Genomic DNA, 144,179 nt, shown 5'->3' with positions numbered 1-144,179 from the left:
GGAGGTGTCCCTGCCTATAGCAGGGGGTTGGAACTAGATGATCTTAAAAGTCCATTCCAACTCAAACCATTCTATGATTCTATGAAGACATTTTTTAAGCTTTGAGAACAAGACATTGGGCTCAAGAGATTTAGGTGACTTATGCCCAAATGTAGGTGTACAGTGCTAATTGAGATGATGAAGGAAACTTATGACATTCCCAGGTGCTTGACTGGTATCAAAAAAAGGTCTATGGAAAACACGTCCTGCCAGACTGAAAATTGGATGGATGATGGGATATTCTATGGCACCTCAGAAAGCGTTAAATGACTAAATTTCCAGCTGAACCAAGCCAAAAGACATGGTTCCAAAGGATTCCTCTTCCATTCTAAAGTAAAACTGAGTTACACAATTGCACATTTAAACTGAGAGAGCTGGGAGTAATTCACAATTTCAAATCAAATTTATATGTGTTGTGTGAAAAAATTTGGAGAGATAATCTTCAAAATTTTAGCATGTTATGTTGGCATAATGAAATATGATTAACAAGGAAAATCATGACAATAATCTAATCCGTTTATCAGCTAATATTTGTCACTAATTTCTACCTCTGGCTGTAACCAGCTAGTCATTTCATTCACTTCAGTATAAATAAAAATTCTTATAGTGTTTCAGTGATCATTAACAACTTAGTTTCTAGAACATTGTAATGTCTCTAATTAAATAAAAAAAAAAAAAAAAGGAAAAAAAAGAAAATATTATTTTTTTATATATTTCTAAAATATGTTTATTATGCCATATTTGGTTTTATTGTTTCCTTACAAATGCTCCTAACCCCATCATGGACCAGTTAAAGGTCAACCAGGGGATCAGGTCCAGTCAGCATGGGTTTATGAATGGCAGATCTTGTCTGACAAACCTGATTTCATTCTATGACATGGTGATCTGCTTGTTGAATGAAAGTAAGGCTGTTGATGTGATCTAACTGGACTTCAGTAAAGCCTTTGACACTGTCCCCCACAACATTCTCATGGAGAAGCTGCCTGTCCATGTTTTGGATGGGTGTATGCTCTGCTGGGTGGAACACTGGCTAGATGGCCGGGCCCAAAGAGTTGTGGTCAATGGAGTTAAACCCAGGTGGTGGACAGTCACAAGCGGTGTCCCTCAGGGCTTGGTAATGGGGCCACTTTTATTTAACATCTTTATTAACCATCTTGATGACAGGATTGAGTGTACCCTCAGTAAGTTTGCAGATGACATCAAGTTGAGAGGGCGTGTTGATCTTCCTGAGAGGAGAAAGGCACTATAGAGGGACCTGCATAGACTGGATCAATGGGCCAGGTTAACTGCGTGAGTTTCAACAGGGCCAAGTCGGGTCTTGCATTTTAGTCATAACAACCCCAGGCAATCCAAAGTCTGGGGAAGAGTGACTGGAAAGTTGTCTGATGGAAAGAGATCTTGGTGTACTGATAGTCAGCTGAATATGAGCCAGCAGTGTACCCAGGTGGCCAAGAAGGCCAGTGACATCCTGGCTTGTGTCAGGAATGGTGTGGTGAGCAGGACTAGGGAAGTCATCCTGCCCCTGTACTCGGCACTGGTGAGGCCTCACCTTGAGTACTGTGTTCAGTTTTGGGCACCTCAGTACAGAAAGGATTGAGATGCTGGACCAGGTCCGAAGAAGGGCAACTAGGCTTATGAAGGAGAATATGACTAAAGGAACTGGGGCTGTTTAGTCTGGGGAAAAGGAGCTGAGAAGAGACCTTCTTGCTCTCTTGCAATACCCAAAAGGTGCTTACAGGGAGAGCAGGGTTGTTCTCTGGTGACAGGTGACGGGACAAGGGGAAATGGCCTTAAGTTTCGCCAGGGTAAGTTTAGGTTGGATATCAGGAAACACTTCTTTACAGAAAGGGTCGTTAAGCACTGGAATGGGATTCCCAGGAAGGTGGTTGAGTCACCATCTTTGTATGTGTTTAAAAACCGTTTGGATGTGGTGCTCAGGGACATGATTTAGCAAAGGGTTGTTAGTTAATGTAGTATGGTTAGGTCGTGCTTGGACTCAATGATCTTTAAGGTCTTTTCCAACCTGAGTGAATCTATGATTCTATTAAAACACAAGAAGAGCACAGAAGTCAAATAGTTCTTTACTGCATATATATTTTCAGTAAGTAACTACCTTATTACAGTAAACGGGGAATCAATACGTTCATTTAAAATTTTTAAATAATAATAGAAGAATCATAATCTTTATATTCCTTCTATTTTTTGAAAACACTCTCTTTAATAGCTTACAATAAAATCTCATAGAAATAAAGTCTATTGTATGTTTTGTGACATGCAAAATACATTCTATACCAAATATTAAAAAAAAATAGTGATGGATTGGCTGTGGAGTCCTTCATCTTATCCAAGATCAGGTGCATTTGTGCCATTCCTGGAAGATATCTGCTAAGTCATTCCTACTGATAGACATTCTACTATTTAATACCTGTTTCTGTTCTTACTTATATTAACCACTAGGCAGTCATCCTGAATATTTCTTCTGTAATATGCGCTTATTTTTCTAGCCTACAATAAAAGTGGAGAAAATATTATTTTTTCATCCCTGATATACTATTCTAAACCTGAAGGCAATTGATAAGCAGACTGCCATGCTTCTCTTCTCTCACTGGAACTCCATTTATCATTACAATTTTTCTCCTGGATTTCATTATGTACCTGCATTTCTCTTCATACATGTTCTCTTCTGAACTCTTATACTCATACAGAACAGTTACTCCTGAAAAGCATTACACCAAAGCTACCAAAGATTTTCTTATTAAGTTTTGCTGTTTCTGAGTGGAGATAGCTACTTCAAGGATTTTCCTGACTATGCTCAAGTTATTTCATACAGTAACGTATTTTTCTGTTTCTTTTTTCTTTTTTTTTACTTCCTTCCACTCAGGTAGTTCAACTCAAAATCAGTTCAGTTGAATCAGCAGATTTATTTTCTGTATGATTCATAGATTCACTTCTGAGGAATTGTTTTCTAGTCAGTTGTTAGTGTTTTACTACTAATTGGAGAAAAAAAATATTTGTTATAATAACTTGAAACATTTATCTATCCTGTTAGCATTCTCACACACAGTTTTAGGTGCCCTGAAAACACAATCACCTATTCTGTTATCCAAATCATTAACAAAAATATACTGATCCATGCCATAGAAAATAAAATCCTTATTCAGCAGATCTTTTAATTAAAATGGTAAAAAAATATTATCTGATCCATTGGACTTTGCCCTCCCACCACAGTTCTTCCACATAGGCTGTTTTTTTACCTTCATCAGCAAAAGAGCATTTGCGACTCCACTGAAATCTTTAGGTGTATCATGATATTAGATGTTTATTTCTTTTATTTCTTCTTTCCACAAGCACAGAGAGAAATCTTATTTCTTGTCAGAAATGCTCTGCATTTTTGGAGGAAAAAATATTTTTGAAACTGGCAATTTTCTTTTTTTTTTAAATTGAATTGCAGTAATTACAAATATTTAGATTGATTCTTCTGCTAGTTTTGCCTAGGGACTGAGATTAATGTTGTTAATATGCAACTATATTTTTTACTCCTTTCAGAAGTTTGAAACCATTTTATTTTCCTTAATCATCCAAAGGTTTTCAAAATGCTCAATAAAAATTCCAACATCACTTCAGCCAGTTCACAAAACATTTGAGATTAAATTCAGGAAGATCAGCCATTAAAATTATAATCATACGCTTACTAGTCTCACTTACCTAATCTAGTCATACATGAGCTATATGAGGCTAACATATTTCCCCCCTTGTTTTGTATTAATTGTATGTGCTTACTACTCATTGGCTAGCTGACTGGTGAAAATTAAGCAATAAATTTCTAAAAGAATTTGTCTTCCTGGCACCACCTGCTAATAATTTTTGTTTCTTTCTAGAACTAAAACTTATTTTTTATTCTCAGAATTTCTTGGAAGAAAGATCCTTCAGCTTACTTCCATGAGTTCTTACCTGCCTCAGATAACTTGCAAAGATACTTGTTTTCATTTTACTGATCTCTTTCTTTTAATGATCCTGAACTCCTGGCATTTCAAGATCACCGTCATGATCTGCTTTTCATTTTCTTGTGACATGGAAGTTTCTCTTTATCAGTGAGAATCAAATTTAGAAGATTGTAATTGTTTTTCCCACATTCTATACCTAAAACTTATCATTTGTTAATGTCAATGATAATTGTGAAGTTATTCATGATGGCAACAGTTAAAAACAGATAGCATGCAATAGGACCTTCCTGGAGATTTCATTTGTTATCAACTTCTCATAATTTTTATAAATTCCCATTTCTTAAATTAAATAGTACATTACAGAGTTAGTCTAATGATTTTTATGTTCTCTGCTTCTCAAGGAATCATAATTTATGTGAGTGAAAAGGGAATAACAGCAACCTTGTATTGCACTTACTCAACATGTGTTGTGATACTTAATATGGCAAAGTTACTCGATTTTCCTTAAAAAACAAATTTCTAAATGCTTGATACAGAAATATAATATCAAGTCTTTTCAGCTGCCTATATGTACCCAAGATTTTGGCTTATCATCAGTCAGTTACTGGATTTCTCAACAGTAGTTCAGTTGTTATTCCACTCTCAAGCAAGTCAGTGCCACAGTAACTGATAGTACAGTGTAAAAGATGTGTGAGTTTGTTCTTTTTCTACTTTTATGTTATTAATTAATACATATTAAAGACATATGTTACCTCAGAGAATTTATGTTCAGCATAAGTTAGTACTTAATAAGTATATATCTTACAGTTGCCTGTAATGTGACATATGCTGCAATAATTTTGATCTTCAGTTTTGATCTAAAAATGCAGTGATCTAGATTGCCATCAGCTAATCTTTATTGAAAAATAATTTATTTTCCCTAAGTAATTCTTTTATTAAGCATCCATTCCAAATCAAATTAAGAACTGAACAGCATAAAAATTGAGTCATTAAGAGTGATTCTTTTAAAATAATAATATCAATTTGTTTAACATTTAATACGTAGGACTTCTTATTTCCACTACCATGGTTACTTTGTTGAAAAATATGTACAGATAATAAAATGACACCTAGCCATATATCCCTTTTCCACCTGGATTATCATAAGTCCATGAGGCCAGATGGGATCCACCTGAGTGTATTGAGGGAGCTGGTGGAAGTGATTACCAACGCACTCTCTGTTATTTATCAATAGTCCTGGTCAATCAGGTCCCAGATGACTGGAGACTTGCCACTCTGATGTTTATCTACCAGAAGGGTTGGAAGAAGTACGTGAAGAACTACTGACCTGTAAGCCTGAGTTTGGTATTGAAGAAAAATCGTGAAGCAAATGGTAGATTGGGGGATGATACCACTGCGTTCTGTAAAGGCAAGATACAAGTTGGTGCCTTCATGCTCCCTCTTATCTGCTGGCAAGGCCTGGAAGATGGGAACAAAAGGAGTTCCTGCTGAGATCCAAAAGCCAGAAGCTGTCACTCCAAAAGGAGCTGACTCAACCACTTTGGACTTATAAATAAGTTTGTACTGCCTTTGGAAAGTATCACTGTGGTCACCATCGTCAATTGAACAACAGCCCCTGAAGAGCCATTACTACTGAAGACAAACCATACTGGACCCTTGATGGTAACTATCTCCCTCTTGCTTCCTACAAAGACTCCTTGCTTTTATTTCCTATCTTTTCTATCCCCATCTCTCTGATTGATTAAGATTTGTAATAAACTGGTTGGACCAACATTTGAACCTTTGTTTCTTAATCTCACGTTGGGTATACATATATCAAAGAACTTCCTTTCCCTCCTATAAATTAGAGCGAGACAAGTACTGATGAGGGCACACGAGTATTGTGTACAGTTTTGGGCCCCAAGAAAGACATCAAGGCCATGGAGTGTGTCCAAAGAAAGGCAACGAAGATAAGAAGGGTCTGGGACAAAAGTCTGATGGGGGATGGCTGAGGGAACTGAGACTGTTCAGTCTGAAGGAGGCTCAGGGAAGACCTTATCATTCTCCACAACTATCCGAAAGGAGGCTGTAATGAGGTTGGTGTTGGCACAGGTTGGATATTAGGAAAAATTTCTTTTCAGAAAAAGTGGTAGTCAGGGAAGTGAAGGAGTCAACCCTAAAGATTTTTTTTTTAAAAAAAAAAAGGTTATATGTGTCACTGAGTGATCTGGTTTAGTGGGCATGGTGATGGGTTGACAGTTGGACTAGATGATCTTAGATGCCTTTTCCAACCTTACTGAATCTATATTTCTCTGACCTGAAATCTCTCTTCTGCCTTTACCTGAATTCTGAAAATACTGTAATTAGAAACTCTTGAAAAGAATATAGTATAGGCAAAACAGTCCTTCAGATACCTAGTAGTTTTCAGCATGGGAAGCAGGTAACATGAATACTGCCAATACAATTAAAAGCTGTTTTTACTAAAGAAAATGAATGACAATTGCTTTTCTGCATTCTCTATGGAAGTATTATTTTTCAGTGCTTTTTCTGCTTAAACTGATGTCTCTATTTATCGCATAATTCTTAGTTTTCAAAATGTATCATGAAGATTCATATAATTACCAATAAGGTAGATGAATTGTCTTTCAAACAGTTTTTGGATACAACTTCTATCATAGGTCCCCTTGTCTCCACCACAGAAGAAAGTGATAATGAAAGAAGAAGAAGCCATTTAAGCTTTCTATTAAAAATAGAAAGGTTCTCATAAATTGTATTGGAAAATTGACACTGAGCTCTATAGTTATATCTCTGAAATTCTCATCTTCAACACAATTAAACTCATTCATCTAATTCCAATACATCACTCATTTTAATGGCAGTCCTCAAACCATGTAACAATATTCCCAAGAACTTTTTTTCACAGTTACTTTGGCACTGATAGATTTTTTTTTCCTTTTATTTAAGATAACATACTGCAGTAAAAACTTTTTTTGGCAGCAGACAGTAGGTATCCTAGCAGTAAATAAATAAAAATCACAGCAAGCAAGCAAAAATCATGACACTGACAATTTTGTAAGGTGCTTTTTTTCTTTCTTTTTTTTTTTTTCTTAATAATAAAGAAGAATTGTACAGGCAGGTTTTCATTCTAAGATTTTGCTTTACTAAGTTAGGTCAACATTTACGGCTATTTTATAGGATGCTGTGGTAGACAGCTGTTGCAATGTTCAGTGGTATAACTGAAGAGAAAATTCATGGGTTATCCTGCCTAATTTTAAGTTTTCTTTTGGTGGTTAGTTCTAACATATAGAGAAATGTTTCCTTATAGTTCACCATGTGGTCTTCAGCTGTTACTGGAATGAAAATAGGAGGCACTAGGCCAAGAAATAAAAGAAGAAATTATGAAATTTGAATGTCTTCATTGATAATGTTACATAAAAAGGTATTTTGATATTGTGTTTTGTTTGCAGGCATGAGTTTTGTTCAGTTATTATTACAATTTCATTAACCTGTAATTAGTTATGATTTCATTAACCTACTCTTTCATAACTTTCCAAATTGACACAAGGTAAAAATAAATGTAATAGAATAAATCCTCTACTTTCTCATTAAATCAATATAGAAATTAGTGACCTTGTTGCAGATAACATTCCACACATACATAAACAATATTTCATTGTTGGTGAGGTCTACTTTCATGATTGTTTGTAAGTATTTGATGAAAGAAAGTTCCTCTGTCAATAGTTAGTTAGCTTCACTCATACATTTTCATGCTAATTTAAAACAATGAAAGAAAACATATTTGAAACAAGCTAAAAACTGCTGGCTTAAAAGTGCTACACCTAAAAGGTCTGAAATCTTAGGTCTTCTTTAAATTCTTTAATAAAGGTGTATTCATAAATTCACACTTACGTTCTTTCAAGAATTTTATCTTCTTTTCCTATGGCATTCATATATATACTCAAAGGCATTTATTTATTTACTTAGGACATAGCCAAGACAACTGATGCAGAAATAGAAGGCACTGCAGGTCTATCAACTCTGGAAATAACAGGAAATAGCCTGGAAATAACAACCCTGAAAATTACCTTATATTGTAGTTCTCTTCACTTCTCCCTCAAATTAGGGCAATAGCAGTCACATAAGACTAACTAATTCTGACTTGAAGATGGATTTGAAAAATTCACTGTTTGTGTACACTGGTGATTCTCCACAGTTGTGTTATCTCCTGAGGATGCTCCTGGAGCTGCCAGACTCATTGTCTGCCAAGTTTGGTTCTGTTTTATTAGCCTGATACATTGCCTGATGACAATCTCCAGCTCCATGTGTCTGAATTCTATCTTTCAACACACACCTTCAGGCCTGTAGTTTCTAGCTTCCCATCAGGTGCTGTCATTTTCCAGTAGTTAGCTGTAGAGAGGTACTGTATGATTACTTAGCAAGCTACAGCTCCTGTTTACATTAACACAGTCTTCACTAGCTATAATGTTGACTCACCTTCTTGATAGAGTTTTATTAGGTAACATATAAAAGCGAAATGTATAAATAAAAGCCTAATCTGGAATGAAGCCAAGAGATTACACTAGAGATTTGTCCCATATAAATTTTAGCAATGAACTTAAATATGTGTGATTTTCTACAATAACTAAATGTCTAGATCTTGCATTGACTAATTTTCTGTCTCCAGAGATGGATATTACAGCCTAGTGTTGTATAGTGCAACTCATATAATTTACTTAAATTAGGAAAAAGTAAACTATTTAGATTTTTTTTAAATGAAAAAAATATTGCATCTCAATGTGTTCCAAGATCACTTATTTCTGATGGATTTATTTTGATAGGTGTTCTAGGAATTTATAACTTACTTGTAAATGCAGACAAAATAGTTTGTGGAGACACTAAGTTCTGTGTAATATGGACATTGACATTTTCCAAGAGATCTTCCTTTTCTACAGAGCAATGGCTTCATTTTACAGCTAGTAATTAATTTGCAAAAGATATTAGCTATTGTCTAATTTTGTTTGTTTCCAAAAGCTAAAATTTCAGCTCTGAAGGGAGAGATTGTAGGATGGCTAGAATTTTACTCCTATTTAATTACAATTGCTTTCTTGCTCTCTTAGTTATTTGATAAGGAAGAAGATGTGTACAAAAGTACAAATGAATTCAGTATCACAGATTTACCTGTAACTGGCAATTAAACCCAATGTCTAAATGAAGACTCCAGGTGAAGTTTACCAAGAGAGTGGTAATTCAACATCTGTCTTGCTCTGAAGATTAAAATTTAGTGAGAAAATCTCTTCTTCAGCTACAACAAGTTTTTAATGTGGATATGTTTTATTCCATATCCTGTTCATTCAAGAAAACATCATCAGCTTTCACATAATATATTTACCAGCCATGGTGTCAATCTGTATATCAGACTAGATAGGAGTTTGATCTGATCTCCGGCTCCATTCATTTTCTTTTTGTGCATTATTCATTCCTCTTCCTAAAGAGCTGAAAAACCCCAGACAAAACAGTCCAACTGTCTACCTATCACCAATAGTTCTTACTAAATCATGTCCCTCAACACAATGTCTAAACCTTCCTCAAGCACCTCCAGGGTCAGTGACTCTACCACCTCCCTGGGCAGCCCATTTGAGTGCCTGACCACTCTTTCAGAAAAGTAGTATTTCCTAACATCCAGTCTGAATCTCCCCTGGTACAACTTAAGACCATTCCCTCTAGTCTTATCACCATATAGTTACATGAGAGAAGAGGCTGACTCCCAGCTCACCACAACTTCCTTTCAGGCAGTTAACGAGACCAGTAAGGTCTCCCCTGAGCTTCCTCTTCTCCAGACTGAACAATCCCAGCTCCATCAGTCGTTCCTCATAAGGCCTGTGCTCCAGACCACTCACCAGCTTCATTGCCCTTCTCTGGACACACTCCCGGACTTCAAAGTCTTTCTTGCAGTGAGGGTCTGGAAACTGAACACAGTACTAGAGGTGTGGCCTCACAAGAGCTGAGTATAGCAGTACAATTACTTCCTTGCTCCTCCTGGCAACACTATTTCTGATATAAGCTAGGATGTTACTGGGCTTCTTGGCCACCTGGGCACACTGCTGGCTCATGTTCAGACAAGCACTGATCAATACCCCCAGATCTGTTTCCTCTATACAGTCTTCCAGTCACTCTGCCCCAAGACTGTAACACTGCCCGGGTTTACTGTGGCCAAGTGACCTGGCACTTGATCTTGTTGAATCTCAACCCATTGTCTTCAGTTCAGAGATCCAGCCTGTCCAGATCCCTCTGTAGGGCCTCACTATCCCCAGGCAGATCAACACTTCTGGCCAAATTGTGTCATCTGCAAACCTACTGAGGGTGCACTGAATGCCATCATCCAGGTCATCAATAAAGATACTGAAGAGGACAGGCCCCAGTACCAACCAAGGGGAACACCGCTCATGACCAGTTGCCAGCTGGATTTAACTCCATTTGCCACCACTATCTGGACCCGGCCCTCCAGCCAGTTCTTTACCCAGCAAAAAGTGTACTTGTCCAAACCATGGACATTAAGCATTCATGTTTAAATGGTTGGTTCATCTGCCTCAGACATTTTAAAGGATTACTGAGGTTTCTTATGTAAACAGTAAGAATGATTATAGCTAATCTGAAAAATTTCTCCACTAGATAGAGTGATTCTCAGGCTAAATGGGACTACACAACCCATGCTTGTGCTCCCGTGGACTGTCCATCTAGAGCAGGTCATCTGTACAGCTATTCAGTGTTGTGGTCTGGGTACACCCTGGATTTTTCATATCAATTCCTTTTTTTGGAAAACCCAAAGGATGAACTACTTATTATCTGGATCTCACTGCTAAATATATTGTTAGTCACTGCTGAAAAGTTTAACTCTGCATTTTGCATTTCTTAAAGCATATTTTTAATTGGTTTCCATAAGTATTGCTGAAATTAGAGCTGTGGTGTTGACCCAGATTTGTGAATTCATCTTTGAACTAATGTTATGCTTGGTAGAGTATAAAGCCTACCACTCCTGCATACTGATGCTTTGCATGTGCTCATTCTGAAATAAAGAAACAAATTTTACTCATCTGCCTTGTATTTGCGTGGTATATGTATACACAAATGTATTGTGAGTAAATGGACTAATGAAAATTAGTTGTTCAATACTTTTTGCCTATATACTGCTGAATCCTCAATAAAAAGTACTGGGAAGCAAGAATGACAAAAATCAATGTACTATCTACTGAGTTTGCTCAGTGTATATTCTCTGAAAGTGGAATATTTGGAATATTGATACCCTACTAATCACCAAAAAGAAATCACTGTAAATGCCCTCTGTTCTATTTCTGGAGGACACTTCTCAAAAAAATGAGGGTGGATGCACTGCCCATAAATCAGTGAAGTGAACATGAGGAATCAAAATGAGATATTAACTTCCCTGTTAGGGACAAACATAACTCTTAAATCAAATATCTACCACTGTTAGTTGTCAGGGATCAGCTAGCTCTGTTTCCGAAACTTGATTGTTTTGTACTGGAATATCTATGATTTAATGACAAACAATTGGAGTCATAACTGTATTTAGAGGATGAATTATAATATGCAGAGATCTATATCAGACAATGTTGAAAAGAATAAATCTAAAAAGAAACTAGTGGATTGTAATATGAAAATTATAAAAAAAATTACATCGAAATACTGAGTTTATTTAATAAGTAGTAAAGCTGATGCTGTTTTTGTAAAACATTATAAGATATGCCCAAATGATACAAAAATTTCTATTAATCACTTTACATTTATGGAGAAATAAATATTTCATAGCTATAGGGTAATATAGTATATTGTTTAATTTTTATTTAACAATTATATAGTTATTCAGTTTTCTTAAATATAATTAACTTCTTTTTCAAAAAAGCATCATTTCATTATTCCTTGAAGCTATAAGAATCTCTTCCCCCTCACAGAATGCCTCTATTTACATGCAGGATTGCATGAATTGGCACATTCTAATGTTTTTCACGGTTGCTCAGAATTTTGAGATATAAAAAGACAAGTTCTTACTGCTGGAGATAAAAGATGTCTATCAGCTAAAATCTTGAAAGACTTGAATTTAAAAAGGGAACATGAGCTATGTAAGTCATATAAAATAACATAAATAAAGTTTTGCAATTGCTCTTGCAAGTGAGATTTCAGAAAATACTGACTAAAAATATTTACGTCATTTTGAAGTTCTGCCTTTATAATTAGGTTTCTATAGATAGCTGCCAGTGATCAACCAATTTGCAAGGGTGTAGCTGTGCTGAGAACAATGCTTTTAGCGTGTTGTTCTTTATCTTTTTTTTTTTTAATTATTATTATTTTTATATATACACACACACACACACACATATATATATATATATATATTTAGGGAAAGCCAGAAATTCATGGCTTGCTTTCTCATACTGAAGAAGTCTCTTCAGTCTAATCAAGAGTGAGAAAAAATCTATTCTTTCCAATCATCAGTCATTTATGAAAACTGTCTTTCAATTATTCTGATTTTTCAGCTTAGAAATTAGTCTCTACTACTACAGAATATATTAATTCTCCTGGCACCTGAATGCTTTTTGACTTCTTTCTCTTCGTTGTGAATGAAATACCAATTTTCTGTTAGAAAAATCTGATATAAAGATCCCTGCATTATCAATTTTTTACTGATAGTACATAATTACAGATTTTTTTTTCTCTTACATTTATTAGATTGTTATTATTATTTAATTTGGCATAGTCTGATAGACTCTCTTGCCAATGGTCTGCTAGATTTAAGGTTTATAATTACTTTGTCCCAGTTCTTAGTATTTCTTTTGATCTGAATGGCATTACCTTTAAAATTGTCGTAAAACTTTTATTTTTTTAATGCTAAATAAGAAAATATAAGTTGTCTAAAAATATTAAAGTTCAACAGCTGTAGACTGACATATGGTTTTGTTTTTTTCCTGCGTGAGGAAAATCATCAGTACTTAATGTTAGCACGGCAGTGCCACTATTCCTTAGCTGTTTTCTTCACCTTCCACAGCTAGCAGAATAAACTCCACTGGTTAGTATGAAAGAAAGCAGAAGACAAGCTAGAGTCTGAAAAAGGAAAATGGAAAAGTCACATTAAACAGTGAATAAATCTCTAAGGATTTTCAGTTAGAAAGGTCTGTGGTTTAAAAGAATGCCAATTCAAGAAATATTAGGATCTGCAAACCTCATATCACTGTTTCAGAAAAGAGAACTTGGAGAATGAGATTTAATTGCATCCATCTCCTTAGTGTCTCTAAAAGCAATTCTAACTTTTGTCTGAAAATGGAGTGGTCACCATGTCCTTCTGCACTGATTGACTAGTTCAAATACTATATCTTCTATCTTCACTAAGTCTCCTATGAAAAGCAATAAAAATTAAACCAGCATATTTTGAGTGTGTTTTCTGAAACTCTTCCAAATCATCAAGAAATTATTCATATTGTTATTGCTGGCATTTCTTTTTCAGTTCAAAACTTAACTGTTTTCAGTTTGCTCACTCTTCTGATTGCTTTAGTCTACTTTTCACAGTATTCTTCAAACACGGACTAACAGATAGTCACCCTAAATCCTTTATTCTCCCCAAAGGATTGATTAACACTGTGTCTGATCTCCATTAAAAGTTAGTAACAAGATGTGGATATTAATTCTTTTTCTATTTTTGTAGAATTTAAAACTAATGTTAATGTATTTCCTTAAATAATGAAAAATCTCAAAGCCTAGAAAGGAGTGGCCCCATACACAAATAGGGGATGGTACACAACTTGAAATTGTATCCTCAAACCTCCCCAAAATATCGTGAGGTCCAGTGTTCTATCTAAAGAATATACTTCTTAAGAAGAACATAATATATGTTAGGCAGTCATGTTCTGGTCTATACAAGGATTGAATAAGGTCTAACTTGACCAATGGAAAAGAAGAAAGTAGATGTTTGATTTTGATTCCGGGGAGGGGAGGGGGAGGGAAGGAGAGGAGAGGAGAGGAGAGGAGACCTGTCATCTGATGTTCCCGAACTTCTCTCCCTTTTATATTGTCACTGAATTCCATGATCATAAGGGTAAAATCATTCTTTCATTGAAGGTTTATTACTGTCATTAAAAACGCTGATAAAATTTGACAATAAATTTCAACAGACTGAGAGTCAAGGCAGACATCATCTCAAATAAAAACTTATCAGTTTACTTGGAAAAAGAGCAGAACTGGTGTTCTTATTAAACTTATTTTCCCTGTGTCTTGAGATAAAACCCCAAACCCAAGGAGCTGTTCATTATCATGCACAAAAATCTTATACACCATACAAATATTTTGTGTAGTATGAAGGGCTGCGGGTTTTACCTCTTGGTGAACCATCATGTCTAGAACAAATGATTAGCTGACTGAGTTTCATACATATATTAAAAATTTATTTGATCTGTTTCTGACAACTTTAAATAACACATCAGATCTGAGAAAATCAAACTCATAAAATAGATCACCAAAAATTCAAAGTTTCATTTACAATCTTTGTAGGATTAAAGTATTACTGAAAATGTTTGATGTTATGTTAGAATTCTTCAGTTATCATCCTATCAATGTGGCTAATTCTGTCTTATACACAAGGTTTGCTCCTATTTTATTCTGTTGGCCCATCATCAGTGGGAGACAATGGTGGTACAGCAGTAGAGGCTGAACCTTCCTGCTAATATTCCATTAAGTTTTGTTGCCATGTGACAGATGGCAGCAGAGGGGCAGTCTGATACAATGACATGTAACATAGTAGTGTGCATGAAGCCATTCAACTCCTGCATGCAGAAATAATTTCACCCACTGACGTTCATTAATGCTTTCTGAATATTTATTGAGACCAAACAGTGGATGTGAACACAGTGAAGCGATGGGTTGTGCCTTTCATCTGTAGTGACAATGACGGTAAGTCACCTCCACTGGTGCAGATTTCTATGAGTGTGGCATGCAAACTCTTGTTCATAGCTGGCAGTGATGATATTGAAAAATGGAGCTTTGTAGCTGAGAATTTGCTCTATCAAATAGTGTCATTGTGCTCTTTGTATCTATAGTAGTTTGGAAATATTTAGGAGGCGTAGCTTGCAGCACAACTTATCCAATTATTTTACTATTTAACTCACTGTAGTTTAAGATCTATTTTGCCCTTACCCGCTCTAACTTTTGACTTTCACAGGAACAAGATAGCAGCTGGATGCTGACAAGGTCTAGATCCCTCGATGACTGATTAGAATCACAGAAGTGTTAAGGTTGGAAAGGACCTCTGGAGGTCATCTGCTCCAGCATGGACGCCCAGAGTACTTTGCCCAGGATCACTTTCCAGCAACTTTTGAAGATAACAAGAAGGAGGTTCAAATCCTCTCTGGACAACTTCTTCCACAGCTCCATCACCTGCACAGCACAGAAGTTCTTGCTTTCTGATGCTCACGGATGGAACTTCCTGTAAGAGATTATTCTTTTACATCATTGTCTCAAAGCTTGCTGGGGACACAGATGAATAAGTCCAAGCAAGTCCTGGGCAAGGGTTGAGAAATCCATTGTCTGCAGAACACTGATGGACAAGTCCTGGACAAGGGTTGTGAAATCCTTTGTCTAAGGGACACAAATGGACAAGGCCAGGGGCAACAAGAGAGAGAGAGAGATAAACCGCAGATTAATGGCCAAGAAGCAGTCTTTTGTGTGGACTTATCTTGAGGAAGATGGCCATTTCAGGAGGTGCTGCACATGACTCTTAGCCAAGCGCCCAGGAATGCCATGCTGGCAAAAGAAGAAGGATAAAAAGGGGACCTATAACAATGAGGTTAGGTTTTCTGGCAACAGATTCCTAATGAAGAAGAAGAGTTTTCTGCCATGAGAAGTCTCACGACCTGCCTCTCTCCCTCCTGGACTTAATCTGTGCTCTACCAGCATGCTGAAGAAGACCTCAGTATGGAATTTCTGTATGCTGACAGACTCTCCTGGGCCTGCTAACTGAATCCTGCTGCTTCCGCCCAAATTGGCTCTGCCACTTCTTCCTGCTACCTGCTTGCTGCCTAAGGCTGGCCACGCTGCTGCTACTCTCCGCCCCTGCTGCTTTTGCCTCAGACCTTCGAAATGGCATGCAACGGGACCGCTGCTGGATCCTGGTGTGACTATCCTCGCTTTACGTAATTCTTGCTTCTTTCCTATCTTTTCTATCGCCTTCCTTCCCTTCCTCGTCACCCTAATTCATAATAATCTCCATCCTTCCCTTTCCCATCTCCCTGATTAGGATTTATAATAAACTGGTCAGACCAACATTTGAACCGTTGTTTCTTAATCTCACGCCGGGTATACAGATTATAAAGAACCTCCTCTTCCTCCTATAAATTGGAGTGAGACACCTCCTTGGTATCATTTTGTGCCTGTTGCATCTTCTCCTGGCAGTGGGCAACACTGGAGCCCGACTCCATATTCTTTACATTTTCCTTTCAAGTATTTACACACATTGACCATCCATGAAATTACATCCATTTCTAAGGTTTCAGTTTAGGAGGTTTTCCAACAGCAAAAACTGTTTTTATTTTGTTTTTGTTGTTTGTTTGTTTATTTTTAATGTATTACAGTCTCATATATCAAATATTACCTCCATGCAGAACATATTAGTGATGAACACACCATTATCTGAAGTTATCAAATCAGAATCAGACTTCTAGAAGATGATTTTTGTCATATACAACTTGCAGAACTTAGTGCAGAAATAAGTGCTTTTGCATTTTCCAGTTCTGTTATATAAGGGCTTCTAAGGTCAAAAGCTTAAACATACTAATATGTTACCTTGATTTGTGGCAAATTTAAGTGTTAAGAGGCTTTTCTTTTTCACATTCTAAATTTTAAAATTATTTCTTTCAAGTGGAAGATTCCTAAGAGAAGGGACCACCACATTAAAAAAAAAAAAAAAAAAAAAAAAAAACAGCGACAAATGTTAACAGTAAATTTGGTCTTATTTGTAGTTAGTGAATGCTATTTTAGAAGTAATTAAAAAAAAAAAATATGGATTCAGCAGAGAGATGTAAATGTTTTTACTCTGAATATTTTTAAAAAATATTATTATGAACAGTCTGTAGCAGACTGCTAACGTAGAGATTGTGCAGAGTAGATAATTATATAATTGGGTATAAGTCAGCATCAAGATTCCAAATCAGATAAATAACCTGGAAAGGGAAACATCTTTTATTTGTATGTTATGGATTTTTTCTAAAGTAATCTATCATTTCTCCATGAGAATGTGTGTTGGGCTTTTTCCTTTGTATTTTATATTAAGTTGTCCCCTGACATTTTATTTTGCTGCTTTAAATTTTTGCAACTTTGAAAAAAGGAACACTTTTTATGCATTGTGTGTTGTAAATTAATTTTTCTTGTTAGCTAAACAGTTCATCTTGGGAATACAGCAAATTATTATATACTTAACAGTGGATTTTTAATGCAGTCATGAAAAATAAAGGGAAATGATGTAAAAACAAACAGACAAACAAAACAATAGGTTCCTCTGCCCCTTGAACAAATCAAATAATAAGCAGAGCTCAGCTCGTCTCAGGAAGAGCCTTTAAGCACTGTCATATCAGATATTGGAGAACAGAGTACATTTACCCTTCAGGAAAGACATTTTTAAATTCATTTCAGTCATTGTTCATAATTGAGTTTAACAGCTGAAAATCCTTCAATTGACCTCCTGTCTATCTTTGTTTCTTCTTCTGACATAATTTCTCAGAAAATAAGTCTATCCAAACAATGTAGAATGACAGCAACAATACTCATACGTACACATAAACATACATAAGAACAGAAAAACACTGCAAGCTTTAGATATATGTTATACTTGTGCATATATAGAGAAACATATGTCACATACATACATATAGCACTGTTACTCAATATATGTATGCATACTTTGTTGTTAAATACATCTAAAAATATAGATTTATATGTTTCTACCAACCCTCTACACACATACAGAACTAAAAAAAATAACCCCATCTGTCTTCAAAGTGCTGGAACTGATGCAGGTAAATGACTGAAATTGCTTAAATTTCTTCTTTTTCCATACAAAAGAAAATCTCAAATCCACATGGTATAAACAGATCACATATGGAAACTAATTAAAACCCTGTCATAGTGAGCTTGTCATCTTCAGCTGAAGTAAGTGAATAAGAAAATAGAACAACACTATTACAAAATTTGGCACAAAGTGTTGCTTTTATTTTGAAAATATCTTGAGAGAATTTAGAAGCTGAAATATTAGTTTTTTGAAAACTATTTTATTTGTTATTTTAAAACAAGTATATTTTATCACTCCCCACTATTCTTATCATATCTGGAAGTAAGGGAGGGAGTTTGGAATCTTGCACATGGGGAGGAAAAATTGCATGTATTAGTACAGATTCTCTGCAGAGAAGGAACAGGGTATCCTGGTGGACAACAGGTTGCCCATGAACCAATAGTATGCACTTGTGGCCAAGAAGGCCAGTGGTATCCTGGGGTACCTCAAAACCAACTTGGGCAGCAGGTCGAGGGAGGTGAACCTCCCCATTTACGCTGTCCTGGAGAGGCCACATCTGGAGTTCTGTGCCCAGATCTGGGCTCCTCCGTTCAAAAATTCAGGAATCTTCTAGAAAGAGTCTGGTGGAGGGTGACAAAATGATTAAGGGCCTGGAGCATCTGTCGTACCAGGAAAGACTAAGAGACGTGGGACTCTTCAGTCTGGAGAAGAGAAGGCTGAGAAGGGATTTCATAAGTGCTTGTAAATATCTGAAGTGCAGGAGCCAAGTAGATGGGGTTGTCTCTTTTCAGTGGTGTGTAGCAATTGAACAAGAAGCAACAGGCTGAAACTGGTACGCACAAAATTCCATGCTAACACAAGGAGGCACTGGAACAGGCTGCTCATAGAGGTCATGCAGTCTCCTCCGGAGATACTCAAGACTCATTTGTATGCATACCTGTGAAGCTACTGTAGAGAACCTCTTTCAGCAGGGGGCTTGGACACGATGAGCTGTAGAAGTCCCTTCCAACTCCTCCAATTCTGCGATTCTGAGTTTCTCAGCCAGTAATACTGACCCAAAACTTTGACAAAAGTACTAAGAATGATCTAATTATCTAAGTGAGTGATAGTCTGTAATTTTACCTCACACAAAGGAGTTCATATCATATTTAACTTGCTTTATACAGTTCATTTAAAATGTTGCATTATCAGCTACCAAATCATTCAGCTTCATCTTAGTCCCTGTCCTCAGGACACCTTGGGTTCCTCCATGGCTGTACATAGAAATCTGCTCCTTGTGATGCCTGCCGTCTGCAGGGGAACAATCTGCTCCACCATAGGTCTCTTCTGGGCTTCAGGGAACTTCTGTTCCACACTTAGAGTACCTCTTGACCTCCTGCATGGTGGCTGCAGGGACATTTCTCTCATATTTTCTCATTTCCTCCTCCCAGCTGCTGCTGCTCAGCAGTTTTTCTCCTTTCTCAAACCAACTAGTATCACTCAATAGCTCAGCTCTGGCCAGCAGTGTGTCTCTTTTGAAGTTGGTTTGAGTTGGCTCTCATCTTGACGTGGTGCACCTCCTCAGCTCTGCCCACAGGGGCAGCTCTGTAGCCATGCTTCAATCAAAACCTTGCCATGTAAACACAAAACAGTGAGAAGAACTAAATGAATACACAGATTATCCTGTTATGTAGACCAATCAAGATCCAGCATCCTTATGTAAGATTTTTGCAAATCTTAAGGGATTGATTTTAAGACAGGAACTTTCTTTCACAAGGATCATGAGCAGAGAATTGAAGGTATTTGTCACTAACATTTGCTTATTGTGGATTCTATACTGACCATTTCTGCATTGTTATTTCATTCCTTGACAGAGAAGGAGCTTGGAATTTGGCTTTAGCTTTTGTTACAAGTTTCCTTTTCGGTAGAATAGTTGAACATGCGCAGGTTAAATCTAAACACATCATAAACTGTTTAGAATATAAATAAGCACATTTTATATAACATTACTGAATTATAAATTCTGACTGGGAAGCAAATCAATGTGTGTTTTTTTATACTATTTATTGTAGAAAAGTCAGGTTAGAAAAATGGTTTTGAATTTGGAAAGGGACATATTCTCGCATTTATTTCTCACTGAATGTAGGAACAACACTGCTTTTTGTCCTCCTTGATTGCAGGATTTCTTAATTTCCCATTAATATTTTAGATGTTCTTTGTACTTACTTATACTAGAAAATGTATTCAAGAGTATGGAAGATACAGCCATTCACTCCTGACAATGAGTATTTATATAAAATATAAATATTAATATATATATATTAAATACTAGAATCCATTAATATATCTATCTTGGCTACACCAGATAAAATAAACAAAAAAATATATGATTAATTATCTTCTACAGCTTGATCTCAGTTTGGATATCTTCCACTACAATGATTGCAAATCCTGCTATGTTGTAAGAGTTCTCACATTCAATCTCTGTTTAGTAGTCACGTTGAAGCAGGACCAGAATAAATCATTCCAGACTCTCTAAGCCAACAGATATCATTAGGTTTGAAGTTACAAGCATAGACAGATGTCCTAAGATTGCAGTACAGATCCATCTGTAATCAGTGAAAATGAAGGGGAAAAATTACAGTTGTACTTCTACAGTGAATATTAATAAAACTCTAAACTACAAGTAAAACAGCCACAGCACTTTTGTCCCCTTCATTTGAGAAGCCCTCATTTGTTTTCGTACAGGGGTTCTAGACCTCAATTTGCATATGGCATTCCATATTAAACATTAATTTTGGAGAATTAATTAGAAATTTAGAAGGCAGCCATTCAGTACAACTTTCACACTCAAACTACAAGAAGGGGAGGAACAAGATTTTATTGTTTCTTTTCACTGTGTCTCAGAATGGTCAGCAGAAAAATTTCAACAATTGTCTGATTTTTTCCTTCTAGAAAAATTCTGTAAGAAGTAAAAGTTCAGGTGCATTTCCAGTTCTAGCAATAACGGGAGAAATGGAAGACTTGCTAAGTCTGTTCTTCCATGTTTGTTTTTTAATTTGGTTGCAAAAAAAGCTAGAAGCATAGATATATTTGTGATCAAATGCAGATTTTGTCCTTCAGTATATAATTTCAATGTCTTGAATTTCATCCAATTACCATTCTTGATTTTTCAGGCTGTTTCCTTGTAGCCTTTCTATGACAGTTTCCTCACACCTTTTGCTGTCATCCAAAATCAATCAAATTACAGAGATGATGTTTGTAATGTATATTTTGATTTCATTATTATGAAAACTAACTCTTACAATGACTCTCAGAAATGACTGGCAAGCTAGGATACATGCAGAAAGTTGTTAAACAAACATAATTGGAACGAGTGAATTTGAATTTTTATTCATTTCTTTTATTTTCTTCTATCTGATTTGTTGCCCTCATTTATGGTATCAGACAAACATAACCATAATATTTCATTCTCTCTTCCTAAGTTATTCCAGCTAAGTTATTGCTTCATTCACATTTTAAGAAAGCTTTAGAAAGCAGACCTTCAAATCTTCTTAGCAGTATAGATAATTTATATAACGCATTTCACTGACTGAATTTATGATACTTTATTCTTTTGTTGCTCTGAGTATATCTGTCCAGTAATTATGTTCTGCACTCAGTGGATCAATTAAGAAAACTCTAAATCATTATAATAATATTAATATTATAATGAAAGTAAGTTGCAAAGAATTATTTCTATTCTCTGGAAAAGAAATCAAGCTGTTTCATCACAAATATTAAAATAATGTAATACTGCTGCCCATAGGAATTCATGCTAGTAAATGTCAGCTTTCTAATGTTTGTGAAAAATAATAATAACAATAAAATGAAATATGACTAGATGGATTCATTTATAAATCTAAAGAATATTACTAATAGCTTTTGTATTGTTTGTGTTATTTTTAATACCAGAAATGGATGTTGATGCCGGAGACTTTGTTGCTCTTCCTTGACAGATGTGTATTGTTATTTTTTCTTCAGTTCTAATGAACTTTTTTCAGATAGTTTCCATAAATGTTAAGCAAGCATCAATGAATGTGAATAGGTGCCATTTTTTATGCACTGAAGAATTCAATGGCCCACCCTTGCTTCATATGCACATCCATGTCAGACACCATTCTGTCAGACTGCATCGCTGCTTGCAGCTGTTACACAGAGACAAAATGAAATGGAATATTGGCAGGAAGTTTCAGTCTCTACTGCCATGCCACCAGTGTCGTAGACCAAACCACAACTCTGCCAATGTGGAACAACAGACTAAAATAGGAGATATTACTTTTGGAGCAGCCCTTGTAGAATATATTGAATTAATGGTAGGCCTGATTATGCAGATTTTACAGGTTGATGATTGCTTTGGTTTATATTTCACAGGCAGCTAAGCATCGTACAACTGTTCACTCACTCTCCAAAAGAGATGGAACTGGAAACAAAGTAGAATTCATGGGTTGAGAAAAAAGTTATTTACTAAGACAGACAAGGAAGACACAAACAAAAATGCAATTATAACTGTGTATATATATGTATATATAAATGTATTTAAAATACAATTAGTTACCACCCACCCAACTAGCAATACAACTGCTTGTTGACCAAATCCCTCCTGACACTGCAACATCTCACTACTCACTGGCTGACACTCAGTCAATCCCCAAGCAGCCAGACCCCAGCCAACGTCCCACAGCTTTATGGCCTTCTCCATGATGTCATGTGGTATGAAATAACCCCCTGTCTAATTTAGGCCACTATCCTGTCTCTGCCCAATCCCCTGCTGCCGTGTCATAGAGGCAGTGGTTCTTCCCTTCTGAATGGTCTCATCAATGACCAAAACATAAGTGCTTGTTGCACTATCTCAACTGAAAAGAGGACAATTGTATTACTGAAGGATATACTGCACAGGAAGTACTCAATGCATTTTCTGACACTAGTTTGGAAAAAACACAAAAATTACAGTTTTGGAAATACCAAGGAACTTAGATACAGAACTGAATAGTTTCAGTGTGTTTTAGAGTGATTCATGAGCGTGTATACTTACTGCTTTTACAAACCTAGCTGTTTGACCATTAGCTGAAGAATTTAAATCAATGGTTCATAATTTCCCCACAGGGACATTAAATAGATATCTTTATGCCTCATGCAGCTTGACAAAGTGCAATTCATCTCTTACTTCAAATTACCTGCTGCCTCTATTTATAATATTAACAAGTCTCAAGCAGACCAGACAGGAAAGTAGAAATTAAATGCAGCTCTGAAAGCATTAGGATGTTTTTTATTTTGTTTTGTTTTCACCCAAGAGATGCCCCAACAGTAGACATTTGAAAATATTGTGGTATTGCTGTAGGAGGAGAAGGATTAAGCAGAGCTGATGTTAAGCAAAAGCATCTGTCAGTTTTTGGAAGAGGGAACAGACAAGCATGAAGAAAATACCAAGAGGAGCAGCACACAAAATATGCATACGATGAAGAAGAGAAAATTAGAGTGGAAGAAAAAAATTCTGATTCACCCAAATATATATATGACAGCCTAATTTCTTTGAATAATTCTTCCTGCTTTATGTGTTGCTACTTAAGAATGCAGTGGCCTATCATTACTATCCCTCTACTGAACTGGAAGAGCGATATCATTGGCAGTCCTGACTCCTATGCACAGCACATTTTCACAATGTTTATGTGTCTATATTTAGCTAGTTATACAAGAATTCCAATACACCAAGATTATCTTGCTAGACAGTGTACCAAACCATTCATCTCTGGACAAAATTTCAACCTTACCTTAATCTGATATAGAACTTAAAGGTAGATCAGGTAAGATCTGCTCAAATCTCATCAACTTGTCACATTATTTGTCTAATCAATGTCCTCTGACATCAAAAATAACATGGAACATCCTATTCTGAATATTCCGCCCTTAATTTTAATCTCCCTTTATTGTGTGTTAAATACACATACAAACACATGTATGTACCCCTCCCCTCCACTCCCACAACACACACACACACAGACACACACACAGACACCTGAGGGCTTCTGCCACTTCTGAGGACTTTGGTTTGAAGAAATATTTGGATGGAAGTTATGTTCTAGTCATCATATCCCTATGAGATATCTTTCAGTCTTGTATTCGATAACACCATCTATTTTGTCCTATGTGTTTCTGGCCAAAACTTAAACCTGAGAAAATTTCATTCTCAAATGGTCTAAGGACGGAATAAGTACCATGCTACAAGACATTCAGCATGAAAGTGGGAAATAAGACCTCCCTTTCAGATCCTGTTTAGAATCTTTACAAGTGTAAATTTATTTTAATCTGTTCTCAAGTCTTTAAGCGTCAATAAAACCTGATCACTTTTTTATTCTGAAATAATATATGTATTTAGATTAGAGTGTATATATATAATTTCTTTTCAGTTATTCTTTACAGCATAGAGAGAGAATAGAACTGCATTATTTTAAGAGTTTCTACTATATTTTTGGACAAATAGTGGGTGTTGTTTCTGATCCAGAAGTGAATAGTGATTAGCATAGAATTAAATACTTCAAGATCCAGTTTCTAAGATATTGCTTCACTCATTAATGAATAAATAAAAAACACTGATTGTACTGCAATATGTATTCTGATATATATATCTATCCTTATATACTATATATATAAGTATACACTATATATATAAGTATATATCTATAATATAAGGGTACGTATATTATATATACATATAATATATAAAGAGCGAATTATATATATTTATGTACTACTAAAGCAAAATACTGAAATAGAAATTGTAGTATTTTGATAAGCCGATGAATGAAATTTATGTAGGTCTGCTGCAATTTAATCAAACTATGCATTCTGTGCTCTGATAGAAATGCTTTGAGCTAATCTTGCAGCCTGACATATACCAGATTCCCTGTATATTATCTGTCAGTGTAGCTGTTACTTTTGCTTTGTGGTTTCCTGATATTTTGGGGGCAATATAGATTTTTCTGATACTATGAAAAGATTGTTCTTCCATTCTTAAGTGCCAAAGTTCTGCAGAAGATAATGACGTCTGTTTTTCTTTCTCAGCTGAATACTTTTAGAAAATACATTTCTAGAATCTGTTAGTAGATTATATTATACACTTATGGTGTATAATGTATGCAGTGAATGGTAAGTTGTGGTTGTGAAATACTCCCATTTCAGATTTTACAGATAATTTAAATTGTTGATTCCATCAGAGAAGGCAGTGTAAATTGATTCAATTGATTCATAAGCCTTTATGCACATTACATATTTTTTCAAATGTCTCTTTAGACTACTTACGGAAAAGAAAATGGAGGGAGGTCTATCTTGTTAATATTACAAAGTCAATACTTGAATCACAAAATGATTAAATGGAACTGTTTTTTTTTTATTTTTATTTTTTTCTGAGTCATGGATCACTAGAACTAGCTGCTTAGCTCCAGTCTGGAAATATATTAGTATACACAGTTCCTGGCAAATCCATTTCCGGAACTAGTCTTTTTAAATAAGTTATTCATATTTCATATTAAATGGTTTGTTAAATAAATAAATAAATAAATAAGGTAGATACAGGGGCAAGTAAGACAATCCTTAGCAAGCATAATAACCCTAAACATTTTCATCATCAGTCTTCCACACTATCCTCCAATTTAAACATCAATATTGACTACTGGATATCAGAAACAGAAACCTCAGAGAAAATACAGAATAGATCAATTTTCCAAGAAGAATTTGCTTATTCTGTGTTATCAAATATTCAGCTTACCCTTGTAGGAGTATTAAAGCCGAAGCAAAACATATAACCTCTGAAAAGTCAATCTGTTAGTTCAAGTCAAATTTGCTGTTAGATTTTAAAATATAGAAGAGAAGAAAATATTCAGTTTTCAGCAGGGCAACTAATACTGGTTTCTTCAGTGAGATTTCTTCATCTCTTTAGAATGTAATAAGTGGTCTTATGGGAAGGGCTTAAGAAATATATCTCCACTCTAAAATGTAGATAATAGAAAAAAATGTTGATATTTCTAATGTTCGTCATGGTTGGTAGTTCAATCTTGGCTTTTATGACATCAGTGAGATCAGAATTTCAGCAGTGATTTATTTTATGTATATATATGTCTATATATTTTATATATATATACATTTAAAGTTCTTCGCACACCTATGCTGAAATACCGTAAGTTATAAGACTTAACTCAGTAAATATTTAAAAATTAGCATATCTGAATGTTTATCTGAAACTTTACAAAAATTATTATGTTTATTAGTAAATCTTTTTAGTCTTATCAGTATTTTTAAAAATCTTCTATGAGTACATAAATGTTGTGATTTTTCTGATGCTATTGCTCCATGGATTTTCTGGTGTTTATTTTTGAGAGAAGGGGGGAGTATCCTTGAATTTATATGCTTATTCAATAATATTGCTAGCACACATGTACAGAATAACAGCCATGCTTTATTTAAAATCCATCTTTTGACAAGTGATGACAGTTGAACATGACAATTTTGAAGATGCTTATTTGTTAAGATTTCACAATAATCACTTTTTGGACTTTTTTCAAAATTGTTAAATAATAGTTTGAGGCAGCTCAAAAACAGTTTTTTATTCTATTAAATGAGAAAATTCCTCCCCAAACCATCTGGGCTGGCAGGTGTTCATCATCAGACCTAGGTTGCTATGAAACAAGAGATTGCTTATGCTAATTAGTCATGTAGCAAGCAACTCTGATTTTGCTCATTTGAAGCAAATGCACTTGCTAGAGTATATTATCAATACCTGTGAAGCTCAAGATTTAAAACTCAAGTCAAGGATGTGAGAAAGTGATGATTTCATCAGTAAAAAAGCCCTGCAGAGTAAGGCCTCTGCTGGGGCTATTCATACACATAAAGCTCTAAGGTTTGTCCATGCCTCTCTGACCCATGAATATCTACATTATATGAATGTGTTATTTTTTACTGGCTTTAGATAGTCCCAAGATTGACTCATTTATTCAGTTTAACAGAAATTTGCAGTGCTTCTCTGATATGGAGTCACTGTATTGTTTAACTTTGCTCTTGTGAATTTTCCTAAAGTTTCAAGGTGTAGGACTGGAGAAGGCAACCTGATTTAGTATTAAATGGAGAGGTTGGTGGTCCTGCCAGGGGGATTGGAGATGCATGATCTTTGAGGTCCCTTCCAACCCGGGCAATTCCATGATTCTATGATTCTGTGATTCTATGAAGGTAGGAACAAAGTGTAAATTTCAGACTGTTTGAAATCTGCTTAATTTCAAATATATATTCAAACAGTTTATTCTCCATGCCACCTAAACTTGGTAGCACTCTGAGGAAAAGATTACGATCTTTGCTCGCAAATTTTTCAACCCATCTGTTCCCAAGTAGTCTTCATATGATGATCTAACCAATTGGTTGGCTTTCCTGGGCCACACTGAGCAAAGAGGAATCATCTTGGGCTGCGCATACACAGGTCTCACAGGCCTCTTATTTATTTCCACGAAAACTACAACAGTTACAAAGAGTTACAAATTTAATTAAATTCGATAGAGCAAATTATCAGCTACAAAACACTGTTTTCAACAGAGTCATCAGCATTAGCTATGCATTCTCTTCAGTGATGAACAAGAGGTTGCACATTTGTAAAAGTCTGGATCAGTGTCACCACAGCTGAAATGCACCATCTACCACCTCACTGTGCTCCTATCAGAATTTGGTCTCAATAAATCTTCTGAAAGCATTGATGAACCCACTGAAATTCAGTTTTTTCCACATAGAGGAATTCAGTGACACACCTTTGGTTCATACACACTTCCATGTAAAATGCCATTCTGTCAGACAGCACCTCTACCACCATCTGTTGCACAGCAACAAAATTTAATGGAATATTGTCAGAAAGGTTCAGTCTCTACTACCATATTACCAACAAACACCTGGACACCTTGAACATTATGGTCCAAGATAATAAAAAGGTGTTACATTTTGAGCAGCCATTGTAAAATCTATGTTTATATATATAAGTAATATAAAATTATTTTATTTTTAATATTTTTCATTAAAACATTAAAAAAGAGAGCAACAAAAGCATAAAACTAGTGGGATATTTAACCTTGTTTTTCTAAAACTAACATATCAATCTTGTTCGATGACAGTGCTTGCAATTCTTAGAGAGTTCTCAAGGTGTTCATCAGAGATTTTTGATGAAGTTTTATTCTTTCTGTGCTTCATCCTTGAAAACAGCAGTTCACAAATATACCTGCAGCCAAAAAGTGATGATGTGATTAAATGCAATTATGAACTTGTGAATTTTTCACTGTTGACAGGACAATGTTTAACCAATGTATCAAAATGCATAATATTTGTCTTAATTTGTGATAGCACTACACTGTTCCCGTCCTTGTGTCCTGGTTTCAGCTCAGGAATTACAGATCTCAGAGAATCTTCGTGCCACTGATATACAGAACTATTTCATTTTTTCTTTTTGTTATTTTTGCCCCCAAATTTTACACATATTATAGAAGGACCTTTGAGAGGCGATAGGCAGCTTGTCACAGTCTTGCTCATAACTGCTGACTAATAGTGTAAACTATAACTGAAAACTGAGAGTTTCAGTTCTCTTGGATCAATAAAGTCTACATCACCCTTGTCTAACGACAATTTCTCTGTTTATCTATTACTCAAAAGCCAGATATTTCTCTCTTAAAGATTTCTGTGCCTGTTCTGAAATCTGGCAAAGATGGATTCTTATTGAGCAGCCTTTAATCAACTACCAAAACTAGAAATCACCTCATAAAAGTTCTATGCATACTCTTTCTCACTGGCTGTTGGTAGCTGCTCCCTGCCAAACCTGATGAAACACCAAATCACTCTTTCAAGATCCTTCTATTTCTGTCAGAGCACTGAGACTCATCTGAGGCCATGCTGTCTCTGAATGTTTTTCCCAAGGTCATGAAATTAAGTCAAACCTAGAGGTTGCATCTATGTCTTTTGAGGTCATGCATTATCTGCATATAATTAGCTCAAATAGTGTAAAAAGGTATTTATGTTTTTACAATTAGAAGGTTTTTCTGTTTCAACTCTGTCATCTGGATTTTTTATGTACTCAGTAAAATACATATGGACTAATTCAAAGAAAGAGACTCTAAGCAACTGTAGCTTCCCTGTGCCTAATACTTTATCATATCTGTACTGGGGCAAGTGTCCACCTGGCTTGGTAAGTGTACAGGGGCTCAAAATCTGACAATGAAAAAAAAAAAAATACTGACAGAGCATCTTATGATGCACAATAGTTCTTTATACTTCAGTTCATAGTGCTACTAAACAACATTAAGTCTTTAGCAGAATCCATACATGAAAAAATGCAGTTGCAATTTATTTTGTTTTCAGTATTCCCTCTCCAGCCCTTTACTTTTTAATTCATAAATGTCTGGTTTCAATTAAAATACAAAAGAGTCAGGTTCTGAGGATGAAGATCTGTTGTTAAAAATTGTTCTTTCAGGCTTAACTCTGCAGTCCTATTTGTAAAAGGGGAGCCCTTAACTGCCTCCAGCTCTGTCTACACTAGCAAGTCACAGGAATAATAGAAGTGAAACTTCAAGAATGAATGTAATGATGATGAAGGCTTGATGTCCACATGAATTTTGAAGTCTGAGGTCTTCAGACAAGAGAGTATGGAATTATGGGCATAGTTAATTAGTGCACTGAATTAATTCTTGAAGCATGACTTTCAATTTACCTTTATCTGAAAATTAGTTTTATCTTGTACACACCAAGACTGACATGGTGTGAAAGTCAGCAAAAAATGTCAGGCGATTCACTTCAGAAGCCTTCTGTCTTTATCTGAACTAAAACTTGATACTGGTTAAGGACTCATTATTCAATTATACAATCATAAGTTATGAACTGTATTGCCAGTTTTCCACAATATCTCAAAGCCATAAGGTTTTAGATCAAAATCATGTTAAGTCTCACTATACTATATATGACTTCAATAGACATTTGCAAGGTCCAAGTGCAAAGTCCTGCACCTGAGTTGTGACAGCTCCAAGGCTGGGTAGGAAATAATTTGAAAGCAGTCCTAAAGAGGAGTTGTGGGTGTCATTGATGAAAGTCTCAATATGAGATGGCAGCCCGGAAGGCTAACTATATCCTAGGTTGCATCAAAAGAAGCTTGACTAGAAAGGTGGTACTGCCCCTCTACTCTGTTCTCATGAAACACACGTGGAGTAATGTGTCCATTTTCCAGTTTCCAGATTCTCAGCATAAGAACATTGAGCTATTGATGAATAGACTAAAAGTCCATCAGCTAGTCTGACTGCTGGGCTGTGACTGTTTCCACAGCCGACATTTCACATGAGTGTGGATTGCAGTCTGTACTCTGCGTACGGTTGTTGGAGGAGTAAGTGTGTACCTATAATATTCTCCTCAACATGAAGCTCGCAGTGTGTGCTGCCCACTGGAAGGCTAAGGAAGCTAAGGAAACTGCCCCACCAGTCCCCTCACAAAGTGACAGTACCAAGAAGTGATGTGTCTGGTACTCACACGAGTCACCTTAGATTCCAAGTTCTGCCTTTCCTGAGTTTGGGCTGAGCCTCTGTGCTGTTCCAGGCAGCCTAGAGGCACTCTTCTGCTGCCTTCATAAAGAGAGAGCACCTTCCTTACCTTGCCTCAGAGCAGGGTAAGTAACAATGACACATTTCCAATAATATTTGAGAATTTCAAAGCCAGAGGACATTTCCCTTGGACCTTCCTTGCTATCCTATGACACCCTGATGATTTTTCAATGATGCAGAAGGCCTAAGTCACAAATCTGGCCCATGCCATGCATATAAATCACATTGCTCTGAGTGCTTTGTTTCAGAGGATGCTGACAGAATTTAAAAATGTTCTTCAAAGAAAAATACAGTCTCAAACACATGCAAAGTCCTATTAAATTACTTCCCTTAAATTAATGTCTAATTGGAAAATGCTCAGTGCTTATGGTTCACAACTTCTGACAATTAATATATATATTTTAAAATAAATTAGTGAAATTCTGTTGGTAAGATAATTAGTCAACTGCCTTTCATTATGGTGTTGTTTCAGCCTTTTATTAGCTTGGATTTTCATAAGTAAAATGAGCATGATAATTACTTATTTTCTAGCTACCTGATGTACTGAACACTTATATCTGGCATACCTCAGCAATTAGCATAATGTCCAAATGTAATGGGTTTGCTGGTACTGCATCTGAGCTCCATTTCTGGTAACTCATGAAATTTGCTAAACAAAATAAACCAAGCATGGTTTATAGAAGCAGAAGTTTATTGTCAGCAGGATGTATGAAAGCTTGAACCTTTCTTTGTTTCAGCTGTACATTATTTCCCAATATTATTATACTCTCCTGGATAAACAGGTAAACAACTGAGCAATGTTTTGAGCAGAAGATTGTTATGTATGTGTAAAAAACAAAGTTTATAATACTAATAAGGGTTTCATTATCGGTCTATGTGATGGACATGGACTATGCAAATGACTCAATCATTAGAATGACTGCATAAAATCCTTTAAACTGCCTTCTACTCTCTGGAGTAAATTTGTCCCAAAGAAAACTCTTCAGTTCCTCAAATGTGAAACAGGGAGAATAGCTTTTCTTTGTGAGAATAAACACATCTGGAAGACAGAGCAGTGGGATAGATGGGTGGAACAATGCTGACAGCTAAAATGAACTTCAGTCCTTTTCATGACACAAAGAGATAAATTCTGCAGCAAGGTGAACATGAGATAAGATCCCCTCAAAGCACTTTCTTAGGCTGCAAGAGTTTTGCTTTTTCATCTTTGAACTCATTGAAATTACAAAGCATTTGAGAAAAACAAGCAAACAAAAATCCTCAAGCCCTCTGCCCCTCATTCTGGAAAAAAAAAAAAAAAAAAAAAAAATCTCTGCTGCTATTTTCTTTAGATGAAAGAAAGACTGAGAGGAGTTCTCTGCAAGTAAGTTATAAGCAAGCCCTCCACAATAACTATACTTTACAAGACTCAAAGCCAGATAACAAGATAAGGAACCCTCTACAAAGTGATAATAGATACATTGTTCATGATAATACCGGCAATAACAGCAAGTTGCATTTTACAATAATGTATCTTCTTGTACAGATGATAGCTTTTGAACTCCTCTGTGCTCCTCTTTCTTGCTATGAAAAATGAACAGTAAACAATAATGAGTGCTTTTGCCTGACATCTCAATTCTCTGTTTGAAAGATGCCACTTTTAGGTAAAGAAAGTTTCAAAAACCTGCCCTTACCAAATGAAATAAAAACAGTATGGTTTGGATGCTTGTACTTAGAATCCTTGTTGGATTTGTGGCAGCATTAGTGTACACACACACAAATATAGATAAAAATATATAGAACAGCAACAACAATAACAGTAACAAACTATCTGATTTTATTTATTTATTGCCTTGGATGGATTTCTGTCTGAAACATGCTAGTCAAGCCTTCTTATAGTGTATAATTTACTGTGGCTGATCTCTTGTATAAAAGCAGAGGAAAATACATACCAGATCTTACTGTCATTAATCACTCTTTTAAAAGAGCTGACAGTAGTCACAGACTGCAGTTGGAGCCATGATCTCATTACAAGCTCAACTCCTCAATGAGGACAAGTTCAAGGCAAACACAGAGGTGAGGTGTTTGTGCTGATTTCATAGGTATGACTCAGCTGATGCTACTGCTTTGACATCAAATGGAACAGCCTTGGCACCAGGATGAAAATATGGACCAAAACACTGCAGATGTTTTAGGAACTGAAGTAAATAAATAACTCCAGAGTGAAGTTCTCCAGAAGTCTTTGCAAATATACCAAGTTGCACAAAGCTGGAAGTTGATGGATAGTGCAATGGACCAATGGATAATTAAATACAGTACTTCCAAGAATATGTAGCATCTGTCTTCTGTTACCCTCTAGCAAATGTGGATCTGATCCCTGGACTGAGATGTCCAAAGGTGTCAAAATGGAAAATCAGAAGCATCAGATAGCTAAGTAGTAAAAGTCAAGCAGTTTTGGGGATAGAAAAATCTGAACTCCATCCCTCAGATTACAGACTTCCAGTTAGCAAAGCACTTCCCATGCTACTTATGCTTAGGAGATGGACATAAATTTGAATATTTTCATGCACTAGCAGTTCACTTCATTTCCTAGTAGATCACCAGAAGCAATCCTCATTAGTTGCTCATATGCTGACAACAGCAGTTCTGAATATTTTTCTTTCCTCCCTACACGACACTCTCACTCTAAAAGCAAACTTCTCTCTGAGAAACTATAACAAGACTTGGCTACTGACTCTGGCTCTGATCTATTTTATGAGAATATAAAGTCTTACTTCAATTTCATATTCATAGATTCTTTTTTTTTTTTTTTTTTTTTTTTTTTCCCCTAAGTTAATAGAAAACTTAGCAATTAAATTAGGATATGTTTAATTTTAACAGAGAAAGAGTGAATTAAGAGAAGTTCATAAAAATAAATTGCTTTTTATTCACAAACTTTTCAGCCCAGGGTGGGGTAAGCTCCCTTATCTACCAATTTACTGGATTATATTTTTTACTATTATCATTTATTTTATGTTCATCAAATGTCGTATCATAATTCTGTTTCCAAATTTTAGTCAGGGTTCAAAAAAGATGCTTGTTTTCAGATATTTAAATCTGTGAGATCAGGTCAGATCTTGCTAACTCTAAAAAAGACTGCCCTCTTTTTTCTTTTTTTTTTTTCTTCCCTAGATTATTAACCTACATTTTGCTATGGAATGAAACATGAATTAAATTAAATTAATATCTGTGTAGTTTCAGAGGTTTCTGAGGATGGAAGTAAAAAAAAAAAATCTATAGCAATATAATAGAAGATTATGATATCTTAATTATTCTCATGGGCTTAAAATTGTGAGAGTGTCCACAAAATATTATAATAAGTAAATAAAATAAATTGCTCCCTTCTGGAGTCAGACTAAAAAAAAAAAAAAACCACCTTCAGTACACTGTGTATTGCATGAACAAGAGTCAGCATTCTTTACCTTTGGAATCCATTATGAAATGTATTCGATGTTCTCTGGATGCAAAGTCTCCAGAGAGGTGCACTAGGAGTTGAATCTGTGATTAATGATGAATTTTAGCCTTTGTCTGCCTAATTTTATGGATACATGCCAGTACTGCAACTTTCTATTGAAATGAACAGGAAAACTTTGAACTCATCTTCTTTTTGATTCTTTTTTTCCTTCTATATTTTCATTTGAACACAGAAAAATGATCATAAATATGGGCACTCATAATTGGCTAATATAAATTAATTTGTGTGTGGGTAAAATTTTTTTTTATTATTATTTTTTTATTATTATTTGTTAAGCAATGTTATCTGCACCCAGAGGTAAATCTGGATTTTGTAAGTTTAACTCATTTCCAGGAGAAGTTTAGAAAGTCATAAACATGGCAGACAAAGGCTGTCTCTGTGGACCATAGTTGGTCCACATGCACGAAAACACCATTATGAAAGGTACTCACCCCACTCCAGTGTATTTAATAATAAAAAATATTATTATTAATAATAAACAATAAATCTGTCAGACAAAAAAAATCTGGTACAATTGTATAGTTTTCATTTTTATTTTTTCATATTTAGTCACTGTTCATGTAATCATAAATATATATGACTTGATCAAAATCTAACTGATTTTCATTCTTAGGTTAAACAATTTATAGGTAAGGAAATCTTCTAATTATTTTTGCATCAAAATTCTGTTTAAAAAAAGATGAATTTCTGTCACAAGTATACAGCTATTTTCAGTGTCCTTTGTATAGAATAAGGCTTCTTTTCTCATTTTAAAAGCCATCAGAAGTGTCATCCCTCTGGTAGGAGCAGATTGAAAAAGTTTCTTGATAGAGAGTATATAGAATACATTGCCTTCTATTAAAAGTCTTAAATGTTTTCCATTATATCATGTGCAATTTCCTTCTCCAACTCCTAGGAGGCTTTGAAGCAGATAAATTTTAGAGTCTTGTCAAGCTACTATTTCTCAACCAAGTAACCGCTAATTTCACTTCTGAGCCACAGCTCACAGCAATTTTTATCTTTGGTGTAGTTTATATCTCTTAAAGTTCCAATTCAAAGTATGAAGTCACATTTAATCACATATAATAAAGAAATTATGAAGGGGAGGAAAAAAAAAAAAAAAAAGAAGTATTTTGTTACTATGACTTATGTCAGTGAGTTTACTACTCACAGAAATAAAACTGGATTTCAACATATCTGTCAGTACACACTTCCACAGTAGAAACAGAGTTGAAGACATTCACAAGCCTTTGTCTTCAGCACTATATGTGAATCAATACTGGGATGTACAGTAAGAGGTTAACAGTCAGAAATGTCTTCTCAGGGTATTTTGATGTAGTTGTGAGGAATGATTAAGTTGGAAATACTAACTTCTCTGTCCTTTTCACTTATAAATCAAAACTGCATGTGAACAAAGGCTACAGAGATTAAATAAAATATATTGACTGGCAGTGGCATTAGCCACCAACATTACACATATTTGGATTTGAAGAATCTATTTCTGCTTTGAAAATTGCAGAGTTTTATAGTAAAATATTTAAATCAATTGAGTTGGAGCACTCTTGCATCCTTCAACGACTGACAAATTTACTCTGGAAGAAGTTTGACTTTCATAGCTCTGTCTGACAAAAGGAAAGTACTTTTGATCTCTGTGGGATTTCACCCATTGTGTATTTGTGACAATACTGCCTGGTCATTATGTACATCTGACAAAAATGTGCAAGATATGATTTGAAAATAAAAACAATTTCTAAAGGTTGTTTTTTTTTTTTTTTTTTTTTCTGAATACAGATTTTTTTGCTCCCTTTTATTTTATGTTCTGAATGTTTTATTTTTTTAATATAATGACTGTTTTTTGATGATATATTTTTCTAGAATATGAATATTCAAAAAATTTCAAAAATAAATATTTAGTTTTGTTCAATATCAGACAATTATTTATAATTTTCCAAACTTTAGAACCAGATACTTCGCTCTTTACTAAAAAGAGTATTTAAAAGACTTTTTAAACAGTTTTTTAGGGGATAAAAGGTTTTCCTTTGCTTTGCTATTTAGAGCTCTGACAAACAGAGGTGAATCAGCAGATATGGAATTATGTTGGTAATTTTTTCTCAGGTAACACAAAAATAAGAAGCGCTACTAACACTTTCTCTTATTTTTCTTGTCTGTTTAAAGTATGTGGTGACACAGTTTTCTTCCATGAGAGGGACTTGAGAACCATCTGCCCCTAATGCTGATCATCATCATAAAAAAGGGGCCTTTGTCAGGTTACAAAAGTTGTCACCCCTCCCAAAAATGTAGGAGTTCTGAGTGTTGAGGTTGACAAGTGTGGCAGTCCCACATCTGTAATGTCGGCAGAGGATGTGATGAGTCTGAGTGATGATTGTGCAGTCATTATGTGATACCATCCCAAACTGAGCAAGACCAGCAGGAGAGAAAAGTAGGTGGTCTGCGGGTCACAGTGACTGTCCATTGGAGTACATGAGGCTTGGGTAAATGGGGGTCCAGGGTGGTGAAGTCAGTACAGAAGGCCTTGGAGAGGATTCAGTCCCATCTGCAGGATGGGCTGTGTCTCAGCCTTCTTATAAGGGTATGCATACCCTCTGACTCATGAGACAAGAAACAGCTTGTCAAATGTCACTTGTACAGTGTCTGTGACTCAAGAGTTTTAGAATACACATTTGATTCATCTAAGTTAATGTTACTCAACAAAATAGAAATTTACTGAAACAGGGAGCTTTGCATTTTCAGATTTGAACCCACATTACAAAAATCTTAAGTGGCGGGTTGTATTTAATTTTATAAAATGACTCCCATCTATTTGATGATTTATTAATTAAGAGGAAATCTTGATTTAGACTGAGTGACTCTGGGAAGGACCGGATTCAGATAAATCTAAATAGGAAACTTTTCAAAGATTATGGCAAATTGGAAAACAAAAGATGATGGAAAAGTGAGAAATCACTGTGTTCTATGTCATCTCTGGTCTCAGAGGCATTCACAGCCTGACTGGATAAAGCCCTGAGCAAGCTGCTGCGGGTTGTACAGTATAGAAAACAGCATGTCACCAGTACATAAGAATCTTGCTGCAAGAAGTCACAGTGGAAACATTCTCCATAATTATTTTGGAATAAAAAAGATCAGAACTGGAGAGTTACTGACTGCACAGATATTTACTGCAATGTATTGTGTACAGTTCACTGAGAGACTGGATGACCAGAGACATGCTGTACGCTGAGAAAACTGAAAAAAGCCTTAAATTTGAAAATACTCAGATGGCTGCATCAAGGGTTTTTCTAGTATATTAACTTAGGCTTTGATGAGCTTCAAATAAGAATTTTTTTGAGTGGGTACATTTTGTTGTACTTGGTGTCGTACTTGCCTTTTCAAATTATTTTAGAAGATGTAAAGTCTGGATTTTGTACAGGAGGACATGAATCACTCTTTAATGGCTTAAATCTAAATTTTTATTCTCCCCTTTTCAATTCAAAGCTGCAGAGTCTTGAAGTCTGAGAAGTCCAAGGATATCTTTCATTTCTTTTGTTGAAGTATGGATTTCATGAAGAGAGCAGCAAGTATGCTTTTTGATATTAAGCGACTTCGATTACGAGGATGTTTCAGGGCCAATTCTTTAATCTTCTGAGAAGGTTCTCTTGATGACTCAGATTATAAGGATAGATCTCATTTACTGATCAGTTCAAGCAGACTCAATTTCTGGTACTATATAATCTTTCTAATAGAAGAATTTAAGGAGATGAAATATAAAATAGATAGTTAATTATGAATATAGAGAAACGGCCTGAATTAAATGAGGATTGTCCCTATGAGCAGGAAAGCTTTAAAAGTTGAAATATGAAGCATTTTTTTTTTAATAATCAATCTTTTAAAATTGAAGTGAATCAAATGGAAATTCACCTGAAAGTTACTTGGGGAATTCCACAGGATGTGTACACTCAGAACTGCAGATTCCTATGAACTTTTACACATATATGCTAAGAAAAATGAAAGTGTAAAAATATAAAAGCAGTATTAACCAGTGAGGTTTCAATACTGCCTGAAAAATTACCCAACTTTTTCTATATACAACTTTTATTAAATGTAGAAGAGATTGAGTAAATATTTCCTAGAAGAATCTGCATTCAGATGATTTTCATTCCTTTTTCTGGGAAGTGAGGAGTATTTACAAGGTATAGAAACAAGCTAAGAGATGTATTTATAAGTATATATCTGTTTGCAGAGATGTAACTGATCACCTTCAACATTACTTAAGTGAAAGGTTTCTGTTTTTTTTTGTTTGTTTGTTTGTTTGTTTGTTTGTTTGTTTGTTTTGTGGGTTTTCTTGCATAAGTCACTACAAGTCTATTGCAAAAATCCCAAATGCTATATCATGCATATGCCAAAGCTGTTATGCAGCAGCAGAACTGTATTGCTGTGAAATTATTTCTAGTTAAGAATTGTTATGTATATTTTCATTTAGAGAACATACTGAGAGACAAAACAATACACTGGGAAATCCTCTGTGAAGGGAAATGGCTAGAGATGTGCTAAGCAGAAAAAGCCCTGTACCTATACCCTTTCATCTACTTTTCATGGCAGATGCTACTCACATTTTGTTGGGAAAGTTGAGCCTTGCCCCTTCTAGCACAGACTGAGAAGCATGCCTGAACTTGTGAAATTGAGGGAAAGATGTAATGGGAAAAGAACACCTTATAAAAATCCTGCAGCTCTTGACCTTATCTTCAACAGACATTGACAAAAAGAAGCTGTGTCTCAATACATTAACTACTGCTCAAGAGTGCAGTCTGCTGTATGAACTTTCCTTTGCTCCAAATCCTCTACAGGTCCACAAGGCTGTACAGTGTTATCCTGTTAATACAATTTAGGGGAAACCAGCTGGACTTATAGATGCTTGTTTTTGTAGTAGAAAAGAAGAAAAGGTAACTGTGAGCAAGACACTTTCATACGCACTAGATATTGTACTGAAACTGTGGTACTCAGTTTATATTTTCAACTTCACAAAGTGTTATGTATACATTATATAATCCATTAGCACTATTACAAATATGATGTAATCTCTTACGCTAACAAACTTGACAGAAATAAGGAGTTGAACAGAGAGAAAGATTTGCTTTTAATTCAATGTGTGGATTTGAACATTCAGGACTACGAAGTTATTTATATCCTGGAGATGTTAGAAAGTGAATAGCTGTTTCAGTAGTCTTTTTATCAGTGATGCTAGCAACCTCATGCTGATAACAGGGGAAGTGTTTCTTCAGCTGCTACAAAGGTGAGAAAGAAACAGTATGTGCTTTGAGAACATTAAAATAATAGTAAGCACTGATATTACACCTTGAATACATAAGCCTTACCTTGCTTTGCAAAGGTCTATACACTTCCTTTGTATTCCTAGAAATGTAGGATAATAGTCCTGAAAGTAATAAGAAAACTTCCCAGAACAGCCCATCAGACAGGTAAAAATTGAAATTGTAGTTATCTTGCATTTTTTATTTTTATTGTTTATTTATTCTCTGATTCTATTTTGAATGAGTAACTTCCCAAATATACAAGTTATTCCATAAAGTCTGTATCAAAAAAATAATTAGATGATTTATAGGAGTTGGAGAAAGACTCCTGAATGAACAAATTCCGGTTCTTCTTATATTGGATATTTTTCTCACAGTCCTTCAATCCAATCAAGTGAAAATATCTATTCAGAAAGCTTTCAGATTGCATCCATGTGAAGTTCCCAAAATCTATTTTAAAGAGAATTCCCTAAATGTAAAAACTGTAAGTTTTTCCACTGGAATATAATCATGCACACTGAAGTTCATGACTAACAGAGAAAAAAAATACCCCAGCTGTATAGCCTAAAAGTTTTCTGGTTGTACTTTTTCTAGGTTAGGGGCACAGTGAGGAAGAATTCGGAATATGTTCAAAACAGATAATCCTTGAAATAACTTTTAGTGAGCTGAGCCTTTGAACTGAGCATCTTGAAGAGAGCAAGGTATTGTGTAGTTGTTTGGCATTGTAGATTCTTAGCTGTAAGCTGGAGAATGTGCAAAAAACTAGAGGCAAGCAATTTTCACCTCAGGCTCTCCTGGTAGCTGTCTGATCTGCACTTAGAGGAAGGTGACAGAAAGGTCATCATGGAAGCTTCCAAGTGACTTTCTTCTGTAAACAGAAAACACACTGCTGAGACTGATGATACAGATATGGGAGTAAGTTATGAACTGATACACAAAATGGACCTTATAAAAGGTTTCGAACTTGTTCACCTTGCTGTTGATTCCCTGCAGCAACTACCAAATTTCAAACAGTACACAGGCTAAAAACTCATATTATTTTCAAATTCCTGAAGACTGTGAAGCACTTCATACTTTTCAGAACCTTCAACTATATTCTTCTGTTAACAGCCTTCTGCCTGCTGCACTGAATCTTCAGGTTACTGTGACTGTTGTTAAAGCAGAGTTTAGGAATTAGTTTTTAGTATCTTTTTGTTTGATCTCAGAATTGAGAGCATTTAGTGACACTGTTAGCATGTGAGAAGCATTCTGATAGAATGATTAATTGTTTTGGAAAATAACTGCTACTTTGGGGTGCTATTTCCCTTATTTATTTCTGATACTTCTGTATCTAGACTTGAAGACAGGAAGATAAATATTAATTGTGTGAGGTCATCATTTTGAATCAACTCAGACTATTCCTTTAATACAACAAATCCAAGTACAAAATTTAAATACAAAAAAGCAGATTGTGGATTGTGGATTTTATTAATATCCCAAAACAAAACGCTTTGTTTGCAATATACATCAGCCAAGTAAAAAAAAAGGAGATCATCAATGCCAGCCTACTTTTTTTTCAGTCTTTCAAAACTGATGAATACTGCATCATTTCAAACCAGTGCATTTCCTGCAGTATTATCCAAACAGAATTCTTCAGGGTTTTTTTGGTTAAAGGATATCAGAACATTTTATCATTGGTGCTCTTTACCTCTGCTTTTTTTTTTCTTTCTTTTTCTTTCTTTTTTTTTTTTTTTTAAATTTTATTTTTGCTGTTGGAAGAGTTGGAGAGCAGATGCTAGAGTGCCTCCATGTAAAACAGAACAAAAGATTACCAGTCTCCGTGGCAGAAAAAATTACATGGAAGAGAAGACAGCAAATCACTCACTAATCCCCAACAGCTTTAGAAGAGGAAATCATGCATTCATTCATGTCGGACAGAAGAAAGAAGTGAATCTGTCTGTCTATATAAATAAATAATGTGATCATTTATGAATCCTGTTGTTTAATAAATGGTGTCCAAGTCTACCTTTATTTCCATTCAGAAGGTCCAAAATAGAATTGAGAACATTTGTTTTCTAGTTAAGGCAAAGAAACAGATCTTTTCTGAAGGAAATGAAAAAAAAAAAAAAATTCAATCTCAACCATTTTTCCTCAATTATTCAGTTCAACAATTGAACTGAATAATTACACTGCCTAACTACTACTCATCTATCATTCAGGCAAAACTGGAATTGCAGTTATTAATCTAAGTATATTATGATGGGTGGCAAAATGAATCGCTGCTCCTCCAAAAACTTTTTGTCAGTGAAAGCTGATGCATGTGACACTGCAGAAAATGTTGCCATTTCTTTTAGTACTCCTATGGCTTTAGATTTTTCAAGTACCATTTCTGAAGATACTTATTTTGAAGAAAATATGACTACATAAAATCTAGGAATTTCTTAACAAGATTTTGCAAGACAAATCTTTCAATTCCTATCTGGTTTCAATTTCTTCTAACATAAACTTTTTAAAGTTTCAAGATGTTTGAATAACTCATACCTTTAAAATATTTCTTATTGTGTTGTACTCTGAATTTCAAATACAATTTAAATTATTTTATTAAATACAGCCTTTTTGTAGGATCCCACAAATGATGGTGAGAACAATAAAAAAATAGATTGTTTTAGTGAACTGCTGTCTGAATTAAACTAAGAAATAAGAAAAATTTTATTAGCGTGTTGCTTGTTTCAGTTAACAGACAGAATCACAGAATCATAGGGGTTGGAAGGGACCTCCAGAGATCATCGAGTCCAACACCCCTGCCAAAGCAGGTTCCCTACATCGGGTCGCACAAGTAGAAGACATTCGAGAACTATGTATGGTTGGTATAGATGGCATCAGAGATGTCTGTAATCACAGCAAATCTACAACAATTTTACACAGAAAATAAAACTCTCGTGATTCTTTGCAGCTGTATAATTTCTAGGAGGAATCTATATGCATATAACTAAATTAAGGAAAGAAAATAAGCATATCAAAAGAAAGAAACTTCATAGATTTGTCAGAAAACAGAACCTTGTAAGATGCTGATAGGATAGGATAGGATAGGATAGGATAGGATGGGATGGGATGGGATGGGATGGGATGGGATGGGATAGGATAGGATAGGATAGGATAGGATAGGATAGGATAGGATAGGATAGGATAGGATAGGATAGGATAGGATAGGATAGGATAGGATAGGATAGGATTGCAGATGAGTGAAAAGTATACTGTGACAGTCAGTCAAGAAAGCCAGCTATACCCTGTGCATCAGACCCAGTTCTGCTAGCTGGTCAAGGGAAGAAATTATTCTGCTTTGCACTGTGCTGGTGAAGCCTCACTTCAAGCACTGCCTGCAGCTTTGCATGCCATAATATAAGGAGGACATAAATCAGAGTGTCCAAAGGAGGACTACAATGATGATGAAGGGTCTAGAGGGCAGGACATATGAGGAGCAGAGCTGAGGTCCCTGGATTTGCTCAGCTCAGAGCATTGGATGCAGCTCCTCACAGGGAGTGAGGGGCAGCGCTGAGCTCTGCTCTCTGTGACAGAACAGCATGGAGCTGTGTCAGGGGAGGGGCAGGTGGGGGTTAGAGAAAGGGTCTGCACCAGAGGATGGTTAGGTCTTAAAACAGGCTGCCCAGGGCAGTGGGCATGGCACTGAGCTGCAGGAGGTCAGGAAGGTCTTAGGACAATGCTCTCAGAAATATGGTTTGAATTTTTTGTTGGGCCTGTGTAGAGCCAGGGGTTGGGTATGATGATTCTTTCAGGTCCCTTCCAAAACAGGGTACCTTATTATTCAGTGATTCAATTATTCTGATACTTGAAAGTATTCAAGTGAAAACTGAAGATTTCAGTCCCTTACTTATATACTTAATTAAGTAATATTTTAGCATGGCGTTTACATTCAGGGAGGCAACATATGTTTTCCATGCAAGAAATAACAACTTCTTTGATCAAGGTTAAATACCATATTTGCATCAAAAACAAACTGGAAAGAACAGTATTGGACCCAGTACATTGTACAAAGAACAGTTTTCCCACTATGTATTTTTAAATTTAATTTTAATCTTTGGTCTATGCCTCAAAATAGATTATTTATGAATATTACATATATTCAAATATGTAAATATTACAATGGGCTAGAATCTAAACAGAATCTAAATATAGCTGAATCAACGTTTCCATATCAAGAAAATTAGCGATAACATTACATGAAAATAAATGTTGCAGTTTTTAGAAATCTGAAAATAAAAGTCATTTTATTTTCATAAAAGTTATGTTTTGTATTCAACAGTTCAATTAAGAAATGGTACACCTTTGTTTCCTAGTTGTTTTCCTAGCTTGTTGTGCTTGTTTATGAAGGCGCGTAGATAGCATGAAAATGATGTTAATCAATTGTTTCTGATTTCAAACACCCAATCAAATTACATACATAAAAAAGAATTTAACTGAGGCTAGCAACCATAGTCTTAACCCAAGTGACAAATAAGAAGGATCTGGAAACACTTGGAAAGAAGTGAATGAATAGAGTTATCTATATCCACTATTTTAGTATGCATGTACACATTCCTCTTCTGTACAAAAATGAGTACTAGTAATAAATAAATGGTTGTGCGTATATATGGAAAAACTTCCCAATCAGAATAATTGAGAAAAGTCCTGGGTTTCCAGAAGTTTTTTTGAGTAATTTATGAAAGTTAGTTCTAATGATGGTGTGGTTAGGGATAGGAAGTGGCTGGTAACACATTTACTGCCAGTACTACTTTTTTCTGCACTAGAAACCTTTCAGTTCTACATCTGTATGCAGATATAAGAGATTCTGAGGTCTTAGCTAAATCTGAATAGTTAATGTATGCATATATCTATGAATATCTCCACATTTTAAATTTGAAAATAATTTTCTACTAAAGAATGAAAATTTTAAAAAGCATTTACATACTTTCAGAAACTTTACATGGAAATTTTATTTATTTCTTTTTTTTTTCTTTTTTCTTCTTTTTTTTTTTTTTTGATTGTTTATCATACATATTTTTCATTGTAATTTTCCATAAATATACATGGACAAACTGGACATACTAGACACTAGTACAGGCCTGGAATAGAAGTTAATGAGCAAAAATGCATTTAAATACAATGTAATGCAGTGCATAAGCATTTTACAGGATTAATATACATTATGAACAATGAATTTTGTCAGGTCAAAAAAGCATTTGGCATCTAGAAAGAAAATGTTATCATCCATCCAGATCTCTTTGGAACATAAATAGCACCTCTAGCTAATAAATGATTGTCAAAACAAAACCAAACAAAAAGTTTAGCCAATATATTCAAGTAAAATCCATACAGTATTGCAAATTACAAAAAGGAAGAAAAAAAAAAAATGTTAGCCTGCAACAGTGGCAACTACATGTTGAATTATTGCATAGGAATACCAAGTTCTATTAGCAGATTGCAGACATGGTGAACTTTCCAAGTAAGCCAGAATTGGAAAATACATCTATGTCACAGATCAGGAAGGGTATTTACTAAATGCTTTATGTACCACTCTGAAAAATTTCTCAAAAAAAAAAAAAAAAAAAAAAAAAAAATTAACGTAGAGCTTCTTAAGAGTCAGAGACAAGTGTAGGCATTTCACAGACTTGCCTACCTGCAGACAGAATAAAAATAATATGTGGAAAATGTATAAAAAATTGCCATTGTTTTTATAATTTAATGTTCTGGAGAGTTCTCCACAATAATTTAATTGGAGTAGTGTTTGCAAAGTGTCGGTTTCCTCATTTTCCATAGTTTTTACAAGAATATCTTCTCTATCAATATCTCATATGATCTTGTAATACATATTACAGTGTTGAAAAATCAGTCTACATTTCACAGTCTGCTCAGAGATCACACAGATAATATTTTCACAGCAAGAACAACCAGCCAACCACTCCACCCTCAGTGGTGGAGTTCTAGTCTAACATTGAAAATTCTCAGCGAATTTAGGTCAACTTTCAATTGAGTCATGCTTGAGATATCAGTGTTATGAAATAATGAAGTTTTCTGAATGAATTTCTGATATAAATAAAACCAGCAGAAACTGAAAAATAGTACTTTACCACTGTAAAAAAATCTCTACATTGTTCTATTATTTGCTGAAGTTTTTATCTGCTTACAAGTGTGTGTCATTTAATAGGCACAATATGCAACTTACTCTAAAATATATATATTTATATATACATAAGTATATATTATATATATAAATTAGAGTTCCATATATAAGGGAATACATATACACGCACATTCACAAAAACAGATACATATTCCCTTATATATATATATTTATATATACACTTCCAAAAGGCATAAATCACTTTCTAAAAAAAATAATAAAAATGAAGATTATAAAATGCTGAAAGAAGGCTTGAAATGAAACAGATATTCTCTTTAGGAGTTAAACAGGTTTGTTCGGATATTTATTTAAATATATCCTCTTTATTTATAATTTACATTCAGAAGGTTTTTTTGTTTGTTTTTGCTTTTTGTTTTTGCTTATTTACATAGACTAAAATAATACATATTGTGCGTTAATTTAGGGACTGATTTGCTACGTATATTATGCAGGCATAGCTAAATTTGCCAGTTGCAATAAATCCTGCATTTGTTGCGTTTTATCTGACATTCCTGAGATTTGATATGGAGAAAGTAAGGCTGAAGCCTCCACTGAAGCCATGTCACTTTCAAAGTTTGATAAAGCTTATCTGATTGTTTATGCTGACTTCAGTGGACTTTATGGACTGTTCTAGAAGGCAAGAATGGTTTGCAGACTAAATAGAAGAGTATATTTGATGAAACAATTCTTTTTATTTTTTTCCAAGACCAACAACCATTATTTCTTGTCCCCAGTGTAGTATTTTGTGACCAGCTTCCCCAGAAGAAGCTTGTGGAAAAGAGAAAGAAAGCTAAAATTCTGTATTCAATTTTTTTCCCTTCCCTTCCTTCCTTCCTTCCTTCCTTCCTTCCTTCCTTCCTTCCTTCCTTCCTTCCTTCCTTCCTTCCTTCCTTCCTTCCTTCCTTCCTTCCTTCCTTCCTTCCTTCCTCCCTTCCTTCCTTCCTTCCTTCCTTTTCTTTTGTTCTTTCGTTCTTTCTCTCTCTATCCCTTTTCCTTTTCTCTTTTCTTTTCTTTTCTTTTCTTTTCTTTTCTTTTCTTTTCTTTTCTTTTCTTTTCTTTTCTTTTCTTTTCTTTTCTTTTCTTTTCTTTTCTTTTCTTTTCTTTTCTTTTCTTTTCTTTTCTTTTCTTTTCTTTTCTTTTCTTTTCTTTTCTTTTCTTTTCTTTTCTCTTCTCTTTTCTTCTCTTTTTTCTTCTCTTTTCTTCTCTTTTTTCTTTTTCTTTTCTCTCTCTATCTTTTGGGATGAAGAATGCAAAATATTCTGCAACACTTTTTGTAACACTTCATAGGTATTAATGTCCTAATATTGCCATTTAGTTTCTTCCTTTAATTCAGAAATAAAAAGAAATACAAAAAGGCAGCATCTCACAGAAAGGGCAGTAGACTTTGGATACTTAAATGACACATCATTTTTTTTTTTTTTTTACACCAGTTCAGTGATGCAAAAAATATACCAGTATGGCTTTAGTCTTCAGATTTACTAAAAATATTGAAAAGGAATACAGTCATCAGTATGCAGTGCTTTGAAATATTACTATGAACTACTTCAAATATTTTGGAGACTGTCTAATAATCTGTGCAAGTTTAAACACTCTGCTTTTTGTTAGCTGTATTCTTTCAGGGTCATGCAAGTCTCCAAACTGTAATTGAGAGGTAGATGACAGAGAAAAAAAAAAAAATTGAATTGCAAAATAATAACATGAAATGATGTTGAAATTATATAGCAATACTTATGCAAATTGTGATTTAAAAGATGCCTATACATGCAAATGCTTTAAATATGTATGCACAAACATCAGAAAAGTGCCAATCCCTCCTCCCCCCCAAAGTAAACCAGAGAGCCTTGTTAAAATTGATGTCATCTCTGATAATAAGTATTTTCTAAAAATCCCTTTATATTCCTCAGTAGGAGTAAAAAAATAGTTATCTAAAGAGAAACTAACAATTGCCTTGATTGAACTTCGTTAAAGGCAAAACTGTCAGTATCCATTGCAGCAAGTTAATCTAGCCAACCATATCCTGGGTTACATCAAGAAAAGCGTGACCAGCAGATAGAGTAAGGTGGTTCTACCCCTTTGTTCTGCTGTCATGAGACCCCACCTGGACTACTGTGTACAGTTCTGGGGCTCTCAACACAAGAAGAACATGGAGCTGTTGGAGCAGGTCCAGAGGAGGGCCATGAAAATGATTAGAGGGCTGGAACACCTCCCCTATGAAGACAGGCTGAGAGAGCTGGGGCTTTTCAGCCTGGAGAAGAGAAGGTTCTGGGGAGATGTTATAGCGCCCTTCCAGTACTCGAAGGGAGCCCACAGGACAGCTGGGAAAGGACTTCTTTATTAGTTCATGTAGCAACAGGATGAGGGGAAATGGATTTAAAGTGGAAGAGGGTAGATTTAGACCAGATATTATCAGGAAGAAATTCTTTATTGCGAGAGTGGTAAGATGCTGGAACAGGTTACTCAGAGAAATTGTGGATGCTCTCTCCCTGGAGGTGTTTAGAGCCAGACTGGATGAGGTTTTGAGCAATCTGGTCGAGTGGGGGGTATCCCTGCCGATAGCAGGGGAGTTGAAACTAGAGTTCTTAAATGGTCCTTCCAATCCAAACCGTTCTATGAGTTTATGATTCTAAAAAAGTGGACTTGTTTAGTATATCCTGATGGCTAAATTCAATCTGGCTATGTGTTATATCTGTAGTTTATTATATAAGTGAATAACACCTTACCTCCCCACAGCCATCTAAAGTAGCAACTGAAAAAAAATATATATATTTCGGCATTTGTGGGAAGACAATGACAGCAAGTATTTAACAAAAGAGATTCTGTGCCATATCTAAGTTTTTTTGTGCAACATCAGAATGGAAAATGGGGAGTCAGGAGAACCTTCAAGTTGAATAAGAGGGGAAATGGAGGTACAAAAATAGTTAATAGGGATGCATTTCTAATGGGAAATAAAATCAATATGATTTCTGTATGGATAAAACTAGGCAAGATGAATCCTACTCCTTGACGGAGTATATGATGCATTGCTACTTCATAGAATCTTTATGGACAGTTGTACCAAAAAAAAAAAAAAAAAAAAAATTTCAAACTCATTGTTTACCAGCAGAGCTTGTGACTCTTTATAGACTTTAAGTTTTGAACCGTTATGTACATTCTGACAAACTTTTTTTTTTTTTTTTTTTTTTTAAGTGCAGTGGATGTTGCTATGCAAAAATGCCATCAAAATTAATGTGAATGTTGAGTCACGAAGTCAGTGAAATTGTTGCCATTAACTTCAACAGCAAGGAAAATATTAGAAAACAATAATAATCTTTTGAAGACAATTTTTTCCAACTCTGTCAAAACAGTTCACAAATCACCTTCTTGAAACATAAGTACTGCACTTTGACTACAGGATTTCATATGTGAACCTGAGGGAGATACATAACTGGCAACAGCTTCAAGCACAGTTCAGTAGTGAGAAGTGGCAAGGGTGAACATTTGTTCTTGAACAAGTACTGAGAATTATTAGTGAGAAGGCTTTCTCTGGAGTTGAAAAGGGCAAAACAGAAGAACCGTCCTGCTACTAGAGAATTATAATGTCAAAAAACCCTAAAGAGATAAAAGTATCTGGATAAGTACTCTGAATCTATCTGAAATTTAACCATGATGTAAAATAGGAAAAATATGATCGATGGAGGCTGATTATTCTCTTTCCTACTAATTTTAAGATTTTGGCATTATTTGATTGATTGAATATAAACAACATGATAATCTGGCTCAGAAATATTATAGCAGAGAGATAAAGAGGACGAAATATATATTAGATTAAGGCTAACTCAGGATTTGCTTACGCTGACTGACAGAGACTACAGACTTCATAGTGTGTAAGAGATGCATGCGGTACATCTTAAAGTTTGAGAGTACATTACATGACTGTACAGCAAAGGCGTCTCTTAATCTTGACCCTGCAGTGGTCCATAGTGAGGGCTGTCCAAAGTAACTAAAATAAAGCAGGGGAACATAAATAAATGATATATACTTGGGTCTCATTCTGAAAGCAGAATGGTAAGGAAACTATTTGCAGTAATGATTGCAGCTCAGTGCAATAAGAATGATATTCTGGGTTTTATAGGCAAGTTATATTCATTTCACTACTTTAATGCTCATAGAATTGACGGAAGGCAGTTTATTATTAATATTAAAATAAGAACCACATATTAAAATTCCACTTTAGGACTCTTATTTGGAAGACTTTTTCATTTCTGGCATTTTTTTTGCATAGATATGGCTCCAATCTTCTTCATTATGCTCTGCATTCAAAATTCCATAACACTCAGTAATATCAAGTGCATTCTGATTTGCTGTTGTAGTAGTGGTTGTTGCCAGTTTTAAGAAGAAAAAATGAGAAGGATGTAAAGAAATGTTTCCCTTGATTCAATTCACATCTTACATTGTTTCTGTTGCCTGATACATCATTTTACCTCATTATGTGATTAAAAGTTATACATTGGTGAATGGTGGTAAAGCAGCTGTTTCATTCCTACTACTGACATAATTGACTGGAGATGAAAGATCAGGAGTCCTTTAGAGAATATACATAAATGCTGATTTCCTCTGAGACAGTAACTTCAGTGTTGCTATTGCAGGTATGTCTATGGCTCAAAGAATCTTGTTTTTCCCTTATTTCCTATGCCATGTTTTATTGTGTCCTGCAGTTCTTTATAGAACAGATGAGCTGCCTGCATGATTCCCAAAAGCCTCTTGAGTCCTAAAGGTCAATTTTTAACGGGCTTAAATTAAGTTGATACTTGCTGTCTTTTACCCTGCATTTTTAATCATGCTATTTTGTGTTTCTGTTGTTGTTGTTCTTTTTTTTTCTTTTTTTTTTTTTTTTTTTTTCCATTTTGTTTTATTGGGTTTCTGTTTGTTTGTTTGCTTGTTTTGCAGATAATAAACACACACATTTTTGCCTCAGTCATTTTTGTTCTCCCTCTGCACTCAACTCTTTTCAAATAATCTCTGCCTTTGACACTTGCTGTCAAGAGCAAAATGATGTTCCTGATGTCTACTCTTTAGCTGGGGTTTCAGTTCATCCTTTGTAGTCCAGCTTTATTACTGATATTCCTTACTGTATGACAGCTTGCCATTTATGAAACTCCACATCTCAGGACATGTGGGGCATTTTCAGACTGGATCCTGGAACTTCCCCTGTATGTCCATATGTCATAACCAGAGCAATGCTTTTATCTCATAGGGTGTTGTCTGGATTACATTTTGAAAGAAGGTATAATGTATTTATTTCTCTGAACTGCAACTTTATGGGGATTGTATCACTTTCCTTTAAAAACAGTTCATTGCTCAAATCTGAACAGATAACCCATATTTTCTTCTAAAACTCTGAAATACACATTATTTTATTGCTGAAGTACCTACAGGACTTGTAGATGCTGTCTGGATTTCCTGCACATAATTAGGTAAAAAGAAGACGCAAATTTTTGTACCATCTTGCTAGTGGAGTCATGATGTTTCTTCTCCAAAACACTGCTGAGATAATGAAAAGTTCAGCATTACTGCAGAAGTTCATAGCAAATAAGATGATAATCCTGCAAGACAGAGGCAATATCTTTTTTTTTTTTCTTTTCTTTTTTTAAATACTGAAAATCATCAAATTGAATGCTGTTCTTAAGAAACTGGCATTTACACTTGCTAGTTTTTGTTATTGTATTTCTTCTGTTATTGGCACTTCAAATTGTGTTTAACATATCTATCTGTCCAGCATATTTACAGCTATATGATATGTATTTGAGGACTAAAGAAAAATAACATACTTTTTCCTGAATTGAATGTACATGTATAAATGTTCTATGAATCAGACCCTTAATTTTCACAACTTCTGTGGCATATGTATGACACTCTGCAAAATGAAGAGCACCCTTCCTCAACTATGAATAGAACAGAAATATTTTCATCTAAAACCTTCAGAACCTTGCACTTTTCAATTTTAAGTGCAATGCTAAATCTTTCTTTTTTATTATTAATTTTTATTTTATTTTATTTTATTTTTACCTAAAGGAAGAGGAACAATTGTGTATATTTCAATTGATTCATCTATGTGAAACAAGACCAAATATCCTGCACAAAAAAAAAAAAAAAAAAAAAAGATATGCTACAACAAAGCTCCCAGACTTGTACTGACAATGTACTTTGCAGCATTTTTGATTAAACCAATAACATGAAATAGAAGTAGCTTTTCACTAAATACATGGCAAGGGGAGATGAGAACTGGTATGAAGTTACCTGCCCTCAAGGACCTGAAGTTAGACCTTACATCTTGTCATCAACCAGTTAATGACTTGCCAATTAACTCAAGCATCCACACCGATTTCATTGCCATCAAGCAAGTGAACAAACTGATTTCCACTCTTGTTAGCAGTATAAATTCTAGTTTAAAATATTTTCATTTAGCTTATTTTGAAGTAGTGAGGTCTGAATGTACTTGTGTTCAAATATATCTGTTGAAGTACAACATAGCCACCTATTACAGGAGGAAACAACCTCTGCTGTTTATTGCATTTTATAAACTGTGCCCACCAATTGTTTGTCTTCCAACCTTAACTTCTACATTCCTATTGTAATTGTTTACATAGATATAATTTTGATCTAGTGGGCATACAAATGAGAAAAAAGGTTTCATTGTGCTTCTTTCAGGTAATTTTGAAACAAACCCTAGAGCTCGTATTGTTTTTTGATATTAGTAGTAAATACAGTTTGGGCACATAATTTAACAGACTTTAAGAGTACTCTATTAAAGAACACAAAATATCTTCCCATATAACAGTAACAGATGCTTTTGCATTAGATGTATTTTTGAAACAAAACTTTGTCATGTGAAGGCTTTACACCTAGTATTCTTGACTCTTCACTGTCCAGAGTCATAGTTGGATGGGCTTATTGTATAGAACCACTACCTCTGTAACTTCAATTTTGTATCAGTGAAATAAATAAACTGTAGATTGTAATTTAACTCAGAGTCTTGACATAGGGCAAAAATCTGTTCCCATCCAATATTGTAACTGATCATTATTAACACAAAACCTGGCTTGTGTCTTGAAGGCATATTTCTAATGGAAGTTATAAGTGTTGTCTTCTGGGCTACATAGCAGATTAAATATTGGTTTCTCTTTCTGAAGGATCTTCAAGAGTTTTGTCAGCTCTGCTAGCAGCATCTTCATTCTCGTTGTTTGTTAGTGGTTCTGCCTCCTTCAAGTCAGTGTTCTTCTGTGCTTTCTGTTTCTCATCTTCTAACTTCTTTTCTTTTGCCAAAAGCCTGTAGTTAATGGCATTGCCAATGAACAACCAGATGCTGGCCACAATCACAATCACTCCACAGACAAAATACATGTATTGATATTCACCAGTAACATCCACTAACCAACCTGAAATAGAAAAACAAAAGGAGAGAAAAGCATGTTTAGAATAGAATACCTAATACAGTCCAAATATTTCTCTAGAAGAAACATCTATATATGACCTGGTTTCAAAGCTGGAGCAGAAAAGTGTTTCCAACACATTCAAATTGTCTAAAATATATAGTGGACCTCTAATAAAACCTGTGCTGGTTAAACTAACAATTGTCACTGGAATCACTGACAATGATAAAATATTGAAGAACAAAGTAAAGCTTAACGAATAATGACAGACAGTTTTCAGTTCTTTCATTTTCTTTCATTGTTTTATTATTTTACTCAGCTCCTGATTTTGTTTCCTATTGTTTTGGAGTGACTGTCTGACACTCGTGGTGACTGTACACAGACAATAGGATGAGATGGAATGTGCCTTCTTAGACTGCTGTCACTGTGCATCAACTGCTTGTTTCTCATTTTTTATTTTCCTGTGACTGGTGAAAGAAATAGAAAGCCTTCTCTTCACCCATCATCCTTAACTGCTGATTTTTGAACTCAGAAGCCTGTACCTAAAAATTATATTCACAATTCTAAGATTAGTTTGCACATGACAAGGAAAATACAATATTATTCCATTTTATGAGCCATTCTTTCTGATTTTTTTCAACTCCCTTATCAACATTTGTACATATCCAAGCATTCAGCTTTGAACACAGTTACACCATCATTGAAATTCAAAAGATAACTTGCACTCTTCAATTTAGTACTTACTTAGATGCTTCTATTGGGTTGTAGCCATAACTCCCTAATTCGCCTGAGACACATTTCCTGAGACACATTTACAAGCCATCAGACTATTTTAGTCTTTTCTTTATTTCACAGGACTAGCATTAGGAAAAACTCAAGTAGTGCTGCAAGTGTATAATCAACTTATTATTGTAAATAGTACGATTTACCACTTTTTATTCATAAGCAGTTTCATTAAAATTGATTAAAAATGAGATTCTGCACTAACATAACTTCAGCATAGTATTTTAAAGAACATGAACTAGTCAAAACTGGAATTTAGATTTTTCATGTGTTCATCCCCTCTGTTGTGTCTGTTTAACAAGAGCAATCAATTACTTATCATTATAGCACAAATACTTTTGGTTATAGCACTACACATAGCCTTTAGAAACTTGTGCAAACCTGACGCATTAAAAAATAAATACTCATATATCCCATTGCACCACTGATATTAAATTAAAAATTTTTGGATATTGATATCAATTTCAGAGCCTGGCTGAAAAAGCTAGTCTATCAGTCACGGATGGCTCTCCCCACTAGATGGCACAGAAAGAATCTGTGTGAGTTGAATATGTTTTGTTCTGCCATTACCAAAATGAACTCTGTTAAAAGATGAGGCAGATATGGAATATCTTGGGGTCTGTTAAAAATATATTTGTATATTATTATTATTGTATTGAAATGAGTTGAACAGTTCTGGCTTATTTAAAATTTCAGAAAGGAATGCTTTTTTTCATACAAATATTGATGGTAATCCTAAAAAAAACTTGGACATGTACTTTTAGGCACATATAGTCTAGTTGACTTTTGTGACACTGCTTATTTGGGTGTAGTGTATGTTCACAGAGCTAGGAGTCTTTGCATTTCTATATTGTTGGGCTTACAGTGCAAGACACACACACAATTAACATATACTTTTCAACAAGATTTGGGTATCTATTTATTTTAGAGAAACTTCTATAAGACTCTTTTCATTTTTGGTATCTGATTCCCAAATCACAAATATACAAACACAAATATAGCCCAAGCTATACCAACTAGTCTGCTTTTTATCTCCCCTTACATTGAAAAGAGAAGTTAGTAACACTAACAACATTCAGTCCAGGCAGGATGATTCATACACTGAAATGTCTCAAACCTATCTAACAGGCTGAACAATTGGCTGAGGGTGGAGGTGTGGTGTGACATTCACACGAGGGCACAGTGCCACGCAACACCATGCTGGAGTCTTGCCTGAGCTGCTAAGCCTGACTCTGTCCATTCCAGCACCTCTGCCAGTTTATTCTATCTAGATATGCAAATTCTCTCCATTTAGACAAAGTAAGGTTGTCATTTTAAGATGTAAGAAAGTGTTCTTTCAGCTGTGATGAAGTTGGAGAAACTATAAGTCACTCTGTAAAATCTTCAAAAACTGACCAGTGGATGAATTCAAGAGAGTAAGAATTGTTCTGGTGAAGGGCAAAGTGGAACTGAATATATGTATATTAAGGCAGCAAACTCAGCTCTAAGTACTACCAGGGAATCATACATTTATTACCTGAATTTAAGGGCTAGTCAAGATACACTCATAATCTATCTACTGCAAATACACTCCATGTACACCTTCACATTTTCATGTGGATATGAAAATGTGAAGTGCAAAGATAATAGTGCTTCTACATTACATTCCTAGTCACAGAGAAAACAAGACATAACATTAAGTAAAATTATTTTATTAATTCATTAGTAAACTGCAGGGTCATGTCTGGAAAGAAAATGGAATAAAAGAGATTCTTACCTCCTAGAGGAGGGCCTATGAGCACAGGGCAGCATTCCACAATGGTGACCAGTCCAACTGCACTGGAAAATCTGGCAGCACCAACAAGGTCCATCAGAGTCTCAAAAAGTACACTGCTAACCATTCCAAACGCAAACCCAAAAAACACAGCATATATCACCAAGCCAGTGTAATTTGTTGCCAGAGGGCACAAGATATGACAGACTCCATTGTAGAAGACAGCAAAACTAAAAAAGTACTGGATCTTTGGCCGGATAAATTTAGAGTTTGCTACAAGTCCCATTGAAGGCCTAGCAAACATATCTACAAAGGCCAAGATGGATAGCAAAAAAGCAGCAGAATATTCATCAATTCCCTTGTGTTTGGCATAAGGAGCCAAGAAAACTATTGGAGCAAAGAAACCAATAAACATAATAACATTTCCTGACAAATAGATCAGAAACCCTCTGTGTTTGAAGAGGGATAGGTCTAGGTATTTATTAATAGTTTGCCAAAAAGACTTCTTGTTGTTTTTGTGCAGGCTAGAATCTCCTGAGCCTTTTTCAACATCTTTTTTCACAGGAGGGACTGGTTTTGGTCCAACAGGCCTCATAAGTGACCCAGCCACACAGCAGTTCAAAAGTAGTCCTCCCAGAATGAGAAAGCTTCCTTTCCAGCCAAATGCATTAAAGAGGAATTGATTGAGAGGTGCCAATGTGCTCAGAAACACTGGACTTCCAGCCATGGCCAATCCATTAGCAATAGGACGCTTCTTATAGAAATACTTGCCAATCATTGTTAAGGCAGGCTGTAAATTGAATGCCAAACCCAGACCTAAAATACAAATACAAACAGTACAAAGTATTATTGCATAGCATGAACTACAGAGCATACACTAGACTATTGCCAAGTTATTTATAAAATTACCAATATCTAATCTAGTGATTTTGAATGAAAATGAAAACCACCTAGCATGAGAGTGAAATACAGCTTCATGCCTTTCCATCTCTCTTAATGTCAGCACTAGATCATGGTGGTATTCTGTCATTTCCATCTGTAGCATTTTAATACAAACCCAAGTTCCTTGCTGTTCACAATGATAGAGACAGTGGAATGACACAGGAATTATGGTATCAGAACCATGATTCTATTTTTTATTTAGTAAGCTGTAATACAATTCTCTCTTGGCTCATTTCACAAAAGTTATTAAATGGCACATCAGCTACAATGAAAATAGGGTGAATTTAAACAAATAAATCTCCTCCTATTTTATTTCCAGTTCTATTTAAGATTGAAATTGTTTATAAAAGTGGAAATTAAAAGGGATAATTACTTTGGAGCGCATTCAGCTCTACAACCTCAGGTATGGAAGTCCCCACTTGTTGCAGGAGAGGAGGAAAAGTATGGGAACAATCCACACATTCACACGAGAATATGAGTTGTGTCTCTAAGCCTTCTGTCCATATTAAGAAATCTCTGTAATAAAGTCTAAGTAGCTATTAATCTGTTTGGTGGCACTCATTTTTTTAAAGATACTTTTGGTAAATAACTAATTTACTGGCCTTACAACTACCTCTATGTCTTAGGAAATATTCAGGCTTTTAATGGCATAGGAAAAATTTTGTTTAAATTTTGACTTGGATTTTACACAGAACACTTTAGAACTGAAACCTATCATATTTTCTATGGGAGAAAACCTACAGAAAGCTGGGATTAGGTTCTGCATTTTTACTAGAATTCTGCTACTCTCTGCCACCCTGCTTGATGTGTTACTTGATTGAAAGCTAAAACAATGAATGTGAAATGCTACACAAATTACTGTTATAAGTGCTGTCAATTTTTATACCATAATTACAGTGCAGCATAGAAGAGTACGTACATACGGCATTTATTGAATAAAATTCTCAGCTGTTCCTTAAATATTCTATGAAATAATTTAACATCATAGTGGCTAATTTAAAGAATTAAAACATTTACATGGCTGAAATGAACTGATATTGTTACCTTCTTGTTTTGCATGCGCAATGCCTCGCATGGTGAGTTCTCCTTCAGTAACAGGTTGTTGGTACAAAAGTATTAGAAATAATATAGTATTACATTTTAAAGAGCACTCTTACCTCCAACAACACCAATACATATATAAAGTTCCAGAACGCTATTGCAGAAAGAGGAAGCAATCATGCCAAATGAACACAGAATACCCCCTGCTATCATCACTGGTCGGCTACCATATTTATTCACCAGAATGCTGCTTATGGGACCTGTTGGTAGAAAGAAAAGGTATTAGCAGATAGAAGGTAACTCTATCATACATGTCTTTTTCTTCAACATATGTTGGAATGTCTTACTATTCCATCCAGGAAAATGTTTAGCTGTTTCTATACCAATTTGTCAGACAAACACTGTTGCAGACACATGAGCCTGGATGTGGATATGCTATCTCCATGACAATATAAATATTGATTTGTCATAGAGATGGATCAAAAGATTAAAGACATCAGACAAGCAAGAGGGATTGTTACAGTTCACAAGTAATCAATACTGAGATCGGACAGCGGAAGTTTTGAAAGTGCAAGGGCTGAAGAATTTCATTATGAGACAGCTACCAAAACTCTGCTTAACAGAGCAGGAAAAATCTCCAGGCAAGCAAACCAGCAACTGATCTTGTTGATACTGTAGCATATCAGTATGTCTTGGACACTGACTTAAGCCTACACATAGACTTAGAAACATTGTCACATCAGAATGTACATTTCTGGCCCCCAATGATCATTTTCCCTTACCTGATTCAGAGAGGCAGTTAATAGGCAATAGGATGATTACAGGTTGTCTGGGAAAATCTAAAATGTGGTTTAGCATAAAGATTTTGAAACTTTAAAAATATTACTACAAGTCCGTTTTTCAGTTTCAACTGCAGTTCAGTTTATGGTGTAATTACGTCCACACTAAACAAACAGCTAGTATGCAATTTAGCATGACATGCATTATATGTTTCTTAAACGACCGTGACTAGAATAGATGGCATGCTACATATCAAGATTAAGAGGTTGTCAAAGCTCTTTAGGCAAAACTGCACACCATCTGATTGCACTATGTTTGGCCCAAACCATTATGAATCAGCTTGTTTTTGCAATAACTAAACTTACTCAATTCAAAAATAAAAACAGTGGTATTAAAAAGCAATAAATTTTAAACACAAAACAGGCACTTGGCATAAAGTGGAATGCAAAGCACTGCACCTGATTTCATTGCAAAACACTTTTAAGTCTTTAGATCTAAACATCTGAAGGAATAAATGCCAGAATTTTCACAACGCAAAAAAAAAAAAAAAAAAAAAAAAAAAAAATTCCACCAAATTTAAGACTGTATATTTCATGTGCATACTGTTATTTTGGACTCCACTGTTTGAATTACTCTAAATGTATTAAATGAGTTTATCCTTAGCATATGCCGAATGACCAAATTTTAGCTTACTTCCTTAAGGAAACAAATATCTACCAATTTCTCTGTGCCTGCTCACCTTTTCTAACAGCTTGTGAATCCAAAGGTCAGCTTGAAGTTAATTTGACTAACAAACATGTCAAGTTGACTGACTGAATATTTAGGGTTCTAATCCACTACAAAATTTCAGTGATGCTTGGATCTTATAACCTATATTTAAGAAACAGTTTGGGGCCCAAATAGCCTGGGGAAATTTCTGGCAATAAAAGGAGCTCCTTGTCCAAGCAGCTCAGGCATTAGCAAATGTGCTCAATTCTGCACAAGTGATGGAATGGACCTAAAAAAACCTTCCTTTTCTTTCCCAGGAAAGCTGAAAAGTGGAAGATAGGTGGTGGAATATAGGAGAAACAGGAGTGCTATTTTACTGGGAAGGCAAAGGATAATCAAAGTGAAGGTGTTAGGGCTCATCTTGATGACACACAAAACAGGACAGAAGACTCTGTTAGCTCTGCTGTTCACTGATTAATCACAAAAGTGGATTGAAACCTCCAGACTTAAAAACTCAATAATAGAATGGCCCACCAAATATACAATAGCCCAGAGATTTAATGAGTTTAAATCACATATGAAACACTAAACCATTTAGCAGACATTTTACATAATGAGATACTCAGCGTTTCTTTATTTCTACTAGAGGGGAGCCACCATGCAGAACCATGGTGAGGTGAGGTTTCTCCTTTGAGGACATATGTAGAAGGCATGAGGCATGAAGAATGGATAACTTATGCTCAAACTACTTCTAAATATATCATGTGTACCTGTCCTGTCTTAATAAACTTGTGCACTCATAACTACAGTGATGTACAATTTCAATCACAAATTGTTTTATACAAATATGTCTGGAAAACCAGTAGTTAGGCTCATGTCTGAATTAGAAAGAAAGACCATTTAAAATACATGAACAATATATTTTCTTTGGTTAAAATAAAAACAAACAGACAACAACAACAACAGCAACAACAAAAAACCCACAACTTTAACTCAAAGTAAAAAATTTCATTCCAGTATCAAAAAATATTTATATTATTGAAAAAATAAAATTAAGGTAATATTCTGAAACAAAAAACGGTTTAAGTGTTCTCATTGCTAAATACAATAATGGTATCTCACTTCGAACACCAAAACAAGGATATTTTATTATTTTCAAGTTCTTTTTCTTATTATAAGATAGGAATATTTCTATAAATTTGACCACACAAAAAATCATGTGATATTTGTTAATTTCCCCCAAGTTATGTCAGCATAAATGCCAATTTTCTGTAATCATATTAGAATGTTCCTTTCATGATCCTTGGGGGAAGAGGAGGGAAGGAAGAGGAAAAACTACAAAAGAAACATTTTGGAGAATATTTTGTCAAAGTATTTACAGATTTATTAACTACAACCAGTATCTTGAGTTGTATCTTTATGAGAAATTATCTAGATAGCAAAAGACCTGATAGCAAACTGTTTCCTTTTTCATTAAACAAAGACTGTGAAGCCAAGATAGGTGTGAGACCATGTGAAGATGAAGTAAATGCACACATAGCAGACTATCAAATGTTGGAGAGAAATAGATCGAAAAATATTATTGTGCAATATTGCTACATTGCTAACTTAATTTAAATAAAACTATGGATCAAGATTGCACAGTGTTGTCATTTTTCCAACTATAACCATGGGAAAAGTCATGCTCTGCAGTAGCATTTACCACAAAAGAATCTGAGCTGTAGTATCCATGTTCTTTGATACTGTTCCATCAAACCTTTCTTCCTTCTATAAGGCAGGATAATATGACAGATTCTTATTTGTTTAGTTGTCTGGGGAAGATATTTTCTTTTGGAAGTTTTCTCTTAGGGAATGGGAAATATCTCATTTTCACAGCACAATGCTTTCAGGGACATAGCTCTGTGAACAGTTCAGAAACAAGAGAACTGCGTCTCCTTGGATCTTAACTATGGCAGCTGGGCCAGGACTTAAGGACCTACAACTTTTCAGATCAAAGAATGCAATGTTATTTATCCTCACCTACAAGGTGCGTTAGCTCGAGGTCAAGTATGCATGTATCAGTCTAGGCAGGTAGTGGACAAAGACACCAGAGGAAAGACAAAGATAGCTGGTATATCAGAGCTCTGAACTTTCAAATGACTTGAACTTGGACTGCATAAATTCAAAATTCTTTTAAAATTTATATTATATTTGAGATGTTTTACTCAAGTAATGATGTGCATTTACTACCAAAGCTTGATATCACTTTTTTTCTTTTGTATATTCTAGTATTTTAATTTAGTATTTGTGCATCTGAGAAATACAAAACTTTCTATTAGAGACTAAGTTAGTTCAAGACACCTCCATTAGTATCCAGAAACCCTCCCAATCTGTTGAGTAGGTTAAATATGCTCTTGTGACATCTGTGTATATATTTGGATTCTGAGTATCATAAAATGATGCATATCATATCTCAGTGGATATGAGTCCACATAAATTCCAGCTGTTTGTTTGTCTGAAATCATACTTTTCATAGCCCTGCATCAATCTAATTTCACATTTAACAGTTTCTACAAATAAGCAATGCTCACATGCCAGCAGCAGGGACCTAAATTCCATGCTTTTCTGTTTTTTGTTTTTTTTTGTTTGGTTGGTTGTTTTTTTTGTTTGGTTGTTTTTTGTTTGTTTGTTTGTTTTTTTGGTTTTTTTTGGTGGGGGGGGAGGGGGAGAGAAGGATAGAGGGGGGCGTTTGTTATTTTTGCTTTTTTGAGAAGTAATATTAAGCTGTTTAAGTCACGTATCACTGCCAAAATCATGCTGTACATTAATGCATGTTAATGCACTAAACGACTGCTGGATCTGTGAGTCTATTTTCCTGAAGCCTGAAATAACTACCTAGCAGATGTTAACTCAGGGAGCCCACAAGAATAGTTAGCCTGATGTCTCCCTTAGCACCTACAACCACCATCCACAATGGACTATGCACTTCCTGAGATGAATTTAAGGCCATGACCATAATATACTAATAGTCTCTTGGCTGTATTTTTGTTTTATATCTATCTAAGGTAATGTCCAGACATCGAGAAGGAGTAAGATAGCAACAGTAACTGTGTCACTGAAGAACAGACTCGGGAAAGGTTATACAGCAGGGCACAATTGTTTTAAAGGAAAACAAGGGAAAGAAAGAAGCTTTTCATGTTCATCATACATTGAAGAAAAGATTGCAATAGCTTTTTCAGCTATACGTTTGGGAGGGAGCTGTTAATGATGTTTTATACAAAACTTATAATAATGTGGCACTTATTTTGATGGCTAAGCAAAACATTTACTTGTCCATGTATGTGAAAAATGTGAGGACAAGCCTGCTTTGACTGGCCTTCAGAGAATACTGAGACCTCTTAGTAGAAATACATTGTTTAGAAATGAAATACATTATTTCTTATAATAACAACAGTAGCAATAATCTATGTTTTCCTCTCACTTCCAAGTTCAGTGTTTCAATCACCCTTTAAATCTCCCTCCTTCAGTTAAGCTCTGCTGTTGTTAAAGAAAGATAATAAAAAAGACTACGTAACTGAATAACAAGTAGATTTAAAAAGCAGATGTTTGGAGAAACAATCACTTTTTTCCCTTTAAAAGATACACGTGTGCTAATATTGTTTAAACAGAACTCAAACAATAAAATGTTTTTTTTGGTTTTTTTTTACATCAGTGTACCACTGGATATTTTTGTGGAAATGAACACAGCTCAAACTACAGACTATAAATTTAATAGTCTCTGTCTCATTATCAGAGATGCACACACAGTCATGCACATACCTATGTATTTATTTGCTTTTTCTAGTCCTAAAAAAAATATTCTTTAAAGAATTATCTGACTCTGGAGACAGTGCAACAACTTCATATCTAATATCTCTGAAAGCTTAAAGGATGCAAACCAGATGATAACAGTATTTCCATTTCATGATACCCAAAGGTTATAGTACTGGAAGATCTGTTTGAAGGCCACCAAAAAGCATAAAGGAAGATTTACTTGGCATAAAATCTATATCTTGTTCAGCTCTCTGGTAAAGTAACATTTATCAGTCCAAATGTATTAGGTACACTCCATTAATTTGTAAGAGAAAGAGAGTCTAGGTCACTAGAATTTTTTTTCATACCTCTGAGGTATGAAAAACTGATCTGCTTCTGCTGTTTAAATATATAATAACTGATCAGAAAGTTCCAACAGGGACTGTAGCAGTATAAAGGATCATACAGGATAATTGTAAGCTGCCACAATTGTGCTTTATTTTTATAATGAATTTGTCTTTGAATCTTTTCTACATTTAAGTTCACTGAAAGAGTGGCAATATTTAAAAGTAAATAAAAATCTAGGTTTTAGTATTTATTTCTGGTTTGATCTCTCAATGCTGTAACACAATTAAATTCATTCACGTCTGTAATTCTATTCACGCACAGCCAGAGCATCACTACCTGCATTATCTATACTAGGCAACTAGAGAAGAATGCTTTTGATACAAAAATAATGTTTTAAACATACATTGACCATGTCACAGATCCTGAGCAACCTGAAATGACTCAGTCTGAACAATCTGACATTTATTTAAATATAGAGAAATCTTAAAAGAAGTTGAAAATGAATGCAACAGTAATAATATTTGAAGTTGCAGTAATGCATTATTGTAGATTGCATCTTGTCAAGTCAAATGATTTAAACACACATACATTTTTGGAACTTGCAGAGTACAAGAGTATAACACCAGCTATCCTTTCGGTCTGGCTGTATTTTATTTGTGTGTCTGACAAGGCAGAAAATACAAAGGGACTCCAAGAACTAAAATGAGGATAATGTACTTGCTAATACTAATATCATTCTGACTTTTTTTTTTTTTTTTTTTTTTTTACAAAATACAAAATTCACTTTTAGGAGTTGATTTGCTTTGTTTGGCAGTCACCAGTATTTTCCAACAGCAAAGCCTTACTTTTCATTTTAAAACTACTCTTCAACCACAAGTGCTTTCTGCAAGTACTCTTGGAATGTCACAGTAGTTATCCAGAGAAAAAAGCAAGTCAAAATTCATTTCTGATAGTACTGAAAATCTGTTCATGAAGGCTGAAAATGTCTTTAAAAATATTTTGTTTTTCTCAAGCAGGAATAACTAAAAATGTTGAGTATACTGGGACATTCTTATCTGTAGTCCAAAACGTTCCATTAAATACTATCATTATTATTGGATGAGCACTTAGAGGGGGTTGGAGTAGATGGGGAAAAAGAAAGCATCTATGAATTTGAGAACATTAAAATGTCAGGCAACTTTTTATTATTAAATTCTTTATCATGTCTGCAGGATGGTAACACATGCAATGAATAGCAACCAAAAAGAAGTGATTAAGACTGAGTCAGGGCAGCTGAACTGTGAGTTAAGATCATGCAACAGTTCAAGCACTGCATGTCAGGATGCAAGCAGCCAACAGCTCAACCATCTACCAGTGCACTGAGCTTTTCTCTTCACTTCCCCATCTCAAACTATGTTTTCTCTTTTTTTGGCTTGCAGGCTTTTATACATTAGTTGTGGTATTGAGGTGTATGGATCTATGGACCACACAATTTGCAAAAACTGATCTCCAAGTCAGCAAACTACTGTATAAATATTAATTTTGAAAAGTTGGAAAATTGTTCAGTTTTAATCAAAGCGTAGTGATGCTGGTTATTATTTCAATGGATACACATTTTTGTTTGATATTAATTATCTCTTGTATGCTCTGCTATAGAACTTTCCTTCACAAAAGTCTGTCATGAAAGAGTCAATCACAAAGCAGAAGATTTGAAAATGATTTATGGCATTTCTTTAGAAACTAGCCATAAGAAACCATCTGATACTTAATCAGAAATGAGTGTGATTCTTTGAACTGCTGAACACTCAGCCATTATCACTAACATTTATGGTCACTTACTACTACAAAATAAAAAAGTATGCTGTCTCAAAATTAACTGGACACAGTGGCCTATGCGCTTCTGTCATGGGAACAGCTGCAAACAGAATCAACACTATGATATTGGAATCCCAAATCATCTTTTTAAAAATAAATGTTTGGTTTTTTTAAAAAAAATATTTTATTTTCTCAGAAAACTGATGCAACCAGCTTGTAACTTAAACAGCAAACATAATGTAGTACATCAGCATTAACATTAGAAAATTCAATTGCAAATGCAAGGCTCTTGGAAGACATAATAAAAATGTCCTGGAGAAGAAAAGATTATGAAATTTTCTATTGTAGCATTTAAAAGTAATCAACTTCAATCCTCAGGAGCTCATGTGAATCTAAAGTAAACACAGTCTTTTCCGACTTAGAAATGTGTTTGGAGATTTCACCTAAATAATGTTACATGCACACAGAACTCATATGACAAAAGATTACTTCTTTAAATGAAAAAGAAAAAAAGAAAAAAAAAAAGAAAAAAAAAAAGCAAGGATTTATTCATTTTTCTGCTCAAAAAATACGTGAGATAAAAACCATGTAAATATTAATAAATATAATTCTCTACAGCAGGTAGTTAACATGAAGGTACTAATAATAAGCTTCATTAAATTTCTATCCTTTCAAGGTTTCAGCAGGAATTTCAGGATGCATAACTCCAAGTACAGAAATGCTCCAGTGAACATATTTAATGGTTTTCTTGGAGACATCTTGTCTGTGAAGTATTATTCATTCATCTCAGTGGCTGCTCCTTCTTCCTCTGTGGATACTTATAGATGAAGGACTTAGTTTAATTTGGTAGTAGATGTGTACTTGTACAAGAACCAGCATCGCTTATCTGAAGGGATCAAAACAAGTTCTATCTATCTTTTTTTGTCTACTGACAGGAAACAAAGGAAAATTAATACTAATATGAAAATAAAGAATAACTTATAGCTATGCAGAATTTCTAGTACTATTTCAAAGACAATTCTTCTGAACAAACAAACAAAAAAACTAAACAAAAAAAACCAAAAACAAAAACAAAAAAAACCCTATGCCCATACAGAGAAGCAGTATTTACATAGAAATATCAACTGAGATATGAAAAAAAAGAAATACAAACACTCATTTTTTTCTCATTTGGCTGTGAGATTTCAAATGATACAAATGGACTATTTCCACTTGGAGTAATAGAGAGTATTCATCCCATTTATAAGTACTTTTTACCTGAAATATTTTGAGTATATATTAGTGAGACAAAAGAATGTGAAAATTAATAACTAAATGTCTATATGCAGAAGACTTGTGTCTTGTCAATGCAGATCACAATTTTGGGAGTAAAAACTTTCCTTACAGCTTGTTGCTTCTGTGAACTGAATTGTCAGACAAGCCCTGTATATTCTGCTACTACAAAGCGATTTTCTGCATTGTTGCAGTTCACAAAATGAAAAGACAACAGTTGCATTATACTACTGTTGCAGCTACAATTATAGCAATTTGAAAATAAATCCATGTTATTAATTTCAGAGCTAATCATTGAAAAAGAAAATAAGCAGTTCTTGCTAATATTTAAATTCTTCATGGATATTTTCCTAAACCATGCTATTAACTTACATAGTCATAAATATTTCCCATGATTTTTTCTTTCTGCCTCTGAGCAACAATACTTCTCCCTCTCTGCATGTGTATGCACACATGAACAAAATATTCGCAAATGTTCATTACTCATCAATTTCTATTTATTATATCCTATTATGATTTATGATTTCTTGTACACCTTAAAAATCACTGACTACTTTTCCTGGAATAAAACCTCATCAGTTAAGATTAATATTGCCATTTGGATTTTTCTGTCTTCAAACTGCCTGTTGTAGCAGTATTCATATAAATCCTATTTTGCACATCATCCTAGAGGTTTTTGTTTTTCCTGAAAAATATTAAGTCTAACCCAACTTAGAAATGACTCCTTATAAGTTACTGCAGACAATAATACATTATTTCAAGAAAAGCACAACATACATGTTTCCTCTTCCTTAGTCTTTCTTTATCATATTTGTTTCACAACTCTATTTTTTACTATATAATTAAACTTCAAATTGAAAATATTTAATCTACCACCTATGATGCTTCTGTGGACCACTTACTGTGAATTATGGATCATGAGTTAATCATTAAATGTCATTTAAATATTCAGAATAAAAGTGCTGAGAAGTATAAATCTGGATGTATTTGTAATTGGGAATCCTGAGAACTCATCATATTTAGATCATTCTCAATAATATTGTTAAATTATTTCCAAATGCATTTGTTGTCTAACACATATCTCACACGATGCTTATGAAGTATAAAAAATCTTTCTAAAATAATCATTTTCATTATAATTGCATTCTTAAAAATATCTGATAAAATGCATGTGATGACTTTCAGTAGTTACAACTGACAAAACCTGAGAGTGGGAATTTCAGAAGCTCCTCAACAGCCTCCTTGACAAGTAAACTAGCTCATTTATGAGGAACTGTATCTGAATAATATTTAGTTCACCAAGTATTGAGGGAAAGGTGAAGAGGAATATAAACTATTTGTTGTTCAGAGATATTCTACAAGATGTGAACTGAGCAATTCCATTAGGGTTTGGCACCCAAGATATTTGGAGTGCAAATGGGGCAGATGTTGATATATGAAAGGTTATCACTCCATGGGTAGAATTTGCATATTTCCCAGTATTTTGCAAAAGGGGAGTCTGAGCAACTAGGGCAATGGGGAGTGGGGGAGATACACAATGACATTCAGCCATCAACTTAAAATGAATATCCTTGGGATGTTGTTTTGCTTGTTTGGTTGGTTTTCTGTTTTCAGACAAACAAAAAAATACAATAGAGACAACTTAGTGAATAATTTCAGAATTTTGGAACTGTTTCAGAGGTTCAAATTAGAACTTTTTCCAATTTACTTGCAATTTAGGCACCCCCAAAAAAATTTTTAACAGGAATATTTAGGAAAATATTCACCAGTGAATAAGTGACTTAAGAGTGAGGTCTAATCATTACTCTCCTAGTCCTTTTTTTCTTTCAGTTCTTTTAACATTTTAAAGCAAAATACATATGCTTGAGAATAGTATTCTATTCAATAAAGTTGAAAGTGAAATCATATACATATATATTTTATCTATACATATGAGCAGATGTCACTTTATCTTTCCATATTCTAATATCTACCTTACATATTATTTTTTTCATTAGACTTGAGTTTGTCATCAGACTGACACTTTGAGATTTCCTTCTACAATATATATATATATGTTGGGTCTTTGAAATTTTTAGAGATTTCCTGTATATACTAGCCACACGCCATTTCTTTTGTGGACTTCAGTACATACTCATTCCACAGACTCCAATCAGCTAAAACATGATGATTTCCCTCAACAAGGAGAAAAGAATGCTTTCTCAATAAAAAGAAAATGTCATAAAATTTGAATAGATAAGATGAGTCGCAGTCGTGAAAAAAAATGAGTAAATGAAACCTGGGACTTAATAAGTGGAAAACTAAGATATTACCGGGGAGCTAGGCAAAGTTATCTACTGCATTTGTTTTTGCCTGGACTACAAAGGAATCATGTACAGAGTCCTTTCTGTTGTGGCATCAGAGATTACATCCCCACAGACAAGGTCTTCTTGAAAAAGGTGAAGGTGAAAGGGAGTCTATACTAATTTTGTTCATATGCATAAGGAATATCTGAGCTCTCCTGTAGGCAGCAACATGAAGTAGCTTGATCACTCAGGACCATCTTATTGCACTTGAAGATAATAATCATGTGGCTTTTGAAACAGGTATATTTTCTTACTTGATGTGAGATAACAACCTAGAAGTGCCAGAAACTTTATTTTCTACCAGGTAACATAAAGCAGCTTAGTTCTAATGATTGTAATGCCTCATAAATTCTAAATAAATCAGTGGCCATTAAAATATAGGCTTCCTATGATTTGTGTTATAGATGCTGTTTAGATATGATGCATTCCTGGAGTCACCTTGCATCTAAGGAGTTATGCTAATATTTTTCAGACAGAACATATTAAAATGATCCAGTGAAATACATCTGCCTCTGCAAGGATTTAATGTATGTGGTGAGGAGAATATTACTTAGGTTTCCTAATAAAAGAATTATTATCTTCCTGCATGAGGAACTAAGTTTGTCTAATCAATTTTAATACATCTTACTTAAAAACTATTGGTTAGAAAGTTGAATGATCTAGGCAATATGTATATCTGAACACCATCAGGTAAATTTTTTATAACATATGGAGAAGCAATCAAGAAAAAATTGTTCATGATACGAATTTGTTCATGTCTTAATCTCACTTGCCACTTCAGATATGTTCCTCTGAGCACAGAGTCACGTGCACTTAAGTACACTTAAGTTACTGTTGTATTTGAGTAAGTGAATACGAAAAGCTTCTGAATCAGAATGGCAATGGCTTATACAGTCTTGCACATTCTTTCTACAGATATAAATTCACTGTGTGAAAGACAAAAAAAAATCTAGGTGTATTATTTTTGTGACTTGCCATTTGATTGCAAAGGAATGATACACAAATCAGAACCAGCATTGTATGAAACATCCTTATGCTTTAACAACTGTTTTATTCCTAAATTGAAATAAAAGTTTAAAATCTCAGAATTTTCAGCTGAGTCAAAACTCTTCAAGTACATTATTCTGAAATATTGCAAACTTCTCCTATGGTACAAATAAACAAATTAGAAATAAAGATATCCAGCAGTCTAATTCTTACTCTTTAGCTTTACAGAATAATAATAATAATAATAATAATAAAAACATTTTATTCCAGATCACAGAGTGCTATTTTACATTTCTAAATGTTATTAAATCATTTTTAAAATGCTGCAGATCCACAGTCTTTCATCTGGAGCTTAGTGGAAGATGAGCTTCTGAATTATGTTGGTCATTATTGTAAATACAGTCATGAAACACACAATGGATCTTGCTCTGAGAGAAATTCCTATTGCATTGTGAAATATGTAGTCTTTCTGGAAGTCCAGCTCACAGAAAGGAGGGATTTCTGCATAAATATATAAACACGCATTTATATGTTGACTTACTTTAAGCAAGTGAGAAATATAACTTTGAACTTGGTTGGTTCTTTGGCATTTAAATTTAAGTACATATTGCCCATACTTGGAGCAGAGTTCCAAGGAGTTCTTTCACATATCTCTGATAATAGCCTAACATTGTCAGGGAAACTTGTCATTTGTCACTATCTGTATCAATGGATTTGTTTTAAGTTTTCTTTTCTGACTTTGTCCAATTTTTCCATTTTTTTTTCAAGTGTCACTATCCAAACTACAATTCTAGAATATTTGGCAATAAGTTCAATTAAGATTTTCACATTCATGATATGTAGCACACTATCTATCTATAATGTATCTATTTACTGATTTCAGTCCTTTAATTTTACTGTATTTTGCTGGATAAATGTTCAGGCATACTAGCTAACTAAGTAAATCTTATTCACTGTAAGTAATGATGCCATGCTGCTTATGTACAGCTTTAAAACTTTATGCTCCTTAATTAAATACTTCATGGTAACAGTTATAGTGTCTTGGTTTCTTATGGATTAAATAGTTCCTGCAAAGAGAGTATTTATGTTGAAGATCCAAAAGTAAAACCTCTTGTACTTAGCTTATTTACTTGCTGCTTTGGAAATTGCAAGTATTCTAATTAGACAAATAACAACATCATCATCATCAACTTAATTAGACACACTCAAAGCTTAGCAATGACACAATAAAAATAAATTAATTCTGCCATTCAGGTATATCCCAATAATTCAAATGATTTAAAACACAATTGTTCTTGAAACTTTTCTGAGTGAAATTTGACATCCAAGGACACAAGATGACTCCATTTTCTAGGGAAGGCCAAATAGGACACTTGCTTTCTTGAATTATGCCTACTCTGAAAGCCACTGCAAGGAGTCCTTGAAAGTTCTGACACTAAGCCACTCCTCTGAATAAGTTATATTTTACTCTGTTGAATAACAAGAAGATAAAATCTAGGCTGCAGCAGTAAATCTGGACAGCAGCATATGCTGGACAGCAAAGCTTACTGCTGTAAAAGAAAAAAAAAGGAATCACAAATAATTTGTGTTCATGGAAAAGCAAAGGCCTCCTACAAAGAAGAGCAAGCTGAGCAAGACTTCCAGCATGACAGGTTTGGTACTGTCAGTTGATACCAACAGGGAAGCGTTTAGGGATATTGCCTCAAATAAACTGGAATGTAGTGAACTTCCAGATCATTCACAGAACAGATGAAGACATAAAAAGATCAATAGATTTCTATCAGCTTATAATCAGCTATAATTATTAAACAAACTCTGCCTATTATTAAAGATATAACTTATTCTCTCAGATGTGTTATCTTTATTTAGTTAATGATGGAAGCAAGTGAATTAGGGGTATGAGGAAAGATTTAACATTTACAAGCCAATAATTTTAAGATTACCACTAGTTATCAAAACTAGTACAACTGAAATTGTCACTGAAATTCTGGAGCACTACAACCTACACAACATTCAAGAGATATAGAAAGACTAAAAATAATAATTAAATCTCTATCAGAACAAGCCCCAAATTGCAACCTGTTCCAGTGCCTCATCATCCTTATTGGAAAAAACTTCTTCCTTATATCCAATCTAAATCTCCCCTCTTGTAGTGTGAAACCATTTCCCCTTGTCCCATCACAACTGACTGCTGAAGAGTTAGTCCCCTTCTTTCTTATAGCCTCCCTTTAAATACTGAAAGGCCCCTCTCAGGTCTTCCCAGAGCCTTCTCCAGAAATAATAGCCCCAGCTTTATCAGCTGGGTGTTCCATCTCTTGGGTCATTTTTGTGGCTCTCCTCTGAATGTGCTCCAATATGTCCATGTCTCTTCTGTACTGAGTACTCCACATGCGGACAAAGCACTCCAGGTGAGATTTCACCAGCACAGAGTAAAGAGGCAGGACCACATCCATTTGTACCCACACATTATTTTTGGTGATGCTGTGCTCCATCCTTACATTCCCCAACTTGTACTGACAATGGGGGTTGCCAATACCCATGTGCAAGACCTTATGCTTGGCTTTGTTGAACATCACGAGGTTCATCTTGGCCCAGTAACCAAGCCGAAGCCTTTCTGAATGGCATCCTCTTTCTGAGGAGTGTCGAATGCTCCAGACAGCTTGATGTCATCCACAAACTTCCTGAGGATACACTTGAACCTACTGTCAATGCCATCGATACAGAAGATATAATCTCTAGCTACTACTGCTAAAAAGCTGTAATGGTAGCACTATTTCCTTCCAGAATTTTCTGAGAGTAAAGCACTTTAAAAAAGTGTTTCAAAGCAATATAAATAGAAAATAAAGCAGGGCACAGTCAGTGTAAAACCTGTCCATGTGAAAGTGCAGTAGGTAGTGTTTGAACTGGATGAGTAAATGAACAACCTATTTCTCATTACAGTCTCCTATTTTAATACAATCTCCATATTTAAACATGTCATTTTGTTGTCTCATCATAGCTCTTATTCATCTAAATGAAAGCCAGGTAAAATTGCACTGGAAATGCTTAACTTCCTTGACAATTAAATAAGCATGCCAAAATTTGTGAAAAATAAAGGTAAACTTTTCTTTTGCTTATACACATTGCTGAAATGCCTATTGGCTATGAAAACTGTAGTTGCTCCTTACTCTTTGATATGGGTGATCTTAACAGTAATCTTAAAAATCTCAATAGTAATATTAATAACTAATCTTAATAGTAATAGTAATCTTAAAAATCTAGATGAAAAAGGTCTGGTTGATCAAGAACCTCTTCATATGGTACATATGTTTATCTATGTGTGTCATATCTGATCTCTGCAAAAATCTTCAAAACTGGCTAATGAATTAACAGACAATTAAAAACAAGCTCATTCTTTGATTTCTGTAGTTACTCTGGCAGGAGAATAAACCTGCCTCTAAGTCTTCTATTAACAAATATGTATCTACATACCTTTAGGAATCACAATAAAAATCTCAGCTGTAGTCAATTGATACTCCTTTATAATATCTTATAAATATCACAGTTCAGGTCTGTTTCCCTTGACTATACCCTTTCAAAATAAACAAGGGAATAGTTCTTAGACGTTCCAAAACAATGGACCAGTACAATTCTATAATAAGTTCTTTGTAAAGTGCCAGGTTTATTATTTCATTTGAAGTGCTGATGTGATTACAATGGTATACACAGCATGAGTAGATAGACTTTTCCTTCCCCATAATACTTCTCTGGGATCTGCTTAAATATCTCATGATTCCCAGTTGTGCTACACCATTGTTTCATTACCTTTGAATTATGTGACACACATTACAAATGCAACCATTGTATGATCCAGTGATATGAAAAGCTATATGGGAACTAATCCAACATTATTAGTGTACAGAAAAAAAGCATTCCTGCATCAAAGTTTTGCAAGCTCAATGAACATATCAAAGGCCTAACTTTTAAATTAAACAAATCCACATTTTTGTTCCTTAGGAAATCTACTTTATGATGTATGTTATTTATTTATTTATTTTTTGGTTATTTTAAATAAGGTGGGAGATAAAAAAGCTTTTTCTTCAGGGATAAAAAACAAACAAACAAACAAACAAAAAAACTGTCATGATTGATTAATTTATCTATAGAAATGAAGATCAATGTTGCCTGCTTGTATATAAATGAAAGTTGTTTTCATTAGACACTTGAGTTAGTTTAATCAAAGTTAATGCAAATATTCCTATGATAATCATTACTAATAACCTATGCTTCGGACACTGAAAATGCTTAGTAGAAGTACAATGGCAATTCTTTGTCATATTGATGTATTTCTGACAATTATTCAAAAGACCAAAAAAATTATTTTTCTAAATGTATGTAACTCTGAGACTGCCTCTGAATGGCAAGACTGAGAATGGCTAGAATGACAAATCTGTTTCAAAAAGAAAAAAAAAAAAAGGTATGAAACCATCTAAAATGTTATCATCCTTCTTCCCATCTCCAATTTTAGGGGTGTTTTATGGTAGAAACAGAGAACCTCTCTGCATTTAAAACACAGGTTATACAACAGAACACTTTCCTAAAAGGTAGTTTTACTAAAACTAAAAGACTTCTAAAAGTAAAATGTAGCTGTACTACTTTATCAAAGGCTTTATCAAGCCATCTTAGCATTCGGGTATTCTTTAAAAGCAGAACAACTGTTGTATTTGTATTTGTAACATTTTGTTACACTTGGTATTTCTTTCTAGAACTTAGCTCTGTTAGTAAGATTCAGAATGTTTTGTTCTTGTGTCTCCTCATTATGCCTTCTTTTCTTTACGCATGAGTCTCAAATTAACTTGACGTAGACACTTTACATACATTTTAGGCTAAATGTAAAGTATTCCCTCATGCCCATGAGGCATTTGGAAAGTTGATAAGTTCTGCTTTCAAGGACACTCTAAATGAGGTTATTAAAATTCAACGCTTTTCATATTCTGATGGAGAAAAATGTTTGTCCCTAACAACAAAGGACATAGGTCAATTTAAGAAAGCCTCTCAGTCTCCTTATCCATGGCCATGGAATATCTTGTGCCAGTATTTGTAAATCTAAAAAAAGAAAATGTTACCAGGGAGGAAGAAAAGTATACAAGACTACATTCTATCCAAAAGTAAAAATCCATAACCATCTGTTGTTTGTGTTGCATGCATTTTGCAACTGTCATCTCTACTGTTCACGTCATTCCATCTTCACAGCAATATCACTGAAACACCCACTGAGATAAAATCACAAATATTTTGAACATACCATATGATATTTTATTTTCCAAATTAATATTCAACAAAGTCACATTGAGAACTTGTTTTTAGTTTACTTTTGTATTGTCATCTGAAAAATCTTTTAAGAGTTTGCTACTACATGATGGTTAAGCTCAAACTTGAATAATGAAAGAAACATGGAAAGAAGAAAAAAGAAAAGAAAAGAAAAGAAAAGAAAAGAAAAGAAAAGAAAAGAAAAGAAAAGAAAAGAAAAGAAAAGAAAAGAAAAGAAAAGAAAAGAAAAGAAAAGAAAAGAAAAGAAAAGAAAAGAAAAGAAAAGAAAAGAAAAGAAAAGAAAAGAAAAGAAAAGAAAACGAAAAAGAAAACGAAAAAGAAAATGAAAAAGAAAAAGAAAATGAAAAAGAAAGGAAAAGGAAAAGGAAAAGGAAAAGGAAAAGGAAAAGGAAAAGGAAAAGGAAAAGGAAAAGGAAAAGGAAAAGGAAAAGGAAAAGGAAAAGGAAAAGAAAAAGGAAAAGAAAAAGAAAAAGAAAAAAGAAAAGGAAAAGAAAAAGAAAAAGAAAAAGAAAAAAGAAAAAGAAAAAGAAAAAGAAAAAGAAAAAGAAAAAGAAAAAGAAAAAGAAAAAGAAAAAGAAAAAGAAAAAGAAAAAGAAAAAGAAAAAGAAAAAGAAAAAGAAAAAGAAAAAGAAAAAGAAAAAGAAAAAGAAAAAGAAAAAGAAAAAGAAAAAGAAAAAGAAAAAGAAAAAGAAAAAGAAAAAGAAAAAGAAAAAGAAAAAGAAAAAGAAAAAGAAAAAGAAAAAGAAAAAGAAAAAGAAAAAGAAAAAGAAAAAGAAAAAGAAAAAGAAAAAGAAAAAGAAAAAGAAAAAGAAAAGAAAGAGAAGAGAGGTTGTTCAGAGAGGTTATGGTCTCTTTCCTTGGAGATATCCAAGCCCTGCCTGGATGCTCACCTATGTGACCTACTGTAGGGAACTGGCTTTAGCAGGGGACTTGGAGCCGATGATATCTAGAGGTCACTTCCAACTCCTACAATTCTGTGATTCTGTGGCTCTGTGAATCAATTAGATGTTGTATTTTTTAACTATAAGCATGTTTACAAAAATGGTGGCTATTTAAACTCTGCTTGACTACTCAAACTTGAAGCATTTTTCTTTGAGGCTGTTCTCAAAATGCTTTTAAAATTATTATTTGGAAAAGTCATCTGGAAATTAAATGGACATTTATTTTTTGAACTTCAGAACAGCAAGATAATCCCACATTTCACAGCTTAGAAGAATTAACAGTTTTCAAGCTTATCTCTATAACCTAGTGTCACATCTAAAAAGTTATTTTTGAAAATAGAAACAACAACAACAACCAAAGTGAAATTTGCCCTTGGCTAAATGACAAGAAAAAGAGTTAAGTCAATTAAGTAACCTGCTTTTTCCAGTTTTTAGACTTCCACAAGGAAGTCTAAAACCCAAGGTCAGCTGTGTCTGAAATCAACATATCTGTCACATGGCTCTACTGGCCACCACTAAGGTTTCCCATCAAACCTATACTGAAAATAACAAATACTTTTTTTTTTTTTTTTCTAGAAACAGATAGAGCTCTAATAAAAATTCTAATCACTTTTGGCTGGTTAATGCTGTGCAAAGTGGAAAAATGGAAATTTTGATAAAGAGAAGAATGAATTGTGAGAACTAGAGGTAAAGCATATTTGGTCTTTTGGGTCTTCAATTTCTTAATATTTGTGTGCATCAGAGCACACATATGACTCTTTAAGTATGCATACATAGTTGATATATTAAAGAAAACATACATGCATACATATTTCATATATATATATATATATATATATATATATATATATATATATATATATGCTTTCATATGTGTACACAAACACAATATCCTGTCAGGATAGCTCCACTAATTCCATCTTATCCCAGATTCTGTCCTCCTGTAGTAGAAGTGTGGTCATCCCAGTCACAGTCCCCTGTGTGTAGAAGTCCATCACAAAGCTATCACCCCTAATTTAATACAATTGACAGTCCCTGCTCAAGAGAGGCAGAAGAAGGAGTTGCCATGGAGACTTAACTATTGCTCTTCTCCAGAGGATACTTCTTTCAAGCACAGGCTGAACCACAGAGACCATCTATTACATGTAACCTTGATCGTATTACAGGATCTTGCATTTTTGGGAAGGCTTTTTAGTAAGCTCTAACAAACATCCAGGAGACGAGAGCTGGGAGGAAAAGAGCATGTTTGAGAATAAATAAATAAATAAAACCAACAAGAACTGCATGGAACTGCTTATTATCTTAGATTGAGAGGGGAAAAGAATTTCATATTGACTAGATTTATCAGATTTGTCACCTCTGCTTAGTGCTTTCCTAACAGAGTGAATGCTGTGCTTGACCTATTTGCAGGAATTAACCAGGACTGCAAGAGACCATATGGATTGCCAGATGGTCTGCTGTAATTTAATGCCATTTATTCTAAGTATGAAGTAAGTGATAAACATAATTAACATTCTTTTAGTTCCTTACTGGTTGCCACTTATTAGTTTATTAGTATTCGTGTTTGTTTGTTTGTTTGTTTGTTTCCTAAAGCATTGAAAGGTAAGTAAATACCTTGTTATTGAAACACAGAAGCCAGCTAATTACAGCAAGAGGCTGCAGCCTCTAAAGCAAAGAGTGTCAGCACAGACTCTTAACTTATTCACTGACCCCACTGTGATGATTAATAGGTTGAATGCTAAGCTCTAATGAGAATGACAGATCTTAGATGTTTTCAAGTTACTTTAATTAATAGTATGATGAAGAGAGTGTTCACACAGACATATCACACTTCCTAGTAAACACTACACACTGTACTTGTGGTCTTCATGTCTTTCACATTACAGCACATCAAATGCTAAGGAATCAAACCACCTTCAGACAGTAAAAACAATGGAGTGATTTCCTTCAGAAATGTTTTTCCCAATTGCTATTTCATATTCTGCCAGTGATTGTCTAAATGCTCTATTTTTTAGGAAGTGGTTCTAGAGAAGCTATGGCTTCAAAGAGTGTTTATACTCGCCAGAATCGTCATTTCAAAACCACAGTGAGAATAAGTAATGCCTCCTATTAAATTCCATGGAATCTACAGCAAAGAACACAATAACACTGTTTGATAGAGCAAATTTTCAACTACAAAATACTGTTTGTCAACAGTCACCACCATTAGCAATGCATTTTGGCCAGCAATGAAGAAGCATGCCATGCTTATAAATTCTGCACCAGTGGAGGTGACCCACTGTCACTGTTGCCACTGCTGAAACACACCATCACTGCCTCACTGTGCTCACATCCATAGTTTAGTCTCCATATCTGTTCAGCAAGAGTCAATGCATGTCAGTGGGTGCCTTTTTTTCTGTGTGGAGGAATTCAGTGACACATCTTTGCTTCATATGCACTTTCATGTCAGATGCCATTTTGTGAGACTGCCCCTCTGATACCAAGCCACCAACATCCACTTCTGATATCATGGACGAAAACAATAAAATAGAGGGCATTGCTCTCAGATCAGCCTATGTACAAACATGACCACAGCTAAATGCCTTTCAGTTTGTGTCTGCACTATTAATAAAAGTTGGGTGAACTTTGAGATGGTAGAAATGGCATAAATTAGATGTTATTCAGAGATTAAAACAACAAGAAAAAACCTGTGCTATAAAGTAAATCTGCCCTTATAAAATTTAGGTAGCATTAGAAAATGCAGTGAACAAGACTTCAGTTCAGAAGTCACAGAATAAGGAAAATGGAAGCAGATTCCAATTCTTATCATCTGTGCACTTCCATTCTTCCAGATGGATCCACACAGAGGCTTCCACAGTTACATCTGTGCACTCTGCAGTGCAAGAGCATTTGTATTTGTAAATACCCAGCCTTCTGAAGAAAGTACTTTCAGAGGGAATCTAAATGAGACACTCTCTCCATCTCCACAGCACCATGCACACTGACCACCTTTGGGCTGTTTGCAGACAGAGTGCACAGTGCTAGTCAAGCATGCTTGGGCACACAAAATGGCACATTATCAGAGTGAAACACATTTTCAGGCTTGCAGTGTCCATAACCACCAGTTATGATTTGAGATTGATCTGGTCATAAGTCATAACATATAGCAAGGACATGTATGTTCCTTTACTCCACTCTTGAAGGCACTGATTCAAGTTACTTCTTTGCTTGGTGAATTGTTGCTGCTCCTATAAACTCCTTCAAATTCTCCCTATGAATAAATGTAAGATCGAAATATCTGAAAAGCAAGTTTTTATTGATATTGACACCACTTGCCAAATCATCTTTATTAGGTCTCTGTTTCTGCTGCCATTTGAAAAAAAAAAAAAACAAAAAAAAACGAAACAAACAAAAAAACATTATGTTTTCCATTCCATTAACTGAAAAATATTTAACTGAGGTGCTTCAGCTAATGCTATGATGGCTGTAGAGTCTTCTTCATAGTCAGAGGAGAAAAAAGGTACTTAAAGAGTGCAGCTAGTCTGAATTCTCTCCTATAGACACCTCTATTCCTTGACTGCTAAAGCAGCTATGCTTACTCAAATGTCAAGGCTTAGGTAGGTTGAAATCAGTGATAAAAAATTACCATGGTGAAAACAGGACTTCCTGCATCCTTCACAAGGTTGTTTGCTGGAATCTGATAATATCATACTTTATAACAGAAACCACTTCTGAAAAATACAGAAGTGCAGCTCTTCAGTGAATAAAGATACAGTGCTATAGGCACAGTGTTCCCAGTTTCTATATACTTTAAACTATATTCCTTTTCTATATAAACTTATCAGTTTCTATACATACAGTTTCTATACATTTTTATACATATGTACATATATTTTTATAATATATGCATTTAAGATTTCATAGTTCCATTATTACAAAGTCTGAGATATTCCAAGTTATCTCATAACAATCAAAGAAAAAGCATTAGGTAAATTCTTAGGTAACTTATAAAATCAGTTAGTAATTAACTTTAAGTGCTTTAAGACCATGCGGGCAGGTGAGCTGTGATATTTGCAAATTTCACAATCATCTTACCTCCTGCGTACATGACAGCCAACATTATTGATGATATCCAAGCTATCTCACTGTATGATGTATGGAAGATTTCCTGTATTTCCTTGAAGAATACTGTGATGGCTTTGGGGAATGCATAGGAGAATCCAATGGAAATAAAGGCCCCAAAAACCACAACCCACCCCCAACCTCCATCTGGAGGTGGGTACTGTGGTGCTCCTATTGCTGGTGGCATTTCTAGTCTCTGCCTCTTCTCCAATTAGGCTGAAAAAGAAGAGAAGAAACAAAGTTTCAGACAGTTTTTCTTTTTTTAACATACTGCAGTATTCTACCATCATCTGCAGAATCCTCAAAGCAGAGACCAACTCCCAGTTTACATGCAAACAACAGAATACAAAAACCTGTTTTCAGTAGCAAAAATCTGTTCTTTAAAAAAAAAAAAAGAAAAAAAGAAAAAAAAAAGAGTATTTGAATATTTGAAATATCCCATTTAGTGTGTGCAACTATATGTCATTGAAATTGTGTTTGTAATTATTCATTTTTTTGGAAAATGATGTGTTTGTGTAGGTAAATTTGCTTATCTCTTTGATCTACAATATGGACTTAGAATAGGTATGACAGAGAAAAAATTGAACAACGTTGTATAGAAAGAAATGGAAAAAAGTTACAGTAAATAATTCCTAAATGCTGTTTTGTTAGCAACATTTGCAGGTACTTTAGCGAAATCATCAGCAATGACAGCAATGAACAAGTGTGTAACAGAATGCTTTATCATGTGCTCTCATTTTCTAGTCATTAACCATTGTTAATATTTCTTGCTTAACTCAAGATAACATTTTGAGTGTATTTTGAAAAAGGACTTAAAATTCCTTCTGTAGCCATAAAATAAACACAAAATATTACAATGTCATACTGTACTGTTTTTAAAATTTTATTCTGCTTATTAGTAACTGCTGATATTACTTGCAGGGGTAAAGTCAAACTTGATGGTACTTTTTTTGCTCTGTATTCACAAATTTAAAGACATCAGGAAGTCTTTCACTAATAACATCACAAACTTTCCACAGCTATTTTCTAATTTAAAGTTTACCATAACAGAGAGCACCAGAGTGATTTTTTGTAGAGGTTCCTAGAGGTGCATCAACAACAACAACAACAACAACAAATCAGGGAGTTTAACAAATCATAGGTAAACACTTAAAACTCCTAAAGCCTGAAATTAATTTTATATTTTTATTACCATCTTCATTATCTATTCCTATAGATATTATATATTATCATCTTGATATTATATTCCTAAAGAACATGTAGCAACAAGAATTAATTTTGTAGTTCTGAGATGTTTCCAGTCTAAATCACCTTTATTACCAAACAAAGTTGGAGTCCACTGTGTTTTCATCTGTGTAATGCAACCTACACAGGCTGCATGTCCTGAACATACCACCCTCTTCTATGTTTCTTACTTGGGCATTTGCATGACTTATTACTCTTGAATGGTCTCCTAACATACCAGTACTGAAAGCTGTGGATCATAACAGTATGTAAGTTTTTTGTTATGCTTATGATTACCAGTGAGTTTCCATGAGATTTATTCTGTGTCGCTTACATCATATCCCAATTTCTCACAGTGAACTGCATTAGCATTGGGAGTGATATAATTAGTCTAACAAAAACTAAAAAATCAACTGTGTCAGCTTATATTAATTCCCAGTATAGCACCTAAAGTGCTGTCAGGGTAAATGCCACATACTAGCAAAGTGTTCCTTTACAAATTATCTATCATAAGGTCACCTCTGTGATAGAAACCTCTTTAATTCTGATTCTCCACTTCACTGCAGCTGGTTGTGGACATCACCTTCATACTGGCCAACCTCCAGAGGGCCTAATCAACCACTAAAACACCTGGCTTCTATGCAAGACTGCAATATCGAAGCTAATTTGTTTTCTGCATCATGTCATACAAATTTGCTGCTGACAGCAATAGATATCTACTGCTCTGTACAGACAACTTTTTGTTGTTGTTGTTGTTTTTGTTAATACGCATGTCCAGAAAGAACCCCTGGCATGTACTTTGGTTCTGGTTACCCTGGTCTCAGCTTAATATTAGTCATGAATCAGAAAGAAAAACCTGGGCCTGCCACTAGAAGTTGGAAGAGACAATCACAGTTGCTTAAATTAAATTTTGGCAAAGTAGTTAAACACCTGTTTACTGACTGAGGACCCACTGGAAGGCAGAGTATCTCAAGAAGTCCATCATACACTAGAGCACGCATAGTAATTGATTGCCTCCACAGGGAAAAAAAAGAAAAAGAAAGAAAAAGAAAAAGAAAGAAAAAGAAAAAGAAAAAGAAAAAGAAAAAGAAAAAGAAAAAGAAAAAGAAAAAGAAAAAGAAAAAGAAAAAGAAAAAGAAAAAGAAAAAGAAAAAGAAAAAGAAAAAGAAAAAGAAAAAAAACCAAACACATAAATTGGCATGAAAAGTCCTATTTCTATGACCTAACTGAATGTCCTAGAATAGCAGTTTTCTGTCCCAGAAAGCTGTTGTACTGCTCATCAGAGAAAACTTTTAGTTATTTCCTGGGAAAAAAAAAAAAAAGTTAACTATTATGTTCTTACACTTCAAAATTTAAGGATATTTGTTTTTACATTTCATTTTCATACAACAGCACTTCTATCTCTCTTATAAATTCTAGTAGTATGGTGCAACATCAAAGAATTGTTCCTCATAAAAATGGAAAGTGATAACCAATTTATTGAGGCAGCATGCTTTTTCCTAAAAATAACACACCAGTGTTTGGCAAAATCACTGCCAGTACATTGGTCAGAAGAACTCCAGTGGTGCCCAAGCGTTATAGCAATCCAATGCAGTGCTGTAGGCCTGTGGAAGAGAGGCTAGAAAAGTGCTTGGCAAAAATGGACCTGGGAGTAGTGGTCAGCAGACAGCTGAACACAAGCCAGAAATATGCCAAGGTGATGAAGGTCTGCAGTGTCCTGGCCTACATCAGAAATAGGGTGGCCAACAGGTAAGGGTTTGTACGTGGGTTGCAGCTATCAGTACAAGCTGGAAGATGAAAGGTTGGAGCATAGCACCATCAGAAACAACACGGGGGTACTGGTGGGTGGCAAGCTGGATATGAGCCAGCAAGGTGCCTTTGCAGCCCAGAAAGCCGACCATATCCTGAACTGCATCAAAAGAAGCATGGTCAGCAGGTCAAAGGAGGTGATCCTGTCCCTCAGGTGTCAAGTAGCTTGCAAGGAAACAGACACAAATTGTGTCAGGAGAGGTTGAGATTGGGTCCTGGGGAAAATTTCTTCATGGAGAGGGTAGTCAAACATTGGAAAGGCATAATGTACATGGAATTACGGGACCTGGCTTAGTGGTGGATTTGGTGGGTCAGGCTGATGGTTCGACTTGAAGATCTTCTCCAACCTAGATAATAATGTGATTCTAAGGTATCACCTCTTTGTAAATGTCTCATTGTATTTGCCTTGTCAGGGTAGCAGCTCCTCTCTTTGAAAGCTTCAGAGTAAACTAAGAGGCATCAGGGAAAAGAGCAAAGGTGCAGTAGCTTTCCTATGCCTCAGCCTATGCTGCAAAGCCCACTGCACTGCCAGCTAATAGTACTGCTACAGTGAATGACTGACTGCTACCCTATGCCCTGTCACAAAGAGGAGCCTGGATCGTTGTATCTTACACCTCCTGTGTATTCCACAGAGTGCAGTTAATAATAGTTTCCCTGATATTTCTTTATGATCACGATAGCCAATTTTAACTCACTTTAAAAGGTAAAAAGAAAATACATAAATAAATACATACATAGTTGCATCAAGAAAAGCAAAGTAATCATTTTGTCAGAAATATTAAGTCCAATGTCTCAAACTTCCCAGACTTTCTCAGGAAGTAATGCAGCTTTCTCCTGTAAAAATTTAATTTAATATCCGCAAAACGGAACTTCTTCTGAAGCAGTCTAGCACATTAATATCCTCAGCTCTTCTCTTAAGCTTAACTGGTAAGATTTTGATAGTATAAGAAGTATACAGATGAGCGCAAAATCCATTAGCAACCAAAATGAAACAGCATTTTAGATAAGTAGGTGCAAATTCTGACAGAGGAAGAAAAAGAAGAAGGAGGACTGAAGCAGTGACTAGAGAAAAGTCTTTCCAGAGCTCTCAGAGCTTATTATGGGCTATGAAGGATATTAAGATATATGCAGTAGAAAATGTAAAAGCAGGCAAATGTGATGATGTGTATGTGAAGAACACAGTGCCGAGGGGGGAAGGAAAAAAAAAAAAAAAAAAAAAAAGCTGCATTCGAGTAAATAAAGGTCACCAACAGAACTGACATGCAGTCACACAAATTCCATTGTGTGTTAATGGCTCACCAGTTAGACCTGCTCATCCCCTTTTATAAGCAAGTGGTGGGTGAGGGACAGTCTGCATGAAGAAGCAGCAAGGGAACAGTGAGTGAAGCATGTCCCTGGGGAAGCCATCAGCCCTCTTCTCTCTGTCAGGTACAGAGAGGCTGCTCAGTCTTTCCATACCTTGAATTAGTCTGTGAACAAGGATTTTATTCTAAGCTTCTTCTAGTTCCTCTGTATAAATCCCTGTTATGTAAGCAGCGAACAAGAACATCCCTAACTTAAAGCACTGTATGTGTCTACCTACTAAGAAATAGTAGAATGAGAGCAAGAGGATACTTTTAAAACATACGATATGCAACACTGTTATTATATAGGTATCTCAGCACACTAGAATTTAATTGTGCAAATGAGAACAAATGAATGAAAAAGAGAAACATGAAGGGAGAGGAAGGGAAGAAGGAGAAAAGAAAGAAGGAAATGAAGAAAGGAGAAAGGAATGGTGAGAGAAAGAAACACACAAGCAAGAAAGCAGCAAGGTCAAACCAAGAGGAAACACGACAGACAAATAATGTATCTTGATACCAAGTGCTGCAGACTTCAGTCAGTCACGATCAACATGTTCAGACCAGGGCTTCATTAATATTCTGCAGTTGCCAGCACCAGCATCAGCCCTCAGTACAACAGCTTGTCACAGACTTCTGAGAAGGGGTTGTGCTGTTCTCATGTTTACAGAGACACGGATTTTACTGGGTGTTTTAGTTTTGCTCTTCTGCACCATTAAAGTAACTGCTTCATTCTCCACTTGTGTTCTGTCTGCCATTTGTTCCAGAGGAAAAGAGATGGTATGTGATAAATCTGTCCCTATTTCTTTGCATGATAGGAATATTTAGCATGTATGTAGGGCATTCCAGCCTCACATGGTAAGCCAGAGACTGCAAAGAGCCTTGCAAACTTCAGTTCAGTCAGTCTCCTAATATTCTGGTGAGGTGATTCAGAAGTTTCATTCACATCCAGAAAACCGAAAACAAATACAGTATCAAATACAGGATAAATAACTTGACTGTATTTTACACCAAAATGGTTGGCAGAGCTGAGACGTGGACTAATGCCTAAGCAAACTGTCAGTTAAGAGTAAGATGTTTAAAGCTCATTACATAACAAATGCTAATTAACTGTACAGCTTGACACTTGAAGTAGAAGCATAGGTGGGGTACAGTCTTTTTGTAAGTTTGGAGTCTGCTGCTCTAAACCCTAATGAATATTAATGACACGGTTCTATTTAAAATCGATGACTTTGTGGTAGCATTAGGGTTATCTCCCACCTAAGGAAGGAGATATATAGGAATTACATTTATATAAAAGATCCCTGTTTGAAAGCTGAAAATATATATTTTTTCTTATTATTAGTAGTAGCTCCAATTAATTCCAAGCAGGACAGTATTATAGGGTTATTGTTGTACTAAATGGTACTTCTTTGGCAATTTTCTATTATTCTTTAAGCAACATTCATTATTAAAAAAAAAAAAAAATCTTTATTAGTTTTGTGAGATGGTTTGCTCTGACATGGGATTTTGTTGTGGGGAAAGGCAGACATAGAAGGACTCTTATTGAAGGGACCAAGAGAGACTGTCCTCTGCTCTTATTCTAACTATGAGCTTTAATAGGCAAAGTAACTCCTAAGGAGCACTGGTACCACCCTACTGATCTTCCTGAAAGAGGAAAATGGGCTGCATTTTGTCTGAATGCTCATATGCAGAGACTGAGGGCTACATGATAAATAAAACCCAAGTGTCTTACAGATACACTCAGAATTTGACTTTACTGCACTTTTTTCCACTGGGGTCTAACCTGCAGGATAAAAACACTCTGTGAAGAACAAAACTGCTAAAATGCACCCAAATTATCAAGTATTTTAGAAAGCTGCTGGTTTTGTAAAGTTTCTCCAAATTCCACAAATTGAAAGACAGTGCTTTTGAGATAGCAAAATGTAACAATAAGTACATTGTACTATAAATATAGCAAACTATACTAATTTTTATTTATGAGGTTTATGTTAAGATTTATGATTTATCTTTTTTTTTTTTTTTTAATGTGGTCAAATCTTTTTTAAAAAAGAACCACTGGTCTTACTTAATTCTAAAGCCTATTTCACTTCAATCCTTAATAGCACAATAACCAATAATGTTAAAATATATTACCACAGCTAATTTAAATATCAATCTCTATCTTACCCAAGAAAAAAAGACAAATTATTTTTTTCTCTCCAAGACCAGACAAACAAGTTGTTCTATATACTCATATTTATGAAAGAAACATGCAATAATTCAACCATCCGTAATTTATAGTTAAGAATCAATATTGTAACATACTTTTCATACCACTGAAGCAGTACCAACACTAGCATGTGCCTGAAGGCAGAGTGAGAAAGTAATAGCCCCTCATATTTCCAAAGCACACATGGGAATAACTTTGTTCCAAATGCCTGGAAGGTTAGCAGAGGCAGGCTCTGTGAAGGGAGGCAGAATGAAGGGAAAGTCACGTGTTGTAAGACAAAAATAAATGAACAATCCCAGTAACTCTTTTTCCTCGTAGGCTTTGGTGTTGCAATGGGCTGATCCTAGTATCAGCATCAGCTGAGCAGAAAATTGGATGGAGAAATAAAAACTGTTAAACAAGCACTATTACAAGCTGTGAGTTCCTGATGCTTGTGGGAATTATGAAAGGTCTAATTCAGACTGGAATAAAGGCACATCTTCTGTCCCAGTTTGAGTATAGGATTACTGGGACAGAAGTGAATCCTGTGTGGGAAGATGTTGCCCTGTGAAAAGCAAAAATGTGTTAAGTACCCAGACAGAGTGTAGTTAAAATCCCATTCACACCAGGGCTCTAGTTCATCCATGTTTAAACAAAGGCTGAGGCTGTTGCTGCTAAATCACTAAAGAGGTTCTTACTGAGACCCCCATCTGACAAAATTACACTGAAATTAATGTTACATGATGGAGATCAGATTACAAGTACAACTAAGTCATTAATGAGATAACAATTTAGTCTTGCTAATATTCATCATTCCTTGTAGTCTTGCTAATATTCATCATTCCTTGGAATTAGTTTATTTATTTATTCATTTATTTTTGCTGCTTCCCACATATGGATTACTATTATTAAAACTTCTAAAATCTGTTCTCTATTCACAGTTCCCACACTTCTGGGTCAGATTTCCATTCATCAGGCATTTGGTATTACCATTTTTCTCTGACCTTATGGGAAACCTAAATGACCACCTTATTCTGGATGACTAAATGGCTAGGTGAATAAAGTTAAGTGAAATGTATTCCAACCACAGTGATTGCAATTCTGTTTCAATTACTTCAAAAAAGCAGTCAATAAAATATCTAACACAGAGAAGTTGGCACCCCACCCAAATTGGAGTACACTGAAATGAAATGTTGAAGGCTAAATTGAAAATGCCAGTGATCCAGTCCAAAGAATTAATCAGCTTTAACAATAAGTTGATTGAGGTTGATGAAAAATTTGGAATAATTGGAAAAAAAAAATCCTCAAACGAATCAACTTTTCAAAAACAAACAAACAAACAAAACCCCCAAAACTTTGTTGTTCCATTAAAGAAGTTTTAATAAGCTCAGCTAAACTCCTTCATTACAGCTCAAAGCATCAACTCTTTGCACTGAAAGAATATTGATCTGCTTATTCATTTATTTCTAACCACTCCTATCATCCTTTAAATTCTGGGAGTACTCCATCATATTTAACTATGAAGGTTACCAGCCTAAAAACATGTTGTAGGCACGTATTATTTTAACACTTCATAGACTGCAAGCCACAGGCTCGCAGCCTTCTAAGAACATCAGCACATTCATAGTCTTTACAATTCAGTAGAATTAAAGTTATAAAAAAGAATATCCAAAATAATAGCAATGGTTTCACATAAATCTAGAGCTATATGTTGGATAATATTTTAGAGTTCTGATGTTTGGAGGGAGAAATTTTAATATTTTATAAATGGAAGAACTAAGGCTTCAAGTCAGTGTTAAAGGAGTTATCTGTACTGCTGCTGCACATTACTTGAAAAATAAATAGCACAGTCTTTGCAAAGCAGCAGATTTTACATTATCAATAATAAAAGATACTCATTTTAATATCGTTCTACACTAAGCTGGAGAAAAAAAAAAAAAAAGATGATGGTAAGAAATAGCTTATTCTTAGACTGTGCAACTAGCTAAGGTTTTCAGAATCAGAATTTGTATTATTTTATGCAATTATATACTTCGGGAATTGCAATATTTTGTTCATTTCTTGCTGAAGATAATATATCCATCTATCAGTTTAAAATTAAGAAGATGCAATACACTCCAACTCAAATTCTGCTGCCATAAATTTCTGTAAATTCTATCAAAGTTCATCTGTGCTCTTGAAATTAGAATCCAAGCTGTTTGTCTTCTCCGCTTCAGTATCACAGTCCAGGGTACTTTCTGCATACATCCTACCTCTCACCTAAATCATGGCCTGAAAGTATCACCTTGAGCGTATGGAGAAAATATTTTTCTTCAACATTCATGCAGCACATGACTCCTATGGGTGGAAATAGTTACTAATGTTTCAGTCTCTGTGACAACTACTTTGATTATGTAATAGGAAGTAAACTGATCTGGATTCTGTTCCTAAGGACATATGACTGGGATCAAATAACTGTCCAAGGCTGGAAAGTATCTCCAGACTGCAAAAGCTTATGCAGGGTTGACACTTCAAATATTCTTGCCAGTTTGGAAATTGTTATTGGTTTAGGAAATGTTTTCTATATTATAATTAAAATGGGAAAAATTAGTAATGATGAGATGGAAGCTTTTAAAAGTGTGGACCGCTAAAACTAAAGAATTATACATTAGTTAAGCCACAGTTAACTTGTGGAAAGATATGCAAAATATGCTGGCAAGAAGAAAATGAGCAAAATCATAAAAACTCCAATAAGGAAAATAGCCTTTGAAAGATATTATTTGGGAACTACTGAATCTTGGAAAAGACAGAATATTTTTTGTAGGTATCCAGTCTAAAAACCTCTCCAGAATTTAGGTCACATAAGTAAGAAGCTATTCAGTTAAGGCAGATTTTCTAAAGCTTTATGGGAGCAGAGAAAGTGATCCATCTATTTGTAGGAAACAAAATTAAAAACACATGGGTAATTTGAACTGAAAAATCAAATTGATACAGCTGTGCTCATAAAAGCTTGATGTGTGAGCTCTTTCTGCGGGTGAAGATTAAAATGTGATTTCAAACAGACTGCAACCAAAAAATAAATTAATTCAGAGATCATTTAAGAATTACTAAAACCTATTAGATCAGAGAAATAATGAAAATAAGTATTTTATCAATGTGCCTTAACAGAATTTAGCAGAGATGAAAAGTTCTATACATTTATTAAAAAATGATTTGAGAATTGAATCTATGTGGGCTCATAAATCAAAGTGGAGGAGTTCTGAAAATGTCAACACTTTTTTTACAGACAGTTTACCTGAGAGTGTTCCCTAGCTGGAAATATTAGTTGCCATTTTATTCATCCTATGACCAGTGATTTCCAGGACTCTAAAAAAGTAAAACTTGAGAGCAAGGTATGCTCACTCTTACTGCATCCAGTTCCTCAGTTCTATGCAATAAACAGGCTACCCCGATACCCATGCAGAGGCCATCCTTGAAGATGCACTTTCTGTTTCTTAATACAGCAACTAAATTTCAATAGCACCCTGAGGACTATGTAGGGGAAAGTAACATCTCTAAGTACCTAGCACTGAAGTAGACAGCATTGTCCAGCACAGTCAAGTTACTGCTACTCTCATGCTGATATTTATGTTGGTACATAATATATTTTTATTTCATGAGATGTTACATTGAGCAGACAACTGAGCAAAAGGGGAGGTATATATTTACATGGAACAGTGCGGTATTATACAGAGGTACTCACACTGTCTCTTAATAGAAGAGTTTTCTTAGCTCAATATTCCATCTGGACAACTTAGTTACACTCAGGTATCATGGCACTGCACTACATAAAATAAGTGCATGTGTGATGATTATTTGTCCAGTCTGGAACATGGTGATAAAAAATTTATTTGAAGTATGTACCAAAACTAATATAATTTAGGCAATGATAATGTTTAACATAAACAAATACGGGGAAGGAAGAAGCTAGGATTGTATTTGATTTCCATGGGAAGGAAGAGGATGTTTAATTACAAACTTACTATGTACTTTGTCCAAGTGTTAATGAGGTGACCTGCTGATATATATACAAAATAACTTTAAAGACCAAGACAATTTAATCTATTTCTAATGTGTACTCTGCCACCCATTGTGAGAAATGGGACGTGAGGAGATCAAAAAACCTGTGTCTATTGTGTCTACTATGTAGGACACTTTCTTAGCCCAGTACATGGTGTCCAAGTGTACATCATACAGCTGTACATCTGAAAGAGTAGTTCTACAATGCTGCACTTAAAGCAATCCTTGAATAATTTGTAGAAAGCTTTAAAATTCATCGAGAATCTAATTTAATCATATTGTTTATACCTGTATTATTTGCAGTTTTTTATTCTGACTTTTACATTCTGCTCTCATTCAATGTCCAGAATATGTGTGTGAAGACTGTAGCTCTGCTATGGCACAGTGTCATAAAATTATTGATTGACACTTACTTGATGAACTCAATAAGATGAGATGACCAAACACTGAAGAAAGCTAGAGAAGTGCTATACAATTCTGAAACCTCTTCCCTCTTGTGCTGACATAAGGAATGAAGACTAGTAGTCAAACATTCATTTTTTCCCTGTTTTTTTTTTTTTTTTTTTAATTTTCTGTGTTTTTCCAGATTTGAATCTCTCATTATATGTTTTCCATTGACTCCAGCTCTATGTGTTTACCTTATACAACATCCATTGATCTACCATACAGCAGCTTTGTAGCTTTTTTTTCCCAGAATGTAAGCCATTTGATCAGAACCTATCAAGTACTTCCAAACATAAAGAAAAGTCCTTTTCTTAATACAAAGCCATTTCTTAATACAGATGGACAATTCAAAAGTGATAATGTTTGGATTGCAAACGCAATAAGCAGTCCTGCAAACAGGAGTTCTGCTACTCTGCGAGTTCTGATTTAGCTAATAGATTACACATTTTGGACAGAGGGTATGTATTGGAGACAGCACTGTTTCATTAATCAAAAGCAACTCAATAAATCCAAAATTAGAAGCACTTTTGTTGACATAAGCTATGCTCTAATAACAGTAAAACTTATTCCAAAAACTTTTCTCTACATAGCTCTTCTTTGTCAAAACCAAACAAGTAATTAGACTTCAAAGTAAAAGCTTTTTCATTTCTACATGGTTACTTGAAAAGCTTTATACTTTAGATTGTCCTCCTGTGACTTGTGGTAACATACTGTAAAACACAATTCCCTCATCTTTTAGAGAATCTAGATCAGAATAGTCCTCAAAATGTGTTTATTATAGCTGCAATAGAAGAACCGGTACAGTTTACATAAATATATATATACAAATGAGAAAAGAAATACAAAGTTATCTATGATATTTGCATGATTCCAACTATCAAAAGGGTACAGTAAAAATATTCACAGAAGAGTTTCAGTGAATCATATCTACCTGAAAGTTTAATAAATCAAAACCAAACAACATTGAATGTAGGACATCAATCTATGTGAGTGCCTCAGTCTATTGCAATGATCCTGCTGTCCCTTTCAGGACAGAAATTTAACCAGATCAGAACTAAAAAAAACTATGAGTTGTGTTTTTTGTTATGACAAACCAATACATACACGCATTCTGTTGCTATCATATGATATATACTAAATATCAACTGTTACATATAAATAAGAGTTTAGCTAACTTTCTACATATAAAACTGATCATAAAGTCTAAAAACATCTACAGCACACTTTGCATATATTTTCACTTTGTCTTGATAATAAGACATGGAAGTGGTAGTGCAGATTTTTAAATCTGAAGGTTTCTCCTTAAGAAAGTGCTATAATGCTGGGATTCACAGTCTAAGATCATTGTAATTCTCTGAAGTCCTCCTTCAATCTTCAAGACAATAACACTTTTCTTTGTAAACAAATTGTCTGTCTCTGGAGTATATATTTTTCTCTTAAAACCATTAAGCACATATCTTTGATTCATTTCTGCTGGTCTTAAACAATCAATCATCTTACACGTGCAGAAGAATGCATAGACTTATGCACACACTACCTATGCATTGGCACGTGCTTTCACATATGAAAAATACCATATTTTTAATTGTCATTTAGCTAGATCCTTTCTCAGTTGACAGCTGCAGATGAAACAACCACCCCATTCTGGGATGACTAGCTTCAAGTAAGCATCTCTTTTCATTCACAGGTTCTTCGCTTAATACATTTTTCAGTAGTATTTCACAACTCTCAGTATATTACTGGATGTGCTGCCTAGTATTCTTGAGGGAAGATTAGACTGGTGTTAATCTGTTTGACTTAAGCCAAAAAACTTTGTACTGTTCAACCTTTGTTTTATTATTCCCTTTCCATAGTATCTTGCATTTTATATAGTATACATGGTATTAGGGTTTTTGTTTTCCTTTATTTCCTTTGGGTTTGATTTCATTCCTAAGTTAGGTAAGGTGAGATTCATCTCACTGATCAACAAAATGTTTTTACTAAGAGATGGCGGTAATGTAAAATGAACTCTGCTCTAATTGGCTCAAATAAATTTGTACAGTTGTCACATGTAGAAAGAGCATGGACTGGTTTTTGGTCTACTGCCAGCATTTTTTAGAATTTACTCATTCTAAAAATATACCTGTAAAATGCTACACACAATAAAATGAATAATCCAATGGAAAATCATACTTAAGTTGCACTTATGTACATCTCAAAAAGTGGTGCTACATATGTAGGTGACTCTAGCTGTGAAATGCAATTGGAAGACATAGAATATTTCACTTGTCCTTTGCAGGGAAATGTTTCATTTTCCCCTGCAGAACAGATCTGAATGCTGCAAGATGCAGTACTGATAAACCTCAATATTGACCTTTAGTTTACCAACACTGTGGGAAAGGGAACAGGGACTCAGTGACTCAATGCATCTGTATCATTTTCCTGAGGAAATAATCAAAAGTACCAAAGGATGAAGCAAATAGTGTTGCTTTCATCATCAAAGTGTAAATAAAGCTGTGACTCATATTCTTAACAAAATAAAACAGGACTTTTAGGAGAAGCATATGGAATGCTCCGGGTATTTTTGAGTTTTCCAGTTGGCTCCAGCTTCTTTCTGTTATGCATCAAACATAAAGCTGCTTTGTAGGTTAGCTGTATATATATTGCAGATACATAACAAATAGCTATTCTTACTACCTATGATTGCTAAGTATAATTTAATAGCAAGTTAACATAAAGACTGTTTAATTCTGCTTCAGAGAAAGGGAAATCTTTTCATGCAAACTCCTTAAATAAGAATTTATTTATTTTTTTTTTCATAAGCTGTTTCAGACATTATTAACAATAAAAAAAATAAAGGAAAAAAATAATGCAAAAGTTTGTTATTGGAAGACTTTTATTTACTTTAGTCATTTCTCACACACCACATCTGGACATGCAGGTGGTGATTTCTAAGAAATAGACTTTTATACATGCCCTGCAAACTTAAGCTCACAGAATTAATGGGGAAAAAAAGGCTTCCTCTAACTTTGGTTGGGTTTAATAACTAATTATGAGCTGGAAAACTGGCACACCAACATGCTCCAAGAATAATAAAAGTTGAAACCTCTTTGAAATACATCAGGTGCTCTAATTTGTGAATACTCTTAGGTATAAAATGAACAGATTGAAACTTTGCAAACAGAGTGCTTGATGCAGTTATAATGAATTTGTACTGCTATAGTGGCCAAATATTGCTATGGGTCGCTCCCAAGTAAGTGCTGTGAAAGGCTGTTCTGACCATAATCTAAGTGCTTCCATTTTAATCCATTTTAACTCTCCTTAAGCTTTTATATCTCTCAGTGAAATTCACTGTAACCTTGCTTCCGTTTATGGAATGTCTCCAAGGTTCATTATGGTAGGCAAATAATTCAGTAAAACTAATCAGGAATTATTTAGGTTTCATTCTGTTTGTTTGTGTTTTTGTTGTTGTTGTTGTTTGTTTTTTGTTTTGTTTTTTGGTTTTGTTTTTTTTTAAATGCAACAAAAGCATATTTTTTTATAGGTTAAAACACTTAGAAGTAAAAGGATTACAAATTACACTACTCTAAAAACCAAAAAAAACTGAAATAAGACTGAATAATGGTTATCTTTGTGAATAATAACTACCGAACATTCCACAAAATCATTCAGATTCTGAAAACTGACTTAGAAACACTAATGTTGTTGTCACGAGCCACCTACATAACTGTATGTAAGGAAAAGATAACATATTTATGTATCCCATGAACATGGTATCCCCTCAACTCTTTCTGTTGAAGATATCTGCATAGCTGCACCTCACTTTGGAAAAATAGTTTGTCTCTTAACAGAGAAGTTCATAGATTTGTTTGTTCTAATACATCATAAAGACCTGCTTTGATGTGAAACAATATAATATTAATCCAACTTATACTGTCATGTAGTGACAAGATCGTCATTAATTGCCAATAATGTACTTGAAATAAAGTGCTTATTTAAGCAAAGCAAAGCAAAGACAGCTCTAGAGCATATTTGCACCTTGGGACTGATATAGAATAGTTACTGTTCAGATGGAGTCTCTGTCCTGCTCTGTTACAAAGAAAGACTTACTTTATCAAGAAACCACTATCCAAAATAGCATTATTGTGTGCATTCTAGGATATTACATTTTAGAGAAAAAAAAATGCTGCCTATAGATGACTTTGAATGTAATAACTTGTTGCATGTTTTCTATTTCTTCTGGATAACAATGTTGTCCAACCAGCTGACTGTGAAAAATATGCAGTCTTTATGACATATTATGCTTATTTTGCAAATAGGTAGATGTAGCCAGGACAGAGTACACAAAGCAGAAAGGTGTATTAAATCTTTGAAGGCATACATTAGTTCTTTCACTCTGAGATGTGCTTTCACTCCAGTATGAGTTGATTATATGTGTCAAGTTGACTGACACATTTCATTCCTTCTATGAAATTTCTTGTTTTTACTTGGTTCCATTGTATTTATTTTTTCTTAATGACAATTTTATCATGATCTACATTTACCTTACAAGTGTACCAATAATAATAAGTATACACCTGACTGTCTTTTAGCTCCCTGCATAATTCTTCCAATCAAGGCAATGACTTCAGGTGACCTGGACCCATTGTCCCATTCTGCATCAAATTCTTCCTGTAATTTCAAGAAAGACTTACATGTCTTTCTTGAATTCAATAAAATGCTTGAGAGTCTGCATACATTTCTTGTTATTTCAAGACAATAAAACAATTATTCTTAAGACATTTGCAAATTGGTTGCGGATTAAATGTGTCTAACTGGTCTATAGTGAAGAGAATAATTCCAAGTAAACCTAAAGTTTACCTACTTCTAAAGCAGCAGCTTCTCTAGCTCATGATAATTTTGTTTGTAATTACTTTTCAGCAGCCAAAGAATATAAGATTATAAGAATATAAGAATATAAGATTATTTCCTCCAAAACAAATATATATATATATATATATATATATCATATAGAGCAGCAATGTTCTCCAGAACAATTTCATAAGATGACATCGCTTAAAACAGAAAAGATGGCAGGTAGAAATTTTTCTGATAGAAAACTAATTTGGATGTTAGGTTCTGTTCTGATCCTTGCACAAGCAGCTCAAGGAATTGACAAGTTCACCTAACAGAGCCAACACTGTGACACCCTATTGACTAGGTGTAAAATGTCAAATAGCCCTGACCCATCAAACAACCTCATGTTGTTTACTTAACAGACCAAAAGGCAGCATGACACCTAGCACAATCAAGACTGGACATTTCTGACCATGCTAAGCACAGAATTTTAGAACCCTGAAGCAACTAGGAATTTAAGGGTTTTCAGTCATTCAGCAGCTGTTTGAGATTTTGATATAAGCTTATACTTATTATCACAAAACTTATATATAAAGCTTATGTATTAAGTTCCTACTTCTTTTCATATTAATTGTATGAATTAAGGGATTATAATATCAAACCAAATACATTCTTACAAGATAAAAAGCAATGAAAATCAGTGACAACCATTTTCTAAGGACAAGAACAGTTTTCAGTGAAAGTGTTTGCTTATGATCAGCTCTGTTATTTTTATTTGGTCCATTACAGAAATTCATTGATTCTACTGCTGTAGAATATTTTGTTTATTGGCTTCTTTCGGTCTTTACAGACAGAATATGCATTCTTGATATCAAGGTCTTTAACACTGTAATATTGTCGCCCTTGAAAACTGCCTTTTTTGCAAGCCAATGTCACAACCTATTTAATCTATCTGCATTTTTTAAGTGTTTACTGCCATGGCACAGTACTCTGAGTTATGTACAAATATTAAAATGCAACAGGCAGGCTACCTGCAGGTAGGCAGTGGCATCTGTGTATTTTGAGAACTGTGACACCATGATTGTTTCTCTGAAACAATCACAGCACACAGAAAAGGACAAGGCACTGCACAAAACTTTCCAAAATTAGAGTGGTAGTGGGGTTGAACTCAATTTCAAAAAGCTTTTACCCCCTCCCTCCCCACTCCCCAGATACTTGTGACTGCATCAAAGGTTTGTTTATGCAACTAACTTTAAAAGTAAACTGATAAAAACAACAACATTCCTTTTAGCAGTTTAGATCATAGTTAGCAAAAACATTCCAGACACTAAAAAAAAAAATCCTGAATTCAACAGGAGAAAGAATGTTTCTCAAATAATCTTTCTCTATTAAAAAGGAAAAAAGAAGAAAGAAAGAAAGAAAGAAAGAAAGAAAGAAAGAAAGAAAGAAAGAAAGAAAGAAAGAAAGAAAGAAAGAAAGAAAGAAAGAAAGAAAGAAAGAAAGAAGGAAGGAAAGAAAGACACCAACAGACAAAAAACAACAAAAACATTTTTAAATGCAATTTCCTTATTTGTCTAACACACATTCAAAATTTATGAATGCATTTATGAAAGCAATAACAATTCTTCTTTTAGCTGAAAAAGAAAAAAAAAATCAGCATTTCAGATGAGGAGAATTTTAAAGACATTAAATACTATTAAAGATTAAAGCCAATGTCTCTTAACTTCCAAAAATATTCCCCTTTCTCTTCACTGTAAACCTAGCAATTTCAGTGCCAATAATATTTTTAATTGAGAGTGAATGAAGCCTTGTAGCATATTTAATTTGTTGATTTTATGATAACAAGAGTCTCTGCATGGTTCATCTTAGATTGTTTCTCTCTCCTTGCCAAAGAAATGTACCATTTTATTATTCTGAATTTAACAAATTCCATCTCTAGCAGGCTGAGTGAGAATCTAATTTCCAAGATCTTCTACTGGAAAAGTTTGACATCTCGATTTTGAAAATCTGAAGTGATGATGGAGCAGTAACCTTCTCTTTTTGCTTGTTGCAAATGAAAATGTCAATCCTTGAAAGACATTGTACTCATCCCCAAATGTACAGAATTAATAGAAAAAGTCAACATTGGCTTTGCATCATACATAACATATATGAAATCATATATGTAAATCAGATAAATTCTGCACTAATAAAATAATTCTCTTTTGTATGAGAGCTGCTCTGAAAATAACATTTCCTATTTTATTTTTTGGCCCATGACATAAGAGGTGGATGTTGGTGCTGTGGTAAAAGAGGTTGAACCTTCCCACCAAAATCCCATAACATGTTGTTGCTATGTGACAGATGGGAACAGAGGGGCAGAATGACATAATGGCATCTGACATGGAAGCATGTATGAAGCAAGGGTGTGTCAATGAACTCCTCCATGAAGAAAAAACTGTACCCATTGGCATTCATTGATGCTTGCTGAACATTTATGGAGATCAAACAGTGGATGTGAGATCACTGAGGCAGTGGGTGGTGTGTTTCATCCATGGTGATAACAAGAAAGACGAGACATGTTCCAGATAGCTAAGCAGCTTTTGATGAGCATGACATGCAGACTCTTTTTCATCACTAGCAAAAATGCATAGCTAATGGTGGTGACTATGCTGAAAAATAGTGTTTTGTAGCTGAGAACCTGTACTTTCAAATACTGTTACTGTGTTCATGTCTAATGTAGCATGAAAATAAGAGGCATTACTATCAGAGCAACCTTTGTATTTTGCAGTATGAGAAAATAGTTATTAAAAGATATAAAAAGAAGAGCAGAACAGACTATTTTCTGTGCCAGAGTAACTTTCTCACTCATTAAAAAAAAAAAAAGAAAAGAAAAAGAAAAAAAAAGTTGCTATGAACAAAAGACATCAATTCAGGGCAAAATAGCATGCCATGTATAATATTTTTTGAATCCTCAATTATACATTTTCATTACTCATTTTATTTTCTGTATTGTCTCACTTATCTTATTTAAACTGTTTTTTATTTTTTCAATATTTCAAAAGCTATGTTCACACTTACAAATATAGCAAGAAGATTCAGTTCAGATTTCAGATAAAATATTTGACAACACAGCACAAGGTCACCTTTTAGCCTAATGACTGGAGGTTTTGGTTCACCACCATTGACCCTGTTTGTACCACATTCTATGTTAAGTCATGCATGGAGTTGGGGAGAATTATGCAAGAAAATGTAGGCAGATCCGGTAGCATGTATAGCTATACTCAACTTAGTACTCAACTCTCCCCTGCCACTGAAATTTGCTTCTAGTCTTGTTTTCAATTTCTTCTTCCTGTTCTTTTCTAGTCAATCCAGTGGGGGGGGAAAAAAAAAAAAAATCTGTATTTTCACACAAATTTTTCTTTTGCATTTTATAGCACAGTCACAAGCATTAAAAAACAAACAACAACAACAACAACAACAACAACAACAACAAAAAACACAAAAAACACAACCTTATGGCTTGCTATCACCCTGCAGCACATTTTCCAATAGCTGCTCTGGCCTCATCTGACTGTCACTGAATACCACAGCATTTCTGGAGACCTGGCATGCCAAATAGCTTTCAACAGTGAAATCATTCAACAGATTTTGGAAAGGAGGTACAGTACATCTGGGCCAAGCTGCTGAGTGTTACGAAATACAAATTATGAACACAGAATTTCCTACATGTTTATAAGAAAATACAAGTTTTTATCTTCTTCAGCAGGTGAACTGATTAAGCAGCATTTTAAGAAGCAAATATAGCATGATTTCTATTATTTTTTTAACTGCTTTCTTTAGTTTGTGCCCTGTGGTGTGGCATCCAGCACATGACCAGTTGTTTCTTTGGAATGATCACTTACTGTTTCCTGTAATGCATTTTTTATCTATGAACAATCAAATCCTGAATCAAGTTAGGTGAAGTTACAACCAGACTCAGTGGATAAGGAATATCTTCCACAAACACTTTTTTTCCCCTCAACTTCAGAACTTTTTACAAACAGGGAGGTGGAGGGAAGGACGAAGAAAAAAGGACATCTATTATTGGAACTAAATTAAGTAAAACTTTTCACAGGTTTCTTTAAAGTTTCCAACAATCGAACATGGATGAAACTAGGGGGTTCAGTTTTCCCCAGTATATCTCTGAGACAAAAGTCATATGAAAGGTTAGTACTGGTGCCAGAGTAGTTGAAGAAAAAGGGATTGATTGAGATAGGTGAGTAAAAAAAATTCACGCCATTCTAAAACCTTAGTAGTTAATTTTCCATTCATCCTCTCTTAGGCATGTCTGTCTGTCTTGTGCATGAAATTTAAACAAACAAACAACAACAACACAATACTCCTAACAGGTAAGCTTTACGCAAGGACTCAGAAATATTTTTAAACTACTAAGCATTTCATGAATTTCAGCATACGAGTAATCACTTCTGTCATGACAAAGCAAAGACTCATTTTCAGAAAATGCAGAAATCTTATGCTGTGCACGATAACTTAGCATGAATGACATAGGAGTAACTCAGGGTGCAAGGCAATAGGAACTCTGTTCTGTGCATGCAAGGTATTGAACAAGTTTCTCATAGGGAAACTAACAAAATGCAATGTATTTTGAAAGCAAAATCATTTGCATTTGTATAGCTCCCACCTCATCAGATTCCAAATTTATAGAAGCTGTAGGATTATAAAAAACTTTTAACTCTGGACTGACTACCCAGACTTCAGATTAATGTTGCCTGTGCCTCTCATATTTCTGCCTGTGATTTTCTGGGAAGAAATATGAACATCTTTTGTATGACAAAGAAACAGTCAGTCTCAGACAACGGAGCTGCAAGAGACCACAGAACAGACACAAAATACATATCTGAGATTTCTGGACAATTGCCAAAAGTCCTGAAATTATGACCTGAAAATATTTCCAGATGAAATACAATGATCTGCACATCAGGGTACAAATATCTGTTATATATAATAAACAAAGTCATAGCCTATAATTCAATTGCCAAAAAAATACAAAGATTAATTCTTTGTCCAGTAATTTAATATTCTGGATAATATTTATATGTTTCATATTATCATCTGCATTTTAACTTATATTTGGTAAGCCCATTTCCCACTATTCATTCTTTTTTCATCATATTTTCATACAAAAATTAAATAGCATTTAAAAAGATTTTTTTTCTTTATAATAGTTTCAATTCCTTACTTTTATTATTATTATTATTTTTTGAATAGCTAGAATAATCTTATTTAGAAATGAGTTTTAAATTCAGCGGTCAGTAAGTAGTCAAGCAGCAATGGAAGCTATTTTCCATTGACACTTCAAATACCTGAGACAAAAATCATATTTTTCTAAAAATGTTACAAGAAAGTTTTGGCTGTACTAGCAGTGACTGGGAACAATCAGCTAGCAATATAAAAAATGAAACAGACAATATTTCCACATCGTTTAAGGTTTACCCTGTCAAATTTTACAGCTTTGAGGACCAAACACCTGAAGGAAAATTTCCCAGGGATTTAAACTAAGAGAATGAGGAATTCAAATTATTCAACTATAAGTGATATTCTTTTTCAAAATTGAAATTTTAATTCTGTGGAAATATATGAAAATTTCTACCGATAACAAAAATGAAGAAGGGGATCAAACTATTTCATATCCAAGAGAAAGATTTATATGATACAACTAGCAAAATCCATGTAAGCATGTCACATATACATAATACTTTATGAATTACAAGCCATAAGGCAACTAAAACACAATGACCAGCACTGGAAATTATGCCAAAAGGAAAAAAGCCAAACTCAGGCAAAACAAAACCAGTCTCAGTTTTACTCCATACACAGCCTCTTGGAAATAATCCTACATTTTTTTTCAGGACTCAAACTACAAATTCCCCTGCTACTATTTAACATGCTACTATGGTCCATCAAAAATGACAAGGAAGTAAATTTCATACTAACAGAGTAACTTGCTGAACCACCCCCAGCTGGCTGAATCTGGATAAACGAACCAAGTCATGCTGCACTATGTCAAAGCTTAAGTACAATTTTCCTACTTGCATGGCATGCCTGTGACAAATACAGCTTGAGGTTTCCAACAACAGATCTGCTGTTATTATGGCAACTGTACAGGGTAATAAAAGAAACCTCGTGAAAGGCACACATGACAAAAGTTGAGAGGAAAGACTTGGTAAACGTCTGCTTCCCAGAAGCTGGAACTGTGATTGTTCTTTCAAGTACTTCTAAAACTATTTGGCAGTCTGTGAGTTACATGAATTCCACAGACAAATGATTATTTATCAGTACTACAGATATGCAGATGACACTAGATGCTGAAATGAGAATTTTGTAAAGCAGGCCTTAGGCCATCAGAGTCTATTGATTTGTGATTGTTATATCCTAGTGGCATCAATTTATTATTTGTAGCAGACTTCTTCCTCACTTTTAGGGTATAAGAAATAAATAAAGCTGCTTCTCTGTTCACGGAGATGTTAGGAACTCACAAAGCAACAAAAGGTGGATGTGTCTTTGAAACGTCTGTGAAATAAAATTGGATTTTATACTGATGCTTGTTTAAATAAATAGGGTATTTCTGATTACTAATATAAATGTAAAGAAGGAGCAGAAATCAAGGTGAAGAAAAGAAAAAGCATAGGATTTTAACATATGAAATTCACCATTTAAAAGAATTAAAGAAAATGTGTAAATTTTGGAGCGACATTAAAATAATGCAAAGCAATTTTTATAATCTGTAATGATGTAAGATATCTCCTCCCAGGAATTGTTTCCGTGGTGACATGACTTCTGGAAATCCAGTATTTCTTAATGTTGGATAAATCTTTTCAGTTCTGAGTAGGCAGAATCACATTTGTACCATTTATACAGTGCAAAGATCAAGAAGTAGCCAAAAATGTGTAGCTAGGCACTTATGACTCATGCCACAAGTTCAGAAAAAAAATCCTGCTTTAGCTTCACTACACATGCAATACTCACAAAGCAATCCATGCTCTGGAAATATGTTCAGACATCATCTTAAGAAATAAGGAAACAGCAGAAGTACTCCTTCTTTCAGGAGTACACCTCTCTAACCTGCCATTTTAGACTCTGAGATTATTTTTTGAGAGGCCAAGATCTAGGTCACGAGTTTGAAATTATCCACAGAAACACCAGCCAATTCTTTTTTCTCTGATACTCTGTACATGTGGCGATCAAACCAGTATTGACTTTCGGCTGTCTGAAGTTTCATACAAGGAGCCACCAATATACATGTCTTCATAGCACTGGCCAGACATTACATCCATCTTGCACCTGGATAAACAGCTATTGTATGCCAACACAGAGAACGTCTGAGACAAATACTATGCTGTTGATGCCTAAGTGACACAGATCTACCTTCACATCCCTAGCCCCTCCACTGGGAACTGTAGATGCCTCCAACAAAAAAAATGTGCTCTGGGCCTCTACAATGTACAAGATATTCCTTAATTTCTCTAATACCTATGCACAGAAAGAAGGCCCTAGATGATATACAGATAACTAGACAAAATAAACTGGCAGATCTTACACTAGCTGCATTGTCATTTGATCATGACAAATTTGGGGCTAAAGAACTAAAAATCATAACAAAGACTAAAAAATTTCTACAGATAAACACTTTGGGAAGATGTCATCATCAGTGTTTAGAATTTCAATATCATTGTTTGCTATCCTGAGTTTCTTTTTTAAACATGAGGATGCTACAAAGCTTCAGGAGTATCTTCGATGTAGATGAATGGGGAGAAAGGGGATGGGGAAAACAGAGGGATGAATGGATGAATACATGAGAGAAAAGAAAATTAATTGGTCTTCTTCAGTATTCACAGACAAGAAAAAAATTCAACTTGTGCACTCTTACAGTTAGCAGAGAAGGAGAGATGATGAATTTATATTTAGCTAAAGAACATCTCCCCTGTGAGACACGGAAATTCAAGCATAGATGAATTTGAGGTTAACTTGCCCTTCAGCCACCTCGCTGTCTGAAGTGAAAAATTGATATCAATTGTTACACTTCAGTCTTTAGATTCAGTGTTGCAACTTGGCTGATAGGAGAGCTGCAATACCAATGAAGTCACAATTTTGTGTAATTGATGTATTTAATTGTGATAATGAATAATACATCTAGCTTTGAAGGGTTTGCTTCTGTAATTTCTTTTCAAAACTTTCAGTTCAACTGTACAATACTCAGTACATCACTAGTCTTACAGTATGATTTGATTACGCACAGGCCTAGCACAATTTTATTGTTTACATCTGCTGCTTGAATTATAGTAACTTTTATTTTGGACCTAATTATATTTTCCCATATTAACACATCTCAAAATGCCTCTGCTTTATCAGTCTGTTTAACCAGCATACTGGGCCCTTGAGTCTAAAATTATGTATATTTGCTTGCCATTTTCTTTTCTTACTGTTATCACACGAGTAATTCAGCTGTACTATGCAGCCAGATGTTACTACATACTGTTGATCTAATTCTAAATCCTTTTTGCCAAGTCAGAAATGAATACCATGGGATCATTTTGAACACATAAAGTGCTTACTGTGGGACAGAAAACAATGTGTCTTCTGTGAAGGATGAAATGTATCCCACAAGGCTTTTCAATAGACAGTAATTAACTCTTCAATATTTTCATACATTGTAGCAAGTCTTCCTTGTGAGTCAGAGATGAATTACTAAACAAAGAACATTAAGGTTTGCTTCAATGATGCATTTCATACTTACTGATACAAATGAGTTTCCTAATAACACATGAAGAGAGTTCATTACTAATAGAAAAATTCCTAATCTACAGAATTACCTTCCTTTCTATGTCTTTTCCTATTTCTCAGCTAAAAATGAGTCATTTTGAATTTAAGATCAAGGACATAACAGTAATTTTATGAATTGTAATGAAGTTAAAACTCAGTTCATAAACTCTGAGAATCACATCTTACTAAGCAGATAGATAGATAGATAGATAACCCAAGTCACTTAAGATATGGAAATAAACACTCCAAGGCACTTACATGTGTTTGGGTTTGTTTTTTTTTTCATTTTGCTGGTCACTTAATGATGGTCTACCCATGACTAGTAAGTTAAAGTGTTCATGGTGTCAAACTTGGCTAAAACACTTTTTTTTTTTTTTTTTTTAATCGATTCTTGGTTTGTCACTAAGCAGAATTTCTTCTTCTTTTTCCATCTGTCTTTATTTCACTATTCAACATATTTTCGAAGTGCCTGTTTTGTGGGGATGAGGGTGCATAAAAGGAAAAATTGCTTCTTCCTTTGTCTTCTGATTTGCAGAGGGTGTAATTTTGCCCTCATTCAAACAGATCTTTTCAAATGTTAATGATGTCAACTCTCGAATTGAATGGTTGTTATAAAACTATTTGGGGAAAAGGCTTTCTGTTTCACAGTTTAACTTCTGCACTTGAGTAGCTAATCTCAGGTCACCATGCTGATTCACCTTCTTATAACCCTATATCAATTGTTCTAATCCAAAACACAACGAACTAAAGGGTTTTCTGGCTGCCACTCATGGAGTCTTCTCAATTTTGTTCAGTCAGTTGTCCCCTAAATCTTAATTACCTCCTTAGTCCTTTACCTTTCTACTGCATGTCTCAAGGTCTCATATTCACTTCTTGACTGACACAGTTCCCACTGCATGAAGGGTCAAAACCAAAGTGTGTCAAAGAGACTTTCATCTCCACAGGGAAACTGTTTTAGATTTCCTTTTCTGTCTCCCCTCCACCTAGCCTACCAGCAACGCAGATCACTCAAGCTAGGCATCGCCTTCCTGCTACAAAGACCTCAAGATGAATTTGCATCAATCTGCCAGTTGAAATGTAGATTAAGTTTTCCTTCTTGAGCCCAGATGTCTTCAGGCAAGTGCCAGCCAACAGCATAGGCAAGTGTGTGATAAACCTCCTAACTGTTTTCCTGGGAACACTTGCCACTCTGTGCAGCCTGCAGGACAGTTCTCTTCCAGCAGCACCCTGACTGCCCAGCCTGCACCAGCATTTCCCCAGGTCTGCGTTCCCAAGGAACTGACACAGATCTACCTTCACATCCCTAGTCCCTCCATCGGGAACTGTAGATGCCTCCAACAAAAAGAGCAAGCCAAAATTTTCACAACATATTATCAAATATATTTTCTTTTTTCACAAATACCTGAAGTTTACTGTCAATAAGAGCAAGAGTTTCAGCTTTAATGAATGTGGCAGCAGTGGAAGAGAACAGAAAAATGACGTAGCACTTCATTCAAACACTTCTCAATTTCATAAAGGGGAGCTCCTTGTCACAGGACATGATGGACCATAATAGACATTCACAGTTTTTTTGTTTGTTTGTTTGTTTGTTTTTTACAGACTACACATATCCAGCCAACTTCTTTGGGGAATGGTATATTGAGCTGATTGAGGCATTAATTTGACATTTATGTCAGCTTTGACATGCTTTGTCAGCTTTCATGTTCTTGCAAGGGACACAGACTATAAAACATGGTGTCAGACCAGTGAAACTAGCCCTTAAATATTTCATTTTAGAGATCGAAGGATTCTAGATTGCATGATCAATGTAATTATCAGAGTTTTAGAGAGGATTTCTCTTAATGACCTCTGCATGTATTTAAAATAATAACATACTACTTACTAATTACTGACTAGTCCTGCTCCTTTGAGAAGGTTTCAAGGGAAAAAGTAATTACACCAAAATTAACAATAATTTGTTTCAAAAAATAAGTTATAAGAATTCCTACACTTTAATTCTTCCTTTTCTGTGCATCTAAGGATAAAGTTTCTTCTTTTCTTTAATGATGTATATTTTCAACGCAAATCCAGAAAGAGTGTACTTTCCTACAATGCACTTTAAACTTCATCTGGAAGGTAGAAAAAATAGGGGAAAAAAAAGTCTTATTTCTCAAACTGGCCTGCAGCCATGCCAGTATTCCTTTTCTTAAGACAGGCACTAAAGACATGAGTTTTAAGCTTTTTATCCTTCTCCCACAGATCTAGATTTCAGAGGACACCTTGTGGACTGCAGTATTTTGCAGCCGCTGTCAGTGGTTTAAGTATGGCCTGAACATATTGCAAAAATTAACTATTTTGAAAAAGAGAGTAATTATTATTATTAAATGCAGGAGTTTGTCTTTGGAGGCTAAGTGATTAAGAAATTTCTTGAGAGTAGGCAATAGCAAATTTAACTAAATCTAAAATAGTTTGCTACTAAGCACTGCAAAATAGTGGTTATCAGGAAAACACTCATTTCTTCAGACAATATTCCTATAAAAATCCTCAATAAACAATGTCATTATATCTTCCAACAAAGGCTGTATTCATGCTATATTCTTGCCTCAAGGAAAAGACTCTTCAGCTGTTGTGGGGCACAGACACAAGCTAATTATTCTTTCTGGATCAGAACTAGAAAGCCCAACACACCCAGACACTGATTTCTGGACAAATGACTGCTAAGAAGAGCATCTTCCCCTTTTCGTTTACCATTTGCAGCCCAACCGCATGATAGCTCGAGAGCATAAATACTGCTGTCAGGCTGATCTCAGGAAAAGGAGGGGGATGCACAGGACAGCTGGCCAGCAACAGATGGGAATATGCTGTTTCATCTCATAGGTTGGTACAGCTCCTGTTGCAGCACATGCTGTGCAGAAGTAATCCTAACTAATGCAGCATTGGTTTTCCAAAGAGGACCTGGCTTTAAATGATCACTGAGACCTAGAATTCAAATCACTTCCTAAATTCCCTATTCACTCCTTAAATAGTCCAGTCAGTCAAAGTGTAGATCCATTGTTTGTGCTGGAAATTAATCAACCAGATCTTGAAATGCCTTTTGGTTTAAGACAAGGTGAAAGCATACAATAGAATTCTGCCATTCAGTGAACAGGACTTGATACATCTGGTTTAAGATTTCTTGCCTTTAAGGAGAAAGTTCTTTACTCTTCTAATCACAAGAAATGCAAAAAGGTCATCATCTGTCCCAGTTACCACAAAGATGATTACTTTCACTTCAGACTTCATAGTTAAACTGGCTTTGACCGTCAACTGACTTCTGAAATAGTTAAGCTGCATTCAAATTAGACTGTTGTTATTGAAATTTACAATGAACAGAATTTATCTTTTATTCATTCTCAACTTTGTATAGACACCTAGGGTTTAATTTTGTTCTTTTGATACTTCAAATTAAATATTATTTGAAAACCAAAAAGCGAAACTCATTTGAAAACTTATAGAAGCAGAAATGAAGATACCAGTTCGTTCTGACCCTCCAAGCGAAAAGAAATGAATAAATTAAACATCTATGACTGTTCTCATTATCAGGGTGAACTGTAGGGTTCTTACTCCATGGAAACTCACTCTGACCCAAGCAGTGATTGCATGTCAATTTAAAGAATCACCACCTTGCCTTATTGCCTTAAAATGTAGATACTGTATATTATGGAAGAAGTCACCTATACATGTCATACACACAATATTAGAGCACAGTAATCCTTTATAACAACAGAATTACATCAAGGTTTAAATTACCAGAAACTGATATATACTAATGGAAAAGATGAGATTACACAACATGTAACAAGCAAGTCAAAAGGGACAGGATTTGACTGAGAAATATTGCTTTGTTGCATTACTGTATGCGGCACTGAGTCTTTATACAAAAAGTGTTATAACTTCACAGTGTATAACAAGACACCTTAAGCTCATATTTGGTAGATGCTTAGAAATTTTATGCAAAGGACACTTGTATGATCACATACAGATCCACAAGTGTTCAGTGGGACATTTTTTTCTTTATGCTTTTTCCTCTTTTAAAATGACTTTCAAGTAAAAAAGATCTTTATCAATAGCAATGTATAAACACAACTCTGTACTGAATTATTTTTAAGCATACAAATCAAAACTTAGAAAACATTGCATAGTAGTCATTAAATGTTATTTCTGTATTATTTATTTATTTATTAATAAAGAATCAGTTTACACAAACACATATGCAGTCTGACCCTTTTGGTTCATGGGAATGCTTCTGATTTCAAAGGGAATTTGCCAAACAGAGGTGGATGTTTTACAGTACTTATCAAGAAATATTTAAGTTTTAGAACTAAAGGAACAATTTTAGTGAATGCTTACACATAGCATTACACTTTTTCATCAGGAGCCCTGATTAAAAAATCCACAATGTCACAATATAAGCTCTATAAGAAACAACTGAATATGAATAAAATCAATATACAGACTAAATGTTTACAGATGGAAGCCTTTAAACAAATGCAGTGAGCTACAGTTAAGTTTACCTTACTCCCTTTGCTGCTTAATCTATCTCATCACAAACCAGAACATAGCTCAAATAGAGTTTTATTCCAAATCGGGACTTAATTTATGAAACAAAATTTTGCCTTTTCTATCTCTTTTCTTTCTCTTCAAAGTCACAGTGCACCCTTTCTCTTTGTTTTATCTTTCTACACTTCAAGGCCTACAATTTACCCACTATCAGCTTACTAGCTACCAACTCACTGTTATTACTACTTAAATAGTTAGAATTATTATCCTAACCTATTATTGCTGCTCTAGTTTCTTCATAAACCAGACGTTATTGCTAGTTTTACACATATATTATGCAATATCCATGCAAATCACAATCCCCATATCAGAGTTCAAAGTGTAATATAAAACCACAAGTACAGATGAAATTATATAGTTTATAATTCTCACACCTTATTTAATTGTGATATGTATGGTTCATAGCTTTTGTAGCAGTGTACATCACTACACTGACACTTTTATGATCAAGGAAAAACATCTATGATGATTCACTGTTGCTAAACCTGCAATAGTAATTTGTTGCAGTATAACGAATGTACAGAATTTTAAAGAGAATCATGATGATGGAGATAGTTGAGTGTTTTGCTAGTTTTCAGAATCTTCAGTACCATGAATCACATACAGCAATTTTAGTTCAGACTGATGGTCATTTCCATTTGTCATCCACACAAACTTGATTTCATCAGTTTTGTATTGTTTTGAATCACCAGATGACATTTTCTCTGCTCTAAAGACTCATCATCTGAGTATGCAGGAGTTAGATCTGGGTGAAACACTGTCATCTGAACTGAAATTCTTTATAGATCTTGAGTACCTTACCAGGAAAAAAAAAAATATATATATATATATCTTTCTCAAATTAGTTGCTGCAGACAAGCTATGTCAAAAGAAATGGAAAATCAGAAGAAACAAACAAACAAACAAATAAAAAAATTAAAAAAAATTTAAAAAACCACTTTAATACACTTTAATCAACATGTATGTACAAACATGATTTATTACCATCACATGGAATATCAGTGGAAATACCATAAAGTGATATTTAAGCATCAAGCAGTGATTGTTTTATGTCTGTAACTACATTGCACACATCTTTTTCACTCTCTTACTTTCTTTTGTTATGTGAGTTGATCATAGTTCTTCCTTCTCCACGAATTTTGGAAGAAAAGACAAACAGATGTTTATATTCCTCCATTTCTTTACATCTTTTAACTATTTAAGGGAACAGGGAGGGTTACTTGTAAATCAATTTTGTGTGATAATCTGAAAAAAAGCATTTGGGGAGGTAAGTTAAAGCAAAAGTAATTATCATATTCAAATTTGGCTGAAGTTGCACACTGCATCACACTTGCTCAAACATGACTCCTTTATGTAAGGATTCAATGTCCCCTCCACCATTATACTCTCTATATACAGAATACCTTTCTGTTATCTCCTCCTATTTTTACTAACAGCAAGTGGCTGCTTTTACTCTGGAGATATACAGTACTTCTGTTCTACACCAGGGTGGAACTATGTGAATAAACATGGGAGTTCCACTGCCTGCTGAAAAACAATTTTTTTCTAATCTTCTCAATATTTTCTTTTTCTCATTAACAGTTTATGTATAATATTTCATGTAGATTTAATGAGAATTAGTGAAAAAAATGCAAATAAAAAACATATAAAGAAAGTTATAAAAATGCTCAGTGGAAGTGTGAAAACAGTAACAGTTGAGTAGTTTTTTTTTGATTTTGTAGTTTGACCTAGTTACTTTGTCTTAGTATGTGGTAAGCCATCAGTGTGCTTCTGATATCATCAGAATCATGAACATGATAAGAAAAATTATGGTCTCTAAACCATTAACTCACTGTATTGAAATCAATGGCAGTTTTGAACTGTATTTTGAGCTCAGTAAGGACAGAATTAGATCTTAAGGCTGTAAACTCTGATAGCAGAGGTGACACAAAAAACAGCACTAAAAATGATCAGGTTATCCCCGTGAAATAAGCTCAATAAATATTTGTTTACAATGAGGTATAAACAGCCCCTGTAAAAATTTTTACAAGTATTAACCACTGGCAAAAGTTGGTTGGAAGTTGGAAGGAAGGAAGGACTTGCTGTATATGAAAAACAGAATTGGAAATTACTCTTGCATTTGCTTCAGTCAAAGGAATCTAATAATTTTAACGTGCCTACAGCTAAAACCAGTCATAGCACATTGAGTTCTGAGGTTGCAAAAGACTGAAACAGAGCTACTTGTGTCAATGAAATATACACCTACAGTGCTTGCTTTAAAAGCAGTCCATCATTCTTTATTATAAAAACCCCTGGCATGGCAGAAGAATCGTGTAAGTGTTCAGCAAGGCGGAATAGCCTTCACTCCATTGCTTGGCTTCATGCAGAAGTATTATGGTTTTTCTGTCCTCCCAAATCTTTATGAAAATAAGATGTATATTATGCAAACTTGTAAGTACAATTGATATTGCACTTATAAACTGTGTGTTATTTCAGAACACATGGAATTAATTCCCCCTGTCACCTATGCCTACTGTGACAGAGATAATCTACTTTGCCTGTTGCCTCAGCCACATTCAACTTGTCTTCAAATCTACTTCCTGCTCTCACTCATCTTTTCTCATATCAGTTGTGAGAGTTCTTGAGCTTCCTCAAAGTTGTGCTTGTCAAACACTTCGCTTGTGCTCTTTATCACTGTTTTATCATGCCCCTATCCCAATCCAAATAACTTCCACTACATTCTTCACTCTAACTCACATTTACATTACATGTGCACCAATTCTAAACTCTGACCTGAGCCTCACTGATACCCCCCTCTTTTTAAAGTTCCTTTTCACAAGTCTCATCTTCGAATTCTTAATTTTGTCAGAAATATTGGCAAACTACCAGACAAAAAATGTCAATCAAATCTAAAGAGTGTCACCATTTATTCACATTAATCCTTGGTAAAACTCTTTAGATATAGAAAGAGTGTAAGATTATTTCTTTTTGAAAGCATTTCACACTATTTAGCCAGTATATACTACAAAATCATTAAAAAGCCAATAGCAAATACTGTGCAACTTGTGCTGTTGCATTGACTTCTCTTGCATTTAATTAGTCAACTAGTTTTGTACGGATTAACACAGTGATCTGAAACTACCTATTACACTAAGCAAAGACAAAAGGAAATAGAAAAACAGCATATTACCTGTCAGGGAGCTGCTGTCCAAGACAATTATCTGAACTTGATAGATACAGAGCCTTTGTTCAGCTTGAACATTTAAAGACTCTTTGGAGATCTGATTGGCTGTTGATCACACATGATGTTTGGATGGTTTATTTTATGTGACCAATTGCCAAATCAACAAGCATCTCAAATTGCTGAGGCAAGAAAGTTAATGGTGAAGCTCAAGGCTCAGAACGTGATCCCACAGAAGGGCATCCTTTGTTTATCAGCATTGCATGGGATTTCTTTCACAGTTTCTTTGTCTGTCATACAGGACTTTTTTATCATTGCCTGTAGAAATGTATACATTCAAAAGAGCGTTTAAATGCTACATATGTGGGGACATCTGAACATAGTGTATGCCTAATGCTACAGGAATTCAGCATTTACAGAGATGCTGGGTGTGAACTTCCTTCTGAAATATTGAGCATTAATATGATTTTGTTCAACAAAATAAAATTTTATACAAAATGCTCTGGCGATCATAAGCAGAAGCTTAAAAGCAAAATGCAGACACTCAGTCCAGCTAACAAGTTGCAGAAGTCTAATATTTTTTCTCATTTGAAGAAAATTGTCCAACAATTAACCATAAATATGCAATTAATGTAGACTTTTTCAGATTGTTCCAATTACAGACATAGTAAAATTCCACATTAGTCTTTGTAGAGTAAATAGAAAATTCTTTGAATTAATAAGCAGTGCTAGTTACTATATTAATCAAAAAGCTGTATTTTGCTGACAATAATGCAGAATTTGCTTTCTTAAACTCCAGAATTTATTTTACATTATTTCTTTAACTATACAAAAATTCACCATTTTTGTATAGGAAAAACAATCTAATTATTTGCAATACTGATGATAAAATAAATGCATATATGTATAAAAGGCAAGTTGTACCTTATATCAAATCATAACTTCCCTCAGGAATTCTGAGCCAAATGCATTTTTTTTTTTAACATCAAAACTCCTACCTTTTTAATGGCAAAAAAGACATTAACTATATTGTTGGAGAAGCAAACAAATTGTATGTGTTATAGTTGTTGTTTTTCACCAGCCTCATTTACCATGCTTCCCTTGACCCAATAAAGGCTGGAAGGGATGAAACCGCATGACCAAATGAAATGGAAAAACATTCTGCCAACTCAGATTAAAACAACTGAAACTTCTCCTTGTCCACTGTGTAACTGATATTAAAGTCTTAAAGGTCTTAGAAGTGCATTTTTGGGGAATATCAGAAAAATGGCTGTTGCTTCACAGTCCAGCACTTGGAATATTCACAGGGAAAGAAGCAATTCCCACAATTTTTTTTTTTATTATTTATCTGGAGGAAAAAAAAAAAAAAAGTGATGCGCCAATGGTGATCAGCATTTAAAAGAGCTGTGACAATCTCTCATGGAAAGTGAGATGAATTTTAGAACTCCTATAAGCACACCCAGTGTGAGCACTGCTTGAAGAAAAATACCAGCCTAATCATGAGAAAATATTATCATTTAATTGATCTCTGTACTGTCTAAAACTTTAATTTGAAGCTGAAATGGCTCCTTCAGGAAGGATGAAATATAGTGGAGATAATATGTAGCAGGAATAGGTAAGCCTCTGATGTAGAACTGCAGGGAGGGCTCTTTGCAAGGGGTGTCTGTCCCAGTACAACGACAGGAAGGGAACGGGTTTGCTGACATATGCACATAAGAAGAGAAAAAAAAGGAAGTAAACATGGGTTGTTGAACTCTGACAGAGAGCATGTGGTAACAACAATAGCACATTTCCTATTATTGGAAAAAAATAGGAAGCAAGCTATTGTTTGTGCTGGACACGCTCTGTTAAATTTTGACAACTCGTATGTAGTTGTGGGTGCAGCTTCTCACTTGTGTCAGCAAAGATGTTCCCCCCGCTGTGGCCTTCAGGAGAGGCCCTTCCTTTCACAGGCTCCTGGCCCACCTGGGGAGAGCCAGGGCAGGGGAAGATAGATCAGCTGTGGCCTCAAGATTTCTGCATCCACAAACAGCAACTGTAGAAAGAGAATAACAGCAGGATAGCAGAAACACCCTAGAAGGTACTTCCATAGTTGTCCTCTGGGGACACTACATGGAGTCAACACCAGCAAGCCCGGAACAGCTCTAACTGGACACCATGGTGGTGAATCAGAGCTGGAGCGTGTCCACACACTTCAGATAGCAAACAGAAGGGCTTAAATCTGTGCCTACACTCAGGCTAACCTTCTAAATACAGGGAACTGAGCATGAAGTAGAAGGTCAGAGCTCACATTAAAGTGCACTTCTGAGTGACAGAGCTAATTGGCACAGGGCACACAGGTGGCTAGCAGCTGGCCTCCAGTTCACCGTCAGCTTGAACTTCACAAAAATAAAGTTAATGCTGTCTTGGTCTATTGTCTACAAAAATTTAGACATACCAGGGGCTACCACCCAACTCAGTATACAAGACTAATCTACCAGCATATTTTATGACCAATAGCAGCAGTAGATTTTTAAGTATAATATAGATATAGCTTCTTGAGAACTCCTCTGAGATGGATGCCTAGATGTAGCTACTTTACTGCACATTGCTGCGCACTCATAAATAGGCACATGCTCATTAAATTTAACCGCTGACTCCTGGAAGAGTGCCAGACACCAGAAACAGGCTGAGAATTTCTTCTCAGATCATAAGCTGAAACTGTAAAAATTGAGGTAAGTTCACAATAATCATTTACTTTGGATGATCACCAGAACTCCAGCTCAGTTTTGCTACTCAGTAATGTCTGTTCCAGGACATCTGCTTATTAACAGGCACCTAAAAAATAATCTCTTTTGCATACAGCCAAGCGACATATTTAACACTTCAGCACAATTTGTCCTTTGATCACAATCTAAGGATGTTTTCTTTCTTGAAAGAATGCTTTACATTAGCAGTGGCAACAGTGCTTTAAGCTAAACATTGGTTTGCAATTTGGTCACTGTTTTTTCTGCTGGCATGAATTTTTTTTTTTTTTTTTTTTTTTTGGCTCATCATCTTCAACATCTCAGATATTGGGAGAGAATCTCTATTTCTCCTGCCTCTCCTCCTACTATGTAATTTTAGCTTTTCACATTTTAGGGAATATTAAGGTTTGTAATAAAGCCTTCAGTGTATTCTTTGGTTTACAGACCATTTGTGATTCTTTCTGATTTAAAGGAGGGATTCATCACAGCCATCTTTTGACACTGAGAGTACTGGCATCTACATGTGATCTCAGTATCTTGGTTCCATTTATAGTCAATGGTCAGAAATAAACTTCTGAGATCAATATCACCTTTTCACATGTCTGAATTACAATTAAATGATCTGAAACATAAACATAGCTATATCCATCCATTATATAACACAGACAGATAACTAGCTCAATTATACATATCTACGCTGCCAAGCTCTGCATCTGATCAGGTTAATCCACCCCTATATGCCCAGAATGCATTTTCTTAGTATGGAATACTATATTAATGACTCAGATGCTTCTTCCTGTTCAATCTGAAGTTTTCTTGGAGTGGGAAGAGATTTTTCTTGTTTATTTAACCTGCAATAAAATACGAAATTGAAAAATACATTTTCTGAATTCTAAAAAAATGGTTCTTGTGATCTTCCTTGAAAGAGATCCACAACTTAACAGCACAGTGTTGAAATCTGAAATTTTGCAATCTTTTCTTTATTGCTGTGAAAAATAAGCTCATTTTCGCTGAGCAATGAGTCTTTGAACAGCATGTGCTGCAATACTCATATTTTGTACAGGATTTTCTTTTGCTGTGTTTGTAAAATGCGTAACTCTGAAATACTGCATTACTAACATTTTTGTGGCTATCATGGCAGTGTAGAGGAAAATTTATGGAAGATGAAGATAAACTATCTCATGCCTTATGTATATACCATAGCCAACTAATACTATCTATTTTGAAAGTAAATATATAGCAAAAGAAAATCTCTTGCCATCTTTTTATAAAAAGAAAACAGTGACAGATTTCATATGTGCAGTATTAATTCACAATTTACTCAACCAAATCATAGCATAAACCATCCAAACACCAATTAAAACTTGAAACGATGTTCAGTGCCTTACAGAACAATGCAGAGGGCAGCTTACCTTATGTAAAGACTGGACAGTTGCCCAGAGCTGCAGAATTGGAGAGGCAGCATTTTCAGAGCCAATTTGTGACTGCACTAATTAAATTGCTAATAAGGCATTAATTTTTATAAGGTATAGATACTTTGTCTCATATTTTTTCTGGAACTTTCTGAGACTGTACTTTGTAATAGCTGAATATATAGCATTCTAAAAGTATAAAAAGGGGTGGTATTAAAAATGATTTCTTACAAATGTTGGAGTAGAGGCAGCAGAATATATTTTGCTGAAGGCAACAAAATAGCGAAGGCTGTTCCTGATGATATAGTTAGGATATGCATCAGGGATAGCTTACTACCAACCAGGACAACAATAACTGCCAGATATGGTAACAAGACTTTTCAAATAAGCTCAAGAATTTCCTAGTAAATCTATTTGCAGAAAAAAAAAGTATAATATTCATTTAAAATTATTTTCCATGAATTATGTAAAAAGCATTATCATTCAGGCCTGAATGATAATGTTAGCTTAGATAACTGCATATATGCAAGAGCTTGAGTAATAAGACATGTCATAAGGCATGACAGTGCCTATTAAAAACAAGTTTCAATGTGTAAGGTATGAAGAAAATGCAAATACGAAAATTATACTGCACATCACATTGCCTAACATTGTGTGAACTCACAGCCTTTGGGGCTGGGTCTTGTTTGATTCTCCTGTAAGCACTCTTTGACAGTGGCTAACATTACGGACTCAATGGAAAAAAACACAAAGAATCATGAAGAGACAACAGTAGGAAGAGACTGACCTGATGTCCCTGGGCATTAAGATTTTTTATCTGCCTCCAAGGTGAGTGATGGGAAAGAGGCAGCAGTAATGTCTCCCTCTTGTATACCATCCTTCAGAATGAGCCAGACGCACTGGTGACTTACAAGCCACAGCAAGCACAGAGGACTGTGAGTACCTGTGCACAAGCTGCAAATCTCAGGCTAAAGAAAAATATCAATAGTTTCTTTCTTGCTACCTGTAATTTGGCACTGACTGCAATGGCAGTGCTGCAAAAACACATGCTCCCCACCAGTCTGCCAGCCCTTCCCAGCAGTGCCTGCCTGCCCCTTGCTGATAGTCCTGTGTCCACTCTGCCTCCCTAATCCACCAGCCTCCAAGGCTGCCAGGCTTACCCTCTCACTGTTACAGCTCAAACAGTTCAAGCATACACCAGGATACAAAGTCCAAGGTAAGGAAAAACCTCACAGCTGATCTCAGGCTTGTTTGCCACAGGAGTGATGTTTCATGTTTCTCCAGTACCTCGATTTCCCCTCAGTCTTCCTCATTATTTTACATTTTGCTATATGAACCATCACACACAAAAGAATGAATTATCTTTAAAATTATTATTATAGCTACAGATCACTGTATGAGGGCAGAAGTAGCAGCTGTGGTTATTTGAATATCACTTAATGACTTAAAGAAAATCATATGAACCCAGTGGCTAACTTCCTCGGTTTAAAAAAAAAACAAAAAAACACAAAAAAACCTGTAGCTCATGAGGGACAAACGATGCTCAAATCACTAACATATGCTTGCAAATTTTCTGTTTTATTTGGGTCAATTTTAATTCTGATACCAAATTCCTTCATTTCTCTTTCATGAATTACTGTGTTTGCAGACAAGTAAAAAAATACATTTCTGTAGTCATATCAGATCACGTCTGTGAGACCAATTCTGTAGAAATAAGTGTGTGTGCATGAAGCTTAGTGAGTTTTAGAAAAGAGAGTGTTCTGCAGAGGAGACAGGTTGCTGTGAGGACATTGCAAAATATAAAGGAAAAGGAAAAAGAGCTTCAATGGAGTGTTACTACTGCCTTTTCTGGTATCTTAACTTCGAATGGCATCAGTCTTCCAAAAGTCTCCTGTAACTCTTAGTTTTAACATTGTAAATATTTGTAGTTTCATAGCTATGCTAAGCAAAAAAATATTTGTTTCCTGCCTGTAAGAAAGTTTCCAGCTTTTAGGTTATGATTTACACACACAAAACTTTAAACATGTGTTGTCTTTGTTGGAATTTCACTTGTTTTTTATCCAAATGGTTAAGGGAGGCATTTAAAACTAGTAAGCAATAAGTGCAGGCACAGATTAAAGAGGCAACATGACAGTCGTGCTTGGGTACACAGTACTTCAATACACAAGCACAGTGACAAAAATATCCAGAAACTGATGAAATAATTTTCTTTAAAGACAAGGAGACATACCCTGTAGTGATTAAGGGGTGTAGTGTAATTTTTTTCTACTTTGCCTAGAGGGGCAGCTGTTCTGGCAGAAGCCTTCACCCTCAAGGGATAACTCTTGGCTGCAGTTTCTACCAACGTAAAGCTGGTTTATTTTTATGGGCAGAAATCCACACAAATCCTGCCAACAGACTCCTCAAGAGAGATACAAATTTTATGCAGCTCTCAGCTGGCCTGAATGTCACTTCAGCAGCACCTTTCCCTCACAGTTCACTTTTTTCCTCTTTCAGTTTTTTCCTCTCTCAACTTATCAGCCACCTTGAGTATGTCTATTTGAGAGAAATTTAACAGCTTTAACTTCCCCAGGTATAAGATTCAAATCACTGTACTAGTTTGCTGTGGATGTACAGCAGCTGTTTTGTCTTTTTTAAAGATGGTAAACTTAGCACAGCCTCTCAAAAGTCAACCCTGGTTCACAACCAGGCTCAATCTGGTCTCTATTTATACTGCCGCATTTCAGAGTTTAAATTAAAGCCAGTGCTCTGACAGTACTGTTCATCCCTTCCCTTTGAGGCATGGAGCTTTTTTAGGTATCTTGGGCTACAATGGCTTTCCTCAAGAACAGGGCAGCAAATGAGTCAGTTGATGCATTTCTGGACTGCCAGAGAGTGAAAGTCCAGCAGTCTAATGGATTATAGCAGGTTATAATGGATTATACCATTCCTGCCTTTCTCTATTTTCAAAACTTTGCATCTTCTCACTGCTGTCACCAGTCTCCTACCCCTATTCGAAGAATCACTGCAACAATCTCTAAGACAAATAATAATAATAATAATAATAATAATAATAATATGTAGAAGTCCTACATAAGCTTTTTTTCTCTTTTGGACTAAAGAAAGAAAACAGCTTCTCTTGATTCCCTTCTGCAGTACAAAGCAGGTAGCCCATTCCCCCTCAGCAGGTCTCAGATAAAATTGTCTACCATGTGAAGAAATAAACAGCGATTCCCTCTGGCAAGGTCAGAGGGGCAGATGAAAATGACCCTGGGAGCATGAGTTTGACCAAATACAAAAAGTTCTGTGCTCTGTGGGGTTTGGTTAAATAATTCAGGTCCAGCCTTTTAGTAACATAAATGCAAACCATTCTCTTCTCAACTGTGGTAACAGAAACAAACACATAAAGTTAATGAACCCAGCAGAGATGGACCAAACAGTTCAACCTCCTCTTTGGAGCAGTGAGAACACCATGAAGTAACACTGGCCACTTCACATTGCAAAACAGAATCTGCTCTGCTTTGGTAGGATAAATAAAAAATTCCTTCATTACTGAAGTTCTTCAGTCTTCAGGGTGCTAAATTTACTGCTAATTTCTGTCTAAAAGATCATCTGTTCTGTTCTGGCAGTTCGTGGGCTAAGGCAAAGTAATGGCAGTAAAACATCTTAAAGTATTCAATCCTTTTGCATTCTTACTGGGTCCAGAATCTACACTTCCTCACTCCCTTGTACTGCCAATATGCAAGTTCCCCTCCTTCACCCCCATACCATCTTTCACACTGTTCTTGTAAGAAATAGTCTTCCTTTTCTATCCATAAGTATACACTATTTCTCCTATAAACCTGTCATAGAAATGTTCCAAAGGAATCAAAAAAATCTTAAGGAAAACGCTTTCCTCTGTATATTTGACACTTGCAGTGGATCAATATAGATTCTAAACTTTACCGAAACACCAAAACATCCTGAAACTTCAAACAACTGTATTCATACCTTTTTTTTCAGTGCTTTCCTATTTTGTTCATTTATCTCCTAGTATGCAGTATGTTGGATATTTCTTCCTATTTTTTCCTATCAACTGCTATTTGTATATATGCAACATTATTTCTATTAGAAAACTACCATCTCCTGACTTACATATATTCAGTTGCCTTTATGAAAAACAAGAAGATGCTTCTTTGAGACTACATCAAGATGCAAGATGCTCTGCTTATGAAACCTCTGTATCTGCTGTTCAATACACTTATAAGCTGGGCTGTTCAGATTAAAGTTGTAATTTCTGATTTTATCCTGTAAGAGTGTTGGTTAGATGAGAGGATTGATTGAGATGTAGGATTTAAACTCCAGTTATTAAGAGTTAACAACCTCCTCATCTAGGACCCAGTAATATGAAATTAAAGATTTAATTTAGGTTTGACAATGTTGCATACAAAAAAAAATGTATCACTACACCTGAGATAAAGCTGGTAAATGAAAGGAAAAAAAAAAAAAGAAAAAAGAAAAAAAGAAAAGGAAAAAGAAAAAAAAAATCTTTAACTAACTTAATAGGGCTAAAGATATATTCTCCATCCTCAATGAAAAGTATCGTTCAGTATTCTTTGAGAATTCTATTTTACTAGACTAGCAATTTGGTTGTAACATTCTAAAAATAAACTTGTACATATCAACTAATTCTGCTATTTTTTCAGGAAATTGGTATAGGAAAAAGAAAAAAAAATAGTGTTGCTGAAACAACTTAATGAGCAAGAACAGGATTAAAATCATTATTTTCAATATACAGCCTTTCAGTAATACTTAAATACATCTAGAAGTGCAAGCTGATTACCTAGTTAAGAAAGAATGTCTTGTTACATTATCGGCTATTTATGCTGTCAGAGTCAGAAAAAGAACTTGTATTAGTTGTGGAAAGAACAGGCCTTTATATCTGATCACACATGAACATATTTTTGCAGGTTGCATAAAACAATCAACTTCACTATTAAACAGAATGGTGGAAACAATTTTTTTTTTTTTTTAATCATAAAAATAATTTTAAGTTGGAAAGCTTCAGGTGAATCAATACATCCTTATGCGTTTGGACAGTACCAAACATGGAAATGTACACATGACATATTCATTTCTTATGTCAAAGTGCCTTTTTAGTGGTCCAAGTGAGAGGAAGTCATCTATGCATGTGTAGATGAACTTTGCAAGAAAGCACTGTAGGATGAGTTGACGCTGCTGTACAATCAGTAAGTGGGGAGCAACTTATGGAACTAATCTAAACTGCGGAATCCATGTCTCCCTCTCCTGAAGTCACAGACTATCTTTACTCAAGGAAATCCAAAAGATTAAATAGATTTCATAGATTAAAGCACCAAGTGTAATATTAAGTGAAACAGTCCTGAACATGCCTTTTTGCAAACTACTTCTGGAACTCAAGATATTCTCAACCTCAGTCTAAACAATGACTAGAAGATTCAATGCCTAATTTTTACTTTCTAGACTGTAGTTCTAAGGTTTGAGAATTGTATTGTTTAATGGTTAGTTTTCCTCATAACATATTTGGTATTTATTCTTTTTAAGCATCATGTTTGGAAGAAATTCTGTTATAGAAAAGTGTAACATTTTGTGATCAGATAATTCATCAATAACAAAAATGTTGTGAAGGCCCACAATTAGCACACAGATATATTAAAAGCTAAAGTCAACATTCTTTCTACTACTTTCTCAGAAGTAAATAAATAAATAAATAAAAATCTAAAGACAACTAAAGACAAATCTAAAGACAAATCTAAAGACAAATCTAAAGACAACTAAAAACTACTGTGAAAATATGATCCATCATTCTGTTTCTGGTGGCTTGAAGGCATTAGCCTTTGTGAAATTCCACAAAATAATGACATCTCTTGCACTTCTAATCTGTTTTCACCTCTTCAGTTTATCATTCTTCTAAAGCTACATATTTTCCTTTACATATTTTCCATGAGATCTGAAAAGCAGAAATAATAAATAAATAAATAAAACACTAAGGGTAAAGAATGTAAACACTTGCAAGTCTAGAGGTAACATATATACTGGTTATTATATTATACTCCATATAAAAGCTATCTTACAAGTGAGGATGTATAAGTTTCTAGTTTTAGCATGGAAAACACAGCATACTGGTGAGATGAGCAGAGCAGAATATTTACCTCAATATTTCCTCCTGTTCTAATAAAGACAGAAAATGCTCCCACAGAAAGAACTGAGGGGAAATAAAGTACATAGAAGAACACATGGGAGTATTTGTTTCAAAACAGAAATCATTTTGATAATGATTAAGAGAAATAATTTTCATTTAAACTAATCAGGCAAGTCAAAGCCAGTGATCCAAAAGTCTTTGAAAGCAATCAAAAGAGTGTACTCAGCCCTTAATGTATGTAAACAAAGAGCAAGCCAGTGGAATTGCACTAAGTACGGAGATGAAATACAGAACTGGAGTCACAGAAACAGGAAATGCCAATTAGAATTATGGTCATATTTTTTGAGTGCATCTCTGAACATAATTGACAGAAAACGCCAGTGTGTGTTTACATGTCAGTTTTAAATGTCTTTCCCTGGTTTCTCAGCCTTATCTGAGTTTGGACCTTACATTCACTAACTTCACTTATAAACCTCTTTCACTCTTCTAATAGAGCTAAAACCAAAAGAAGCCATTTATGACACTGCGCTGCAGTGTTGTTATATATGAATAAAGAATTAACCTAAATTGAAATAAAGCACTCATATTCAGCATAACAACATCAAAACATCTCCTTTGGATAACTACATCAGAAAAACATGAGAATAAAGCCTTTATGCCTCTAGACAACATAATTATATCTACAAAAGAACAAGAGCAAAGGGTCTTCTTTTCCCTTATTCTTCACAAATTCAATACATGCTTCATGCTTTGTCAGTATTGACTATTATGGCCTATTCTTTTCTCATTTTCCTCAAATATACAACCCAGAGGTCTCAAAATATACAAGTTTTTATCACTTTTTGCCAAAATTTGGTACTGTGACTTCTAATCATGGGCTACTGAGTCCCCTTATTCACCTTTAGTAGAAGTTGAGAGTGGAAGAGAGGCTGCATAATGGAAGACAAGGAGTTAGGAGCCCTGTGTGACACAGTGAGCAAAGATAGTATAAATTCCTCAGGACAGAAAGGAAGTCCTTAGTTTAATACTACCTAGAAATTATTATAAAGAGTACATCTTAAAAAGTATTTGGTAATTGGCTGATAGGCCCACTGTCTTTTTCAGCTTATGACACCAATTTCCCTGTCAGTGAGGATCTGTTCTCTCCACCTGCTCCCTGATGCACACCTCTTGCTCAGCTAGCTTTAGTCTCCGTCCCAGACACACCTTTACCTGACCCTTAAACCATCCTTAGGTCCAGCTGGTAGTTCACATCTCCTCAGTCTCCATTTCTAACATTAGCATTGCTGAGAACAAAATTCAAGTTTCAGACCCAAATGCAGTCCTATTTATAGCATCATAGAATCATTAAGGTTGACAAAGACCATGAAGTTCATCTAGGCCAACTGTCAACCCACCAGCACCATGCCCACTAAATTATGTCACTCAGTATTTCTTGAACACCGTCAGGGCTGGTGACTCAACCACTTCCCTGGACAGCACAAGTAGTTCCAGCCCCTGACCACTCTTACTGAGAATAAATTTTTCCTAATATCCAACCTGAACATCCCCTGGTGCAACTGGAGGCCATTGCTTCTCACCCCATTGCTGTTACCTGGGAGAAGAGGCTCATCCCCACCTTGCCACAACCTCCTTTCAGGGAGTTGTAGATTGATAAGGTCTCCTCTGAGCCTCCTGTTCTCCAGACTCAACAATTCCAGTTCCCTCAGCCGCTCCTCATAAGACTGTAGTGCCCTTCTCTGGATGTGCTCTGAGGCTTCAGTGTCATTCTTGCAGTGAGGGGCCCAAAACTAAATTACAGTACTTAAGGTGTGGCCTCACCAGAGCAGAGTACGGGTAGATGATCACCTCACTGGTTCTGCTGACTACACTATTTCTGAGGCCATTGGCTTCCTTGGCCACCTGAGCACACTGATGGCTCATGTTCAGATGGCTGTCAATTAATCTTTTTCCTCCTTGCAGCTTTGTAGCCACACTGTCGCAAGCCTGCAGCAATGAATAGGTCTGTAGTGACCGAGATGCAGGACCCAGCACTTGGTCTTTTGAACAGTTGACTCAGCCCATTGATCCAACCTATCCAGATCTGTCCATTGGGCTTGCCTACCCTCAAGCAGATTATCATTTTCTCCTATGTGACTTCTCCTTGGTGGCACAGCTTCCAAAAGCAGTCTAGAAAATGAATGATTTAATGGAGAACTTACTTATCAAAAATCATCAAGGAATTTAACACATACAATTCCAATTTTAAAAAATCAGACACCTACATGCCCAAGAGCAGCTTACTTGCATCATTAAGGTTTCTTTTTTTCTTTCTGTTTGAAACTTGTCCCAGGGGCTGTATTAAGAATGCAAACTATAGGAACACAATTAGGTATCTGCAACTCCTATGGTATTTTAATTCAGTAGTATCACAAAACATTTAGATACCCCTTATTTTAAGGCTTTCAATTTCTGTAAGTCAGTGTGGTCAGCAGAGAAGAGCAGCAATGTCTAAGAAGTCATGCCGTTATAGCTGGTTGTTTGAACATAGTCCTATGTTATTTCAAAAATTGTAACCCTCACTGCCAAATATGTACATAATTATTGCAGTTAATTGAAAAAAAAAACCATTAAAAACACCACAAAAGACTTCATTCCCGGTGTAAAGGAAAAGATCTAATGCAATTAATTTTAAAAGCGTACGCATTTTTTCTACCTGCAATACTAATCAAATAAATTACAGTTGGAACTGATTTTGTTTAAAAAAGTAATCAATTATGCATTTTGCATTTATACTTGTTTTCAAAGGAGTGGTAATTTTTTTTTTTTTTTTTTTTTTTGCTTGTTTCTTCTAGTACTGTACACTTCTAGTAGTGTACACATTTGTTTTCAATATTTCTTCAATTTGGAAGAAATTGAGCACTGAGGAGTATAAACCTGAAGTTGATGCTGAAACAATTTGAAATTTTATCTTTTATTGTCTCATTTTTGCTTATACCATAGACTGCAAGTGTTCCTAAACAATAGATAACTTCTTATATTTGCAAGCATGTTGTTGAGAATGAATGCTAAAATGTGCATTAAAGTTTATATTTCTTTGAAAATAAAATCACTTCTATACTTAGAAATTATGTTAGCACAGCTTTGGGACTGACTTTACTAATCTCTGTTGCATTCACCTCATGCAAAAAGGCAACATTCATCATTGTACTATCACTACCATCACTTCAAATGGTAAAATTTCTTTGATGTCGAATACACTTTGAACACAATTACAAGTCTTTGTTTTATATTCATTAAACCTGTGTGCCAAAATTGGGAGTGCTTCCAACAGTTTGCTACTACAGAGGCCATCTGATGGGAGCAACGTGCCTGAAGGACTAGTAGGAGGCTTCTAACAGCTGAGTGAAGATAAGCTAGTCTAAAGAACTTCTTAAAAACATAAAGATAACAAAAGCCATTCATATAGGACATGGTCTGAACAGTTTTCTGTGCAGCATATGCTTTCCAAATGTTCCCACATAGATCATCACCTTGACCACAACCTTTTTCAAATGCCCTAGTTATGTCAATATCCTTTTGATAATACTTATTCAATTTTTCAGCACTTGTTTTCATGCAAAACAAGACAGGAAAGCACCATGCCCTGAAAATAAAAAAATTATAGGAGGTAACTGGTGGCTTAAACTTGATGATAACAAATAAAGGAACCATCTAACATCACCTTATAAACTAAATTCAAAAATATAATCAATAAAAGGAGCTGATGATAAGTCACTGTTCTAAAGGGAGGTGGGAGGCAAATGGCCAAGCTCTTCTCAGTGGTGTGTAGTGATAAGACAAGGATAGGAAGTTCCATCCTAACATGTGGAAGAACCTCTTTATGGTAAGGGTGATGGAGCATGGAACAGGTTGCCCAGAGAGGTTGTGTAATCTCTTTCTATGGAGATGTTCAATACCCATCTGAACGCCTACCTGTGCGACCTATTGTAAAGTACCTGCTTTAGCAGGGGGGTTGGACTCAATGACTTGTTGAGGTCCCTTTCAACCCCTGCAATTTTGTGACTACCCCTCCTCCAGACATAAATATCATAAATTAAAACTCAAGAGACTGCAAGGGGAAAAAAAAACAGAGACTCCTTCTAGTTTGCCAGACACTGTGACTAGTGAGCTATGAATTTATTCTTCAGTAAAAGCTTGTTTTGATTGTTTAAGAACAACAGCTATAAGAAATATCAGAAATACATGACAGAATGTAAAGCTAAGCAGTTAGCCTATATTACTCAAGTCACAGAATATTAGACCCTTACTCCTACATCCCAACTACTTTTGCTTGAATGTACCAAGGTTCACAATAAAATTACGAAAGTTGGCACAATGGCTCACAAATACAAACATGCCAAAGAATGCAGGTTTGGACTGGGATGCATACGTGGAACACAGCCTGTTTCTCACATTTGCTTGATACATAAAACACTTGACGAATGAAATCCTATTTTCCTATGCAATATTCTCCTTGGTGCTGTGCAAACATTAGGACATTATATATATATATATATTATCTGAACAGATATAGGAACTAACATTCACTATTAATTATTAATGGATATGACCTAACATTTTATTAAATAAAAATCAAAAGAGAATTACATTTTCATAATCACACCAACCTTGAAAAAACACAAAAAAATCATTTAACAGAACAGATAATAAGCGTAGACAAAGACCATTTTTCTTGTCTTGACTCTCACATAAGAAAATGGACTGCATTAACTCTAGCAAAGAGAATTAGGTATGGAATCAATTCAGAATTTCATTCAGACACCATCTTTGCTAAAGCAGAAATCTACTCAAGAAAAATTCAACTCTTCACAAGTATCCTGTGATGTTGCAACAGGAGAAAAATCAGGTGAGCTGTAGTCTCCTTCCTTAAAAAATAACCAGGAGATACTGCAAGCAAAGCCACCTGCTTATCATAAAAAGAGGACACGAAAAATTACTTAAGAAAGAAAGGATACTAAAGTGGATTTTTCTTCCTAAAATGAAAGAACAGAAAACCAATGGGTACGAGAAACATAAGTATACATACACAAAGAAATAGTAAAAATGTAGAAAATGCTGAACAGAATCCAAGGAAGAAAAGTAATGAAAGAATGACATTTTTAAAATAAATCGGCTTGTGATTCAAAGACTGCTCTTCACTCTGCCTTAACTTCTATGCCTAAGTAACAGCATCTTCAAAACTGCACATAGGATCTCCTGCTTCCATAGAACCCTGATTTTAGAATGACGATTTTGCAATAACAAGAGCTGAATGAGTCCAAATCCAGTACACACCACTGAGAAGTGACAGATGGAATTAGGCTAAAGACTGGATGGATAATTTTTACACTATTAATGGCGTATTCATTTACACTGAAAATTGTAGAAAAAAAATTCAACCTATCCTTACTATAGTTGCAGAGTTAAACACAGTGTTAAACTGTATAACTGTTGCTTTGATATTTCCATTTGAAATATTTCAGAGTCTTCCCCAAAAGTTTGTATCTACTGTTCCTTCATCACTTTACATAAGAAGTACCACTTCTGACCAGCTGTATCACTAGATCTTTTAAAGAGTCTTCCTATGCACAAAATGTGAGAATTTCATTTTCTACAATTCATTAAGAATTCCCATGAAGAATCCATTTGAAACTTAGGCTATTCATTGTCTCCATCATATTAAAAAAAATGAGGCTGGTGAAATTATCTGAAATCACTCACACACACACACACACAAGCTACCAGTATTTGCCTTCCTCAAAGAGTTGTTTTGCTCTGAGGTCACTTATATTAGAAAGACTGTTTTCCAAACTAAGTTAGCTGAGCTATTCAGATATGTGAATTTATGGTTCTATAATTAATTGCACACATTATAGAAACTTTTGAAATATAATTTCTTGTCTTCCTTTTATGTGGAAGATATTCAGCACTCATTCTCAAGTACAATATCCAAAGTTAGCAATCATGAAAGAAGAGAGGAGAGAGCTGTCTTTAAAAGTAAGAAAGGGATCATTCATGCATTATTCACAAGTTTAGTATGTACAAATAAAAGCATTAACACTTTCATTGAACTACTTCTCACCTTCCTGTTTCCTTTAAATATCAGTCTACCCCTTCAGTGTTGAAGACCACCTTTCATATCATGGTTCATCTAGAGAGAGCCAAGGCAATATGTCACTGTCTCAATTGGTGTGCATTTAAGTTTATGGCTCCATTCCTGCAAGGGAAGCTGCAAGCACATCTTTCATTGCTACCTGATATGTAACTGGAGCCACAGGTGGATGTCACTATGGAGACATGAGTGGTTATTATAGAGACCACAGAATCAGGAATGGATGCCAAGGCATCCGCATCCCCCAGTTTACTGAAAGCTGTTTGGGGGGAAAGAAAGAAGAATAATCTCAGTAAGATTTATTCTTTGCTTAAAAGTTCAGGCTGGCATCTGAGGAAAAAAAGAAAGAAAAAAAGAAAGGAAAAAAAAAAGTGCTCTCTTGAAACGTTATTTTCTCTGTTTAGTTTTCTGGCTCACCTCTGATTTGAAAAGCAGCGGTGTGTCTGCACGAGTGCGGTGTGCCTGCGGGATGAAGAGATCACTGGCCCTCCCAGGAGCAACAGAGCACACTTTGGTCTCCAAAATGTGAAAAGGTCTGCGTTAGGGCTGTATCCCACCTCCAGTGTCTTGTAGGGGTCACTTCAACAACCACAATGCCTGAGCACAGAGATCTGCGTAGGCACAGTGAAACCCTTTTCTCTCAGGACAAGATTATCAATGCCCCACACAAGAGAGACTTCAAGGACTTTGTGTCCCCAGTGTGCTAGTAGAGGTCGTATAAAAATAACGCTGGAGGAGTGTTCTCCCGGCTCTGGTACCAGTCACGGGGAGGGCTGGGTGCACAGCCTCTAAGCAAAGCCAGCGGTGTTCGGAGATGATGAACCAGCGCGGCCGAGCTCGGAGCGGCCCGGCCCACGCCAGGCAGAGCCACAGCGCAGGGTCCCAGCGGACCCCTCCCCGAGATCACCCCGAGCACAGAGGTGTGACGTCACCGCTCCCCTCGGGGCCGCAGCCGCCAAGTGACGCCCAGTCAGGCACACGGCTCCAGCCTCGCTGCCGCGCCTCCCGCCCACGTCTCCGGCGGAGCTGCCCCGGGGCGGAGGCGGCCCTGGCCGCGGACCCGCTCTGCGCGGAGCTGGAGGTGCGGCAACGCCCCGGGATGCGGCCTCGGCTCGGCCCCGCCGCCCGCCTCCCCGCCCGCTGTCAGCGCCCGGCGGCCGCATGGGCACGGCGAGGCGTGCGGCGCCTCCCTGCAGCGGCTGCTTCGGGACCAGTGGGCAGCGCCCGCGAGGGGCGGCGTCCGTCCATCCATCCATCCGTCCATCCATCCATCCGTCCGTCCATCCATCCGTCCGTCCATCCCTGCGTGGGTGGCGGCTCGTGTGCGTGTGCGTGTGTGTGACTGACACTGCGGTGCGCACAGCGGGGGGGCAGCAGCGCTCCCGCCCGCAGCGAACGGGGCTGGGGGGGTGGGGGAGACGCCGGCGCGCCCCGGCTGCGGCAGCCCCGTCTCCGTCCCCCGGAGCCCTCCCCGATGGGGGCGACCTCAGCGGCCTCGCTGCTCCTCCTCCTCCCTCCTGGCGGGTAGGTTACGTTACCTGGTCTCTAGCTCGGGCTGGATCTAATCCCGCGGCCGCCGCCGGCTTCTCTCGCTGCCGCGGGGGTGAGCGGGGTTATGAATTTATTTATTCCCCATGAGGCGGCCTCGGCAGGAGAGCCCGGGCCGGGCGGCGGGGAGGGAGGCCCGGGTGCTGCTGCGGGGCCGACGGGGCGCCGCTGTCCCGGGGGTGCTGCGGGGGAGCGGCCGAGGCGCTTCAGCACCGGCGCGGCGGGGCGGGGGCTGCGGAGGAGACGCCTCCCGGGTTGCCCAACCCGGCTCCGCGGGGCCGGCGGGGGCGCGGCGCCCGGCCCGGAGACGACGAGCCAGCGAGAAAGGCAGCGCCCGGCCCCCGCCCGGCCCCGCGCCCGCGGGGTGTCTCGGCCGCGTGTCACGCTCTTCACCTCGGCTCTGCCAGGACGAGTCGTGTCCGTCCGCCCCTCCGTCCCACCCCTCTGTCCTCCTCTGCGGGACACGGAGCGCCGAGTGTTTCGCATCATGTGGCTGTTTGCACTCGATGGCCGTTCCACACAAAGGTTACGGCAAGGCGCGCCAAGCTTATGTCAAGAAAAAATGACAGCGATCTTTGTGTGCAGAACGGGAGAACTTCTCCTTCTCAAACAGCAAATCTGGCCATGAGGAATGAGTTCTTGATTAAAGTCGTGGCTCTCTCTCCCTTTTCCCCCCTGCCACACTTCACAGAAAAATTCAGGAACTGTTTTGTATACATGCCATGAACATTTTTATAAGAACAGCCTTTAAATTATCCCAAAATTCTGTCCTTGAGGCTAAAATCCTATGGGGAAAATGATGGAACATAACCACATAATTACATAATTAAGCCCCTTATCATAAATGCCTATTCTCATGGGTAACATTGCATGTCATGTGCAACATTTTAAGTAATCTGAAAAAAAAGTAGTTACAGTTGTTGACATCATGTTGCAAAATATGTACATAAAGTGAATGTGAATACCATGTGATTTTATTATTTTTATAACTTTAATGCATGCAGATTGTTTGGTACAAGCTTTACAGATAGCACCCTCACAGGCATTTTAAGAACTGGAGATAGATCTTCATGGATATGAAGAGAGAAGTTGGGTTTTATTTAAGAATATTCAGTTTGCTCAGCTGCTGTTGAGCAATAGAGGGACTTGATAGGCTTGTCTATCTTCTGCTAATAGTGTTTTTATCCCTTATCTGGCATCAGCCAAAATGAACAATGGCCTTTCGAAAATACTCTGGAAAGAAGGAGAACACCCCAGAAAAGGCAGCAGTTGTAATATCTACTATGCATCAAAGAATTCAGGCACAGAGGACTGCCATCTTGAAGCACAGGTGCATAGAAATCAGATTTCTTTGTTACAACTACTTATTTGCTCTGATTGATTTTATGTGAGATTTTTTTTCTGTTTAAAAATTGTGTTAAATAAGAAGACAAACTCAGCAGTGTAACAGCTTATCTTATAATTCCTTCTTTCTCTAAGATATTATTGTTAAAATATTTTTATCATCAGTTTCCACTGGAAGTTCTTTAGCTTCAGGAAGAGGGAGTAATTTATCACGTGCTTGTAAAGCAGCCAGCTTGCTCCGGTCCCTGGGCAGATCCTGGCACAACTGTTGTTTAAGGAGCAGTAAGTAATTCACTGAGTAACACAGAAAATGCTTTCACAGAATCACAGAATTGCCAGGGTTGGAAGGGACCTCAAGGATCATCAATCTCCAACCCCCCTGCCACATGCAGGGCCACCAACCATCCCACCTAATGCTAGACCAGGCTGCCCAGAGCCCAATCCAATCTGGCCTTGAACACCTCCAGGAATGGGGCATCCACAACCTCTCTGGACAGCCTGTTCATTTCTGAAACAAACAACTCAGAGCCATTTTTGTGGCATCATGTAAGCTCAGTAGTAATTGAGTTACTTGCCTGTGTCCGGGGTCATTTTGGGGAATAAACATCCACAGTGACTGCCAGTGCAGCTCATGAAACTCACAGCTGTATTAATGCAGGTAGCAGTGTCAGTCATCTCTTGTGCAAGTGTATGATGGAAGTTGCGCCCAGAATATCCATGATCACAGGGTCTATTCTGGCATCAGGTCACACTACAGGCTTTGAAAGAAAAAAAAAAAAAAACACTTGAGAGAGGCTCACTGCACCAAGCACTCCTGGGTACACAAGCAAAGGGGACTTTGGTACAAATGCCATGCTTAAACTCATGGTCACTTCCAGGCAGGCCTACAACTACAAGACCAGAGGTGTTTAAATTAGGATCTTCTGGGCTGCTATTGCTGAAATACAAATTTTAAACTTGGCATTGTGTCAGTGGTAAGTTGTCTTCTGTATTGAAACACCTTGTGTGCCCTGAAGAAAATTGTAGGCCATAGAGGACCTCATATAGTATGTGTAAAATGCAGAAAAACATGGGTACATTATCTTTTTCAGTGAAGTATCCACAGTTCGCATACAGTTTTGCAGAATGTCAAAAAAGTGGTTTTCAAATGAAGCTGAAACAGGAAATGCATGAAAAGAAATGGTGATGTTTTTTCACTTTATAGTTCTATTTCCTCTAGTTTGCTTTAATTTTTATGAATACATAGCTGTATAAATATAAGTATAGGTTTTCTTTATGTATAAATGTATGCAATATATATTTTAGACAATAAATTCTACACAGTGATATGTGTTAAATCAGAGATTGTATTTTCTGTACTAGTGTACCTGTAGTATGATATATAATACAGTGAAAATCGATGTATTCTGTGTATATATAATAAGTATTTATATATTGACATGTCTATATAGAAATAGTAGACGACATTAGAATATTTACTGTTACATAACACTATGCATTTCTATTAGTGTATGTATGTGCCCCAAGCAGTTTGTATGCCTCTATTCGGAGCAGCCTCTCTAGGAAAGGTCCGTGCATCTTAATTGACCTGTTGTTGCTGTATGCTTCATCACATTTCTCTAGCGGTGGAGAGTGAACACAAGGTAACTGCAATTAAAGCAGTGTGGGATTCTGGCCCACAGCCTGCAAAAGTTTGGATACAGCTCAGTGTCCTGCATAATGTGACAAAAAGCTGCAGTTTGCCCTTAGACTAAAGGTTGAAGTATGATTTTATTTTTTATGCATCTCCTGATTTCACCAGCACTAGGTTTTTAAAGCAAGTTCCCCACTCTGAGTGCGACAGAAGGAGGTCTCTGAAGTGAGTAAGGTCCCTGATATAGACAAAAAAAAAACTCTGTCATTGTCCTATACCCTTCCAGTCTCTGAGAACCATCAATGTAGGCAGCCCATTATTCAAAGTAAGAGTGTTCACAACCACACTCTAAGGGTAAGAATTAAAAATGTATTAGTGATAGTGATTAATAATTCACATGTGAATTTCAAGAAGCTAGCGAAGGTTCCAAGCAGTGTATACACGTGTATGTGTTTGTCTATGTGTGGAGGGTGATGCTGTCTGTGTATGGTTCAGTGATCTACTTGAAAAAATTAAGTAAACTTACCTACATACTATATATGTGAAAAGAAGTTACACATTTGATTATTCATTCCACATCCATTTGACAGTGAGATAGACTTTGGGAGACTGCATTTTATGTACTCTCCTTTCTGGATTCATAACAACTTGAGGTCCTTTTAGTGATTTTATTGGAATTTGTTTTTAAGAAATATTTTTCTCCGGAGAAAGAAAAAAAAAAATGCTGCTGATATTGAATACCTGATACTATTTATGTGAATCTGTCAAATAATCATTTGGGTAAGTCTTCTGCTGGATTAGCCTATTTGCCCCCATTACCACTTGTCCTGCAGTTTCATTTGAATGCAAAATTTTAGTTTCCTCTGCTACCTCACCAGTTATGACTTCTAATCACAGTCTGGACCTAAAGGGTCTTGGTGTCACTGTTCTGCGGTGTTCATATGATTACCTGATGATTACATGCTTTTTCTAGACTGATTTTTGTTCCATGCACATACTGTTCAAACTGCTCTCATACATAGGCAAGCTGGCATGGTGCCTGTGCTCATTTCCAGCAAATACTCAGCATTGTCATTAAAAACGTATTGGTAATTCACCTCAGCCACCTTCTGTATGCTTTGTATCAACCACTAATCATTATCAGCCTGTGTCCCATTGCGTCCTCACTCATGAACACAGAAAGCCCATCCACTAATATAAAATTTTAATCCTAGTTTTGCTATGTGAATCCTAGTTTTGCTATGCTATTGTGAAACAGATAGATGCACTTCATTTTGTGTGTGTGTATGTGATATAAAATTCATATCAATATGACTAGAATTAGATATTGCAGAATTCTAATGATAAAATGTAGCCAAAGGACATCTTTCTGCTGAGATCAGTTTTCTTTATAAGCATCAAGCACATCTATTCAAGGCCCAGTAAAATTCTTTTCTTTTACAGCTCCTGGGGATAGAGAACACAGCACATTGTAACAACAGCAATAGTCTCAGCCGTGAGAGATCTTTATCAGGCATCACAAAGAATTTGAGGCAGCTGGCAGTTATCAGCTGAAACAGGTAGTCAGTAGAAGTATAGAAGATAAATAGATAATAGAAAAGCAATCTGGAAACCTGGGAGAGATAATAAACCACTCTTCTAGAGGGGAGGTAACAACTTAGGTAGGTCACTGATGAACTCAACTCCCAGATCACTACTGTGTGTAATGCTGCTGAAAATACAGCTGCAGTTTACTGCTTGTGCTTGTCAGGCCTCTAGTAGTGCTCAAAATGTTGTTGGAAGCACAGTTTGACGTATTCAGTTACATAAATCACTATCACAGGGAAGTGAAGAAGGCTCCTGCAGCTGAAAAAAGCTGACCACAATCATAGGGGCACCATGACCCTCTGTTAAATTACAGTTGCTAGACTAGGAAGCTACTTATTCTACTTGCTGTTGACTATACTGTCAGTGCAATCATTACATAATGTTCCTGTTATGTCGATGATAGTTTCTGTGGAGCATATGATTTCTTTTTTTGTAATTTCTTGTTATCTATAAATGTTTATCCTAATACAAGCACAGAGAAGAGAGAGAAAGGAAGAGAATCATAGAATCACCAAGGTTGGAAAACACTTCAAAGATCACCTAGTCCAACGATCCACCTATCACCAATATTTACCCAATAACCATGTCTCTCAGTACGACATTTAAATGGTTCTTGAACACCTCCAGGGACAGTAACTTCACCAGCTCCCTGGACAGCTCTTTCCAGTGCCTGACCACTCTTTCAGAGAGACATTTTTACTAATATTCAATCTGACACAACTTGAGGCCATCCTATGTAGTCCTATCACTAGTGGCATCTCATCACAACCTCCTTTCAGGTAGTTGTAGAGAGTGATAAGGTCACCCCTGAGCCTCCTCTTCTCCAGATTGAACAATCCCAGATCCCTCAGCTGTTTCTGATAAGACTTGTGCTCCAGATCTCTCACAGCTTTGTTGTCCTTCTCTGAGCATGTTCCAGAGCTTCAATATCTTTCTTGTAGTGATAGGCCCAAAACTGTACACAGCACTTGAAGTGTAGCCTCATTATTGCTGAGTACAGAGGAAATATGATACTTTTAGTAGACATCTCAACTGACATCTTTCTTGATGATTTCTTGACTTCTTTGATGTGATCCTATGATTCTATGATTTCTTGAGTTAGTTAACTCATTCAGGTGGATCACATAAGGTAGCTGATGTCAATGAATCAGAACCAAAAAAAAAAGAAAAGTGAAAGAAAGATTTGCTCAGTTTGCTTAGAAAGATGCTTAAATAAAACTTGTTTGTACCACAGAAACCAGAAATCATTCCATGCATTTACAATGAAAGACCAAAAAAAGTCAAATTCATCAAATGTTTCTAGAGTGCTAGCTACCATTATTAAAGTTAGTTCTAACTTTCTTTAGGAAAGCAACATACTTTCACAACCCATTAACAAAATTTAAATGTGCTGGTTATGTAAATAATGTGTGGCCTTCTTAAAAACTAACCAAATTACATGTTTTTAGTGCACTATTTTAATGTGTTCTTCTGCTTCTTCTGTTCTTCTGCTGAATTAATTGTGTGCCTCTGTAAATTTCAGCTCTAAGTGGTGATTGCTTAGAATACTTCATCATTTTTTTATCTTACTCAATGGCTGCTAAAATAATAATGTAAATGAAATAATGTAAGGATGAACTTTCAAAACTTACAAGTCTAATGCTTCAATCTTTTTCTGTGCTATGGTCCAGATTGAAGAGGAAAAATTGCCTTTTTTTTTTCTTGACAGGCTATGCAGCTCTCTGAGGTGGAGGCATCTCTGTAAGAGATATAAACACAGGAAAGGCTTAGAGTCTCTTTCTGTTCACATTCCCTAATTGTGCATAAAAAGGGGCATCCTTCATTAGCTTGTGGTGATCAAAAGCGAATTCAATGCTCCAAAGATGAAGATGCCTGTTCTGCATAGGTACATGAACTAACTGTTCAAACAAAGACTGTGTGATGGCTGGGATATCTAAAGGAGAAGTCTGAATCATCCTGTCAGTTGATGTTTTAACACTGGCAGCTACAACAGTCTGCATATTATTCTGAATAATATCAATAGGTTGGTCTGTAGAAACATAACACTTTTCTCAAGCTAATGTGAAAAATCAGAACCTATCGACTATGCAATTAATTTTCTATACTTTCCTTCGTTGTGTTGAAAGCATTGGACTATATGTTCAAAAACATGCATGAAGAACTTTTAGTTATTGTCTTTGTGTCTTGGTAAAATTAAGTTTTATTTTGCAGCTCCCATCCGAGATAGTAACATTTTACCAGAGTGTGTAAAACCTAACAGTAAATATTGTGTTTTTGTATTTTGATGAGTGTTTTTGCATGGTTCAGAAATAAAACTTCTCAACATATCTTGTATTTTATTCTTTACTGATTTCATCAAAAATCTAGTTGTGCAATTTACTGTCTCCAGGTAGTTTCTGTCATTCCTGTGTAGTGCTACAGTAGACAATCCTGTATAAGAACTTATAATTTATAGAAAATTTATTTTTCCTGTGGGTCATGAGACTGAGATATTTTCTGTTATCTCGGGGATTGTATTACTATGTCACAAAATAAGTAATAAATTATTTTTTCATATTACCATTTTACTGTCAGTCCTTTTCTTATTGCCAGTAATACACATCTTGGGATATGAAATTATGATATCTTGAAGTAGCCACTTCCCATCAAACAACATGAATTCTTCAGCAGTTAATGGTGTACGGAGAGACTCCAATGAAGATTAAGATATCTCTAGGCACCTGTATGGAAGTGCTCTAGTGTAAGCTGTACGTATAAACTTCTGTTCTAGACAATAGAGTTAATAAAATCCACAGAGCCTAGTCAGGACCTCATCAGCTAATGAACTGCCTTGTACATATTTCAGAGTGATCTGGGATTTGTGTTAATTGAACACACAGAAAAAATATGACATCTTATAAGATAGGCTGCTAATTTTGCATCTCAGATGTTTAGCATTTTACATATTTTGCTTCTTCATGCTTCCAGAAATTGGAAAAGATATTCCACTGTAATCATTAAATTCCTGAGAAAAACAATAAAAATATCTCTCTTATTTATTTCTTTCTCTGAGTTAAGTTGGGATTTCATGAAATTTGTATTTTTTATTTTATTTTATTTTTGTCATTGCTGTAGTTTGTGCAAATTGCACCATATAAACTGAGTACACCATATAAAGGCAGTCTTTGGTAAATATCAGCATGCTTGTATCATTGTTTATCAGTGTCATGTTGTCACCTCTTCATTTTTGGGGCTGTTTAAATGAAGGTACATTAAGATATTAACAGGATTATTTGAGTTGTTAGTATGTGATACTGAAAGACAGCATTCATGCAGAAATTGCTCTGAATTTTGTGCCTGAGTGCCTTTCTTACTTGTTCCATGGAATAAAACACTTTCCTGTAAGCAGTGATTTTATTTTCCTTGTTAGTGATTGTATATATCAGGGGAAGGGAAATTATTTTTCTCTTAGTCTAAAGATTTTTACTTTGTATAGCACCTCCAACTCATTTTCTTCAGAATGTCAGACTGATCTGAAGGATCAGCAGCTAATACACCATTGAACAGGTTTGAATCCAACCATCAAATAAAAATGGAAAGCAATTGCAAAGGACACAATCCAATTTATCATAGGACTAAGGTTTCACAGGGTAGCTACTGACCCAGGACAGCTATAGAGACATAGCCTAGACAGCTGCAGAGCAGTGGCAGCCAGCCAGTGTTCCTGAACAGTTGAAGATGAAGCCAAAAGTAGGAGGACTTAAATCTCAGACATAGCTGCTCTAATATAGAACAAACAAGCCTTGTGGGAACTTTACATACTCTGACCAGAATTACAGCAGCTAGTTGAAAGCAAAGTCCTTGGATGCTCTTGTACAACTTTTAAAATAACCAGAGTATTAAAAAATATTACCTTTTGGGACATATTTAGATCTAAAAATATTTTATGCTAGGTATATAATAAACAATCTTCAATCATCAATATTTTCTGTCCTAAGCCATTAAAAAAGGGCATGGTTTCACACACACATCTCAGTTATGCAAAGATGATCCAAGCTATTCTTTTTTAGGCTAGAAATTAAGGTCTTTGAGCCTAGAGATATACCATTTTTAATTTCAAAATCAGCCCATTCTTCATGATGGCACACTGTATTTTGCGTACTTCAATTGTTCTTTGAACAAAACAGCACATGAAAACCCAGTTTCTCTCACTGCATTTGAAGATATGATCTACAAGTTACACCCAACTCCTGAAGGCTTGAAAAAGCTACACTGCTTATCTTATTTATAAAGCATATTAATGAAAGTAGTTGCGGAACCTAACACAAAAGCCTTCTGAAAAATAGGCAATTAAATAGCTCAAACTAAGTAATGCAGTAGAAAAAAACCTCTTCTTGAAATGTATAGTTTTTTGTGACCCTGCCTGGAGTTCTCTGTAGGATATACTCTGTAGTTTACATTAGCCATTGATATTCAGGACTCATGTAAGCCTTTTCAATTTTCAGTTATGAAAATATGCTATGGAACTCTTGTATCAGATATGAAACAGACACTTACACTTTTATTTTTTTAGTGTGTATTAATGTAAATATAACTATTTCTCATTCAGATTTAAATTGTGTATTATACACTATGTACTTTTTTTCTCCTATCAAATTCAAAAAGCTTTTCCTGATAAGGGCATCCTTTCTCAAAGTACTTCTTAAAATAGAATAGCTTGATTCTGTGGATAGTACTTTGACATTGATGAAAACCAGGGAGAGACAAACAAATTCTAACAAGTCTGGAAGTGGTGCCTGTGTACTTCAGAACTAGTTCGACTCATTAGTAGATTAATAGGATGCATAGAGAGCTGAATCTTTGAAAGAAGTCAGTGAATTAAGGTCAGACTATTACCCTGTAGCTCCCATTAGCCTGCACATTAGCTAGATAGATCTACAGATATTTCTGTCCCATACAAATCACTGGAACAATAGATATAGGCTTTCTATAAAATTGGAATGGCCATAAAATGGAATGTAGGAACATTTTACAATTACTGCAGTTAACATGGCCAAAGGTTTTGAATACAGCTTTGTCAGGATTTTTATTCTCAAGGGCCTACCTATTCACAGCCCTGAGGCAGATGAACAGCATAGACATTGGTTATCTAATATGGATATTTTTTCTCAATAATAATTCACAAAACCATTTAACAACTTTCATGTAAAAATGTATTTTGATATACCTCATAGAAAATATACTTGATCTTGCCCAAAGGCAAAAGAATGAATAAGAGGACCTGTCATCTGTGATTGCAAGCCACTGTTGCAATCCTTTATCTATGAAACATGGATCAGTTGCAGTGACAGATACAGTGAGATACTGCAGTCCCCTCCAAATGGCTTGCAGGAAGGTCACACAAATGGTAAGCAGGCTCCCGAACTACACATTAAAAGATTCAATTGCAGAGGGACACACTTACCAGGCATGTTTTGGAGGTCAGTTATTTTATTTGAGATTAATAAGAGAACTTTTGTAATGTAACAGCTACATCTGAACTAATATTCTAGGATACCCTTATTGTAAGTGGTAGAAACAAGTACCTCAAGGACACAGTTACTTTCACTAGAAAGGTCTAAATGACTGAGTTGAGTATAAGAGGTTATTTGTGTTCTGGAACTGCCCATTGGTTTCCACTGACTGCAAAGACGGCCCAGAGTGTTTGTACAGATATGAACATTTGCAGTTTAAATATTTGAAGTTAAGTGAAATGACTTCCATCCTAACTTTTCCTTTCTTTACATACTGCCAAATTTGATCAGTGCACTCATAACAGATTTATCATACCACTCTTAACTATTTTCTGACTGATCAATAGTTTGTTTGATCCACTCCGTTTATCCTGTAGTGCAACAACTTACCACAAGCCTCCAATTTTTGCTGATAGTTCTGCACTAAGTAAGTGTGTTAGTTAAGCTGAAGAAAATAAAAACAAACAAAAACCCATTGGTAATAACTTATGAATTTCCATGTGAAAATTTTTTTCTGTTTTAGTCTTCAACATTTAACAATGGCAAAGACTAAGAAGACGCACTGTATTGTCTTCCCTGATTTTTCTTTAGATGTAGTAATAAAAACTTAATTCTTTTACTACCTGCCTATCAACAAACGCCCTTAAAAATACTTTAAACTTTTCTTTGTCTCTTAACTATACTTTAACTGCAGGTTGCTACTTTTATCTTTTCTGTTTTGACTACTACTTGAATCAGCTTTGAATAGAATAATTTGGCAGTAATCACCTATAGAATAGGAAAAACAGCAAAATTTTGCTGCACTTGTGTTTTGTATGAGGAACAATGAATCTACTCCTTTCAACTACATAAAACTCTGCAGAAGAAAGAGTGCTTTGTGCATTAAAAAGTCCAAAGATATGGCTAGTGAACTCAGACCAGAAATGCAGCTACTATAAACTTGCACATACTTGGCACCTATTCTGTTATATTCATGAAGCAGATATTTTTCTCCTGCATATAACATCTCTTTGCCAAGTGTAGTCAGACTTAGAACAGGTGGAAATATTTGATGATCAGCTATATTCTTCCGTGAAAGTAAATGTTGGTGTTTGGTGTTTTATTTGTTTGTTTGTTTGTTTTTTCTCCCATACATGAAAATTGTAGATTCTGTTTCTTACAGCTTTCATCAGACACGTAAGTCTGATTGTTTTGTGAGGTAAACTAGCTTTAGGTAATTTTTATACAAAAGGAAAATCTGTCTCATTGGTTTTCAGTGATCGGTTCTAACTGTTCTCATAATGAGAAAAGGAAATTAAGTATTCATTAAGACAAACAAACAAAACCAGTCTTCTTCTGTTGCTACTTATCATTTTAAATGGCCAAATACAATAAGGCATGGCTTTCAAAGGATAACAAAATGAACATATATTTGCATGCTACCCTGAAAGTAATGTCAAAGGCAGATGTTGGTGGTATGGCAGTAGAGGTTGAACCTTCCTACTGATATCCCAATACATGTTGTTGCCATGTGACAGATGGCAGCAGAGGGGCAGTCTGATACAATGGCATCTGACCACGGAAATGTGGATGAAACAAAAATGTGTTATTGTATTCCTTCATGTGGGAAAAAAATGGCACCCATTGCCATTCATTGATGCTTGCTAAAAATTTATGGAGATCAAACAGTTAATGTGAGTACAATGTAGTGATGGGTGGTGCATTTCAGCAGTGGCAACAGTGGCATTGACTCACCTGTACTGGTGCATGCTTTCATGAGTGCGGCGCGCAGCTTCTTGCTTATCACTGGCAAAAATGCAGAGCTAATGGTGCTGACTATCTTGAAAGATAATGTTTTGTAGATGAGAATTTGCTCTATCAAATAGTGTTATTGTGGTTTCTGTATTTGTTTTAGCTTCCATGGAAATAAATAGGATGCATTACTTTCAGAGTGATCTACGTATACATATTGAAGTCAATTCCTGTTTATTTCTCAATGACAAGTTTTAAAGGAAATATGTAAAAATTATAGCAATTTGTATTCAGTATGCACAATGCAACTGATTTATTATTTATAAGTGAACACTCATGTTCTATTACATACATATGACTGTGTGATTGTTTTTGCTTCTTCAGAGAAATGTGCTTGATTAGTTCTTTGGCAGGCATTCATGTCAATCTCCTGAATGAAAGAGATGTGTTAGAGTGGCTAAGGTAATTAATAATAATAAAATTGATAATAATAAATTCTAATGGGGAAAAATATTTTGGGTGATGTTTTTTATTGTGAACAAAGATAGAAGTGCACAGATTTACAAATTAATGCCTTTCTAAATCTTAATAATGAAAGATCAATAGTGATTCTAAAATTGCTTGTGACAGAACTAAGTAATGACAGGGGAGTATGGTTTTCAATTTACTTTTGTGCATCAGCACATTTAGGTCAATGAAACTGATTATGCTTTAAGGCTGTACAAATAATTGATTTTTTTCAATTTGGTTTATGAATTAAACAATATATTTTTATTAATAATTGTTTTAAGAAGACTGTGGGTTGTTTGTTTTTGTTTGTTTGTTTGTTTTACCTGTTTTGTTGTTGTTGTTGTTTTTACTTTCCAGAAGAATGGGGAAAAAAAGATTACTTCATAGGAGATTAAAGTGTTGTGTGGCCTTGCACAAAAAAATTTATTAGAATACAAGTAAGAAAAAGCAAAACAGAAGATAGATCAGGTTGAGACAAACCTGCTGAGAAAGTCAAGTATTACTTTGCGCTGGAATATTAGAATGTTCACCTGTGCAGCACAGCTTCAGTTTACTTTCCAGTTAATTTCAAAGAAATTAAACTCCTTTTATCATAATTGTGATTATAAATGGTTTTATATACAGAATAACAATTCTTGCAGAAGTAGCTTAAGTCTCATCTTCTCTCTTGACTGTATTACCCTCAGAATATCTATAGCCTTGAGAGAATTAATAATTAAAAATAGGAAAGAAACTGGTTCAGTTTCCTGCCTTCAATCATAAGGAAAACAGATCTAAGTTCAGAAAGTACCGTAATAGGTGTGGAGCATGCTAAGGCTGAGAAATACAGGGATAAGATATCTGTATGTTTTGTGCAAGATATTATCACTGAGAACAATGAGAGCACTGCTTGATAGTTTTGAGTTCAGGGAACCACAAATACATTCATGATCTCCTTCAGGACTGAGTTCCATATTGTCTGCAGATATTCTAAAATAAATACATTACTCTGATGGAATTTTGCTTTTGCTATGAGTTTTAGAATATATTGAATTTCAAATTCCTTGCTTTAGATACCTAAAACAGATCAAGGTACTCAAATCTCAGGAGGCAAACACACTCCGGTGACTTCTAACTCTGGAGATTACTTACTCGATTTTCCCTTTTCAGTCTAAAGGTTTGTACTTTCATTACAAAATTACTTTGTCTTGAGCCGCATTACCTTCTCTGCATCTCAATTACATTGTGATTTAGAGATCTAGGATCTGCTCACAAAAGGATCCACTGTAGTAATTGTTTACCATGCTGTCTCATGAATTGGCAGAGCAGGGTTCAGCCTAACTAAGCCAGAACATATTCCTTCAGAAACCAAGCCTTGAAAATAGATGTGATTATGGTGTGAGCATTTGGCATGCTGTTTAGAATGTGGAATATTCCAATCAAAAGCAATAGGCATGGGATTTAATCACTACTAGATGATTTAGGGACATTAGATTAGTTTTTGTGATTAAAATTAAAAATAACCAGCGAAACAACATGTATTATTTAACTATGGAGTAGATGCAAAACTAACATATCTAGCTGGGTGCTCTGGGTTTCACTGTGAGTGCCAAAATAAGATATGTCCTCATGCTTAAAGCACTTCCTTGAGATGTAGAAGATGTGTAGTCAAGTTTGTTGAAGGAA

The 144,179-nt window shown here is 35.4% G+C and overlaps 2 protein-coding genes across 7 annotated transcripts; one reads left to right on the top strand and one right to left on the bottom strand.

Moving 5' to 3' along the window:
- Nucleotides 1-46,562: 46,562 nt before the first annotated feature.
- On the bottom strand, nt 46,563-130,454 carry SLC16A7 (solute carrier family 16 member 7). Of its 6 annotated transcripts, none has more exons than XM_031589540.2 (5): nt 130,208-130,454; nt 79,832-80,074; nt 57,618-57,761; nt 55,522-56,334; nt 46,563-52,988 (listed from the first exon to the last, which is right to left on the bottom strand). In XM_031589540.2, exons 2-5 carry the CDS (start codon nt 80,043-80,045, stop codon nt 52,717-52,719), a joined length of 1,443 nt encoding a protein of 480 aa, XP_031445400.1. In that variant the 5' UTR covers nt 80,046-80,074; nt 130,208-130,454; the 3' UTR covers nt 46,563-52,716. The 6 variants fall into 6 exon arrangements, with proteins under 6 accessions (XP_031445400.1, XP_089994273.1, XP_089994290.1 ...); XM_090138147.1 differs by lacking the exon at nt 130,208-130,454 and adding an exon at nt 129,087-129,668; XM_090138164.1 differs by lacking the exon at nt 130,208-130,454 and adding an exon at nt 112,269-112,879.
- LOC149919482 (uncharacterized) lies at nt 129,484-137,059 on the top strand. The gene is made up of 3 exons (XM_090136490.1): nt 129,484-129,589; nt 129,658-130,193; nt 136,490-137,059. Exons 1-3 carry the CDS (start codon nt 129,484-129,486, stop codon nt 136,523-136,525), a joined length of 678 nt encoding a protein of 225 aa, XP_089992616.1. The 3' UTR covers nt 136,526-137,059.
- The last annotated feature ends 7,120 nt before the right edge of the window (nt 137,060-144,179 follow it).

Source organism: Phasianus colchicus, chromosome 1, assembly GCF_987193195.1.
Source record: "Phasianus colchicus chromosome 1, bPhaCol1.hap1.1, whole genome shotgun sequence".
Lineage (NCBI taxonomy): Eukaryota > Metazoa > Chordata > Aves > Galliformes > Phasianidae > Phasianus > Phasianus colchicus.
Note: the sequence above shows the minus strand (reverse complement) of the source record. Positions and strands in the feature narration are given on the sequence as shown.

Coding starts and splice junctions, on each gene's coding strand:
- SLC16A7 (XM_031589540.2), bottom strand. CDS start 80,045: ATGCCACCAGCAATAGGAGCACCACAGTACCCACCTCCAGATGGAGGT. Junction 57,762..79,831: donor GGCTGTCATGTACGCAGGAG/GTAAGATGATTG, acceptor TTCTACCAACAG/GTCCCATAAGCAGCATTCTG. Junction 52,989..55,521: donor CATAGGCCCTCCTCTAGGAG/GTAAGAATCTCT, acceptor TTTCTATTTCAG/GTTGGTTAGTGGATGTTACT.
- LOC149919482 (XM_090136490.1), top strand. CDS start 129,484: ATGATGAACCAGCGCGGCCGAGCTCGGAGCGGCCCGGCCCACGCCAGG. Junction 129,590..129,657: donor AGATCACCCCGAGCACAGAG/GTGTGACGTCAC, acceptor ACACGGCTCCAG/CCTCGCTGCCGCGCCTCCCG. Junction 130,194..136,489: donor CTCCTCCTCCCTCCTGGCGG/GTAGGTTACGTT, acceptor TTTTCTTGACAG/GCTATGCAGCTCTCTGAGGT.